The following is a 122,500-nucleotide window of genomic DNA, read 5'->3' on the forward strand; positions in this document are numbered from 1 at the left end:
ACTGCTGCTGGAATTTAAATTTTCCTGAGGGAACTCTCCGGAAGGAATCAATAAAGTACTATCTATCTATCTATCTATCTATCTATCTATCTATCTATCTATCTATCTATCTATCTATCTATCTATATGGGTTCAACAATATATATATATATATATATATATATATATATACGGCTGTATTTTTTTTATTTTTTTTTTAGAAATTGTTGAAGATTTTTGAGAGGAATATATATATATATATATACATGGGTTTCCATCCATCCATTTTCTACCGCTTGTCCCTTTAATTGTATTTATTTTTTAGAAATTGTTGAAGATTTTGTTATAAATTGTGCCACGCTAAAACAATGATGTACAACTGACCTGGTTAGTAAACAGAGGGCCTCTTGTTTTCCTTCTAGTAACAGACTCGGCGGAGAACTGCTGCTACTGTACCTTTAAGCGTGACGTAGTGATGACGTAGCTGAAAGAAGGCGTGGCCGACCTGTGAAATGTCAGGGAGGAATGGCGCTCGGCGCGGTATTTTGAACAATCGCCTTTTTGCTCCCCTCCGTCTGCCCGCATACGCTGGCCTGCGTGGAATAACTCCGGTAAGCGCCGCCACATATCGGACCGTTCCGCGGGTTTGCCACGGGGGGAGCCGGCGGTAAACCGGCAAACTGGGGGGGGTTTTAACGTGGAGGAATAAGGTAGCGCTAGCTAGCTTGTGGCTGTTAGCAAGCTCAGCAAGTTTGCTAGTACAGTTGTCCTGATCGTGGCTAAACTCTCACACTTACTGCTTTGTACTTCTCCACTCTTTACAAAACACAACATTACACGCAGCGAAGCGAGCGATAACGTAGCCGAGCGGCACCGGTGGTGTTGTTTTATTTTGGCGAGGTTTTCTAAGTGAAACTACACTCCCATATGCTCATAATGTACACAAGTCATCTCAATGTGGAACTACTTACCTCCTTTCTTCTTATTATTGTCATATTTACAAATTATTTACCTCCTTTCTTCTTCTTATTGTCATATTTACAAATTATTTACCTCCTTTCTTCTTCTTATTGTCATATTTACCTCCTTTCTTCTTATTATTATCGTATTTACAAATTATTTACCTCCTTTCTTCTTATTATTGTCATATTTACAAATTATTTACCTCCTTTCTTCTTCTTATTGTCATATTTACCTCCTTTCTTCTTATTATTGTCATATTTACAAATTATTTACCTCCTTTCTTCTTATTATTATCGTATTTACAAATTATTTACCTCCTTTCTTCTTATTATTGTCATATTTACAAATTATTTACCTCCTTTCTTCTTCTTATTGTCATATTTACCTCCTTTCTTCTTATTATTATCGTATTTACAAATTATTTACCTCCTTTCTTCTTATTATGATATTTACAAATTATTTACCTCCTTTCTTCTTCTTATTGTCATATTTACAAATTATTTACCTCCTTTCTTCTTCTTATTATCATATTTACAAATTATTTACCTCCTTTCTTCTTATTATTGTCATATTTACAAATTATTTACCTCCTTTCTTCTTCTTATTGTCATATTTACAAATGATTTACCTCCTTTCTTCTTCTTATTATCGTATTTACAAATTATTTACCTCCTTTCTTCTTATTATTATCATATTTACAAATTATTTACCTCCTTTCTTCTTATTATTGTCATATTTACAAATGATTTACCTCCTTTCTTCTTATTATTGTCATATTTACAAATGATTTACCTCCTTTCTTCTTATTATTATCATATTTACAAATTATTTACCTCCTTTCTTCTTATTATTGTCATATTTACAAATTATTTACCTCCTTTCTTATTATCATATTTACAAATTATTTACCTCATTTCTTCTTATTATTGTCATATTTACAAATTATTTACCTCCTTTCTTCATATTATTATCGTATTTACAAATTATTTACCTCCTTTCTTATTATTGTCATATTTACAAATTATTTACCTCCTTTCTTCTTATTATTATCGTATTTACAAATTATTTACCTCCTTTCTTCTTATTATTGTCATATTTACAAATTATTTACCTCCTTTCTTCTTATTATTGTCATATTTACAAATTATTTACCTCCTTTCTTCTTATTATTATCATATTTACAAATTATTTACCTAATTTCTTCTTATTATTGTCATATTTACAAATTATTTACCTCCTTCTTCTTCTTATTGTCATATTTACAAATTATTTACCTCCTTCTTATTATTGTCATATTTACAAATTATTTACCTCCTTTCTTCTTATTATTATCATATTTACAAATTATTTACCTTCTTTCTTCTTATTATTATCATATTTACAAATTATTTACCTCCTTTCTTCTTCTTATCATATTTACAAATTATTTACCTCCTTCTTGTTATTGTCATATTTACAAATTATTTACCTCCTTTCTTCTTCTTATCATATTTACAAATTATTTACCTCCTTTCTTCTTATTATCATATTTACAAATTATTTACCTCCTTTCTTCTTCTTATTATCATATATACACGATAATTATTTACTCCCCTTCTTGTTATTATTATCATATTTAGACAATAATTATTTACCTCCTTTCTTGTTATTATCATATTTACACGATAATTATTTACCTCCTTTCTTGTTATCATTGTCATATTTAGACGAGAATTATTTACCTCCTTTCTTGTTATTATTATCATATTTAGACGAGAATTATTTACTCACCTTTTTGTTATTATTATCATATTTAGACGATAATTATTTACCTCTTTCTTGTTATTCTTATCATATTTACAAATTATTTACCTCCTTTCTTCTTATTATTATCATATTTAGACGAGAATTATTTACCTCCTTCTTGTTATTATTATCATATTTAGAGATAATTATTTACCTCCTTTCTTGTTATTATTATCATATTTAGATGATAATTATTTACTCCCCTTCTTGTTATTATTATCACATTTAGACGAGAATTATTTACCTCCCTTCTTGTTATTTTTATCATATTTAGATGATAATTATTCACCTCCCTTCTTGTTATTATTATCATATTTAGACGAGAATTATTTACATCCCTTCTTGTTATTATTATCATATTTAGACAAGAATTATTTACTCCCCTTCTTGTTATGATTATCATATTTAGAAGAGAATTATTTACTCCTTTCTTGTTGTTATTATCATAATTAGACAAGAATTATTTACCTCCCTTCTTGTTATTATCATATTTAGACGAGAATTATTTACCTCCTTTCGTGTTATTATTGTCATATTTAGACGAGAATTATTTACTCGTTTCTTGTTATTATTATCATATTTAGACGATAATTATTTACCTCCCTTCTTGTTATGATTATCATATTTAGACGAGAATTATTTACCTCCCTTCTTGTTATTATTATCATATTTAGACGATAATTATTTACCTCCCTTCTTGTTATTATCATATTCAGACGAGAATTATTTACTCCTTTCTTGTTATTATTATCACATTTAGGCGAGATCGATCCCTCCAAACTGTACTAGTAGTAGTAAACAGACAAAATACGCAATATTTTATCAAAAAGTATTTCAAAGTGTAATATTTGATGTGAAATAATTGAATTAAATAGATCAATAATTCATAACATTGATTTTGATTCATTATTATTTTTTGAGCAATGCCAGTTTAAAAAAATCCTACTAAAATTGTTATGGGTTTCTCTCCTAAAAGTGTTAAAAGAAAGTCATTCAAGTTTTTTTTTAAAGTTTTTTTTATTTCAACGCTTTTAATTTTGTATGTTTGTTTGTTTTATGCCTTTTTGTCAAAGAAATCTATTTTTTTATGGCATAAACACAAAATTCGCAATATTTTTATCAAAAAGTATTTCAAAGTGTAATATTGGATGTGAAATAATTGGAGCTTTAAATAGATCAATAATTCATAACATTGATTTTGATTCATTATTATTTTTTGAGCAATGCCAGTTTAAGAAAGTCCCACTAAAATTGTTATGGGTTCCTCTCCTAAAAGTGTTAAAAGAAAGTCATACAAGTTTTTATTTTATTATTTTTATTTCAACGCTTAAGTTATAAGCTTTTAATTTTGTATGTATTTTTTGTTTTATGCCTTTCTGTCAAAGAAAACTTAGTTTTTTATGGCATAAACCCAAAATACGCAATATTTTATCAAAAAGTATTTCAAAGTGGAATATTTGATGTGAAGTAATTGGAGCCTTAAATAGATCAATAATTCATAACATTGATTTTGAGCAATGCCAGTTTAAAAAAAATCCCACTAAAATTGTTATGGACCCTAAAGGGTTCCTCTCCTAAAAGTGTTGAAAAAAAGTCATACTTGTTTTTATTTTATTATTTGTATTTCAACGCTTAAGTTATAAGCTTTTAATTTTGTTTGTTTTATGCCTTTTTGTTGAAGAAAACTTAGTTTTTTATGGCATAAACACAAAATACGCAATATTTTATCAAAAAGTATTTCAAAGTGGAATATTTGATGTGAAATAATTGGAGCCTTAAATAGATCAATAATTCATAACAACAATGATTTTGATTCATTATTATTTTTTGAGCAATGCCAGTTTAAAAAAATCCCACTAAAATTGTTATGGGTTCCTCTCCTAAAAGTGTTTAAAAAAAGTCATACAAGGTTTTATTTTATTATTTTTATTTCAACGCTTTTAATTTTGTATGTTTTTTTTGTTTGTTTTATGCCTTTTTGTCAAAGAAAACTTGTTTTTTATGGCATAAACACAAAATACGCAATATTTTATCAAAAAGTATTTCAAAGTGTAATATTTCATGTGAAATAATTGGAGCCTTAAATAGATCAATAATTCATAACATTGATTTTGATTCATTATTATTTTTTGAGCAATGCCAGTTTTAAAAAATCCCACTAAAATTGTTATGGATTCTAAAGGGTCCCTCTCCTAAAAGTGTTAAAAGAAAGTCATACAAGTTTTTTTATTTTTTTTATTTTTTATTTCAACGCTTTTAATTTTGTTTGTTATTTGTTGTTTGTTTTATGCCTTTTTTTCAAAGAAAACTTGTTTTTTTATGGCATAAACACAAAATACGCAATATTTTTATCAAAAAGTATTTCAAATTGTAATATTTGATGTGAAATAATTGGAGCCTAAAATAGATCAATAATTCATAACATTGATTTTGATTCATTATTATTTTTGGAGCAATGCCAGCTTAAAAAAATCCCACTAAAATTGTTATGGACCCTAAAGGGCTCCTCTCCTACAAGCGTTAAAAAAAAAGTCATACAACTTTGTATTTTATTATTTTTATTTCAACGCTTAAGTTATAAGCTTTTAGCTTTGTATGTTTTTGTTTTGTTTTATACCTTTTTGTCAAAGAAAACGTAGTTTTTTATGGCATAAACACAAAATACGCGATATTTTTCTCAAAAAGTATTTCAAAGTGGAATATTTGATGTGAAATAATTGGAGCCTAAATAGATCAATAATTCATAACATTGATTTTGATTCATTATTATTTTTTGAGCAATGCCATCTTAAAAAAATCCCACTAAAATTGTTATGGACCCTAAAGGGCTCCTCTCCTGAAAGTGTTAACAAAAAAAGTCATACAAGTTTTTATTTTATTTTTATTTCAACGCTTTTAATTTTGTATGTTTTTTTTGTTTTTGTTTTATGCCTTTTTGTCAAGGAAAACTTAGTTTTTTATGGCATAAAGACAAAATACGCAATATTTTATCAAAAAAATATTTCTAAGTGTAATATTTGATGTGAAATAATTGGAGCCTTTAATAGATCAATAATTCATAACATTGATTTTGATTCATTGTTATTTTTGAGCAATGCCAGTTTAAAAAAGTCCCACTAAAATTGTTATGGGTTCCTCTCCTAAAAGTGTTAAAAGAAAGTCATACAAGTTTTTATTTTATTATTTTTATTTCAACGCTTAAGTTATAAGCTTTTAACTTTGTTTTAGTTTTTGTTTGTTTTATGCGTTTTTGTCAAAGAAAACTTAGTTTTTTATGGCATAAACACAAAATACGCAATATGTTTTGATCAAAAAGTATTTCAAAGTGGAATATTTGATGTGAAATAATTGGAGCCTAAATAGATCAATAATTCATAACATTGATTTTGATTCATTATTATTTTTTGAGCAATGCCATCTTAAAAAAATCCCACTAAAATTGTTACGGACCCTAAAGGGCTCCTCTCCTAAAAGTGTTAACAAAAAAAGTCATACAAGTTTTTATTTTATTATTTTTATTTCAACGCTTTTAATTTTGTATGTTGTTTTTGTTTTATGCCTTTTTGTCAAGGTAAACTTAGTTTTTTATGGCATAAAGACAACATGCGCAATATTTTATCAAAAAAATATTTCTAAGTGTAATTTTTGATGTGAAATAATTGGAGCCTTAAATAGATCAATAATTCATAACATTGATTTTGATTCATTATTATTTTTTGAGCAATGCCAGCTTAAAAAAAATCCCACTAAAATTGTTATGGACCCTAAAGGGTTCCTCTCCTAAAAGTGTTTAAAAAAAAAGCCATACAAGTTTTTATTTTATTATTTTTATTTCAACGCTTTTAATTTTGTATGTTTTTTTTGTTTTTGTTTTATGCCTTTTTGTCAAGGAAAACTTAGTTTTTTATGGCATAAAGACAAAATACGCAATATTTTATCAAAAAAATATTTCAAAGTGTAATATTTGATGTGAAATAATTGGAGCCTTTAATAGATCAATAATTCATAACATTGATTTTGATTCATTATTTTTTGAGCAATGCCAGTTTAAAAAAGTCCCACTAAAATTGTTATGGGTTCCTCTCCTAAAAGTGTTTAAAGAAAGTCATACAAGTTTTTATTTTATTATTTTTATTTCAACGCTTAAGTTACAAGCTTTTAATTTTGTTTTAGTTTTTGTTTGTTTTATGCGTTTTTGTCAAAGAAAACTTAGTTTTTTATGGCATAAACACAAAATACGCAATATTATTTTATCAATAAGTATTTCAAAGTGGAATATTTGGTGTGAAATAATTGGAGCCTAAATAGATCAATAATTCATAACATTGATTTTGATTCATTATTATTTTTTTGAGCAATGCCATCTTAAAAAAATCCCACTAAAATTGTTATGGACCCTAAAGGGTTCCTCTCCTAAAAGTGTTAAAAAAAAAAGCCATATAAGTTTTTATTTTATTATTTTTATTTCAACGCTTTTAATTTTGTATGTTTTTTTTGTTTTTGTTTTATGCCTTTTTTTTAAAGGAAAACTTAGTTTTTTATGGCAATATTTATACGCAATATTTTATCAAAAAAATATTTCTAAGTGTAATATTTGATGTGAAATAATTGGAGCCTTTAATAGATCAATAATTCATAACATTGATTTTGATTCATTGTTTTTTTTGAGCAATGCCAGTTTAAAAAAAGTCCCACTAAAATTGTTATGGGTTCTTCTCCTAAAAGTGTTAAAAGAAAGTCATACAAGTTTTTATTTTATTATTTTTATTTCAACGCTTAACTTATAAGCTTTTAACTTTGTTTTAGTTTTTGTTTGTTTTATGCGTTTTTGTCAAAGAAAACTTAGTTTTTTATGGCATAAACACAAAATACGCAATATTTTTTGATCAAAAAGTATTTCAAAGTGGAATATTTGATGTGAAATAATTGGAGCCTTAAATAGATCAATAATTCATAACATTGATTTTGATTCATTATTATTTTTTGAGCAATGCCATCTTAAAAAAATCCCACTAAAATTGTTATGGACCCTAAAGGGTTCCTCTCCTAAAAGTGTTAACAAAAAAAGGTCATACAAGTTTTTATTTTATTATTTTTATTTCAACGCTTTTAATTTTGTATGTTTTTTTGGTTTTTGTTTTATGCCTTTTTGTCAAGGAAAACTTAGTTTTTTATGGCATAGACAAAATACGCAATATTTTATCCAAAAAATATTTCTAAGTGTAATATTTGATGTGAAATAATTGGAGCCTTTAATAGATCAACATTGATTTTGATTCATTGTTATTTTTTTAGCAATGCCAGTTTAAAAAAATCCCACTAAAATTGTTATGGACCCTAAAGGGCTCCTCTCCTACAAGTGTTAAAAAAAAAAGTCATACAAGTTTGTATTTTATTATTTTTATTTCAACGCTTAAGTTATAAGCTTTTAGCTTTGTATGTTTTTGTTTTGTTTTATACCTTTTTGTCAAAGAAAACTTTTTTATTTTTTATGGCATAAACACATAATATGCAATATTTGTATCAAAAAGTATTTCAAAGTGGAATATTTGGTGTGAAATAATTGGAGCCTAAATAGATCAATAATTCATAACATTGATTTTGATTCATTATTATTTTTTGAGCAATGCCAGTTAAAAAAAAATCCCACTAAAATTGTTATGGACCCTAAAGGGTTCCTCTCCTAAAAGTGTTTAAAAAAAAAAGCCATACAAGTTTTTATTTTATTATTTTTATTTCAACGCTTTTTTTTGTTTTTGTTTTATGCCTTTTTGTCAAGGAAAACTTAGTTTTATATGGCATAAAGACAAAATACGCAATATTTTATCAAAAAAATATTTCTAAGTGTAATATTTGATGTGAAATAATTGGAGCCTTTAATAGATCAATAATTCATAACATTGATTTTGATTCATTGTTTTGTTTTTTTAGCAATGCCAGTTTAAAAAAGTCCCACTAAAATTGTTATGGGTTCCTTTCCTAAAAGTGTTAAAAGAAAGTCATAAAAGTTTTTTATTTTATTATTTTTATTTCAACGCTTAAGTTATAAGATTTTAATTTTGTTTTAGTTTTTGTTTGTTTTATGCGTTTTTGTCAAAGAAAACTTAGTTTTTTATGGCATAAACACAAAATACGCAATATTTTTTTTATCAAAAAGTATTTCAAAGTGGAATATTTGATGTGAAATAATTGGAGCCTTAAATAGATCAATAATTCATAACATTGATTTTGATTCATTATTATTTTTTGAGCAATGCCATCTTAAAAAAATCCCACTAAAATTGTTACGGACCCTAAAGGGTTCCTCTCCTAAAAGTGTTAAAAAAAAAAAAGCCATACAAGTTTTTATTTTATTATTTTTATTTCAACGCTTTTAATTTTGTATGTTCTTTTTTGTTTTTGTTTTATGCCTTTTTGTCAAGGAAAACTTAGTTTTTTATGGCATAAACACAAAATACGCAATATTTTATCAAAAAAATATTTCTAAGTGTAATTTTTGGTGTGAAATAATTGGAGCCTTAAATAGATCAATAATTCATAACATTGATTTTGATTCATTATTATTTTTTGAGCAATGCCATCTTAAAAAAATCCCACTAAAATTGTTACGGACCCTAAAGGGCTCCTCTCCTAAAAGTGTTAACAAAAAAAGTCATACAAGTTTTTATTTTATTATTTTTATTTCAACGCTTTTAATTTTGTATGTTGTTTTTGTTTTATGCCTTTTTGTCAAGGTAAACTTAGTTTTTTATGGCATAAAGACAACATGCGCAATATTTTATCAAAAAAATATTTCTAAGTGTAATTTTTGATGTGAAATAATTGGAGCCTTAAATAGATCAATAATTCATAACATTGATTTTGATTCATTATTATTTTTTGAGCAATGCCAGCTTAAAAAAAATCCCACTAAAATTGTTATGGACCCTAAAGGGTTCCTCTCCTAAAAGTGTTTAAAAAAAAAGCCATACAAGTTTTTATTTTATTATTTTTATTTCAACGCTTTTAATTTTGTATGTTTTTTTTGTTTTTGTTTTATGCCTTTTTGTCAAGGAAAACTTAGTTTTTTATGGCATAAAGACAAAATACGCAATATTTTATCAAAAAAATATTTCAAAGTGTAATATTTGATGTGAAATAATTGGAGCCTTTAATAGATCAATAATTCATAACATTGATTTTGATTCATTATTTTTTGAGCAATGCCAGTTTAAAAAAGTCCCACTAAAATTGTTATGGGTTCCTCTCCTAAAAGTGTTTAAAGAAAGTCATACAAGTTTTTATTTTATTATTTTTATTTCAACGCTTAAGTTACAAGCTTTTAATTTTGTTTTAGTTTTTGTTTGTTTTATGCGTTTTTGTCAAAGAAAACTTAGTTTTTTATGGCATAAACACAAAATACGCAATATTATTTTATCAATAAGTATTTCAAAGTGGAATATTTGGTGTGAAATAATTGGAGCCTAAATAGATCAATAATTCATAACATTGATTTTGATTCATTATTATTTTTTTGAGCAATGCCATCTTAAAAAAATCCCACTAAAATTGTTATGGACCCTAAAGGGTTCCTCTCCTAAAAGTGTTAAAAAAAAAGCCATATAAGTTTTTATTTTATTATTTTTATTTCAACGCTTTTAATTTTGTATGTTTTTTTTGTTTTTGTTTTATGCCTTTTTTTTAAAGGAAAACTTAGTTTTTTATGGCAATATTTATACGCAATATTTTATCAAAAAAATATTTCTAAGTGTAATATTTGATGTGAAATAATTGGAGCCTTTAATAGATCAATAATTCATAACATTGATTTTGATTCATTGTTTTTTTTGAGCAATGCCAGTTTAAAAAAAGTCCCACTAAAATTGTTATGGGTTCTTCTCCTAAAAGTGTTAAAAGAAAGTCATACAAGTTTTTATTTTATTATTTTTATTTCAACGCTTAACTTATAAGCTTTTAACTTTGTTTTAGTTTTTGTTTGTTTTATGCGTTTTTGTCAAAGAAAACTTAGTTTTTTATGGCATAAACACAAAATACGCAATATTTTTTGATCAAAAAGTATTTCAAAGTGGAATATTTGATGTGAAATAATTGGAGCCTTAAATAGATCAATAATTCATAACATTGATTTTGATTCATTATTATTTTTTGAGCAATGCCATCTTTAAAAAATCCCACTAAAATTGTTACGGACCCTAAAGGGCTCCTCTCCTAAAAGTGTTAACAAAAAAAGGTCATACAAGTTTTTATTTTATTATTTTTATTTCAACGCTTTTAATTTTGTATGTTTTTTTTGTTTTTGTTTTATGCCTTTTTGTCAAGGAAAACTTAGTTTTTTATGGCATAAAGACAAAATACGCAATATTTTATCAAAAAAATATTTCTAAGTGTAATATTTGATGTGAAATAATTGGAGCCTTAAATAGATCAATAATTCATAACATTGATTTTGATTCATTGTTATTTTTTTAGCAATGCCAGTTTAAGAAAGTCCCACTAAAATTGTTATGGGTTCCTCTCCTAAAAGTGTTAAAAGAAAGTCATACAAGTTTTTATTTTATTATTTTTATTTCAACGCTTAAGTTATACGCTTTTAATTTTGTTTTAGTTTTTGTTTGTTTTATGCGTTTTTGTCAAAGAAAACTTAGTTTTTTATGGCATAAACACAAAATACGCAATATTTTTTTATCAAAAAGTATTTCAAAGTGGAATATTTGATGTGAAATAATTGGAGCCTTAAATAGATCAATAATTCATAACATTGATTTTGATTCATTATTATTTTTTGAGCAATGCCATCTTAAAAAAATCCCACTAAAATTGTTATGGACCCTAAAGGGTTCCTCTCCTAAAAGTGTTAACAAAAAAAGGTCATACAAGTTTTTATTTTATTATTTTTATTTCAACGCTTTTAATTTTGTATGTTTTTTTGGTTTTTGTTTTATGCCTTTTTGTCAAGGAAAATGTCAGGTTCAAATACAGGACATCTGTTACACAAGACAAAAGGCAAGGAATCAAACAGAGACAGAATTCAATTTGGACTCAATTGAGGAGAGACGGCTTCAACCTGTAACCTCTTACAGTGTCTTAGCACGCTCTGACCAAGAAGGTTCTCGTCTCCTCTTTTAATTCAGATCTTCCATGTTCACGCACCAACATATGTCACAATAGGAATGGGGAGGTATGTAAAACAGTCATTGTTTTTGGTCGCTTTGAAGTCCAAGAAGAGGACTTCTCGGGCTTGGCTCTTCCTGGATCCAGCTGGGGCAGGTGTTGGAGGACAATGGACAACCCCTCCCGTCTCCTGTCCACAGTGACTTCAAGAGGGCAGCGTCTCGTAAATAGCGTTGACCAAATAGAGGGAAGAGAGTTTGTGAATTACTTCAAAGAGAGTTCGTTTAACACTTCAAAGAGAGTTCCCCCAGGAGTTGAGCACATCCTGCCATCTGTCCGTGCTGAACTCACAGTGGCGTTTCCCGAGACTTCATCCTTTTGTTAGGCCTCGAAATACAGCATTCATAATACAACATTTGAAATACAGCATTCATAATACAACATTTCTTTTGTGATAACTTACAAACAATTATTCCAACATTTCCCCCCTGTTTATCACAAAAACCTCCCCAGATTCTCTTCATCCCCAATAACTTCTTCTTGCGATTTTCAGTTAATGGTTCATTTTCCTAGGGCCAAGTTATGTTTACACTCAGAGTTCAACATCAATTTTTCTCATCGTTACTGGGTCTGGAAACAGATCAGGAACACCATCCAGGTAGGTATCCCCATCATCAGATTCATCTTCCTTATCGTCCGCTAGGAGGTGCATCTGAACAGCTTTATCATCTGCTGGGCTAATCGCTGTGGTAATCAGACGGTTAAGCAGAGAACGCAGACAGGGAATACAACAACATCCACACAACGTCAGTATTGCTACAAACACGGCCATAGATACTAGAATTGATGATACCAAAGACTTGTATTTGCCGAAACCGTCCATCCACCCATCCCACATAGATGTATCTATGCCTGAGTGCTCTTTCATTTTACCGTTGAGGGTGCGAAGGCCTTCCAGTGCTTTGGTCAGGCTACCTTCTGCATCGGTGTTGTTTGGTATGAACGTGCAACACTGTTCACCAAATATTGCGCACACACCCCCTCTTTCCGCTAACAACATGTCCAGCGCCATACGGTTTTGAAAGGCCATAAGGGAGGTGGCGGCGAGTTGATCAGCGACTGCTTCAAGTCCGGCCTGTGTCCAATTTCCCAATCTCTGTACGTTGTAGTGGACATAGTTTATTCTGTCAACATTCTTGTTAATCGTACACCACCAGTAGACGGATGATTCAAATTCAGCTGCAACTTGATTTACCAATTTATAGTCGTCAGATACACCTCTTGGACACCCATCAATATAAGTTGGATCTACAACACTTTGCCAGTTTACATCATGTCTAATTATTTTCCAATGTTCAGATATCAAACTGTTCAGGCGTGTTAACAATTCTTGTACAAATATTGATACTTTAACTATGTGTATGCAGTTATCTGATGATACGTTTCCTAACTGTTGTACAGAGTCTTGCATGTTAATGCAGGTATAATTAGCTTTTTTCACATATTTATCAAATATTGGTTTCTGTTTTGTCTCTTTAGCTACAGGGTCAATTTTGTTTTGCTCATTACTTCAATTCAACTTTTTTTGACTCATCTTGAGTAATTGTCTGGGCTTATACATACAACACAATCAGTTTTTGTAGCCTTTCCCACTTGCTCCGCCATAAGGAACAAATTAATTACCAAAACAGGAACCAATTATTATCAAACTTTGACACACCATCAAATGGTATGCTTACAACTTTGTCACAGTGGAATTTGTAGTGTGCTAGTTAACATGTCCCTTTGATAACACAAATACAATTCCAAATACTTTTTTTCCATTATATGACCTTTTTAAATACAATCCCAAATACTTTTTCCCATTACTGTTTTTCTGGCATGGGTTTTCTGGCATTTTTTTCCACTAATGGGGTTACTCCGAATCCTCCCATTGCCCGTCTTCTAATACGACCTCCCCTGTGAGTGTATTTTACTTCTTGATTCTGCCAGTGGTTTGGGTTTACTATGGGTGCAGTATCATTTTGTTTCCTGAGTTCTACATTTTACTCAGATTCCCAAGTGAACCATATTAGGGGGGCAGGGCCGACCAGTACCAATATCATTAACCCATATGTTTATGGATCGTCTGAGCCATTGGGGTGTCATTTCTGCTGATTCACTCCTCTACCAAGGTCAGTGGTTTGGCTCAACTCTAGTCATCGTGTGCGTCCACACTATTACCAGACTTTGCTTCCCTTTCCTTATTGGATGATTCAACAGAAATGACCTTTTTACAATGTACTAAGTGTACCCAGGTTGGTATTTCCACTATCTTTCAAATGGTGTTAGTCCTGTTGTACTTGTAATGTTAATGTACATTTTTACTAAATATTTGCATAATGCTTTTGCTACTGTCAGCACATCTGCTTTTCCTTTAGGAAATATTTCTAACTACTTTGAAAATGCACCTACTATGACCAGACAATAATGTTTTCCTTCACTCTTATTTAGTTAATTGCATAGATGTTTTATACAATTTTTTTTATAAGAATTAAACTATAGGAAGTATAGTACTTCTGTATAAGGGCATTCATATCCCTCCTGTTGAGCCATGAGTTCAACCTTGGCTCAATATTGCTGCTCACTTATACCGATTTTTCTTTGTAAGATTGGTTTATTGTCTGGACATACATAGATGTCTTTTTTGTTCAACATCATCCTCATAATTTCTTTGTATTCCTTTCATTGCTTGTCTCAATATATTGGTCAACTTGTTTTTGTAGTTCTTACAGCGTTTTTCAGCATTCTCTGTTCTTGATTTGATAAACGCCTTACAAAGTCTATTTTTCTTTTTACATGCATTTTTCAAACTGTTTATCATCCAAGGTGCATTATTTTGCCTTTGTTTAGATCTGCATGGAACCTCAGGACAATGCTTGTTATACAGAGTAATATAATGTTTACGAAAAGAATCATAGACCGTGTTTATATCGTCTGTATACACCTCTTCCCACTCTTGTTTTAATAGGTCATACCTGAAGTTGTTAATATGATTGACACTTCTTTTCCTCTTAAGTATTTGATGATATGCTCTTTTAGGGAATTGATAGTCAAATATTGCAAATATAGGCAGATGATCACTTATGTCATTTATCACTAACCCAGCAGTGATGTGAATCCCTAAAACATTTGTAAAGATTTTGTCTATTAAGGTTGCACTAGTTGTGGTTATTCTACTAGGCTTTGTAATTAATGGGTACAGCCCTTTTTCATATAATATCTCTACAAAATCTGATGTTTGTTTATGTGAATCTACCTTTAGAAGATCAATATTATAATCTCCACAAATTACGATAGTCCTATTTTTATTTAGACCATTAATCATTTCCCCTAATTTATCCATAAAGATTTCCACTTTTGATCCTGGTTTTCTATATACACATGTAACAACAATGTTTCTGTTTTGTTCTAATTCTATCTCAACAGCTACACCCCCGATTAACACATGTATGGCCATTATCATACATTTAACTGGTCTGCATTTAGTTCACTTATATACATAGAGGGCCACCCCTCCTCCAGTCCTATTGTCTCTGCTAGTGACATACAGATCATAGTCCTTTAATTTCAGATCAACCTCCTTGTCTTTCTTTATCCATGTTTCAGATAAAGCAATTACCTTAAATCTACCTTTAAGCGACTCCAAAACATTTTTGATTTTAGAAAAGTGTTTTGTTAGACTTCTACAATTAAAATGAATCAAAGAAAATGTATTTTCTATGCCTACGTCATCAAGTTGTTCCTCAGTATAATATTGGAAGAATCCTTGATATGCTTAAATATATGAGTCTTTGGATGCACTTCATTATCAAAATCAAATGTGTATCCATTTATCTTTCTCTTTTGGAGTACTTTGTTGTTGCATATCTTTTAGTATATCATGCGCTAGTTTGTAGTTTGAAATATGTATTTCCTTTTCTGTTGCTTGTTTTGCTGTTTTGTCAGCAAACACATTTCCTATTGATACTGTGTCTGTTCCTTTGGTGTGTGTCGCACATTTGCATATTGCTATTTTAGCTGGTAGCTGTACTGCTTCTATTAATTCTTTCTTCTCTCTCTTTTTTTTTTTTTTTATCAGTTCTCCAATGTGTTACAGACTTTCCTGTTGACTTTATCATTCCGATATTTTGGCTATCTTTATATATATTGTGACCTTTTGATCTTTCATTAATTTACATGCTTCTATTAGTGCTTCTAGTTCTGCCGCTTGCATTGAGCAATTTGATGGTCATTTGATAGCTTTCAAAATTTTCGTTACTGTAACAATCGCACATTCTGTTCTATTTTTATTTCACAGAATGCTGCTTTAGCTTCTGAATTCCACTCTACAGATGATTACATTTTTTCATTAATTTACTTAAAGGAGCTACTATTTCAGCATAATTTGATATTCAACTACTACAATAATTCGTTAATCCTAGAAATTATATCATTTGCTTCTTTATTTGTGGTTTTTCTACTTGTCGTACTTAGTTTTTCTATTTTCCACAATAGTGCGTCCATTTTTGTTTAGAGAACGTCCTAGATCCTTTACTTCTCTTTTGCATAATTGTACTTTTATTTTGCTTATTTTGTGTCTTTCATTATGTAGATTATTTAATAACGCTAATGTTATTTTTCCTCCTAATTCAAATGTTATACATATTACTTTATGCATTTTTTAAGTAACATTTTAAACTCACTTAACTGTCTATACGTCCTTATCTTATCTTAGCTCAACACTCAGATGTATGGTGTTGCAAATGTCTAAAACATAATCTAACTTAAGAATGTTATACTACACTTCAAAGTTAAACCTACTTTAAATTTACATGTAATAAATTCACTTCCACACCTCCCCTACTGCGCCACGCACACACACACACACACACACACACACACACAAGGTGGTGTGTGAGGGCGTGAGTGCACTTCTTAGGGCAAAGGTCAGCAACACTTGAGCTTCTCTCCTTTTTTTTTTTTTTCTTCCCTCAGCTAATAAACATGTAACCCACTTTATCATTTTATCATACTATACCTCTCAACTCTTATTATAGTTATTAATCTAGGTTTTTATTTGTTCCATTATTTAATTATACATATATATATTTGTATATATAAAAGCGCTCTTTATATATCCAAACATACATGTATATCTTCAGTCTACCTTTTCTTCATCTCTTATTTCAATACCCCCATTATCTCTCTTTCGCATTAGTTTATTTCATTTTGCATTAATTCTTATTGATTTTTCCCCATTTCTTCATTTATTTTTACTTTTCTCTCACGTTAGCACTTTGAGATTTTTCTCCTATTTGCTTTTTCCTTTAACCTATTTTTATTTTTATTTGAACCTCCAGGGTTTTTACACAATTTGTACCTGGAAAGATACACACTTAAACACACACTAACTAACAAACAAACAAACACGTTTGCAGCGATCTTACCACCAATGGCATACGCTGACAACATGACTAATTGGTGTCGTCTTTTAACAGTCATGCTGAGTTACTTTGATTTTTTTTTTCCCCAGGACAGTTTCTTGCAAAATGTCCTTCTCTGCTTCAACGCCAACATGCAGTAGGGTCTAACCGCTGACGTTGTGGTTGTTGTCTTCTATTTTGGTTTAAATAGATTGTAATAGACCATATTAGATCTGCGTTTCTTTGTGTCCCTCTTTCCATTTTGAGAATTTGGAGTAATCCGTCGCCCCCTCAGAGCCGAAACTTACTTTTGTCTTTGTTGTAAGATAGTGGTTTAATTTATTATTGTGGTACACGTCGCTTCTACTGGAGATGGTTCCCCAGTGGAGGTGTCTTGCCTAGAGCATCCACAATAACCCACTATTTACTTCTCACAACTTTCATATGGAGTGATAGCCTAATGGCGATTACTCCCACACACTCTCACATTCACACCTTTCAATATATTGATCTACGGAAATTTCAATGTATATTACATGCGGACTCCGTCGCCCTCCAGGTTATTGTTTTTTCACGGACAAAATTCAGTTTTTTATTCTGAATAGACCATTTTAGGTCTGTTGGACTCCGACGTCCCCAGGATAATGGTTCACGGATATTTCAAATTATTGTGGGCTCCGACACCCCCTAGTATGTTTGTTTGTGGATATTACGGATTCCAGTTTTCGCGGTTCCGTTAACCTGCAGTCTTTTGGCCTCTTCAGTTTTTATCTTAATTCAGTTTTTATTTAAAATTTTAATACTCACGGACGTTGGACTCCGACGTCCCTCTAATTTGGCCTTTTTACCTGTTAGAGCCTAGGATTTACAGGGTTTGTCTATGCGTCGTAACCCTCAGTCACACGCTTTCTCTCAGTCGTTTCTTTCTTCGTCAATTTAAAACGTACTCACTGCTCTCTGCCTTCCTTCCTGTTGTCCTCGGATTTTCCGTCAGTCTTTCAATTCCAGCCCGAAATGAAGAAAAAGCAGTTCCTCAATCAGGATTTGGTTGCCATGGTCCTCTGGTTTCACTCACTCATGCTGGAATCGTCAGACGTGTTGGAATCCGGCTCGAAGGACCAATTAGATGTCAGGTTCAAATACAGGACATCTGTTACACAAGACAAAAGGCAAGGAATCAAACAGAGACAGAATTCAATTTGGACTCAATTGAGGAGAGACGGCTTCAACCTGTAACCTCTTACAGTGTCTTAGCACGCTCTGACCAAGAAGGTTCTCGTCTCCTCTTTTAATTCAGATCTTCCATGTTCACGCACCAACATATGTCACAATAGGAATGGGGAGGTATGTAAAACAGTCATTGTTTTTGGTCGCTTTGAAGTCCAAGAAGAGGACTTCTCGGGCTTGGCTCTTCCTGGATCCAGCTGGGGCAGGTGTTGGAGGACAATGGACAACCCCTCCCGTCTCCTGTCCACAGTGACTTCAAGAGGGCAGCGTCTCGTAAATAGCGTTGACCAAATAGAGGGAAGAGAGTTTGTGAATTACTTCAAAGAGAGTTCGTTTAACACTTCAAAGAGAGTTCCCCCAGGAGTTGAGCACATCCTGCCATCTGTCCGTGCTGAACTCACAGTGGCGTTTCCCGAGACTTCATCCTTTTGTTAGGCCTCGAAATACAGCATTCATAATACAACATTTGAAATACAGCATTCATAATACAACATTTCTTTTGTGATAACTTACAAACAATTATTCCAACAGAAAACTTAGTTTTTTATGGCATAAAGACAAAATACGCAATATTTTATCCAAAAAATATTTCTAAGTGTAATATTTGATGTGAAATAATTGGAGCCTTTAATAGATCAACATTGATTTTGATTCATTGTTATTTTTTTAGCAATGCCAGTTTAAAAAAATCCCACTAAAATTGTTATGGACCCTAAAGGGCTCCTCTCCTACAAGTGTTAAAAAAAAAAGTCATACAAGTTTGTATTTTATTATTTTTATTTCAACGCTTAAGTTATAAGCTTTTAGCTTTGTATGTTTTTGTTTTGTTTTATACCTTTTTGTCAAAGAAAACTTTTTTATTTTTTATGGCATAAACACATAATATGCAATATTTGTATCAAAAAGTATTTCAAAGTGGAATATTTGGTGTGAAATAATTGGAGCCTAAATAGATCAATAATTCATAACATTGATTTTGATTCATTATTATTTTTTGAGCAATGCCAGTTAAAAAAAAATCCCACTAAAATTGTTATGGACCCTAAAGGGTTCCTCTCCTAAAAGTGTTTAAAAAAAAAAAGCCATACAAGTTTTTATTTTATTATTTTTATTTCAACGCTTTTTTTTGTTTTTGTTTTATGCCTTTTTGTCAAGGAAAACTTAGTTTTTTATGGCATAAAGACAAAATACGCAATATTTTATCAAAAAAATATTTCTAAGTGTAATATTTGATGTGAAATAATTGGAGCCTTTAATAGATCAATAATTCATAACATTGATTTTGATTCATTGTTTTGTTTTTTTAGCAATGCCAGTTTAAAAAAGTCCCACTAAAATTGTTATGGGTTCCTTTCCTAAAAGTGTTAAAAGAAAGTCATAAAAGTTTTTTATTTTATTATTTTTATTTCAACGCTTAAGTTATAAGATTTTAATTTTGTTTTAGTTTTTGTTTGTTTTATGCGTTTTTGTCAAAGAAAACTTAGTTTTTTATGGCATAAACACAAAATACGCAATATTTTTTTATCAAAAAGTATTTCAAAGTGGAATATTTGATGTGAAATAATTGGAGCCTTAAATAGATCAATAATTCATAACATTGATTTTGATTCATTATTATTTTTTGAGCAATGCCATCTTAAAAAAATCCCACTAAAATTGTTACGGACCCTAAAGGGTTCCTCTCCTAAAAGTGTTAAAAAAAAAAAAGCCATACAAGTTTTTATTTTATTATTTTTATTTCAACGCTTTTAATTTTGTATGTTCTTTTTTGTTTTTGTTTTATGCCTTTTTGTCAAGGAAAACTTAGTTTTTTATGGCATAAACACAAAATACGCAATATTTTATCAAAAAAATATTTCTAAGTGTAATTTTTGGTGTGAAATAATTGGAGCCTTAAATAGATCAATAATTCATAACATTGATTTTGATTCATTATTATTTTTTGAGCAATGCCATCTTAAAAAAATCCCACTAAAATTGTTACGGACCCTAAAGGGTTCCTCTCCTAAAAGTGTTAAAAAAAAAAAAGCCATACAAGTTTTTATTTTATTATTTTTATTTCAACGCTTTTAATTTTGTATGTTCTTTTTTGTTTTTGTTTTATGCCTTTTTGTCAAGGAAAACTTAGTTTTTTATGGCATAAACACAAAATACGCAATATTTTATCAAAAAAATATTTCTAAGTGTAATTTTTGGTGTGAAATAATTGGAGCCTTAAATAGATCAATAATTCATAACATTGATTTTGATTCATTGTTATTTTTTGAGCAATGCCAGCTTAAAAAAATCCCACTAAAATTGTTATGGACCCTAAAGGGTTCCTCTCCTAAAAGTGTTTAAAAAAAAAAGCCATACAAGTTTTTATTTTATTATTTTTATTTCAACACTTTTAATTTTGTATGTTTTTTTTGTTTTTGTTTTATGCCTTTTTGTCAAGGAAAACTTAGTTTTTTATGGCATAAAGACAAAATACGCAATATTTTATCCAAAAAATATTTGATGTGAAATAATTGGAGCCTTTAATAGATCAATAATTCATAACATTGATTTTGATTCATTGTTATTTTTTGAGCAATGCCAGTTTAAAAAAGTCCCACGAAAATTGTTATGGGTTCCTCTCCTAAAAGTGTTAAAAGAAAGTCAAACAAGTTTTTATTTTATTATTTTTATTTCAACGGTTAAGTTACAAGCTTTTAACTTTGTTTTAGTTTTTGTTTGTTTTATGCGTTTTTGTCAAAGAAAACTTAGTTTTTTATGGCATAAACACATTATAGGCAATATTTTTTATCAAAAAGTATTTCAAAGTGGAATATTTGATGTGAAATAATTGGAGCCTTAAATAGATCAATAATTCATAACATTGATTTTGATTCATTATTATTTTTTGAGCAATGCCATCTTTAAAAAATCCCACTAAAATTGTTACGGACCCTAAAGGGTTCCTCTCCTAAAAGTGTTAAAAAAAAGTCATACAAGTTTTTATTTTATTATTTTTATTTCAACGCTTTTAATTTTGTATGTTTTTTTTGTTTTTGTTTTATGCCTTTTTGTCAAGGAAAACTTAGTTTTTTATGGCATAAAGACAAAATACGCAATATTTTATCCAAAAAATATTTGATGTGAAATAATTGGAGCCTTTAATAGATCAATAATTCATAACATTGATTTTGATTCATTATTATTTTTTGAGCAATGCCAGTTTAAAAAAGTCCCACGAAAATTGTTATGGGTTCCTCTCCTAAAAGTGTTAAAAGAAAGTCAAACAAGTTTTTATTTTATTATTTTTATTTCAACGGTTAAGTTACAAGCTTTTAACTTTGTTTTAGTTTTTGTTTGTTTTATGCGTTTTTGTCAAAGAAAACTTAGTTTTTTATGGCATAAACACAAAATACGCGATATTTTTCTCAAAAAGTATTTCAAAGTGGAATATTTGATGTGAAATAATTGGAGCCTAAATAGATCAATAATTCATAACATTGATTTTGATTCATTATTATTTTTTGAGCAATGCCAGTTAAAAAAAAATCCCACTAAAATTGTTATGGACCCTAAAGGGTTCCTCTCCTAAAAGTGTTTAAAAAAAAAAGCCATACAAGTTTTTATTTTATTATTTTTATTTCAACGCTTTTTGTTTTGTTTTTGTTTTATGCCTTTTTGTCAAGGAAAACTTAGTTTTTTATGGCATAAAGACAAAATACGCAATATTTTATCAAAAAAATATTTCTAAGTGTAATATTTGATGTGAAATAATTGGAGCCTTTAATAGATCAATAATTCATAACATTGATTTTGATTCATTGTTATTTTTTTAGCAATGCCAGTTTAAAAAAATCCCACTAAAATTGTTATGGACCCTAAAGGGCTCCTCTCCTACAAGTGTTAAAAAAAAAGTCATACAAGTTTGTATTTTATTATTTTTATTTCAACGCTTAAGTTATAAGCTTTTAGCTTTGTATGTTTTTGTTTTGTTTTATACCTTTTTGTCAAAGAAAACTTAGTTTTTTATGGCATAAACACATAATATGCAATATTTGTATCAAAAAGTATTTCAAAGTGGAATATTTGGTGTGAAATAATTGGAGCCTTAAATAGATCAATAATTCATAACATTGATTTTGATTCATTATTATTTTTTGAGCAATGCCAGTTAAAAAAAAATCCCACTAAAATTGTTATGGACCCTAAAGGGTTCCTCTCCTAAAAGTGTTTAAAAAAAAAAGCCATACAAGTTTTTATTTTATTATTTTTATTTCAACGCTTTTTTTTGGTTTTTGTTTTATGCCTTTTTGTCAAGGAAAACTTAGTTTTTTATGGCATAAAGACAAAATACGCAATATTTTATCAAAAAAATATTTCTAAGTGTAATATTTGATGTGAAATAATTGGAGCCTTTAATAGATCAACATTGATTTTGATTCATTGTTATTTTTTTAGCAATGCCAGTTTAAAAAAATCCCACTAAAATTGTTATGGACCCTAAAGGGCTCCTCTCCTACAAGTGTTAAAAAAAAAGTCATACAAGTTTGTATTTTATTATTTTTATTTCAACGCTTAAGTTATAAGCTTTTAGCTTTGTATGTTTTTGTTTTGTTTTATACCTTTTTGTCAAAGAAAACTTAGTTTTTTATGGCATAAACACATAATATGCAATATTTGTATCAAAAAGTATTTCAAAGTGGAATATTTGGTGTGAAATAATTGGAGCCTTAAATAGATCAATAGTTCATAACATTGATTTTGATTCATTATTATTTTTTGAGCAATGCCAGTTAAAAAAAAATCCCACTAAAATTGTTATGGACCCTAAAGGGTTCCTCTCCTAAAAGTGTTTTAAAAAAAAAAGCCATACAAGTTTTTATTTTATTATTTTTATTTCAACGCTTTTTTTTTGTTTTTGTTTTATGCCTTTTTGTCAAGGAAAACTTAGTTTTTTATGGCATAAAGACAAAATACGCAATATTTTATCCAAAAAATATTTCTAAGTGTAATATTTGATGTGAAATAATTGGAGCCTTTAATAGATCAACATTGATTTTGATTCATTGTTATTTTTTTTAGCAATGCCAGTTTAAAAAAATCCCACTAAAATTGTTATGGACCCTAAAGGGCTCCTCTCCTACAAGTGTTAAAAGAAAGTCAAACAAGTTTTTATTTTATTATTTTTATTTCAACGGTTAAGTTACAAGCTTTTAACTTTGTTTTAGTTTTTGTTTGTTTTATGCGTTTTTGTCAAAGAAAACTTAAGTTTTTTATGGCATAAACACAAAATAGGCAATATTTTTTATCAAAAAGTATTTCAAAGTGGAATATTTGATGTGAAATAATTGGAGCCTAAATAGATCAATAATTCATAACATTGATTTTGATTCATTATTATTTTTTGAGCAATGCCATCTTAAAAAAATCCCACTAAAACTGTTATGGACCCTAAACGGTTCCTCTCCTAAAAGTGTTTAAAAAAAAAAAGCCATACAAGTTTTTATTTTATTATTTTTATTTCAACGCTTTTAATTTTGTATGTTTTTTTTGTTTTTGTTTTATGCCTTTTTTTTTAAAGGAAAACTTAGTTTTTTATGGCAATATTTATACGCAATATTTTATCAAAAAAATATTTCTAAGTGTAATATTTGATGTGAAATAATTGGAGCCTTTAATAGATCAATAATTCATAACATTGATTTTGATTCATTGTTTTTTTTGAGCAATGCCAGTTTAAAAAAAGTCCCACTAAAATTGTTATGGGTTCCTCTCCTAAAAGTGTTAAAAGAAAGTCATACAAGTTTTTATTTTATTATTTTAATTTCAACGCTTAACTTATAAGCTTTTAACTTTGTTTTAGTTTTTGTTTGTTTTATGCGTTTTTGTCAAAGAAAACTTAGTTTTTTATGGCATAAACACAAAATACGCAATATTTTTTTATCAAAAAGTATTTCAAAGTGGAATATTTGATGTGAAATAATTGGAGCCTTAAATAGATCAATAATTCATAACATTGATTTTGATTCATTATTATTTTTTGAGCAATGCCATCTTAAAAAAATCCCACTAAAATTGTTATGGACCCTAAAGGGTTCCTCTCCTAAAAGTGTTTAAAAAAAAAGCCATATAAGTTTTTATTTTATTATTTTTATTTCAACGCTTTTAATTTTGTATGTTTTTTTTGTTTTTGTTTTATGCCTTTTTGTCAAGGAAAACTTAGTTTTTTATGGCATAAAGACAAAATACGCAATATTTTATCAAAAAAATATTTCTAAGTGTAATATTTGATGTGAAATAATTGGAGCCTTTAATAGATCAATAATTCATAACATTGATTTTGATTAATTGTTATTTTTTGAGCAATGCCAGTTTAAAAAAGTCCCACTAAAATTGTTATGGGTTCCTCTCCTAAAAGTGTTAAAAGAAAGTCATACAAGTTTTTATTTTATTATTTTTATTTCAATGCTTAAGTTATACGCTTTTAATTTTGTTTTAGTTTTTGTTTGTTTTATGCGTTTTTGTCAAAGAAAACTTAGTTTTTTTATGGCATAAACACAAAATACGCAATATTTTTTTATCAAAAAGTATTTCAAAGTGGAATATTTGATGTGAAATAATTGGAGCCTAAATAGATCAATAATTCATAACATTGATTTTGATTCATTATTATTTTTTGAGCAATGCCATCTTAAAAAAATCCCACTAAAATTGTTATGGACCCCAAAGGCTTCCTCTCCTAAAAGTGTTAAAAAAAAAGCCATACAAGTTTTTATTTTATTATTTTTATTTCAACGCTTTTAATTTTGTATGTTTTTTTTGTTTTTGTTTTATGCCTTTTTGTCAAGGAAAACTTAGTTTTTTATGGCATAAAGACAAAATACGCAATATTTTATCCAAAAAATATTTGATGTGAAATAATTGGAGCCTTTAATAGATCAATAATTCATAACATTGATTTTGATTCATTGTTATTTTTTTTTAGCAATGCCAGTTTAAAAAAGTCCCACTAAAATTGTTATGGGTTCCTTTCCTAAAAGTGTTAAAAGAAAGTCATAAAAGTTTTTTATTTTATTATTTTTATTTCAACGCTTAAGTTATAAGATTTTAATTTTGTTTTAGTTTTAGTTTGTTTTATGCGTTTTTGTCAAAGAAAACTTAGTTTTTTATGGCATAAACACAAAATACGCAATATTTGTTTATCAAAAAGTATTTCAAAGTGGAATATTTGATGTGAAATAATTGGAGCCTTAAATAGATCAATAATTCATAACATTGATTTTGATTCATTATTATTTTTTGAGCAATGCCATCTTAAAAAAATCCCACTAAAATTGTTATGGACCCTAAAGGGTTCCTCTCCTAAAAGTGTTTAAAAAAAAAGCCATATAAGTTTTTATTTTATTATTTTTATTTCAACGCTTTTAATTTTGTATGTTTTTTTTGTTTTTGTTTTATGCCTTTTTGTCAAGGAAAACTTAGTTTTTTATGGCATAAAGACAAAATACGCAATATTTTATCAAAAAAATATTTCTAAGTGTAATATTTGATGTGAAATAATTGGAGCCTTTAATAGATCAATAATTCATAACATTGATTTTGATTAATTGTTATTTTTTGAGCAATGCCAGTTTAAAAAAGTCCCACTAAAATTGTTATGGGTTCCTCTCCTAAAAGTGTTAAAAGAAAGTCATACAAGTTTTTATTTTATTATTTTTATTTCAATGCTTAAGTTATACGCTTTTAATTTTGTTTTAGTTTTTGTTTGTTTTATGCGTTTTTGTCAAAGAAAACTTAGTTTTTTTATGGCATAAACACAAAATACGCAATATTTTTTTATCAAAAAGTATTTCAAAGTGGAATATTTGATGTGAAATAATTGGAGCCTAAATAGATCAATAATTCATAACATTGATTTTGATTCATTATTATTTTTTGAGCAATGCCATCTTAAAAAAATCCCACTAAAATTGTTATGGACCCCAAAGGCTTCCTCTCCTAAAAGTGTTAAAAAAAAAGCCATACAAGTTTTTATTTTATTATTTTTATTTCAACGCTTTTAATTTTGTATGTTTTTTTTGTTTTTGTTTTATGCCTTTTTGTCAAGGAAAACTTAGTTTTTTATGGCATAAAGACAAAATACGCAATATTTTATCCAAAAAATATTTGATGTGAAATAATTGGAGCCTTTAATAGATCAATAATTCATAACATTGATTTTGATTCATTGTTATTTTTTTTTAGCAATGCCAGTTTAAAAAAGTCCCACTAAAATTGTTATGGGTTCCTTTCCTAAAAGTGTTAAAAGAAAGTCATAAAAGTTTTTTATTTTATTATTTTTATTTCAACGCTTAAGTTATAAGATTTTAATTTTGTTTTAGTTTTAGTTTGTTTTATGCGTTTTTGTCAAAGAAAACTTAGTTTTTTATGGCATAAACACAAAATACGCAATATTTGTTTATCAAAAAGTATTTCAAAGTGGAATATTTGATGTGAAATAATTGGAGCCTTAAATAGATCAATAATTCATAACAACAATGATTTTGATTCATTATTATTTTTTGAGCAATGACAGCTTTAAAGAAAAGACAAGCTTGCGTGGCAGCTTTGTGTTGTTAAATTACATTTTTTAATTCCACTTTTTTATGTTTTTGAATAGTTATTTTAGAATACTTTATGTAAGACGTTTAAAACACTTTGTATAGAATAGTGTCATTTAAAAAAAAGTTGTTGTTACAAACTAATGACTATTACTACATGTCATCAATACTGATGGATGACTTTTGTTATTCCGAGCGAGCCAAAAGCATGAATTAAATCATCTTAATGTCTACATTTGACTAAAGAGTGTTGTCAGCTGACATATGGCTTCATGGAAGTGGATGTGCTAGTTTATGAACAAGTACTTACTGGCGTGGTTTGTGGAAGTGTGATGCATGAATGTGATATTTGATGCAGAATAGAGAATAAAAGCAGTCGTCTTTCACATTAGCTCGCCAGGCTGCTAGCTTGATGACGAGATAAAAATGGCGGATCTTTCGAAATCCGAAGCCCGGCCTGAAATAGTAAACGCAGCCGTTCGTTCTTCCTCTTCCTAACCGGAGCCTCATTCCTTCTTTACTTTTTTAATTTGTTGTTTTTATATTTTTGTCATTTTATTCCTCCCCCGCCTTATTGAATGTGACTTCCCAACGTTTCTACCGGCTGCGTTTTTTTTTTGGTTCAGTGTTGTAGACAAGTCTGCGGGTCTAAAGGCAGCGAGCATGTCTCCGTGGGCTCCACGATCAGCTCGATGGTGGCACACACGGAGCTCGAGTGGAGGTACGCTGGAATTGAGCTCCGTTGTAAACATGTCGAAGGTATTCGGCTCATTATTAAAGCATTACAAACTGTGCAGTACAGCAACAGGCTGTAGGTGTGCGCCTTTAAGTCACAAAATAGGGCTTATATGTTTGCTAATATGCTAACTGGTTTGTTTACTTTCTCATGAGCCTTCTAAACGCGACCATTTTCACTTCTTTATCTCATATTAGGGCTGGATGAAAAAGTATATCTTCATATATATTTACTTAAAGGCCTACTGAAATGAATTTTGTTTATTTAAACGGGGATAGCAGATCCATTCTATGTGTCATACTTGATCATTTCGCGATATTGCCATATTTTTGCTGAAAGGATTTAATATAGGAAGCATGAAGTGCTCTAAAACTTGCTGGTAGACGGCTGCGTTGACCCTGGATCTCAGGAAACAGAGTGGACCGACACCAGCTGGACTGCTGCTGAGTGGTCCAAAGTCATGTTTTGTGACGAAAGCAAATTTTGCATTTCCTTTGGAAATCGAGGTCCCAGAGTCTGGAGGAAGACAGGAGAGGCACAGGATCCACGTTGCCTGAAGTCTAGTGTAAAGTTTCCACCATCAGTGATGGTTTGGGGTGCCATGTCATCTGCTGGTGTCGGTCCACTCTGTTTCCTGAGATCCAGGGTCAACGCAGCCGTCTACCAGCAAGTTTTAGAGCACTTCATGCTTCCTGCTGCTGACCTGCTCTATGGAGATGGAGATTTCAAGTTCCAACAGGACTTGGCGCCTGCACACAGCGCAAAATCTACCCGTGCCTGGTTTACGGACCATGGTATTTCTGTTCTAAATTAGCCCGCCAACTCCCCTGACCTTAGCCCCATAGAAAATCTGTGGGGTATTGTGAAAAGGAAGATGCAGAATGCCAGACCCAAAAACGCAGAAGAGTTGAAGGCCACTATCAGAGCAACCTGGGCTCTCATAACACCTGAGCAGTGCCAGAAACTCATGGACTCCATGCCACGCCGCATTAACGCAGTAATTGAGGCAAAAGGAGCTCCAACCAAGTATTGAGTATTGTACATGCTCATATTTTTCATTTTCATACTTTTCAGTTGGCCAACATTTCTAAAAATCCCTTTTTTGTATTAGCCTTAAGTAATATTCTAATTTTGTGACACACGGAATTTTGGATTTTCATTTGTTGCCACTTCAAATCATCAAAATTAAATGAAATACACATTTGAATGCATCAGTCTGTGTGCAATGAATAAATATAATGTACAAGTTACACCTTTTGAATGCAATTACTGAAATAAATCAAGTTTTTCAAAATATTCTAATTTACTGGCTTTTACCTGTAGAACAGGGGTAGGCAACCCGCGGCTCCGGAGCCGCATGCGGCTCTTTGATCACTCTGATGCGGCTCAGCAGCTTACCGTATTTTCCGCACTATAAGCCGCCCCGGGTTATTAGCCGCACCTTCAATGAATGGCATATTTCAAAACTTTGTCCACCTATAAGCCGCCCCGGGTTATAAGCCGCGCCTACGCTGCGCTGAAGGGAATGTAAAAAAAACAGTCAGATAGGTCAGTCAAACTTTAATAATATATTACAAACCAGCGTTCTAACAACTCTGTTCACCCCCAAAATGTAATGTGCAAATGTGCAATCACAAAAATAGTAACACTCAAATTAGTGCAGAGCAATAGTAACATCAATAACTCAACGTTGCTCGAACGTTAATGTCACACAACACACAAAATAAAGATTTAAAGCTCACTTTCTGAAATTATTCCTCATCCATAAATCCCTTGAATTCTTCTTCAGTGTCTGAATTAAAAAGTTGGGCGAATACGGCATCCAAAATGGCCGGCTCCGTCTCGTCGAAGTCATCAGAGTCAATGTCGCTGTTGTTGTCCAGCAGTTCCGTGAATCCTGCCTTCCGGAAAGCTCGGACCACAGTTGAGACCGATATATCCGCCAGGCATTTACAATCCACTGGCAGATGTTGGCGTATGTCGTCCGGCGCTGTCTCCCTGTCTTAGTGGCGCAGGTCATCTTGTTGCTTCCTCTACCTACGCACCATTGATTCATTTATGTTCTATTCTCTCGCTGCTGCTCTATTTCCGTGTTCTACTGCGTGACTTATTGCCTTGAGTTTGAATTCTGCGTTGTACGCGTGTCTCTTAATAGGAGCCATTTTGTGGTCTTTACAGATGTAAACACACAAATGAAATGAAACGCAATATCCGCGCGCTTCTTCTTCTACGGGGGCGGGTGGTTGCTTACAGTAGAAGAAGCGCTTCCTCTTCTATGGGGGCGGGTGCTTACCTTGGCGGTTGCTTACCATAGAAGAAGAAGCGCTTCCTCTTCTACGGGGAAAAAAGATGGCGGCTGTTTACCGTAGTTGCGAGACCTAAACTTTATGAAAATGAATATTAATATTAATCCATATATAAGGCGCACCGGGTTATAAGCCGCACTGTCAGCTTTTGAGAAAATGTGTGGTTTTTAGGCGCGGCTTATAGTGCGGAAAATACGGTACTTGCTGAACCCCCCAATTTTCCCGGGAGACTTCCGGATTTCAGTGCCTCTTGCAGAAAACTCCCGGGATTAATATTCACCGATTTTCACCATTACGGCTATAATAAGGGCGTGCCATGATGGTGCAACATTTGGCGCCCTCTAAAATCTGTATTAACAGCGTGACAGTCCAACACTTGTTATACAATATACATCTTCTGCTTGCACACGTACGTGACAGCAAGGCATACTTGCTCAACAGCCACACAGGTTACACTGACGTCGGTCATATAAAACAACTTTAACACTCTTACTAATAATGCGCCACACTTTGAACCAAAACCAAACAAGAATGACAAACACATTTCGGGAGAACATCTGCACCTTAACACAACATAAACACAACAGAACAAACACCCAGAATCCCATGCAGCCCTGACTCTTCCGGGCTACATTATACACCCCTGCTACCACCAAACCCCGCCCCCACCCCAACCCTGCTCCCTCACACAATCTTGTTAAATGTTGACAGCATAACTACCAAAATACAGAAGTATGTCCTTAATATTTTTGCAGTGCTATTTCTGTTGAAAAGTTCAAATGATTACATTAGAGATGTGATGTGCCACTTTTCAAGTGTCTGATGGCTTCAATTAATTTTCATTCATTTTTCATATTTTGAATTCTTTTGAAAGGCTTACAAAAAAACTACATTTGAATTGTAATTCCATGCTATTGACAGGACTATTCATTTTAATGAAGTTAGCTTACCATGTTTACAGTATGATAATTGTGATAGAAATGTGAATTTTAGGCACAGAATATTTTTTACAATTGAACAAGGCAGTAGATTATACAAGCTTGGACAGAAAGTTAATAATGACACCAATTTTTTTTTAAATGGAATTGTTTAGTACTGTTTTACCATTTGTTTACTGTAAAAAGTGTTTATACTTTCAATTAACAAATTGAAGTCTTGTGAAAGGTTGACAGGATAACTGGCATTAACTGTCAAAATAATTTCAAACTATTGAAGTTAGCTTACAGAATAAACATGTCAATCAACCCATATGATTTTTGCTGTAATATTTTTGTTTTGAAAAGTCACTGTGACTGATAGAAAAGTGATGGTTTTAGCAACATTTTAACCTGTCTGAATGCTAATAATCATTTTGCGTCGGCGGGCTTCGCCCCCCTGAACCCTCCACCGGGACTTTGCGGCCCCTGGACCCTGGCTACTAGGTTTTTCTGATTTCAAAAGTTGGCAGGTATGCATCGGGCTTAACTGCAGATAGAAACAAAAGAAATAAACCCCTGACTGGAAGGATAGACAGAAAATCAACAATACTATTAAACCATGGACCTGTAACTACACGGTTAATGCTTTCCAGCCTGGCGAAGCTTAACAATGCTGTTGCTAACGACGCCATTGAATCTAACTTAGCTACGGACCTCGACAGAGCTATGATAAAAACATTAGCCAACCCTCATCTGCTCATCAACACCGAAGCTCACCTGCGTTCCAGCGATCGACGGAGCGACGAAGGACTTCACCCGATCATCGATGCGGTCGGCGGCTAGCGTCGGATAGCGCGTCTGCTATCCAAGTCAGAGTCCTCCTGGTTGTGTTGCTGTAGCCAGACGCTAATACACCGATCGCACCTACAGCTTTCTTCTTTGCCGTCTCCATTGTTCATTGAACAAATTGCAAAAGATTCACCAACACAGATGTCCAGAATACTGTGGAATTTTGCGATGAAAACTGAGCTTTTTGTATTGGATACAATGGCGTCCCAATACTTCCGTTTCAACCATCGACGTCACGCGCATACGTCATCATACCGATACGTTTTCAACCGGAAGTTTCGCAGGAAATTTAAAATTGCACTTTATAAGTTAACCCGGCCGTATTGGCATGTGTTGCAATGTTAAGATTTCATCATTGATATATAATCTATCAGACTGCGTGGTTGCTAGTAGTGGCTTTCAGTAGGCCTTTAAACTCGATATTCGATATATTTATAAATGTAAAACCAACGTTTGAACAATAGATTTACCTGCTACACTCAAACCCTTATTTCTTAAATCCAAAATATTGAAATTCCAATATATAGTGAATTTGCAAACTGCTAAAATGATGCACAAAGCAACCCTAAGAACGTACAACAATTCCTCTCAAAAATGAGAAGGGATTCGGCTCATTTTTAAAGCATTAAAAAACTGCAGTACAGCAACAGGCTGTAGGTGTGCGCCTTTAAGTCACAAAATAGGGCATATATGTTTGATAAAATGCTAGCTGGTTTGTTTACTTTCTCATGAGCCGATCTAAACGGGACCATTTTCACTTATTTATCTCATATTAGGGCTGGACGAAAAGGTATATCTCCATATATATTTACTTAAACTCGATATTCGATATATTTATGTATATATATATATAAATGTATAACCAACATTTTAACAATAGATTTACCTGCTACATTCAAACCCTTATTTCTTAAATCCAAAATATTGAAATTCCAATATATAGTGAATTTGAAAACTGCTAAAATGATGCACAAAGCAACCCTAAGAACGTACAACAATTCCTCTCAAAAATGAGAAGGGATTCGGCTCATTATTAAAGCATTAAAAAACTGTGCAGTACAGTAACAGGCTGTAGGTGTGCGCCTTTAAGTCACAGAATAGGGCATATATGTTTTCTGATTTGCTAGCTGGTTTGTTTACTTTCTCATGAGCCGTTCTAAACGGGACCATTTTCACTTCTTTATCTCATATTAGGGCTGGATGAAAAAGTATATCTCCATATATATTTACATAACTCGACATTCGATATATATCTCGATATATTTTCCGGTGAAAGCATACATATAAAGGTATTCATTTTTTGAGCGATATTCAGTGAAATTGAAGTGAATGACAAGTGTACTGTAAACACTTTTATTAACCCAGTTAGTCAAGATGGGGATTAACAGCACATAAAAGAAACTGTTTAAGTAGCACAGAATTACATAACATAAATAAAATAGAAAAATATTATTTCTACCTAAAATAAATAACATAGCTGTGCAAATTTATATTTGTCGGGTCAAATTTGAGCTCAGGCACTAAATCATGGCATTAAAACAAAAAAATAAAGAGAACTTTATTGTTTTCTTTGTCTTACTTTAGCCAAAAATAGAACAAACACATTCTGAAAATATTACAATAAAAACAGAGAAAAAAATACCGGCAGCGGTAAAATTTAGATCCATGAAGGAAAGAAGAAAGTGAATAAATGTTTATAACTGAATACATTTACATATGCATAAAAATGTGTTTTCTTTTGTATTATTTTTTTAAATGAATGAAGTAACGTTTATGACAACCTTAATTCTAAAACATGATATAGAATGTGAGATATAACAGGATAATGCATACATTTATCATTTGTTTTCAAAAGGCTTACAAAAAAGTGGGACCCCAAAAATGTACTTTGGGACCCCATTTTTATGACTTGATGGGGTCCCTTTTGAAAATTCCTAGCGCCAACACTGGTATCATTTTAATTTGATATAGGAAAGCACTTTGAATTGCCTTGTATACGAATTGTGCTCTATAAATAAACCTGCCTTGCCTGTTGTGAAAAGGAAGTTGCATTAATGTTTAGGAATAAACACACCTGTATTTAAAAATGGGCTCACCATTTTCAAAAAATACTTAAACTGAAGTCTTTTAACCAGGTTTTATAAAAAAAATTAAACACGTTAATAATTATTTCCTTTGCAGAATAACTTTGTTGTAGATCAGAGCACTGTTTCATGTACCTGAAGTAGAAATTGAACGTGCATATATGAAAGCAATTTATTTATAATAAAATCTATTTTTACCCACCCGACCCGCGGTTTATCCGCGGACTCCGCGGTTGTGTCCGCAAACCGCGCATCTCTATTACTGACGATACTGTATAGCAGGTATCGATTGTATTGTTGGTATAAAGGCAGCCCTAGTATTGAACAAAAAGATCTTTCTGAGTGGTACAAGTGTATTGATTGTGGTGGTGTTGTTTTTAAAGGTGTACCAGGCTGCTGAGTCCTCGCCAGCATGGACGTGGTGTCGCCTGAGCTCAACAGCCTCCTCCCCGACGAGATCATGGACATGGAGGCCATCGAGGAGGTGTCTCACTCCCAGTCCGAGTCCAGTCAAAGCACATCTGTCCCCATGGAAACGGACACGCAGGTGGCGCCGGAGACCGTGGGTCCGTCCACCTCCACGGAACCCCAGCTTGCCGTCTCTTCTTCCCAGTTCCTCACTTTGAAGCCGGCGGCGGCCCCTAAAACCGCGGACGGCATCACGGGGACGACGGTGTCCGCAGGCGGCTTGCAAAAACTCACAGCGCCGTTCACCATCTCTGCCGCCAACCACCAGATCATCCTCAACAAGGTGGCCTCGTCGCAGGCCACGGAGGCGGCGCGCTCGGCCGCCCCGCAGATCATCAAGCAGGAAGGCCAGAAGCTTCTGGTGACCACCATCGGGAAGGCGGGACAGCCCATTTTGTTGCAGCTGCCCCACACGGCCAAGGCAGGCGGGGCTCAAAGCGCGGCCGACGGCAAGTCGCCGGCGCCGCAGATCAAGATGGTGACCATCGGGGGGCGTCCGGAGCTGAAGCAAATGGTCGGGGGCGCGGCCGGACAGGTGACTGCGCTACACGGCCAGCAGCTTAAGACTTTGCAGGTAACTGAGGCTAAGTACTGACCACCGTGGGTGTGGCTGTGGGAGAGTAACAAAGTATTTCATACAAACTTAAAGGAAAAGTGCACTTATTTTTATTTTTTTCTATCATTTACAATCTTTATGGAAGACAAGAACACATTTTAAATGCATTCTAACTCGTAAATAAACGCTAGCAAAGATCAGCTAATGGTAGTCGCTCTATTCCGCCAATAAAGCTCTCGAAACACATCCAAAATCCTCCATCAGCGTTTTATACACACGCTGTAAGTCAGGGGTGCTCATTACGTCGATCGCGAGCTACCGGTCGATCGCGGAGGGTGTGTCAGTCGATCACCAGCCAGGCATTAAAAAAATAGTCCTAATTAAAGCTGCAAGCAGCATTGGTCGGGCCCGCGTATTTGGCAGGTGCTAGTCCTAAGTGTCCCAATACTTTTGTCAAGTTTTAGTCCCAAGTGTCCCAATACTTTTGTCAAGTTTTAGTCCCAAGTATCCCAATACTTTTGTCCACTTTTCGGCCTAAATGTCTTATATTCTTGTCTTCTTGAAAGAAAGGAATCTTTATGTGTTAAACATGCTTGTATTATCTTTAAACACCTTTATAACTTATTAACAATATTAACTATATGTGTTAAACATGCTTGTATTATCATTAAACACCTTTAACTTGTTAACAATATTAGCTATGTGTTAAACATGCTTGTATTATCTTTAAACACCTTTAACTTATTACCAATATTAACAAACTTAAAGGAAAAGTGCACTTATTTTTATTTTTTCTATCATTTACAATCTTTATGGAAGACAAGAACACATTTTTAATGCATTCTAACTCGTAAATAAACGCTAGCAAAGATCAGCTAATGGTAGTCGCGCTATTCCGCCAATAAAGCTCTCGAAACACATCCAAAATCCTCCATCAGCGTTTTATACACACGCTGTAAGTCAGGGGTGCTCATTACGTCGATCGCGAGCTACCGGTCGATCGCGGAGGGTGTGTCAGTCGATCACCAGCCAGGCATTAAAAAAATAGTCCTAATTAAAGCTGCAAGCAGCATTGGTCGGGCCCGCGTATTTGGCAGGTGCTAGTCCTAAGTGTCCCAATACTTTTGTCAAGTTTTAGTCCCAAGTATCCCAATACTTTTGTCCACTTTTCGGCCTAAATGTCTTATATTCTTGTCTTCTTGAAAGAAAGGAATCTTTATGTGTTAAACATGCTTGTATTATCTTTAAACACCTTTATAACTTATTAACAATATTAACTATATGTGTTAAACATGCTTGTATTATCATTAAACACCTTTAACTTGTTAACAATATTAGCTATGTGTTAAACATGCTTGTATTATCTTTAAACACCTTTAACTTATTACCAATATTAACAAACTTAAAGGAAAAGTGCACTTATTTTTATTTTTTCTATCATTTACAATCTTTATGGAAGACAAGAACACATTTTTAATGCATTCTAACTCGTAAATAAACGCTAGCAAAGATCAGCTAATGGTAGTCGCTCTATTCCGCCAATAAAGCTCTCGAAACACATCCAAAATCCTCCATCAGCGTTTTATACACACGCTGTAAGTCAGGGGTGCTCATTACGTCGATCGCGAGCTACCGGTCGATCGCGGAGGGTGTGTCAGTCGATCACCAGCCAGGCATTAAAAAAATAGTTCTAATTAAAGCTGCAAGCAGCATTGGTCGGGCCCGCGTATTTGGCAGGTGCTAGTCCTAAGTGTCCCAATACTTTTGTCAAGTTTTAGTCCCAAGTGTCCCAATACTTTTGTCAAGTTTTAGTCCCAAGTATCCCAATACTTTTGTCCACTTTTCGGCCTAAATGTCTTATATTCTTGTCTTCTTGAAAGAAAGGAATCTTTATGTGTTAAACATGCTTGTATTATCTTTAAACACCTTTATAACTTATTAACAATATTAACTATATGTGTTAAACATGCTTGTATTATCATTAAACACCTTTAACTTGTTAACAATATTAGCTATGTGTTAAACATGCTTGTATTATCATTAAACACCTTTAACTTGTTAACAATATTAGCTATGTGTTAAACATGCTTGTATTATCATTAAACACCTTTAACTTGTTAACAATATTAGCTATGTGTTAAACATGCTTGTATTATCTTTAAACACCTTTAACTTATTACCAATATTAACAAACTTAAAGGAAAAGTGCACTTATTTTTATTTTTTCTATCATTTACAATCTTTATGGAAGACAAGAACACATTTTTAATGCATTCTAACTCGTAAATAAACGCTAGCAAAGATCAGCTAATGGTAGTCGCTCTATTCCGCCAATAAAGCTCTCGAAACACATCCAAAATCCTCCATCAGCGTTTTATACACACGCTGTAAGTCAGGGGTGCTCATTACGTCGATCGCGAGCTACCGGTCGATCGCGGAGGGTGTGTCAGTCGATCACCATCCAGGCATTAAAAAAATAGTCCTAATTAAAGCTGCAAGCAGCATTGGTCGGGCCCGCGTATTTGGCAGGTGCTAGTCCTAAGTGTCCCAATACTTTTGTCAAGTTTTAGTCCCAAGTGTCCCAATACTTTTGTCCACTTTTCGGCCTAAATGTCTTATATTCTTGTCTTCTTGAAAGAAAGGAATCTTTATGTGTTAAACATGCTTGTATTATCTTTAAACACCTTTATAACTTATTAACAATATTAACTATGTGTTAAACATGCTTGTATTATCATTAAACACCTTTAACTTGTTAACAATATTAGCTATGTGTTAAACATGCTTGTATTATCTTTAAACACCTTTAACTTGTTAACAATATTAGCTATGTGTTAAACATGCTTGTATTATCTTTAAACACCTTTAACTTATTACCAATATTAACAAACTTAAAGGAAAAGTGCACTTATTTTTATTTTTTCTATCATTTACAATCTTTATGGAAGACAAGAACACATTTTTAATGCATTCTAACTCGTAAATAAACGCTAGCAAAGATCAGCTAATGGTAGTCGCTCTATTCCGCCAATAAAGCTCTCGAAACACATCCAAAATCCTCCATCAGCGTTTTATACACACGCTGTAAGTCAGGGGTGCTCATTACGTCGATCGCGAGCTACCGGTCGATCGCGGAGGGTGTGTCAGTCGATCACCAGCCAGGCATTAAAAAAATAGTCCTAATTAAAGCTGCAAGCAGCATTGGTCGGGCCCGCGTATTTGGCAGGTGCTAGTCCTAAGTGTCCCAATACTTTTGTCAAGTTTTAGTCCCAAGTGTCCCAATACTTTTGTCAAGTTTTAGTCCCAAATATCCCAATACTTTTGTCCACTTTTCGGCCTAAATGTCTTATATTCTTGTCTTCTTGAAAGAAAGGAATCTTTATGTGTTAAACATGCTTGTATTATCTTTAAACACCTTTATAACTTATTAACAATATTAACTATATGTGTTAAACATGCTTGTATTATCATTAAACACCTTTAACTTGTTAACAATATTAGCTATGTGTTAAACATGCTTGTATTATCTTTAAACACCTTTAACTTATTACCAATATTAACAAACTTAAAGGAAAAGTGCACTTATTTTTATTTTTTCTATCATTTACAATCTTTATGGAAGACAAGAACACATTTTTAATGCATTCTAACTCGTAAATAAACGCTAGCAAAGATCAGCTAATGGTAGTCGCTCTATTCCGCCAATAAAGCTCTCGAAACACATCCAAAATCCTCCATCAGCGTTTTATACACACGCTGTAAGTCAGGGGTGCTCATTACGTCGATCGTGAGCTACCGGTCGATCGCGGAGGGTGTGTCTGTCGATCACCAGCCAGGCATTAAAAAAATAGTCCTAATTAAAGCTGCAAGCAGCATTGGTCGGGCCCGCGTATTTGGCAGGTGCTAGTCCTAAGTGTCCCAATACTTTTGTCAAGTTTTAGTCCCAAGTGTCCCAATACTTTTGTCAAGTTTTAGTCCCAAGTATCCCAATACTTTTGTCCACTTTTCGGCCTAAATGTCTTATATTCTTGTCTTCTTGAAAGAAAGGAATCTTTATGTGTTAAACATGCTTGTATTATCTTTAAACACCTTTATAACTTATTAACAATATTAACTATATGTGTTAAACATGCTTGTATTATCATTAAACACCTTTAACTTGTTAACAATATTAGCTATGTGTTAAACATGCTTGTATTATCTTTAAACACCTTTAACTTATTACCAATATTAACAAACTTAAAGGAAAAGTGCACTTATTTTTATTTTTTCTATCATTTACAATCTTTATGGAAGACAAGAACACATTTTTAATGCATTCTAACTCGTAAATAAACGCTAGCAAAGATCAGCTAATGGTAGTCGCTCTATTCCGCCAATAAAGCTCTCGAAACACATCCAAAATCCTCCATCAGCGTTTTATACACACGCTGTAAGTCAGGGGTGCTCATTACGTCGATCGCGAGCTACCGGTCGATCGCGGAGGGTGTGTCAGTCGATCACCAGCCAGGCATTAAAAAAATAGTCCTAATTAAAGCTGCAAGCAGCATTGGTCGGGCCCGCGTATTTGGCAGGTGCTAGTCCTAAGTGTCCCAATACTTTTGTCAAGTTTTAGTCCCAAGTGTCCCAATACTTTTGTCAAGTTTTAGTCCCAAGTATCCCAATACTTTTGTCCAGTTTTCGGCCTAAATGTCCCAATACTTTTGTCCAGTGGTAGTCATAAGTGTCCCAATACTTTTGTCTACTTTTAGTCCGAAGTGTCCCAATACTTTTGTCTAGTGTACCTACCTTGTCTGCATTGTGTGGGCACGCTGGTGCTTCCTGCTTTTAAGCAGCCATCTTGAGAAAACAGCAGCGCAGCAGCATCAGCGCAGCGGTTCTTTGAAGGCTCATAAAATCAAAACCGGAGCAGTTATAAAAATTATTTCGCTAACTTTTATTTGGAAGGGTTCAATCTCTCTCCTGTGTTAGTTTGAAGCCAAACGACAAACGCGCTCAGAGGAGATAATGTTTGAAGAGAAGTGACCGGTTTATAAAAAAAATTTGTTTTGAAGGGGAAATTGCAAACTTCCTGTTGATTTTTGCTGAGGGTTGTCAATCTATGAAAAGTAGGTCTAAGTGAGACCTACATAGAGGTTTTTGTTTCATGTCTCTCTGACTTTCCCAGTGAGAGTTACAGGCAGTTTTGTCATTTTTTTCTTCCGAGGAGCAGTTTTTTCTGCGTTTTATTAAAAAATTGCGGTAGAGCACAATTTTGAGATTTGGGGTTAGGTTTTTTTCATTAGATCGCAATTTTAGCCAGTCCTGATGTGTGTGTTCAGTTTGGTGAGTTTTGAAGCATGTTAAGGGGGTCAAATTACAGCTCAAAGAGGCAAAAGTGACTGTTTTTAGGGGGAATTGCCAACTTCCTGTTGATTTTTGCCCGAGAATATACTATTATGAAATCTAGGTCTAAGTCACACCTACATAAAGGTTTTTGTTTCATGTCTCTCTGACCTTCCTAGTGGGAGTTACAGGCAGTCTAGTTTTTTTTTTCTCCGTAGGGGGCGCTAGAGCGCAATTTTGAGTTTTGAGGTTTGGTTTTTTGATAAAAAGTTTTGCCGTATATTACTGATGTGTGTGTAAAATTTAGTGAGTTTTGAAGTATGTTAAGGGGTTCAAATTACAGCGCAAAGTTGCGGAATAATAATAATAATAAGAAGAAGAAAGAATAAAACCTTACAAATTCAATAGGTCCTTATGTCCCATTGCATAAGGACTCCCACAGGGAGTCCTTATGCAATGGGCCATCCGGGCCCTAAAAATGAGCGATCATAAATCTTCACTATGACGTCACTTTCGTCACTTGATTGACATTCACGGCACCCGAGGGTCTTCTGAGATGACGCTGGCTGCTGCCAGCTCAATAAAATTACCGACTGGAAGGCGAGAAACACTTTATTTCAACAGACTCTGGCGCCGTACCTGTCGTCAAAACTCCAAAGACCGACTGCACAGTTGCACTACCAAAATAAGAGTCTCAGAAAGCTGGCGTGCACAAGCTAGCAAGCTACGGAGTTTGCCGACAATGTATTTCTTGTAAAGTGTATACAAAGGAGTACGGAAGCTGGACAAATAAGATGCCAAAAACCAACCACTTTCATGTGGTATTGGACAGAAAGGAGGACTTTTTTTCTCCTCCATTCGAAAATGCGGACGTTATCCGCACCACTGACTGATTCCAATCAATGCAAGTCATCAGAATCAGGTAATACACCAACTTATATTCTTGTCTTCATGAAAGAAAGGAATCTTTGTGTTAAACATGCTTGTATTATCTTTAAACACCTTTAACTTGTTAACAATATTAAGTATGTGTTAAACATGCTTGTATTATCTTTAAACACCTTTAACTTATTAACAATATTAACTATATGTGTTAAACATGCTTGTATTATCATTAAACACCTTTAACTTGTTAACAATATTAAGTATGTGTTAAACATGCTTGTATTATCTTTAAACACCTTTAACTTATTAACAATATTAACTATATGTGTTAAACATGCTTGTATTATCTTTAACCACCTTTACGATGTTAACAATATTAACTATATGTGTTAAACATGCTTGTATTATCTTTAAACACCTTTAACTTATTACCAATATTAACTATATGTGTTAAACATGCTTGTATTATCTTTAAACACCTTTAACTTGTTAACAATATTAACTATGTGTTAAACATGCTTGTATTATCTTTAACCACCTTTACGTTGTTAACAATATTAACTATATGTGTTAAACATGCTTGTATTATCTTTAAACACCTTTAACTTGTTAACAATATTAACTATGTGTTAAACATGCTTGTATTATCATTAAACACCTTTAATTTATTAACAATATTAACTATATGTGTTAAACATGCTTGTATTATCTTTAAACACCTTTAACTTGTTAACAATATTGACTATATGTATTAAACATTTTTGTATTATCATTAAACACCTTTAATTTATTAACAATATTAACTATATGTGTTAAACATGCTTGCATTATCTTTAAACACCTTTAACTTCTTAACAATATGTATTAAACATACTTTTATTATCATTAAACACCTTTTAATTTTTTAACAATATTAACTATATGTGTTAAACATGCTTGCATTATCTTTAAACACCTTTAACTTATTACCAATATTAACTATATGTGTTAAACATGCTTGTATTATCTTTAAACACCTTTAACTTGTTAACAATATTAACTGTGTTAAACATGCTTGTATTATCATTAAACACCTTTAATTTATTAACAATATTAACTATATGTGTTAAACATGCTTGTATTATCATTAAACACCTTTAATTTATTAACAATATTAACTATATGTGTTAAACATTCTTGTATTATCATTAAACACCTTTAATTTATTAACAATATTAACTATACTAACTCTTTTCCCTTTAAAAACAACAAGAATACTAATCATGGCAGACTTCATGACAGACAACAAAGACTACTTTGGGACAAATGATGATTCGGAAACTTCTATTTTTGATCCTGAATATAAGGAGGATGGTCTACAAGTCTTAGACGCTAGTGTGCGCAACAGATGCAGCTTTAGTGAAACACCTAAGCATCGTGTAGCAGTATTGCTACGTGCTAAATACAAACATAATAACACAATCACTTACTGCACAATGTCTGCTCTCACTGGGATAAAGACTGATGGGATGTTTATATCTTTCCGTTTAGATGAAGAATTAATAATATTCCACAATCACTTACTGTACAACGTCTGCTCTCACTGGGATAAAGACTGATGGGATGATTATATCTTCTAGTTTGGATTAAGAATTAATAATATTCCACAATAACTTACTTACACAGAACACTTTTCCACTTTGCATCAGTCCATCTTAGATGAGCGTTTCTGGGTGTTGTTGATAAATGGCTTTGGCTTTGCATAGTAGAGTTTTAACGTGCACTTACAGATGTAGCGACCCACTGAAATGTTGTTCTTTAACTGTTGGACAATTTAGTCACACGTTTGTTGACAAAGTGGTGACCCCTCGCCCCGTCCTTGTTTGTGAATGACTGAGCATTTCATGGAAGCTGCTTTTATACCCAATCATGGCACCCACCTGTTCCCTATTAGCCTGTTCACCTGTGGGATGTTCCAAATAAGTCTTCCTCAACTTTCTCAGTCTTTTTTGCCACTTGTGCCAGCTTTTTTGAAACATGTTGCAGGCATCAAATTCCAAATGAGCTACTATTTGCAAAAAATAACAAGGTTTTCCAGTTGGAACGTTAAATATCTTGTCTTTGCAGTCTATTCAATTGAATATAAGTTGAAAAGGATTTGCAAATCATTGTATTCTGTTTTTATTTACCATTTACACAACGTGACAACTTCACTGCTTTTGGCTTTTGGTTTAAATGGTGCAACACAAAATGTCATCTTATAATCAAAAACAATTCATATTTATTAACAAACACACGCAGGTATTGAAAATTGGTACCGGTTAGTACCAGTATCGATTCCCAGATATCGGAAATTGGTACCGTATCGGTTCAAATGTGAACGGTACCCGTCCCATCCTGTGTTTGCGTCTGATTAAAATGGTCCTTTACTAATCAGAGTCAGCTTTATTGGCCAAGTATGTCTACCACAGAAGGAATTTGACTTGGCAGACTCTGCTCTCTTTGTTCAGCGCAAGAAACGAAGCAAAACGCCACGACTCCGAGAGAGCGGGGCCATCTTGGTATCGAAAACCACGATTTAAACATTAAAGAACACAAACGACACGAAAGACCTTAAAAGAGCTGATGAAACCAGCTGCCAATTCAGAGGCGCCATTTCTGCATACAGCTACAAAAGTGAAACACAACAAAATGAGCAATGAATAATAGATCTTGAACATTTCAATCAATCAATCAATCTTTATTTATATAGCCCTAAATCACAAGTGTCTCAAAGGGCTGCACAAGCCACAACGACATCCTCGGTACAAAGCCCACATACGGGCAAGGAAAAACTCACCCCAGTGGGACGTCGATGTGAATGACTATGAGAAACCTTGGAGAGGACCGCATATGTGGGTAACCCCCCCCCTCTAGGGGAGACCGAAAGCAATGGATGTCGAGTGGGTCTGACATAATATTGTGAGAGTCCAGTCCATAGTGGATCCAACATAATAGTAAGAGTCCAGTCCATAGTGGGGCCAGCAGGACACCATCCCGAGCGGAGACGGGTCAGCAGCGCAGAGATGTTCCCAGCCGATGCACAGGCGAGCGGTCCACCCCGGGTCCCGACTCTGGACAGCCAGCACTTCATCCATGGCCACCGGACCTGTGCCCCCCCCCCCCCCCCCCTCAAGGAAAAGGGGAGCAGAGGAGAAAAGAAAAGAAACGGCAGATCAACTGGTCTAACAGGGGGGCTATTTAAAGGCTAGAGTATACAAATGAGTTTTAAGATGGGACTTAAATGCTTCTACTGAGGTAGCATCTCTAATTGTTACCGGGAGGGCATTCCATAGTGCTGGAGCCCGAATAGAAAACGCTCTATAGCCCGCAGACTTTTTTTGGGCTCTGGGAATCACTAATAAGCCGGAGTTCTTTGAACGCAGATTTCTTGCCGGGACATATGGTACAATGCAATCGACAAGATAGGACGGAGCTAGACCGTGTAGTATTTTATACGTAAGTAGTAAAACCTTAAAGTCACATCTTAAGTGCACAGGAAGCCAGTGCAGGTGAGCCAGTATAGGCGTAATATGATCAAACTTTCTTGTTCTTGTCAAAAGTCTAGCAGCCGCATTTTGTACCAACTGTAATTTTTTAATGCTAGACATAGGGAGACCCGAAAATAATACGTTACAGTAGTCGAGACGAGACGTAACGAACGCATGAATAATGATCTCAGCGTCGCTAGTGGATAAAATAGAACGAATTTTAGCGATATTACGGAGATGAAAGAAGGCCGTTTTAGTAACACTCTTAATGTGTGAATCAAACGAGAGAGTTGGGTGGAAGATAATACCCAGATTCTTTACTGATTCGCTTTGTGTAATTGTTTGGTTGTCAAATGTTAAGGTGGTATTATTAAATAAATGTCGGTGTTTAGCAGGACCGATAATCAGCATTTCCGTTTTCTTGGCGTTGAGTTGCAAGAAGTTAGCGGACATCCATTGTTTAATTTCATTAAGACACGCCTCCAGCTGACTACAATCCGGCGTGTTGGTCAGCTTTAGGGGCATGTAGAGTTGGCTGTCATCAGCATAACAGTGAAAGCTAACACCGTATTTGCGTATGATGTCGCCTAGCGGCAGCATGTAAATACTACAGAGTGCAGGGCCAAGAACCGAACCCTGAGGAACTCCGCACGTTACCTTAACATAGTCCGAGGTCACATTATTATGGGAGACGCATTGCATCCTGTCAGTAAGATAAGAGTTAAACCACGACAAAGCTAAGTCTGACATACCAATACGTGTTTTGATACGCTCTAATAAAATATTATGATCGACGGTATCGAAAGCAGCGCTAAGATCAAGAAGCAGCAACATAGATGACGCATCAGAATCCATCGTTAGCAGTAGATCATTAGTCATTTTTGCGAGGGCTGTCTCCGTAGAGTGATTTGCCCTGAAACCGGATTGAAAAGGTTCACAGAGATTGTTAGACACTAAGTGTTCATTTAGCTGCTGTGCGACAATTTTTTCGAGGATTTTCGAAATAAAGGGAAGGTGGGACACCGGTCGGTAGTTTGCTCAAAAGACCTAACCTTGATCCTGACCTCATGGTAGAGGATGAATAACCGCTTTCTTGAATGCTAGGGGAACAGTGCCAGAGGAAAGTGATAAGTTTATAATATTTAGCACTGATGGACCTAATAATACAAAAAGCTCCTTGATAAGTTTCCCAGGAAGTGGGTCAAGTAAACATGTTGTTTGTTTTATCCCACTTACACGCTGTAATAGTTCCTCTAATGTTATTTCATCAAAAAGAGAGAGACTATTTTGTATTGCAGTATCCGTCGTAGATACAGTTGTATCTGTGTTCATAGAACCCAGTTGTAGCTGGGATGCGTTATCTTTAATCTCCTTTCTAATGAGTTCAATTTTCTTATTAAAGAAATTCATAAAGTCATCTGCCGAGTGGGTGGAGCTATTGGGAGGAGTCCCTTGTTGGGTTAGCGATGCTACTGTACTAAACAAAAATTTAGGGTCGTTTTTGTTGAGGCGGATTTGAGGTATTTAAAAATGGTTGCTATTTTGCACTTTCATCAATGAGTACAATAATAACCCATGAAGTTGTTTGCTGCAAGGCTGCTAGAGTAAGTGCTAACATGGTCGTTTGTCCTCACAGCTCACCAAGAAAACGCCAGTGTCCTCGGCCGCACCCATCAAGTTCATCATAACAAAAGCCGTCAACAGCAAAGCTCAGACGTCGGGATCTCCCGTCATCACAGGTGAGTCCGTTCACCTCCTCTTCACTTTTTTTTAATATATTTTTTTTTTCCGCTCAAGTTAGCGTTCCTCTTTCCAACTCAGGACGTGTTGTGGCCCAGCATTCGCCCGGGATGACCCAACGCACCATCACGCTGTCGGAGACCCACAACGCCAGCATCCAGAGCATCGCCGGCAAAAAGATCGCCATCTCCCCGCTCAAGACGCCCAGCAAGGTCAGTTGGTCTGGTCTGGTTTAGGGTGACATGTTGGCATATTTTCCATGTTTGCAAGAGCAATTTTTTTATTATCATTATTAATTATGGACCAAAAAATGACAAATGTTCTTGTCAAGGAACGGTTGCACCCCCAGCTGTCAGTAACATGAGTCGCAACCAGAGGTGGGTAGAGTAGCCAGAAATTGTACTCAAGTAAGAGTACTGTTACTTTAGAGATTTATTACTCAAGTAAAAGTAAGGAGTAGTCACCCAAATATTTACTTGAGTAAAAGTAAAAAGTATGTTGTGAAAAAACTACTCAAGTACTGAGTAACTGATGAGTAACATACACACACATATATATATATATATACAGGTAAAAGCCAGTAAATTAGAATATTTTGAAAAACTTGATTTATTTCAGTAATTGCATTCAAAAGGTGTAACTTGTACATTATATTTATTCATTGCACACAGACTGATGCATTCAAATGTTTATTTCATTTAATTTTGATGATTTGAAGTGGCAACAAATGAAAATCCAAAATTCCGTGTGTCACAAAATTAGAATATTACTTAAGGCTAATACAAAAAAGGGATTTTTAGAAATGTTGGCCAACTGAAAAGTATGAAAATGAAAAATATGAGCATGTACAATACTCAATACTTGGTTGGAGCTCCTTTTGCCTCAATTACTGCGTTAATGCGGCGTGGCATGGAGTCGATGAGTTTCTGGCACTGCTCAGGTGTTATGAGAGCCCAGGTTGCTCTGATAGTGGCCTTCAACTCTTCTGCGTTTTTGGGTCTGGCATTCTGCATCTTCCTTTTCACAATACCCCACAGATTTTCTATGGGGCTAAGGTCAGGGGAGTTGGCGGGCCAATTTAGAACAGAAATACCATGGTCCGTAAACCAGGCACGGGTAGATAAACCAGGCACCATGCAAATTTTGCATTTCCTTTGGAAATCGAGGTCCCAGAGTCTGGAGGAAGACAGGAGAGGCACAGGATCCACGTTGCCTGAAGTCTAGTGTAAAGTTTCCACCATCAGTGATGGTTTGGGGTGCCATGTCATCTGCTGGTGTCGGTCCACTCTGTTTCCTGAGATCCAGGGTCAACGCAGCCGTCTACCAGCAAGTTTTAGAGCACTTCATGCTTCCTGCTGCTGACCTGCTCTATGGAGATGGAGATTTCAAGTTCCAACAGGACTTGGCGCCTGCACACAGCGCAAAATCTACCCGTGCCTGGTTTACGGACCATGGTATTTCTGTTCTAAATTGGCCCGCCAACTCCCCTGACCTTAGCCCCATAGAAAATCTGTGGGGTATTGTGAAAAGGAAGATGCAGAATGCCAGACCCAAAAACGCAGAAGAGTTGAAGGCCACTATCAGAGCAACCTGGGCTCTCATAACACCTGAGCAGTGCCAGAAACTCATCGACTCCATGCCACGCCGCATTAACGCAGTAATTGAGGCAAAAGGAGCTCCAACCAAGTATTGAGTATTGTACATGCTCATATTTTTCATTTTCATACTTTTCAGTTGGCCAACATTTCTAAAAATCCCTTTTTTGTATTAGCCTTAAGTAATATTGTAATTTTGTGACACACGGAATTTTGAATTTTCATTTGTTGCCACTTCAAATCATCAAAATTAAATGAAATAAACATTTGAATGCATCAGTCTGTGTGCAATGAATAAATATAATGTACAAGTTACACCTTTTGAATGCAATTACTGAAATAAATCAAGTTTTTCAAAATATTCTAATTTACTGGCTTTTACCTGTATATTAGAGATGCGCGGTTTGCGGGCACAACCGCGGAGTCCGCGGATTATCCGCGGATCGAGGGGATGAAATTTAAAAAAATTAGATTTTATCCGCGGGTCGGGTCGGGTCGGGCGGTTGAAATAAAACAAAATTAGATTTTAAATAGATTCAGGCGGGTGGCAGTTAAACCAATTGGGAAATATATATACATAGTTAAATGTTGTTACCCACATACGAAAAACGAGCAGGCACCTGCTGCATATGCCACAACAGAAGAAAAAAAAAGAAAAGAGATGGACACTTTTACGGAGCGGAGAAGGCCCCCGACGCCTCGCCGGGGTCCGGGACTGAGGCCCCTTCCCCCGAGAGGGCCCCACCGGGAGCCGTAGCTGAGGCGATCCGCGAGAAGGGCCCGACGCACGTCCAGGGTCACCACCGCGCCCACCGCACCGACACCCCGCCTCGTCCGCCTTCGCCGCGGCCGGCGTCACGCGCAGCAGGTAAGCAGCTTACCTGCCCGCCACCCCCGTGGCCGGGGGCTCGTAACAGGGGTCACTCCGCGCGCTCCGCCCGCGCAGCTTACCTGCCCGCCACCTCTGTTGCCGGGGGCGCGTAACAGGGGTCACTCCGCGCGCAGTGCGCTCACGAAAGGGGTGGGGCTCACCCTGGTTGATATAGACAGCAGCTAGGACGGTGGCCATGGACGTCGGAACCCGCTAAGGAGTGTGTAACAACCCACCTGCCGAATCAACTAGCCCTGAAAATGGATGGCGCTGGAGCGTCGGGCCCATACCCGGCCGTCGCCGGCAGCGAGACGCGCTTGGAGGTGCGCTCTGCGCGGCTCCCATATGATTGCGCACTGGTGTGCGTCTGGGTCGTGACAGCGTGGCACACGAATGTCTGTGCTGCATTGGATCAGTCTCCTTTCTTTAACAGGCAAAAGCTTTATAACCTCACTAATGCCTTGCATCGTCTATATTAGATATATAACAACGGGCGGGTGCGGGCGGGTGCGGGCGGATGGCGGGCGGGTGCGGTTCTGATCAAATGTTACATCGGGTGGATGGCGGATGGTTGACGACTTTCTGATGCGGTTGCGGATGAAATAATTGCCTATCCGCGCATCTCTAATATATATATATATATATATATATATATATATATATATATATATATATATACACATACACATATATATATATACACACACATATATATATATATATATATATATATATATATATATATATATATATGTATGTATATATATATACAGTATATAATTTATATTTATTTATTTTGCCGTTTTTGTTTACATGTTAAAGGTGTTTTAATGAATATACATGCATGTTTAACACATATAGATTCCTTTCTTTCATGAAGACAAGAATATAAGTTGGTGTATTACCTGATTCTGATGACTTGCATTGATTGTAATCAGACAGTAGTGCTGATAGCGTCCACGTTTTCAAATGGAGGAGAAAAAAAAGTTCCTCCTTTCTGTCTAATACCACATGAAAGTGGTTGGTTTTTGGCATCTTATTTGTCCAGCTTCCATATTCGTTTTTATACACTTTACAAGAAATACATTGGCGGCAAACTCCGTAGCGTGCTAGCTTGTTTGCGCTGGCTTTCGGAGACTCTTGTTTTGAAAGCGCAGGCGCGATGGAGCGGCACTTTTATTGTGAAGACAGGAACTGTGCAGTCAGTCTTTAGGCTTTTGACGGGATGTACGGTTGAAATAAAAAAGGGTCTTTTTTCCTTCACACTTTTGATTGATTGATTGAAACTTTTATTAGTAGATTGCACAGTACAGTATATATTCCGTACAATTGACCACTAAATGGTAACACCCCAATAAGTTCTTCAACTTGGTTAAGTCAGGTCATGTGACCGCCTGGCTCTGTTTGATTGGTCCAACGTCACCAGTGACTGCATCTGATTGGTGGAACGGAGTGAACGTCACCAGTGACTGTATTTGTTGAAACGCAGGCACTATGAAGGTCTGTCTGACAGACCAAAACAAACAAAGCGTGCATTAACAGATCGTTAAAAATTAGTAGCGAGTAGAATGTAGATAAAAGTAGCGGAGTAAAAGTAGCGTTTCTTCTCTATAAATATACTCAAGTAAAAGTAAAAGTATGTTGCATTAAAACTACTCTTAGAAGTACAATTTATCCCAAAAGTTACTCAAGTAGATGTAACGGAGTAAATGTAGCGCGTTACTACCCACCTCTGGTCGCAACATACATGCCTTTTTTAATTATTATTATTATTATTCTTTTTTTTTTTTTTTTGATGCACAACATATTTTGCGTTATTCTTTTTTTTTTTTTTTTTTTCTTTTGTTGACATCCAGCATCAGACGTTCCTATCCATTACATCATATCCACATACATCATATATCTGTTGTCTGCCCTAAATGTCAAAATATATATTTTTGTTTATATCCCAACTAGAGATGTCCGGTAATGGCTTTTTTGCCGATATTCCAATATTGTCCAACTCTTAATTACCGTTTCCGATATCAAGCGATATATACAGTGGTGGAATGAACACATTATTATGCCTAATTTTGTTGTGATGCCCCGCTGGATGCATTAAACAATGTAACAAGGTTTTCCAAAATAAATCAACTCAAGTTATGGAAAAAAGTGCCAACATGGCACTGCCATATTTATTATTGAAGTCACAAAGTGCATTATTTTTTTTAACATGCCTCAAAACAGCAGCTTGGAATTTGAGACATGCTCTCCCTGAGAGAGCATGAGGAGGTTGAGCTGGGTGGGTTTTGGGGTTGGGTGTATATTGTAACGTCCCGTAAGAGTTAGTGCTGCAAGGGGTTCTGGGTATTTGTTCTGTTGTGTTTATGTCGTGTTACGGTGCGGATGTTCTCCCGAAATGGGTTTGTCATTCTTGTTTGGTGTGGGTCCACAGTGTGGCGCATATTTGTAACAGTGTTAAAGTTGTTTGTACGGCCACCCTCAGTGTGACCTGTATGGCTGTTGACCAAGTATGACTTGCATTCACTTGTGTATGTAAAAAGCCGTAGATATTATGTGACTGGGCCGGCACGCAAAGGCAGTGCCTTTAAGGTTTATTGGCGCTCTGCACTTCTCCCTACGTCCGTGTACACAGCGGCCTTTTAAAAAGTCATACATTTTACTTTTTGAAACCGATACCGATAATTTCCGATATTACATTTTAAGGCATTTATCGGCCGATAATATCGGCAGTCCGGTATTATCGGACATCTCTAATCCCAACCATACCCCCCCCCCAAAAAAGAAACAAACAGCAGAAAAACAAAATAGTATTTGCAAATACATCAATTAAATCAAGAAAAAAGAAATAATAATACATTATTAATAATAATTATCAGAAATAAAATAAAAGAATATAAACAGATATATATTCACATATAGGGTGTCATGTCTGTGTAATCATGTTTTGTTTTAAGTCATGTTTTGTTTAGTTATTGGACTCTTTAGTTTCTGGCTTTTCACTCCCTTGTCTTGTTTCCACGATTACCCATTAGTTTCACCCGTTCCACGTTTGGACTCATTGTGCACTCTTGTTTGTCACCATAGCAACCCATTAGTTTTCACCTGTCACGTCACGCACCTGTTTCACGTTTTGAGTCACGCACCTGTTTTCGTTAATCATGTCTGTAGTATTTAAGTTCATTGTTTTTCAGTTTGTCTTTCTGGTGACATCCCCATATTTATGCTTCTGCACACTCTCCACACCCTTATGATCCTTGCTGCTCTTTTTTCATGCCGGTTCCATGCCAAGTAAGTTTTTGTTTATTAAGCCACAGTTAGTGTTTTTTGTTGTTCATAGTTTTTGCCTTAGTGCAAGTGTTTGGTTTCATAGTTTGTTCTCCGCCATTGTGCGCGCCTTTTGTTTACTTCCTTGTTTTGTATTTATAGTCTTTAAATAAAAAATGTATCTTCATTCCCGTCTCGCCCGAGCCAACTTTCCGTTGCCTTCGAGAAAAACTAAACCCCAGGACCAAGTCTTGACATAGGGAGTAATCCTTTAAAAAAAAAAAAAACATTTTAAGCAGTGCAATCACTAATTTGAGAAATTAAAGTCAGGCTTATGGGGCGTGACATAATTGACCCAGTTTTCCCAGTATGAAGTACATTTCTCCAATTTATAATTAATAAAGGCAGTTATCTTCTCCATTTTATATATGTCCATTGTGATTTCCATCCATTGCTTCAAAGTCGGGCTCTCCTGGGATATCCATTTCCTAGTAACGGTCTTTTTACAGGCAACCAGTAGGATATTCATTAAGTGTTTATCTTTTTTCAGCCAGTCCTGAGGTACAGTGGGGCAAAAAACTATTTAGTCAGCCACCGATTGTGCAAGATCTCCCACTTAAAATGATGACAGAGTTCTATAATTTTCATCATAGGTACACTTCAACTGTGAGAGACAGAATGTGAAAAACAATCCAGGAATTCACATTGTAGGAATTTTAAAGAATTTATTTGTAAATTATGGTGGAAAATAAGTATTTGGTCACTTCAAACAAGGAAGATGTCTGGCTCTCACAGACCTGTAACTTCTTCTTTAAGAAGCTCTTCTGTCCTCCACTTGTTACCTGTATTAATGGCACCTGTTTGAACTGGTTATCTGTATAAAAGACACCTGTCCACAGCCTCAAACAGTCAGACTCCAAACTCCACTATGGCCAAGACCAAAGAGCTGTTGAAGGACACCAGGAAAATAATTGTAGACCTGCACCAGACTGTGAAGAGTGAATCTACAATAGGCAAGTATGTTGGTGTGAAAAAATCAACTGTGGGAGCAATTATCAGAAAATGGAAGACATACAAGACCACTGATAATCTCCCTCGATCTGGGGCTCCACGCAAGATCTCATCCCGTGGGGTCAAAATGATCATGAGAACGGTGAGCAAAAATCCCAGAACCACACGGGGGGACCTGGTCAATGACCTGCAGAGAGCTGGGACCAAAGTAACAAAGGTTACCATCAGTAACACACTACGCCGACAGGGAATCAAATCCTGCAGTGCCAGATGAGACCCCCTGCTTAAGCCAGTGCATGTCCAGGCCCGTCTGAAGTTTGCCAGAGAGCACATGGATGATACAGCAGAGGATTGGGAGAATGTCATGTGGTCAGATGAAACCAAAATAGAACTTTTTGGTATAAACTCAACTCGTCGTGTTTGGAGGAAGACGAATACTGAGTTGCATCCCAAGAACACCATACCTACTGTGAAGCATGGGGGTGGAAACATCATGCTTTGGGGCTGTTTTTCTGCTAAGGGGACAGGCCGACTGATCCGTGTTAAGGAAAGAATGAACGGGGCCATGTATTGTGAGATTTTGAGCCAAAACCTCCTTCCATCAGTGAGAGCTTTGAAGATGAAACGTGGCTGAGTCTTCCAGCATGACAATGATCCCAAACACACCGCCCGGGCAACGAAGGAGTGGCTCTGTATGAAGCATTTGAAAGTCCTGGAGTGGCCTAGCCAGTCTCCAGACCTCAACCCCATAGAAAATCTGTGGAGGGAGTTGAAAGTCCGTGTTGCTCGGCGACAGCCCCAAAACATCACTGCTCTCGAGAAGATCTGCATGGAGGAATGGGCCAAAATACCAGCTACTGTGTGTGCAAACCTGGTAAAGACCTATAGTAATCGTTTGACCTCTGTTATTGCCAACAAAGGTTATATTACAAAGTATTGAGTTGAATTTTTGTTATTGACCAAATACTTATTTTCCACCATAATTTACAAATAAATTCTTTAAAAATCCTACAATGTGAATTCCTGGATTTTTTTTCACATTCTGTCTCTCACAGTTGAAGTGTACCTATGATGAAAATTACAGACATCTGTCATCATTTTAAGTAGGAGAACTTGCACAATTGGTGGCTGACTAAATACTTTTTTGCCCCACTGTACATGTCCGAAAAACAGTCTTTTTTACTTTCAAGGGGTATTTCACGTTTGGAAAATATCCTGTAGAGCTTGGTGTATCTCTTTCCAATAGTCCTTTATGGTGGAGCAGTCCCAGAAAACATGCTAGTGGTTTGCATTTTAATTCCCACAATTTCTCCAACAGGCAGGGGAGTTTTCATAGTGAGACTTCTGAGAAGGTGGAATAAAAAAAATCTGATCAGACTTTTCCAGCCAAACATACCATATTTTTCGGAGTATAAGTCGCTCCGGAGTATAAGTCGCACCGGCCGAAAATGCATAATAAAGAAGGAAAAAAACATGTATAAGTCGCATTTTTTGGGGAAATGTATTTGATAAAAGCCAACACCAAGAATAGACATTTGAAAGGCAATTTAAAATAAATCAAGAATAGTGAACAACAGGCTGAATAAGTGTACGTTATATGAGGCATAAATAACCAACTGGTATGTTAACGTAACATATTATGGTAAGAGTCATTCAAATAACTATAACATAGAACATGCTATACGTTTACCAAACAATCTGTCACTCCTAATCGCTAAATCCCATGAAATCTTATACGTCTAGTCCAGGGGTCGGCAACCCGCGGCTCCGGAGCCGCATGCGGCTCTTTGATCACTCTGATGCGGCTCAGCTGCATGCTTGCCGACCCCCCCAATTTTCCCGGGAGACTTCCGGATTTCAGTGCCTCTCGCAGGAAACTCCCGGGATCGATATCCTCCGATTTTCACCCTTACAATAATAATAAGTGCGTGCCATGATGGTGCAGCATTTGGCGCCCTCTACAATCAAGCCTCTTGTTGTGTGGATTTTCTGCTTGCACACGTAAGTGACAGCAAGGCGTATACTTGCTCAACAGCAACACAGGTTACACTGACGGTGGCCATATAAAACAACTTTAACACTCTTACTAATAATGCGCCACACTTTGAACCAAAACCAAACAAGAATGACAAACACAGAACATCTGCACCTTAACACAACATAAACACAACAGAACAAATACCCAGAATCCCATGCAGCCCCAACCCTGCTCCCTCACACATCAGCCCCCCCCTCCGTGTGTCGGTTGAGGTGGGCGGGGATTGGTAGCGGGGATGTATAATGTAGCCCGGAAGAGTTAGGGCTGCATGGGATTCTGGGTATTTGTTCTGTTGTGTTTATGTTGTGTTATGGTGCAGATGTTCTCCCGAAATGTGTTTGTCATTCTTGTTTGGTGTGGGTTCACAGTGTGGCGCATTATTAGTAAGAGTGTTAAAGTTTTTTTATACCGCCACCGTCAGTGTAACCTGTGTGGTTGTTGACCAAGTATGCCTTGCTGTTACTTACGTTAGCAAGCAAATACCCCATACAACATGTGGCCGGGCCGGCACGCTGGTTGTAGCGGGCGCCCAAATGCTGTATCATCACAGCACGTTCGAGAGAATACAAGCCCTGAAAATCATAGTCTGTCGTAAAAATTTTCCCGGGAGACTCCCGGATTTCAGTGCCTCTCGCAGGAAAAAAACTTTAACACTCTTACTAATAATGCGCCACACTTTGAACCAAAACCAAACAAGAATGACAAACACATTTCGGGAGAACATCTGCACCTTAACACAACATAAACACAACAGAACAAATACCCAGAATCCCATGCAGCCCTGACTCTTCCGGGCTACATTATACACCCCTGCTACCACCAAACCCCGCCCCCACCCCAACCCTGCTCCCTCACACATCAGCCCCCCCCCCCCCATTTTCATATTAAGGTGTGGGCCGCGTGTCTGAGACCCTTGGTTTATACATAGCACAAAGCAAAACTTTGTATGCAGTGTTATTTCATTTTAAATTGCAAAAGATTTTTGTGGCTCCCATTGTTTTCTTTAGTTTGTGAAACTGGTCAAAATGGCTCTTTGAGTGGTAAAGGTTGCCGACCCCTGGTCTAGTCTCTTACGTGAATGAGATAAGTAATATTATTTGATATTTTACGCTAATGTGTTAATCATTTCACACATAAGCATACCTGCCAACTACTCCGGTTTTCCATTAATTAGTACGGTTTTCATCAACCTATTCCGGGCTACGGTTGCAGTGATAAAAAATACGGTTTTTCATTAATTAAATTATTATTTTTTTTTTTAAGTTTTATTCACGAAATGGCGTAACAACAATGACAATCGACACTGCTTCCCGTAACTTCCTATCGAGCCATTCCGAATGCCATGCGCGAGGCTATTTATAGCACCGCTGCCAAGCACGAGGCCATTGTTTCCAAACGAGCGAACGATCATGGAATCAGCCGGAGAAAAATCGCAAACGAGTCTTAAACCGAAAAGAAAACTGCAGTCATTCCGTGAAGAATATTCAAAAGCCTATCCGGGAATAATTATCCGTTCCAAAAAGGGTGAAAACTACGCGAATTGCACCTTGCGCAGACAAGATTTTTCGATCGGACACGGAGGAATCAGCGATGTAAAAGACCACGTTGGGACAAAAAAACACAAGTCTAATGCCGTTGCTAAATTTGGATTTTAGCCACAAAAAGGTAATGACACCAATGTTATCTATTGGAATTGTTTAGTACTGTTATACTGTTAAAAGTGTTTATACTATTTATGCTTTCAAGTCCAAGTTGAAGAAATCGTATTAAATGTTGACAGCATAACTACCAAAATACAGAAGTATGTCCTTAATATTTTTGCAGTGCTATTTCTGTTGAAAAGTTCAAATGATTACATTAGAGATGTGATGTGCCACTTTTCAAGTGTCTGATGGCTTACATTAATTGTCATTAATTTTTCATATTTTGAATTCTTTTGAAAGGCTTACGAAAAAACTACATTTGAATTGTAATTCCATGCTATTGACAGGACTATTAATTGTAATGAAGTTAGCTTACCATGTTTACAGTATGATAATTGTGATAGAAATGTGAATTTTAGGCACAGAATATTTTTTACAATTGAACAAGGCAGTAGATTATACAAGCTTGGACAGAAAGTTAATAATGACACCAATTTTTTTTTTAATTGAATTGTTTAGTACTGTTTTACCATTTGTTTACTGTAAAAAGTGTTTATACTTTCAATTAACAAATTGAAGTCTTGTGAAAGGTTGACAGGATAACTGGCATTAACTGTCAAAATAATTTCAAACTATTGAAGTTAGCTTACAGAATAAACATGTCAATCAACCCATATGATTTTTGCTGTAATATTTTTGTTTTGAAAAGTCACTGTGATTGATAGAAAAGTGATGGTTTTAGCAACATTTTAACCTGTGTGAATGCAATCAATCATTTTGCTTCGCCCCCCTGAACCCCCCACCAGGACTTTGTCCTGGACCTACCGGGGCCTACGGCCCCTGGACCCTGGCTACTAGGTTTTTCTGATTTCAAAAGTTGGCAGGTATGCATAAGTCGCTCCTGAGTATAAGTCGCACCCCCGGCCAAACTATGAAAAAAAAACAGCGACTTATAGTCCGAAAAATACGGTACATGCTAGAGATGCGCGGATAGGCAATTATTTCATCCGCAACCGCATCAGAAAGTCGTCAACCATCCGCAATCCACCCGATCTAACATTTGATCAGAACCGCATCCGCCCGCCATCCGCCCGCACCCGCCCGTTGTTATATATCTAATATAGACGATGCAAGGCATTAGTGAGGTTATAAAGCTTTTGCCTGTTAAAGAAAGGAGACTGATCCAATGCAGCACAGACATTCGCGTGCCACGCTGTCACGACCCAGACGCACACCAGTGCGCAATCATATGGGAGCCGCGCTGAGCGCACCTCCAAGCGCGTCTCGCTGCCGGCGACGGCCGGGTATATGGGCCCGACGCTCCAGCGCCATCCATTTTCAGGGCTAGTTGATTCGGCAGGTGGGTTGTTACACACTCCTTAGCGGGTTCCAACTTCCATGGCCACCGTCCTAGCTGCTGTCTATATCAACCAGGGTGAGCCCCACCCCTTTCGTGAGCGCACTGCGCGCGGAGTGGCCCCTGTTACGAGCCCCCGGCCACGGGGGTGGCGGGCAGGTAAGCTGCTTACCTGCTGCGCGTGACGCCGGCCGCGGCGAAGGCGGACGAGGCGGGGTGTCGGTGCGGTGGGCGCGGTGGTGACCCTGGACGTGCGTCGGGCCCTTCTCGCGGATCGCCTCAGCTACGGCTCCCGGTGGGGCCCTCTCCGAGGCGTCCCTTCTCCACTCCGTAAAAGTGTCCATCCCTTTTTTTCTTCTTCTTCTGTTGTGGCATATGCTGCAGGTGCCTGCTCGTTTTTCGTATGTGGGTAACAACATTTAACTATGTATATATATTTCCCAATTGGTTTAACTGCCACCCGCCTGAATCTATTTAAAATCTAATTTTTTTTAATTTCAATCGCCCGACCCGACCCAACCCGCTGATAAAATCTAATTTTTTTTAAATTTCATCCGCCCAATCCGCGGATAATCCGCGGACTCCGCGGTTGTGCCCGCAAACCGCGCATCTCTAGTACATGCCTTTTCAATGGTGCAGTTCTCCAGTGCAACCATAGGGGGTGGTAGTGAACAGCTTATGGAAAAGTCAAGAAGAAGAGTCTTTTTGCTTCCTCTTCTTTGGCTTAAAAAGATCAAAGATAGACAAAAACACACCAAATGTGACTTGTATGTCATGAGGTTTATGTTGGCGCTAAGAGAAGCCGCTGCCTTAAAGTCTGTGTTTGGGAGGTGGTCCCAAGTGTCACACGTAGCGGTCCGAGCTTAGATCGTGTCCTTGATCACGACTGACTGATATGAGTGGACTCCTCTACCAGGTGACCGTGGTGTCCGTGGCTTCGCCGACCTCCAGCGGCCCCCAGAAGTCGGTGACCCTCCCGGTCAGCGTGGCGCTGGGCCAGCAGATCCTCTCGGTACAGCAGCCCGCCTCCGGCTCGCCAGTCAAGATGGCCGCCGGCCAGGCGACAGCGCAGGTGAGAACCCGTCACACCGGGACCTATTCCGAATTGTTTCTGAGGCGCTGTCTCCAGGGATGAGTACTGAAGTCGACCGGATACCCTCGGGTACCGACTCAAAGGTACCATATTTGGATACCGTGGTTGCATGTGGCGTCGCATCCGGTAAAGAGACTTGGCATCTGGCGGTAAAACAGGCGTATTTGTAGCGGACTTCTGCCAAGTAATGTTGCAATTTAAGCAATATTGAAGTCAAACATGTATTAACCTTGTTGCCCTAGGGCAGGGGTCGGCAACCCGCGGCTCTTTGATCACTCTGATGCGGCTCAGCTTCATACTTGCCGACCCTCACGATTTTTCCAGGAGACTTCCGAATTTCAGTGCCTCTCCCGGGGCAACCATTCTCCACCTTTCACCCGGACAACAATATTGACGTCAGCATGCCGGCCCAGTCACATGTTGTATGCGGCCTCTGCTTACACACGTAAGTGACTGCAAGGCATGCTTGTTCAACAGCCATACAGGCCACACTGAGGGTGGCGATATAAACAACTTTAACACTCTTACTAATATGCGCCACAATGTGAACCCACACCAAACAAGAATGACAAACACATTTCGGGAGAACATCCGCACCGTAACACAACATAAACACAACAGAACAAATACCCAGAATCCCATGCATACATTATTATTATTATTTTTTGTGTCCTGTCCAGCTTCTCAGGCAAATCATATAGTAGATGTAGATGCCCATGTCGGCTGTTCAGATTTACTTTACAAAAGAGAAGTGTAGGATACTTCTCTTGTTGCCTTATTTGTATTTGACTTTATTAAATGTATTTATATTATCATTTAGTGCAGGAGGGGATAGAAAGAGGGGAAAAAAAGAAGACAGAGGGGGAAATTGTGGGGACAAGAGGGGGATTAGACAGAGAGACAAAAACAACAACAGCAAACAACAATAGAGCAACATCAGCAAATATGACATGTACAAATATGATGGTAAAAGTAATAGCAAATAAGCAGTTAGCGAAAAATAAAAAATAATACAGAAATGACAATGAGCATTAATACATTATACAACCCCGCTACCACCAAACCCCGCCCCCCCAACTCCGCCCACCTCAACCAACACACGGAGGGGGTCAGGGGGTTGATGTGTGGGGGGGCGGGGTTTGTTGGTAGCAGGGGTGTATAATGTATGCATGGGATTCTGGGTATTTGTTCTGCTGTTGGATTCTGATGCGTCATCTATGTTGCTGCTTCTTGATCTTAGCGCTGCTTTCGATACCGTCGATCATCAAATTTTATTAGAGCGTATCAAAACACGTATTGGTATGTCAGACTTAGCCTTGTCGTGGTTTAACTCTTATCTTACTGACAGGATGCAGTGCGTCTCCCATAATAATGTGACCTCGGACTATGTTAAGGTAACGTGCGGGGGTGTATAATGTATGCATGGGATTCTGGGTATTTGTTCTGCTGTTGGATTCTGATGCGTCATCTATGTTGCTGCTTCTTGATCTTAGCGCTGCTTTCGATACCGTCGATCATCAAATTTTATTAGAGCGTATCAAAACACGTATTGGTATGTCAGACTTAGCCTTGTCGTGGTTTAACTCTTATCTTACTGACAGGATGCAGTGCGTCTCCCATAATAATGTGACCTCGGACTATGTTAAGGTAACGTGCGGAGTTCCTCAGGGTTCGGTTCTTGGTCCTGCATTATTTAGTATTTACATGCTGCCGGCTAGGCGACATCATACGCAAATACGGTGTTAGCTTTCATTGTTATGCTGATGACAGCCAACTCTACATGCCCCTAAAGAAGACCAACACGCCGGATTGTAGTCAGCTGGAGGCGTGTCTTAATGAAATTAAACAATGGATGTCCGCTAACTTCTTGCAACTCAACACTAAGAAAACGGAAATGCTGATTATCGGTCCTGCTAAACACCGACATTTATTTAATAATACCACCTTAACATTTGACAACCAAACAATTACACAAAGCGACTCGGCAAAGTCTGGGTATTATCTTCCACCCAACTCTCTCCTTTGAATCACACATTAAGAGTGTTACTAAAACGGCCTTCTTTCATCTCCGTAATATCGCTAAAATTTGTTCTATTTTATCCACTAGCGACGCTGAGATCATTATTCATGCGTTCGTTACGTCTCGTCTCGACTACTGTAACGTATTATTTTCGGGTCTCCCTATGTCTAGCATTAAAAGATTACAATTGGTACAAAATGCGGCTGCTAGACTTTTGACAAGAACTGTTACGGTGCAGATGCTCTCCCGAAATGTGTTTGTCATTCTTGTTTGGTGTGGGTTCACATTGTGGCGCATATTAGTAAGAGTGTTAAAGTTGTTTTTATCGCCACCCTCAGTGTGACCTGTATGGCTGTTGACCAAGTATGCCTTGCGGTCACTTATGTGTACGTACAGAAGTCTCATACTACATGTAACAGGGCTGGCACGCTGTTAGTACGGACTGTAGAGGGCGCTAAAGGCAGTGCCATCACGGCACGCCCTTATTAGTGTTGTTAGGGTGAAAGTCAGCAGACATTCGAGAGAATAGTTGCCCTGAAATACGGGAATCTCCCGGTAAAATCGGGAAGTTTGGCAAGTATGACGCTGTCAAGCGCCATTCATATAAAACTCGCGGGCCGCACTAACATTAAATGTTGTTATTAAGGTGCGGGCCGCGTCTCTGAGACCCCTGGTTTATACATAGCACAAAGCAAAAAAAAACTTTGTATGCAGTGTTATTTAATTTTAAATTTCAAAAGAGTTTTGTGGCTCCCATTGTTTTCTTTAATTTGTGAAACGGGTCAAAATGGCTCTTTGAGTGGTAAAGGTTGCCAACCCCTGCCCTAGGGGATACTGGGTAACACACTATAACAATCTACAAGGTTAATACAGTTCGCTTCTCTTTCTTCCCCTCCATTTATCTGCTTTTTGTATTTCAAGTTATCACATACTTGCCAACCTTGAGACCTCAGATTTCGGGAGGTGGGGGTCGGGGTGGGGCGGGGGCGTGTTTGGGGGCGTGGTTAAGATATATATATAAGAAATACTTGACTTTCAGTGAAGTCTAGCTATATATATATATATATATATATATATATATATATATATATATATATATATATATATATATATATATATAAATAAAAGAAATACTTGAATTTCAGTGTTCATTTATTTACACATATACACACACATAACACTCATTTACTCATCGTTGAGTTAAGGGTTGAATTGTCCATCCTTGTTCTATTCTCTGTCACTATTTCAGAACACACACATTATACAAATATACATTATAAAACGGGAGCTCTAATTTGGGAGTCTGAATTAGGATCAGAAGTTCCTATATAAACATTGCGCACTCACGTCGCCTTTTTGTATTGATTACTGCAGCTGTGCACTGGATTCATTCACAAATACAAACTGCAACTCACAAACACTTTAGAGTTAGGCTCCACCATCAGAATGTGTACTTAAACTTATAAAGATCACATGGATATTATTCAGTGAGTTGATTCACCAAAACTAACCTGTTATACAGGAGGAAAAAGCACACAGGACGTTTCAATTGTTCACAGACTGGTCGCGCTCATCAGAATGACAAGACACTTCCGGTCTGCAGGTGATAGAATTCAATTGGGAAGAAACGCCCTACTGCCCCCTACTGACCAATGTGAATACTGATAAATGTGTAATGACAACTCCAAAAACTAATTCAAACCACAAAATAAAATAAATAAATCAACACAAAAATGTGACACATTATGGGTGGGTCACATATGCATGTACAGTAGATGGCAGTATTGTCCTGTTTACAAGTGTCACAACATTGCTGTTTACAGCAGACCAACTGCTTTATGGTAGACGAACACTTGACTGCTGTTGTTGTGTGTTGTTGCCACGCTGGGAGGACGTTAATGAAACTGCCTAACAATAAACCCACATAAGAAACCAAGAACTCGCCCTCCATCATTAGCTGTTTATATTGTGGGAAAGCGGACGTGTGAACAGGCTGTCAACACGTCACTCAGGTCCGCATGGAGCTGGAGGGGGCGTGGCCTCCAGCTCCGCCTGAATTTCGGGAGATTTTCGGGAGGGTTGGCAAGTATGAGTTATCATGACATGTATGTATTGTTGCATTTGAAACAATTGTATTGTTGATAATAGAGGTAAATATTGTTATTTTTCATTATCAATAGTGCTAGTTCTATTGCTATTGCTCCATTTGTAGTGTAATAATGTTCATTGTCATTTCTCTGTTATTAATATTTACTTCACTAACTGCTTCTTTGCTATCACTTTTACTTTCATATTTGTACATGTTATATTTGCTGATGATGTTCAGTTGTTGTGGTTGTTATTGTTATTGTTGTGTTTGTTGTTGACTCTGTCTTACACTCCTTCCCCCGCAATTTCCCCCTCTGTCTTCTTCTTTTTTCCTCCTGCTTCGGTCCGGCTGCACCAAATACTAATATAAATCCATTTCATAAAGTCTAAATACAAACAAGACAACACGAGAAGTATTCCACACTTCTCTTTTGGCAAAGTCAATCTGTCATCTATATCAACAATATGATTTGCCTGAGTAGCTGGACAGGACAAAAAAAAGAGGTCAAAAAGCATTAGCTGGATGCTAATTTACTATGAATATGCCATATACATGCTACTGATTAGCATTATTATTATTATTTTTTTTTTTTTTTAATTATTTTAGTAATTCAACAAAATCCAAAAAAAGTCCAACAAAATAATACACAATAGTACCATAATAATACAATTCCAATTCCAAAACCAAACCCGATTAGCATTAGTGATTTTCATACTTGCCAACCCTCCCGGATTTTCCGGGAGACTCCCGAAATTCAGCGCCTCTCCTGAAAACCTCCCGGGACAAATTTCCTCCCGAAATTCAGGCGGAGCTGGAGGCCACGCCCCCTCCAGCTCCATGCGGACCTGAGTGACGTGTTGACAGCCTGTTCACACGTCCGCTTTCCCACAACATAAACAGCTAATGATCGAGGGCGAGTTCTTGGTTTCTTATGTGGGTTTATTGTTAGGTAGTTTCATTAACGTCCTCCCAGCGCGGTAACAACACACAACAACAGCAGTCAAGTATTCGTCTACCATAAAGCAGTTGGTCTGCCGTAAACAGCAATGTTGTGACACTTTTAAACAGGACAATACTGCCATCTACTGTACATGCATATGTGACCCACCCATAATGTGTCACATTTTTGTGTTGATTTATTTATTTTATTTTGTGGTTTGAATTCACGGTGGCAGAGGGGTTAGTGCATCTGCCTCACAATACGAAGGTCCTAAGTAGTCTTGGGTTCAATCCCGGGCTCGGGATCTTTCTGTGTGGAGTTTGCATGTTCTCCCCGTGAATGCGTGGGTTCTCTCCGGGTACTCCGGCTTCCTCCCACTTCCAAAAACATGCACCTGGGGATAGGTTGATTGGCAACACTAAATTGGCCCTAGTGTGTGGATGTGAGTGTGAATGTTGTCTGTCTATCTGTGTTGGCCCTGCGATGAGGTGGCGACTTGTCCAGGGTGTACCCCGCCTTCCGCCCGGTTGTAGCTGAGATAGGCTCCAGCGCCCCCCGTGACCCCAAAAGGGAATAAGCGGTAGAAAATGGATGGATGGATGGATGGAAATCGTTTTTGGAGCTGTCATTACACATTTATCAGTATTCACATTGGTCAGTAGGGGGCAGTAGGGCGTTTCTTCCCAATTGAATTCTATCACCTGCAGACCGGAAGTGTCTTGTCATTCTGATGAACGCGACCAGTCTGTCAACAATTGAAACGTCCTGTGTGCTTGTTCCTCCTGTATAACAGGTTAGTTTTGGTGAATCAACTCACTGAATAATATCCATGTGATCTTTATAAGTTTAAGTACACATTCTGATGGTGGAGCCTAACTCTAAAGTGTTTGTGAGTTGTAGTTTGTATTTGTGAATGAATCCAGTGCACAGCTGCAGTGATCGATACAAAAAGGCGACGTGAGTGCGCAATGTTTATATAGGAACTTCTGATCCTAATTCAGACTCCCAAATTAGAGCTCCCGTTTTCTTATTGATTTTATAATGTATATTTGTATAATGTGTGTGTTCTGAAATAGTGACAGAGAATAGAACAAGGATGGACAATTCAACCCTTAACTCAACAATGAGTAGATGAGTGTTATGTGTGTATATGTGTAAATAAATGAACACTGAAATTCAAGTATTTCTTTTATTTATTTTTATATATATATATATATATATATATATATATATATATATATATATATATATATATATATATATATATGTAATAATATATATATATATATATATATGTAATAATATATATATATGTAATAATATATATATATATATATATAGCTAGAATTAATTGAAAGTCAAGTATTTCTTATATATATATCTCTTAACCACGCCCCCACCCCCGACCACGCCCCCCGCCCCCCCACCCCCCACCTCCCGAAATCGGAGGTCTCAAGGTTGGCAAGTATGGTGATTTTACATTGCAATTCTTCAAAATGGGTAATGAAAACTACAACTCGGAGGCACGTTACAATCTAACAGCTGGTGTGTAGGAAGCAAACTACTTACAGTATAAACCCTTTGTAGGACTCAACAAAAGACAAAGCAAAGACTACTCCCTGACTACAACAACACACATACAACAAACTGAATTGCAAAACACACGATACAACTAACGGACAGCGCAGTTATCATTACCTATTGTTGTTTAATTGTTTCTTCATATGAATTATTACCACATAAAGACACAAAAGTACCGTGTGTTTGTGCCGCGTTTGTTCAGACGTAAAAGGTGTCTGAACCCCGTTTCCTCTCTTCCAGAATCTCAAGCCGGTCCAGTCGGTGGCGGTAGGAGGCTCCCAGTTCAAGAACATCATTCCGCTGGCCACCCAGCCCAACGTGCAGCAGATCCAGGTGCCGGGAAGCCGCTTCCACTACGTTCGCCTGGTCACGGCCACCACGGCGAGCGGCGTGGTGCAGGCCAGCACCCCCAGCACCAGCGCCATGCAGACAGGTGACCTATTTGTGGCTTCTTCATGGGTTAGTGCACGGGTGTGCAGACTACATCTTCAATTTGGCCCCCGAGACGTCATAAGTTTAATAAGGAATTGAATCCATTGGGAGACTGCATTCATTTTAATAATCTGCCAATTTCGATGCTACTATTATGTTGCTATTTAGTGGACAACACAAGTAATTCAGGTTAATGACCCTTAATTATGCTTTTATTAAAGTGAGTGCAGAATTTACTCATATGACCCAATGCAAAAACGCTTACCTAGTCATGGTGCAACAACAAAAATAAAATCCAAGTGAGCACAGCAATTACTTATATGACCAAATGCAAACATGCTTCCCTAGTCATGGTGCAACAAAAAAAATCCAAGTGAGCACAGCAATTACTTATATGACCAAATGCAAATATGCTTCCCGAGTCATGGTGCAACAAAAAAAAAATCCAAGTGAGCACAGCAATTACTTATATGACCAAATGCAAACATGCTTCCCTAGTCATGGTGCAACAGAAAAAAAATCCAACCAACACATGGTTCATGGCTCACTGAACTTTGTAGAAATTATAAAAAACAATCAGGCACCCTAAAAAATTCAAAATTAAACCCATTTAAATCAAAGCATGATGGGGAAAAATACAAAACACGCTCGACACTTATCCATGTTTTGCGCATTTTAGCTGCTTGACATTTCTGATTGATTACAAAACTTTTAGGAGGTTGTCATGGAAGTAAACAATGTAGAAGTCAAAATTTTTACGTACTCTTAATATCCAATTATGTTAAGATTTGTAATTTTTGTATTACATTAATACAATATATATATATATATATATATATATATATATATATATATATATATATATGTATATATATGTATGTATATATATATGTATATATATATATATGTATGTATGTATGTATGTATGTATTTATATATATATATATATATATATGTATATATGTATGTATATATATGTATGTATGTATGTATGTATATATATATATATAGATATAGATATATATATATACACACACATACATACATACATACATACATACATACATACATACATACATACATACATATATATATATATATATATATATATATATATATATATATATATATATATATATATATATATATATATATATATATATATATATATATATATATAATTACAGTACAGGCCAAAAGTGTGGACACACCTTCTCATTCAATGTGTTTTCTTTATTTCCATGACTATTTACATTGTAGATTGTTACATCACAACTATGAATGAACACATGTGGAGTTCTGTACTTAACAAAAAAAAGGTGAAATAACTGAAAACATGTTTTATATTCTACTTTCTTCAAAATAGCCGGCCTTTGCCCTGATTACTTTTTCGCACACTCTTGGCATTCTCTCGATGAAAATAATTGCTATAAAAAAAAAAATCGAAATCCAAGTATGTTTAACACACAAGGAATTTGACTTGGTCGACTGTGCTCTCTTTGTTCAATGTAAGAAACAAAGGTAAACACAACAAATACAAAAGAGCACCGCCGGGCCAAACTTAACAGGTAGCATATAGTAGCAAGGTAATAAAAATAATAATGGATTAGATTTTATATTGTGCTTTTCTATTATTAGATACTCAAAGCGCTCACAGAGAAGTGGGAACCCATCATTCATTCACACCTGCTGGTGGTAAGCTACATTCGTAGACTGACGGAAGCGAGGCTGCCAGTTTGCGCCTACGACTTCTCCAACCACCACCTATCATTCATTCATCATTCATTCACCAGTGTGAGTGGCACCAAGGGCAAGGGTGAAGTGTCCTGCCCAAGGACACAACGGCAGCGATTTGGATGTCAAGAGGCGGGGAGCGAACCTGCAACCCTCAGGTTTCTGGCACGGCCGCTCAACCCACTACGCCATACCGCCCCTAAGTCATATACTGTACCTGCTAGGTACAGTATATGACTCTGGATGAAAGGGTTGCAATATATGTAAAACAAAAAAAAAAAAGTTAGCATTGTTACGGCTGGCTCCGGTAGCGGCGACAACAAAGTTACATGTGCACAAAATATTTTTTAATAGAACAAAAAAGGAGTGGAACAAAAGACAAAACTAACATGAATGTGCAAAAAAAGAAGCCATGCAGGACCGAGTAGAGCAGGCAAGGAGAGAGTGGACTCCCTTCAACTATAGTGAAACCAGGTGCAAGTGTTGGACCTGCAAACTGAGAGTGTGGGAGAGTGTGAGAGAGTGTGTGTGAGTGTGTGTGAGAGAGTGATTGTGAGAGAGTGTGAGTGTAAGAGAGTGTGAGAGAGTGTGAGTGTGTGTGAGAGAGTGAGTGTGAGTGTGAGAGAGTGTGAAAGAGTGTGAGTGTGTGTGGGAGAGTGTGAGTGTGTGTGAGTATGAGAGAGTGAGTGTGAGTGTGTGTGTGAGTGTAAGAGAGTGTGAAAGAGTGAGTGTGAGTGTAAGAGAGTGAGTGTGAGAGAGTGTGGGAGAGTGTGAGTATGAGAGAGTGAGTGTGGGAGAGAGTGAGTGTGAGAGAGTGTGTGTGTGAGAGTGTGAGTGTGAGAGAGTGTGGAAGAGTGAGTGTGTGTGTGTGTGTGTGTGTGTGAGTGAGTGTGAGAGAGTGAGTGTGTGAGAGAGTGTAAGAGTGCGAATGAGAGTGGGAGAGAGTGTGGGAGTGTGAGTGTGAGAGAGTGTGTGTGTGAGTGTGGGAGAGAGTGGGTGTGAGAGAGTGTGGGGGAGTGAGTGAGTGTGAGAGAGTGAGTGAGAGAGTGTGAGTGTGAGAGAGTGTGGGTGAGTGTGTGTGTGAGTATGAGAGAGTGAGTGTGAGAGTGTGTGTGTGAGAGTGTGAGAGAGTGTGCGTGAGTGTGAGAGAGTGAGTGTGAGAGAGTGTGGGAGAGTGAGTGAGTGTGAGAGAGTGAGTGTGAGAAAGTGTGGGAGAGTGAGTGTGTGAGAGAGTGTGTGAGAGTGCGAGTGGGAGTGAGAGAGAGTGTGAGTGTGGGAGTGTGTGTGTGTTTGAGTGTGTGAGAGTGAGTGTGAGAGAGTGAATATGTGAGAGAGTGTGAGTGTGGGAGAGTGAGTGTGGGAGAGAGTGAGTGTGAGAGAGTGGGAGAGTGAGTGTGAGTGTGGGAGAGTGAGTGTGGGAGAGTGAGTGTGAGAGAGTGTGTGAGTGAGTGTGAGAGAGTGAGTGTGAGTGTGAGAGAGTGTGGGAGAGCGTGAGTGTGTGTGAGTATGAGAGAGTGAGTGTGAGAGTGTGTGTGTGAAAGAGTGAGTGTGAGAGAGTGAGCGTGAGTGTGAGAGAGTGAGTGTGGGAGAGTGAGTGAGTGTGAGAGAGTGAGAGTGAGTGTGAGAGAGTGAGTGTGTGAGAGAGTGTGTGAGAGTGGGAGTGAGAGAGAGTGTGAGTGTGGGAGTGTGTGTGTGTTTGAGTGTGGGAGAGTGTGAGAGTGAGTGTGAGAGAGTGAATGTGTGAGAGAGTGTGGGAGAGTGAGTGTGAGAGAGTGAGTGAGAGAGAGTGAGTGTGTGTGGGAGAGTGTGAGTGTGTGAGAGAGTGTGAGAGTGAGAATGAGAGTGGGAGAGTGAGAGTGAGTGAGTGAGAGAGGGAGTGTGAGTGTGTGGGAGTGAAGGCCTGAACACTAAGCCCCTCCCACAATTCCTGGGCTGTAATAGCATGCTACCAGTTAGCATGTGTACGGTACTTGATGGTTTATTTGTGCAGTTACATTAAGAAGATGGCTGCAGCAGATTTAGCACCATGCTCATTTCCACCTGTAGTCCTTTGATGCTGCATCTAACATCCACAAGACAATTGAAAATACACAACAATAATGATAAACAGTTTCAAATACATAGAGAGTACCTGGCACTTGTTTGCTCCTCTTACTGCAATTTCCTTGACTTTGTGGATTATCATCATCATTTGGAGTCATTCTGATTTTTTCTTTGGCGCAAGTCACTCGCATGAGGAGCGATCGCAGTGAGCATGCCGTGGGGTTTTGTATTATTTTCAGTCTTCGTATTTTATTTCTATGCTGAAACGTGGAGGTGATTCCCATGACCTTTCAGTGGCTCTAGGACTCGGCCACGTTGCACAGGTGCTTATTCCGCGTGTACAGGTGCGAGCTGGGGATAGGTCTTTAGGGCCGTGAGTGTGAAATTAATGTTGTGCCATCCCGCAGCCAAACCCATGGTGGTCAGTACGGGGGCGATGGGGATGTCCATGCCCATCGTGCATGCGCAGAGCGTCAAGCAGGTGAGGGTTAGCGTCGGCGCCCTTTTTTTCCCCGGGTTCCCACCTAGCCTCATTTGAACGTCTTCGCCACAGATGGTGCCCAAGCAGCTGACGTCGGCCGCCCAGGTGGTCACCAGCACGCCCACCCAGCAGCGCCTCATCATGCCCGCCACGGCGCTGCCGCAGATCCAGCCCAACTTCGCCAACCTGCCCCCGGGCACCGTGCTGACGTCAGCCCCGGGAGGGGGCAACGTGGGCTACGCCGTCTTACCGGCGCAGTACGTCACGCAGGTCAGTGGCCTTTTTTTTTTCTTCCACTGGTGAACACTCACTCACTCACCATGTGGTATCCATGATCCATGCGCCTGCTCTCCGTGCAGCTGCAGCAGGCGCCAATCGTGACCATCGCCAACAGCTCCAGCTACGCCGCCGCCGCCCCCACCGTCCAGACGCAGGCCAGACTGCCGCTCAACGGGTGAGTAACCCGTAGTTTTTATTTGGGCTGGGCGACTTAGTTATTTTTTGCAAATATTAGCTCATTTGGAATTTGATGCCGGCAACATGTTTCGAAAAAGCTGGCACAAGTGGCAAAAAAGACTGAAAATGGTGAGGAATCCTCATCAAAGACTTATTTGGAACATCCCACAGGTGAACAGGCTAATTGGGAACAGGTGGGTGCCATGATTGGGTATAAAAGCAGCTTCCATGAAATGCTCAGTCATTCACAAACAAGGACGGGGGCGAGGGTCACCACTTTGTCAACAAATGCCTGAGCAAATTGTTTAAGAACAACATTTCTCAACCAGCTGTTGCAAGGAATTTAGGGATTTCACCATCTACGCTCCGTAATATCATCAAAAGGTTGAGAGAATCTGGAGAAATCACTGCACGTAAGCGGCAATGCCCGTGACCTTTGATCCCTCATTGATTCCTGCATCAAAAAAGCGACATCAGTGTGTAAAGGATATCACCACATGGGCGCAGGAACACTTCAGAAACCCACTGTCAGTAACTGCAGTTGGTCGCTACATCTGTAAGTGCAAGTTAAAACTCTACTATGCAAAGCCATTTATCAACAACACCCAGAAACGCTTCGCTGGGCCCAAGCTCATCTAAGATGGACTGATGCAAAGTGGAAAAGTGTTCTGTGGTCGGATGAGTCCACATTTCAAATTGTTTAGGGAAACTGTGGACGTTGTGTCCTCCGGACCAAAGAGGAGAAGAACCATCCGGACTGTTCTAGGTGCAAAGTGTAAAAGCCAGCATGTGTGATGGTATGGGGGTGTATTAGTGGCCAAGGCATGGGTAACTTACACATCTGTGAAGGCGCCATTAATGCTGAAAGGTACATACAGCTTTTGGAGCAACATATGTTGCCATCCAAGCAACGTTATCATGGACGCCCCTGCTTATTTCAGCAAGACAATGCCAAGCCACGTGTTACAACAGCGTGGCTTCATATCAATCAATCAATCAATCAATGTTTATTTATATAGCCCTAAATCACAAGTGTCTCAAAGGGCTGCACAAGCCACAACGACATCCTCGGTACAAAGCCCACATACGGGCAAGGAAAAACTCACCCCAGTGGGACGTCGATGTGAATGACTATGAGAAACCTTGGAGAGGACCGCATATGTGGGTAACCCCCCCCCTCTAGGGGAGACCGAAAGCAATGGATGTCGAGTGGGTCTGACATAATATTGTGAGAGTCCAGTCCATAGTGGATCCAACATAATAGTAAGAGTCCAGTCCATAGTGGGGCCAGCAGGACACCATCCCGAGCGGAGACGGGTCAGCAGCGTAGAGATGTTCCCAGCCGATGCACAGGCGAGCGGTCCACCCCGGGTCCCGACTCTGGACAGCCAGCACTTCATCCATGGCCACCGGACCTGTGCCCCCCCCCCTCAAGGAAAAGGGGAGCAGAGGAGAAAAGAAAAGAAACGGCAGATCAACTGGTCTAACAGGGGGGCTATTTAAAGGCTAGAGTATACAAATGAGTTTTAAGATGGGACTTAAATGCTTCATAGTAAAAGAGTGCGGGTACTAGACTGGCCTGCCTGTAGTCCAGACCTGTCTCCCATTGAAAATGTGCGAAGGCTAAAATATGAGAAGGAAGACTGTTGAACAACTTAAGCTGTACATCAAGCAAGAATGGGAAAGAATTCCACTTCAAAAATGTGTCTCCTCAGTTCCCAAACCTTTACTGAGTGTTGTTAAAAGGAAAGGCCATGTAACACAGTGGTCAAAATGCCCCCGTGACAACTTTTTTGCAATGTGTTGCTGTAATTAAATTCTAAGTTCATGATTATTTGCACAAAAAAAAGGAAGTTTCTCAGTTTAAACATGAAATATCTTGTCTTTGCAGTCTATTCAATTGAATATAAGTCGAAAAGGATTTGTTGTATTCTCTTTTTATTGACCATTTACACAACGTGACAACTTCACTGCTTTTGGCTTTTGTACAAATGTTTACATTTAATGTGTTTATCTCCTGGCTCTTATTTCCAATATGTCATAGAAATATCAAAAATGATCACTATGGACGGATATAAAGCACTTATATCGTGATACAGTTTTCGACCGTATCGCCCAGCCCTACTTTTGATTGTAACATTCATCTGAGTTTTAGTTCAATTTGGACGTCTTGAAATTGTGTATGTTTGGGCCCAGAGGGCCGCTTCTAACAGTATTATTACACCATTTTTTAATGCATTTTATAAGTAGATTTTTTTAACAACTAAAATGTCAAAAAAAATGGTAAGTTGCAATAATTTCACCTCAAAATGTAGTGTAAATGGAAAAACAGTAATCAATCAATCAATCAATGTTTATTTATATAGCCCTAAATCACAAGTGTCTCAAAGGGCTGCACAAGCCACAACGACATCCTCGGTATAGCCCACATAAGGGCAAGGAAAAACTCACCCCAGTGGGACGTCGATGTGAATGACTATGAGAAACCTTGGAGAGGACCGCATATGTGGGTAACCCCCCCCCTCTAGGGGAGACCGAAAGCAATGGATGTCGAGTGGGTCTAACATAATATTGTGAGAGTCCAGTCCATAGTGGATCCAGCATAACAGTAAGAGTCCAGTCCACAGTGGGGTCAGCAGGAAACCATCCCGAGCGGAGACGGGTCAGCAGCGCAGAGATGTTCCCAACCAATATACAGGCGAGCGGTCCACCCCGGGTCCCGACCCCGGACAGCCAGCACCCCATCCATGGACACCGGATCTGTGTGTCTTCCCCTCCACAAGGGATAGGGGGGAGCAGAGGAGAAAAGAAAAGAAACGGCAGATCAACTGGTCTAAAAAAGGGGGGCTATTCAAAGGTATAGAGTATACAAATGAGTTTTGAGATGGGACTTAAATGTTTCTACTGAGGTAGCATCTCTAATTGTTACCGGGAGGGCATTCCATAGTGCTGGAGCCCGTAATGCTGTTTTTTTGTGTGTTTTTTTTGCTGTTTTTATGGTTAAAAAAAAAAAAAAAAAAGGCAGCTCAGTTGCCAGGATTTTACTGTAAAATTTACATTTGTTTTTTTTACCACAAATCAACAAGTGTAGATTCTTGGGTGTATTACTGCATACCTGCCAACTACTCCGGTTTTCCCGTAATTAGTACGGTTTTCATCAACCTATTCCGGGTTACGGTTGCAGTGATTAAAAAATACGGTTTTTCATTACCGTATTTTCCGCACCATAAGGCGCCCTGGGTTATAAGCCGCGCCTTCAATGAACGGCATATTTCAAAACTTTGTCCACCTATAAGCCGCCCTGTGTTGTAAGCCGCATCTAACTGCGCTAAAGGAATGTCAAAAAAACAGTCAAATAGGTCAGTCAAACTTTAATAATATATTAAAAACCAGCGTGATGTGGGCGCGCATGGAGTCGTATATCAACATGGACGGAGCTGCGTGAAAAAAGCCACCCGGCCTCTTCGCGTAAACTTAAACTTACCTTAACCACTCGCTCATCTTTTCTTCATCCATCCCTTCGAGTTAGCTTTTATGATGACGCCGGCTGGAAAGGTCTCTTTTGGCAAGGTCTTCCTTTTGAATATCACCATGGGTGGAAGTTTCTGGCCATTAGCATGGCAAGCTAGAACCACAGTGAAGGATGACTTCTCATTCCCTGCGGTGCGAATATTCACCGTACGTGCTCCCGTTGTATCCACAGTGCGGTTCACAGGAATATCAAAAGTCAGTGGAACCTCGTCCATGTTGATAATGTTCTCTGGCCGGATCTTTTTTTCAGCTATCTTGTTTTTACAATATGCACGGAAAGTAGCCAGCTTTTCTTGAAAGTCTTTAGGCAGTTGCTGTGAAATAGTAGTCCGTGTGCGGATGGAGAGATTGCGTCTTTTCACGAACCGGATCCCTGTCGCTTAGTAGGAGCCATTTTGTGGTCTTTACAGATGTAAACACACAAAGGAAATGAAACGTACGGTAATATCCGCGCGCTTTTTCTTCTTCTACGCGGGCGGGTGGTTGCTTACAGTAGAAGAAGAAGCGCTTCCTGTTCTATGGGGGCGGGTGCTTACCTTGGCGGTTGCTTGCGTAGAAGAAGAAGCACTTCCTCTTCTACGGGGAAAAAAGATGGCGGCTGTTTACCGTAGTTGCGAGACCGAAACTTTATGAAAATGAATCTTAATATTATTCCATATATAGAGCGCACCGGGTTAAAAGCCGCACTGTCAGCTTTTGAGTAAATTTGTGGTTTTTAGGTGCGGCTAATAGTGCGGAAAATACGGTAATTAAATTATTATTTTTTTTTTAAAGTTTTATTCACGAAATGGCGTAACAACAATGACAATCGACACTGCTTCCCGTAACTTCCTATCGAGCCATTCCGAATGCCATGCGCGAGGCTATTTATAGCACCGCTGCCAAGCACGAGGCCATTGTTTCCAAACGAGCGAACGATCATGGAATCAGCCGGAGAAAAATCGCAAACGAGTCTTAAACCGAAAAGAAAACTGCAGTCATTCCGTGAAGAATATTCAAAAGCCTATCCGGGAATAATTATCCGTTCCAAAAAGGGTGAAAACTACGCCAATTGCACAGGGGTGCCGAAAAGGGGGGGTAAAGGAGACGGATTCTAGGGGCCCATGATGGAGGGGGGCCCAGAGAAGCCCCTAATGATGATGAAATTATAATACAGAAAAAATAATGACACTGTGTTGGGGGCCCTGTAAAGATTCTTTTCATGGGGCCCAAAATCCCTAGCGGCGCCCCTGGAATTGCACCTTGTGCAGACAAGATTTTTCGATCGGACACGGAGGAATTAGCGATGTAAAAGACCACGTTGGGACAAAAAAAACACAAGTCTAATGCCGTTGCTAGCGATACAAGTGGAAAACTTTCACCGTTTTTCGTCGCCCAAACAGATTCTTTGGATGTGATAAATGCCGAAGTTTTATTTACGGAGGCAATAATTGAGCAAACAAAAAGGTAATGACACCAATGTTATCTATTGGAATTGTTTAGTACTGTTTAGAGATGAGCGGTTTGCGGGCACAACCGCGGATTATCCGCGGATCGGGCGGATGAAATTAAAAAAAATTAGATTTTATCCGCGGGTCGGGTCGGGCGGTTGAAATAAAAATTAAAAAAGATTTTAAATAGATTCAGGCGGGTGGCAGTTAAACCAATTGGGAAATATATATACATAGTTAAATGTTGTTACCCACATACGAAAAACGAGCAGGCACCTGCAGCATATGCCACAACAGAAGAAAAAAAAAAAAAGAGATGGACACTTTTACGGAGCGGAGAAGGGACGCCTCGCCGGGGTCCGGGACCGAGGCCCCTTCCCCCGAGAGGGCCCCACCGGGAGCCGTAGCTGAGGCGATCCGCGAGAAGGGCCCGACCACCGCGCCCACCGCACCGACACCCCGCCTCGTCCGCCTTCGCCGCGGCCGGCGTCACGCGCAGCAGGTAAGCAGCTTACCTGCCCGCCACCCCAGTGGTCGGGGGCTCGTAACAGGGGTCACTCCGCGCGCTCCGCCCGCGCAGCTTACCTGCCCGCCACCCCTGTTGCCGGGGGCGCGTAACAGGGGTCACTCCGCGTGCAGTGCGCTCACGAAAGGGGTGGGGCTCACCCTGGTTGATATAGACAGCAGGACGGTGGCCATGGAAGTCGGAACCCGCTAAGGAGTGTGTAACAACCCACCTGCCGAATCAACCAGCCCTGAAAATGGATGGCGCTGGAGCGTCGGGCCCAAACCCGGCCGTCGCCGGCAGCGAGACGCGCTTGGAGGTGCGCTCAGCGCGGCTCCCATATGATTGCGCACTGGTGTGCGTCTGGGTCGTGACAGCGTGGCACGCGAATGTCTCTGCTGCATTGGATCAGTCTCCTTTCTTTAACAGGCAAAAGCTTTATAACCTCATTAATGCCTTGCATTGTCTATATTAGATATATAACAACGGGCGGGTGCGGGCGGGTGCAGTTCTAATCAAATGTTACATCGGGTGGATGGCGGATGGTTGACGACTTTCTGATGCGGTTGCGGATGAAATAATTGCCTATCCGCGCATCTCTAGTACTGTTATACTGTTAAAAGTGTTTATACTATTTATGCTTTCAAGTCCAAGTTGAAGAAATCTTGTTAAATGTTGACAGCATAACTACCAAAATACAGAAGTATGTCCTTAATATTTTTGCAGTGCTATTTCTGTTGAAAAGTTCAAATGATTACATTAGAGATGTGATGTGCCACTTTTCAAGTGTCTGATGGCTTAAATTAATTTTCATGAATTTTTCATATTTTGAATTCTTTTGAAAGGCTTACAAAAAAACTACATTTGAATTGTAATTCCATGCTATTGACAGGACTATTAATTGTAATGAAGTTAGCTTACCATGTTTACAGTATGATAATTGTGATAGAAATGTGAATTTTAGGCACAGAATATTTTTTTACAATTGAACAAGGCAGTAGATTATACAAGCTTGGACAGAAAGTTAATAATGACACCAATTTTTTTTTTAATGGAATTGTTTAGTACTGTTTTACCATTTGTTTACTGTAAAAAGTGTTTATACTGTTTATACTTTCAATTAACAAATTGAAGTCTTGTGAAAGGTTGACAGGATAACTGGCATTAACTGTCAAAATAATTTCAAACTATTGAAGTTAGCTTACAGAATAAACATGTCAATCAACCCATATGATTTTTGCTGTAATATTTTTGTTTTGAAAAGTCACTGTGACTGATAGAAAAGTGATGGTTTTAGCAACATTTTAACCTGTCTGAATGCTAATAATCATTTTGCGTCGGGGGGCGAAGGAACCCCCCACCAGGACTTTGTCCTGGACCTACCAGACCCTGGCTACTAGGTTTTTCTGATTTCAAAAGTTGGCAGGTATGTTACTGTAAATGCCAAAACAGCACCACAGTTTATTACAGTAAAAAAGTACTGTTTTTTTTCATTTAGAGATAAATGTTGTAAAAACCACATTAAATTTCACAATTTGGGGAGGTAATGGGTCCCATTTTTATAGTGTTTGGTATGACTCGGCCGGGGTTTGAACTCACAACCTACCCATCTCAGGGCGGACACTCTAACCACTCGGCCACTGAATAGGTCAAGCCACGTAGGTAGTACCGTATTTTCCGGACCATTTTCATTTAGAGAAAAATGTTGTAAATTTCACAATTTGACCATAAAATCTATTGCTACTTTTTGCATTGCTCAGTTTGATGGATAACTTGCGTTGAAATCATTATTATTAGTATTTATTTATATTTAAAAAATGGTTTGATAATATATTTTTGCATAATATACAGTTTATTACGGTAAAAAAAGTGCTGTTTTTTTTCATTTAGAGAAAAATTGTTAGGATAGAGTTCAAGGGTGGACCCCGGGATGCAGAGAATGGAGGCAAGGTACACGATAACAAATAAAAAATATTTAATAAGTCCAAAAATGGTAACTAAGGGTGATGGGGCAAAAGTGCACACCATGGGAAATATAACTAAAGTAGTCTCTTTCAGAGGCGGAGCAAAGGTCAGGATGCACACAGCGTGGCAAAAACTAGTCCTCTCAAAACTAGGTGGCTAGGAAAACAAAAACACAACGAGGTCAATATACAGAAATATGCGAAGGCAACATACCAGGGAAGCAGAATCAAGGTAGCACATGTCAGAGCGGAGTTCAGGAACAATAACCGGCAGGGACCAGCTGGTGGAGACGCGCTTAAATCAATCAATCAATCAATCAATGTTTATTTATATAGCCCTAAATCACAAGTGTCTCAAAGGGCTGCACAAGCCACAACGACATCCTCGGTACAAAGCCCACATAAGGGCAAGGAAAAGCTCACCCCAGTGGGACGTCGATGTGAATGACTATGAGAAACCTTGGAGAGGACCGCATATGTGGGTAACCCCCCCCCCCTCTAGGGGAGACCGAAAGCAATGGATGTCGAGTGGGTCTGACATAATATTGTGAGAGTCCAGTCCATAGTGGATCCAACATAATAGTAAGAGTCCAGTCTATAGTGGATCTAACATAATAGTGAGAGTCCAGTCCATAGTGGATCTAACAAAATAGTAAGAGTCCAGTCCATAGTGGATCTAACATAATAGTGAGAGTCCAGTCCATAGTAGATCCAACATAATAGTGAGAGTCCAGTCCATAGTGGATCTAACATAATAGTGAGAGTCCAGTCCATAGTGGATCTAACATAATAGTGTGAGAGTCCAGTCCATAGTGGATCTAATATAATAGTGTGAGAGTCCAGTCCATAGTGGATCTAACATAATAGTGTGAGAGTCCAGTCCATAGTGGATCTAACATAATAGTGTGAGAGTCCAGTCCATAGTGGATCTGACATAATATTGTGAGAGTCCAGTCCATAGTGGATCCAACATAATAGTAAGAGTCCAGTCCATAGTGGATCCAACATAATAGTAAGAGTCCAGTCCATAGTGGATCTAACATAATAGTGAGAGTCCAGTCCATAGTGGATCTAACATAATAATGTGAGAGTCCAGTCCATAGTGGATCTAACATAATAGTGTGAGAGTCCAGTCCATAGTGGGTCTGACATAATATTGTGAGAGTCCAGTCCATAGTGGATCCAACATAATAGTAAGAGTCCAGTCCATTGTGGATCTAACATAATAGTGAGAGTCCAGTCCATAGTGGATCTAACATAATAGTGAGAGTCCAGTCCATAGTGGATCTAACATAATAGTGTGAGAGTCCAGTCCATAGTGGATCTAACATAATAGTGTGAGAGTCCAGTCCATAGTGGATCTAACATAATAGTGTGAGAGTCCAGTCCATAGTGGATCTAACATAATAGTGTGAGAGTCCAGTCCATAGTGGATCTAACATAATAGTGTGAGAGTCCAGTCCATAGTGGATCTGACATAATAGTGTGAGAGTCCAGTCCATAGTGGATCTAACATAATAGTGAGAGTCCAGTCCATAGTGGATCTAACATAATAGTGAGAGTCCAGTCCATAGTGGATCTAACATAATAGTGTGAGAGTCCAGTCCATAGTGGATCTAACATAATAGTGAGAGTCCAGTCCATAGTGGATCTAACATAATAGTGTGAGAGTCCAGTCCATAGTGGATCTAACATAATAGTGTGAGAGTCCAGTCCATAGTGGATCTAACATAATAGTGAGAGTCCAGTCCATAGTGGATCTAACATAATAGTGTGAGAGTCCAGTCCATAGTGGATCTAACATAATAGTGAGAGTCCAGTCCATAGTGGATCTAACATAATAGTGTGAGAGTCCAGTCCATAGTGGATCTAACATAATAGTGTGAGAGTCCAGTCCATAGTGGATCTAACATAATAGTGTGAGAGTCCAGTCCATAGTGGATCTGACATCATAGTGTGAGAGTCCAGTCCATAGTGGATCTAACATAATAGTGTGAGAGTCCAGTCCATAGTGGATCTAACATAATAGTGTGAGAGTCCAGTCCATAGTGGATCTAACATAATAGTGTGAGAGTCCAGTCCATAGTGGATCTAACATAATAGTGAGAGTCCGGTCCATAGTGGATCTAACATAATAGTGTGAGAGTCCAGTCCATAGTGGATCTAACATAATAGTGAGAGTCCAGTCCATAGTGGATCTAACATAATAGTGAGAGTCCAGTCCATAGTGGATCTAACATAATAGTGAGAGTCCAGTCCATAGTGGATCTAACATAATAGTGAGAGTCCAGTCCATAGTGGGGCCAGCAGGACACCATCCCGAGCGGAGACGGGTCAGCAGCGCAGAGATGTTCCCAGCCGATGCACAGGCGAGCGGTCCACCCCGGGTCCCGACTCTGGACAGCCAGCACTTCATCCATGGCCACCGGACCTGAGTCCAGTCCATAGTGGATCTAACATAATAGTGAGAGTCCAGTCCATAGTGGGGCCAGCAGGACACCATCCCGAGCGGAGACGGGTCAGCAGCGCAGAGATGTTCCCAGCCGATGCACAGGCGAGCGGTCCACCCCGGGTCCCGACTCTGGACAGCCAGCACTTCATCCATGGCCACCGGACCTGTGCCCCACTATGTAGTAATACAGAAATGACAATGAGCATTATTACACTACAAATGGAGCAATACAAATACCAATAGAAATAGCGCTATTGATAATGAACAATACCAATAATTTACCTTTATCATCAACAATACAGTTGTTTAAATGCAACAATACATATACGTAATGATAACTTGAGATACGAAAGAATGCAGAAAAATGGAGGGGGAGAAAGAGAAGCAACCTACATTAACCTTGTAGATTGTTATAGTCACAATAGGTTAAGCTTTGTCAGTGTGCCATGTGTTACACCCAGTTTACCCTAGGGCAACAACGTTAATATATGTTTGATGAAACGTGATTATGTGCATGAGTGTAAGTATTAGAGATGCGCGGATAGGCAATTATTTCATCCGCAACCGCATCAGAAAGTCGTCAACCATCCGCCATCCACCCGATGTAACATTTGATCAGAACCGCATCCGCCCGCCATCCGCCCGCACCCGCCCGTTGTTATATATCTAATATAGACGATGCAAGGCATTAGTGAGGTTATAAAGCTTTTGCCTGTTAAAGAAAGGAGACTGATCCAATGCAGCACAGACATTCGTGTGCCACGCTGTCACGACCCAGACGCACACCAGTGCGCAATCATATGGGAGCCGCGCAGAGCGCACCTCCAAGCGCGTCTCGCTGCCGGCGACGGCCGGGTATGGGCCCGACGCTCCAGCGCCAACCATTTTCAGGGCTAGTTGATTCGGCAGGTGGGTTGTTACACACTCCTTAGCGGGTTCCGACGTCCATGGCCACCGTCCTAACTGCTGTCTATATCAACCAGGGTGAGCCCCACCCCTTTCGTGAGCGCACTGCGCGCGGAGTGACCCCTGTTACGCGCCCCCGGCAACAGGGGTGGCGGGCAGGTAAGCTGCGCGGGCGGAGCGCGCGGAGTGACCCCTGTTACGAGCCCCAGGCCACGGGGGTGGCGGGCAGGTAAGCTGCTTACCTGCTCCGCGTGACGCCGGCCGCGGCGAAGGCGGACGAGGCGGGGTGGTGAGCGCGGTGGTGACCCTGGACGTGCGTCGGGCCCTTCTCGCGGATCGCCTCTGCTACGGCTCCCGGTGGGGCCCTCTCGGGGGAAGGGGCCTCGGTCCCGGACCCCGGCGAGGCGTCGGGGGCCTTCTCCGCTCCGTAAAAGTGTCCATCTCTTTTCTTTTTTTTCTTCTGTTGTGGCATATTCAGCAGCAGGTGCCTGCTCGTTTTTCGTATGTGGGTAACAACATTTAACTATGTATATATATTTCCCAATTGGTTTAACTGCCACCCGCCTGAATCTATTTAAAATCTAATTTTTTTTTATTTCAACCGCCCGACCCGACCCGACCCGACCCGCGGATAAAATCTAATTTTTTTAAATTTCATCCGCCCGATCCGCGGATAATCCGCGGACTCCGCGGTTGTGCCCGCAAACCGCGCATCTCTAGTAAGTATGCATATGTACTTGTTTATAGACAATATTTAAGTTAACATAATTTGCCATTACATGGAGTACATTTTTTTTTTTTTCTCCCAAAATAGAAAGAAAATACATTTAGTAAGAAAAAGTTACAGTACTTTATTGATACCTATTATTTCCAGGCTTTCGAGGGCCAAATAAAATGAAGTGGCCTTGAGGAAAATTAGCACATTATGATAAAACACTTATATTATGCTTTTGTCTTGTTTATTTTGTGTCGTTGGTGGTCAGCATGTCGGCGGTGGATGCCACCTCCAGGCCGAGGAAGCCCTGCAACTGCACCAAGTCCCAGTGTCTGAAACTGTGAGTACGACCCGGTCCTGATGGGCGTGTTTCGGTCCACTCATTGTGTGCACCAACGCTCCTCTCCAGATACTGCGACTGCTTCGCCAACGGGGAGTTCTGCAACAACTGCAACTGCAACAACTGCTTCAACAACCTGGAGCACGAGTCCGAGCGCTCCAAAGCCATCAAGGTAAGCCGCAGGTTCGGGGGCTTTTACTTTCAATAAAGGTGTGCTCGTCTTCAGACGTGTTTGGACCGCAACCCGGAGGCCTTCAAGCCTAAAATCGGGAAGGGCAAGGAGGGCGAGTCGGACCGGCGCCACAGTAAAGGTTGCAACTGCAAGCGCTCGGGTTGTTTGAAGAACTACTGCGAGTGCTACGAGGTAAGTCCTGATTGGTGGCTTTGTCAAGCTCCACAAACAACATAACACCTCCTCCTCCTCCCCAACCAGGCCAAGATCATGTGCTCGTCCATCTGCAAGTGTGTGGGCTGCAAGAACTTCGAGGAAAGCCAAGAGAGGAAAACGCTGATGCACCTGGCCGACGCCGCCGAGGTGAGAGTCCAGCAGCAGACGGCCGCCAAGACCAAGCTCTCCTCGCAGATCTCGGACCTGCTCATGAGGACCACGCCCGTCATCTCAAGTGGAGGCGGCAGGTAGGAGACACGCGCACCTGGAGCCCCACCTCACACCAAAAGTCCGCCAGCGAAGCAAAGTCATATTTAGAACTATGGCTGGCAGACGATTAAAATGTTTAATCACCATGAATCACATTTGATCCGTGGTTAACTTGTGATTAAAGGGGGACATTATCACAATTTCAGAAGGGTTAAAACCATTAAAAATCAGTTCCCAGTGGCTTATTATATTTTTCGAAGTTTTTTTCAAAATTTTACCCATCACGCAATCCATCCATCCATCCATCTTCTTCCACTTATCCAAGGTCGGGTCGCAGGGAAGCCCAGACTTCCCTCTCCCCAGCCACTTCGTCCAGCTCTTCCTGTGGGACCCCGAGGCGTTCCCAGGCCAGCCGGGAGACATAGTCTTCCCAACGTGTCCTGGGTCTTCCCCGCGGCCTCCTACCGGTCGGACGTGCCCTAAACACCTCCCTAGGGAGGCGTTCGGGTGGCATCCTGACCAGATGCCCGAACCACCTCATCTGGCTCCTCTCGATGTGGAGGAGCAGCGGCTTTACTTTGAGCTCCCCCCGGATGGCAGAGCTTCTCACCCTATCTCTAAGGGAGAGCCCCGCCACCCGGCGGAGGAAACTCATTTCGGCCGCTTGTACCCGTGATCTTGTCCTTTCGGTCATAACCCAAAGCTCATGACCATAGGTGAGGATGGGAACGTAGATCGACCGGTAAATTGAGAGCTTTGCCTTCCGGCTCAGCTCCTTCTTCACCACAACGGATCGATACAGCGTCCGCATTACTGAAGACGCCGCACCGATCCGCCTGTCGATCTCACGATCCACTCTTCCCCCACTCGTGAACAAGACTCCGAGGTACTTGAACTCCTCCACTTGGGGCAAGATCTCCTCCCCAACCCGGAGATGGCACTCCACCCTTTTCCGGGCGAGAACCATGGACTCGGACTTGGAGGTGCTGATTCTCATCCCAGTCGCTTCACACTCAGCTGCGAACCGATCCAGTGAGAGCTGAAGATCCTGGCCAGATGAAGCCATCAGGACCACATCATCTGCAAAAAGCAGAGACCTAATCCTGCAGCCACCAAACCAGATCCCCTCAACGCCCTGACTGCGCCTAGAAATTCTGTCCATAAAAGTTATGAACAGAATGGGTGACAAAGGGCAGCCTTGGCGGAGTCCAACCCTCACTGGAAACGTGTCCGACTTACTACCGGCAATGCGGACCAAGCTCTGGCACTGATCATACAGGGAGCGGACTGCCACAATCAGACAGTCCGATACCCCGTACTCTCTGAGCACTCCCCACAGGACTTCCCGAAGGACACGGTCGAATGCCTTCTCCAAGTCCACAAAACACATGTAGACTGGTTGGGCAAACTCCCATGCACCCTCAAGGACCCTGCCGAGAGTATAGAACTGGTCCACAGTTCCACGACCAGGACGAAAACCACACTGTTCCTCCTGAATCCGAGGTTCGACTATCCGGCGTAGCCTCCTCTCCACGCAATATCCCTAAAAAAAAGCTTCAAAGTGCCTGATTTTAACCATCGTTATATACACCCGTTCATTTTCCTGTTAACGTCACACAGTGATGCCAATACAAACAAACATGGCGCATAGAACAGCAAACTATAGCGACATTAGCTCGGATTCAGACTCGGATTTCAGCGGCTTAAGCTGTTGGAATAATTGTTTGTAAGTTATCACAAAAGAGACGTTGTATTATGAATGCTGTCTTTCGAGGCCTAACAAGAGGAAGAATGCTCGTGAAACGCCACTGTGATTTCAACACGGACAGATGGCAGGATCTGCTCAACTTCCAGAGGAACTCTCTTTGAAGTGTTAAACGAACTCTCTTCGAAGTATTTCACAAACTCTCTTCCGACTATTTGGTCAATGCTATTTACGACCCGCTGCCCTTTTGAAGCAACTGAAAGTTGGCTCGGGCGAGACGGGAATGAAGGTACCGGTACATGATTTATTTATATTTATCAAAAAAAAGGAATAAACGAAAAGCGCACACAGTGGCGGAGAAACAAAACTAGACTATAAACACAAAACTTGCACATTGGCAGAAACTATGAACAATTAAACAAAACTTGCAAACTATGGCTTGAATAAAGAAAACTTACTTGGCATGGACAAAAAAGGAGCAGCGTGAACGATGGACATGAAAAGAAGTATCAGGCATGGACAGAGCATAAATGTGGTGTGAGGTCGTCAGGGCGAACAACAGAAAATGAAAAGCTTAAATAACAGACATGATTAACGAAAACAGGTGCGTGACGTGACAGGTGAAAACTAATGGTTGCTATGGTGACAAACAAGAGTGCACAATGAGTCCAAACGTGGAACAGGTGAAACTAATGGGTAATCATGCAAACAAGACAAGGGAGTGAAAAGCCAGAAACTAAATAAAACATGACTTAAAACAAAACATGATTACACAGACATGACAGGTTAAAACCATTAAAAATCAGTTCCCAGTGGCTTATTTTATTTTTCGAAGTTTTTTTCAAAATTTTACCCATCACGCAATATCCCTAAAAAAAAGCTTCAAAGTGCCTGATTTTAACCATCGTTATATACACCCGTTCATTTTCCTGTGACGTCACACAGTGATGCCAATACAAACAAACATGGCGCATGGAACAGCAAACTATAGCGACATTAGCTCGGATTCAGACTCGGATTTCAGCGGCTTAAGCTGTTGGAATAATTGTTTGTAAGTTATCACAAAAGAAACGTTGTATTATGAATGCTGTCTTTCGAGGCCTAACAAGAGGAAGAAGGCTCGTGAAACGCCACTGTGATTTCAACACGGACAGATGGCAGGATCTGCTCAACTTCCAGAGGAACTCTCTTTGAAGTGTTAAACGAACTCTCTTTGAAGTATTTCACAAACTCTCTTCCGACTATTTGGTCAACGCTATTTACGACCCGCTGCCCTTTTGAAGCAACTGAAAGTTGGCTCGGGCGAGACGGGAATGAAGGTACATGATTTATTTATATTTATCAAAAAAAAGGAATAAACGAAAAGCGCACACAGTGGCGGAGAAACAAAACTAGACTATAAACACAAAACTTGCACATTGGCAGAAACTATGAACAATTAAACAAAACTTGCAAACTATGGCTTGAATAAAGAAAACGTACTTGGCATGGACAATAAAGGAGCAGCGTGAACGATGGACATGAAAAGAAGTATCAGGCATGGACAGAGCATAAATGTGGTGTGAGGTCGTCAGGACGAACAACAGAAAATGAAAAGCTTAAATAACAGACATGATTAACGAAAACAGGTGCGTGACGTGACAGGTGAAAACTAATGGTTGCTATGGTGACAAACAAGAGTGCACAATGAGTCCAAACGTGGAACGGGTGAAACTAATGGGTAATCATGCAAACAAGACAAGGGAGTGAAAAGCCAGAAACTAAATAAAACATGACTTAAAACAAAACATGATTACACAGACATGACAGGTTAAAACCATTAAAAATCAGTTCCCAGTGGCTTATTTTATTTTTCGAAGTTTTTTTCAAAATTTTACCCATCACGCAATATCCCTAAAAAAAAGCTTCAAAGTGCCTGATTTTAACCATCGTTATATACACCCGTTCATTTTCCTGTGACGTCACACAGTGATGCCAATACAAACAAACATGGCGCATAGAACAGCAAACTATAGCGACATTAGCTCGGATTCAGACTCGGATTTCAGCGGCTTAAGCTGTTGGAATAATTGTTTGTAAGTTATCACAAAAGAAACGTTGTATTATGAATGCTGTCTTTCGAGGCCTAACAAGAGGAAGAAGGCTCGTGAAACGCCACTGTGATTTCAACACGGACAGATGGCAGGATCTGCTCAACTTCCAGAGGAACTCTCTTTGAAGTGTTAAACGAACTCTCTTCGAAGTATTTCACAAACTCTCTTCCGACTATTTGGTCAACGCTATTTACGACCCGCTGCCCTTTTGAAGCAACTGAAAGTTGGCTCGGGCGAGACGGGAATGAAGGTACCGGTACATGATTTATTTATATTTATCAAAAAAAAGGAATAAACGAAAAGCGCACACAGTGGCGGAGAAACAAAACTAGACTATAAACACAAAACTTGCACATTGGCAGAAACTATGAACAATTAAACAAAACTTGCAAACTATGGCTTGAATAAAGAAAACTTACTTGGCATGGACAAAAAAGGAGCAGCGTGAACGATGGACATGAAAAGAAGTATCAGGCATGGACAGAGCATAAATGTGGTGTGAGGTCGTCAGGGCGAACAACAGAAAATGAAAAGCTTAAATAACAGACATGATTAACGAAAACAGGTGCGTGACGTGACAGGTGAAAACTAATGGTTGCTATGGTGACAAACAAGAGTGCACAATGAGTCCAAACGTGGAACAGGTGAAACTAATGGGGTAATCATGCAAACAAGACAAGGGAGTGAAAAGCCAGAAACTAAATAAAACATGACTTAAAACAAAACATGATTACACAGACATGACAGGTTAAAACCATTAAAAATCAGTTCCCAGTGGCTTATTTTATTTTTCGAAGTTTTTTTCAAAATTTTACCCATCACGCAATATCCCTAAAAAAAAGCTTCAAAGTGCCTGATTTTAACCATCGTTATATACACCCGTTCATTTTCCTGTGACGTCACACAGTGATGCCAATACAAACAAACATGGCGCATAGAACAGCAAACTATAGCGACATTAGCTCGGATTCAGACTCGGATTTCAGCGGCTTAAGCTGTTGGAATAATTGTTTGTAAGTTATCACAAAAGAAACGTTGTATTATGAATGCTGTCTTTCGAGGCCTAACAAGAGGAAGAAGGCTCGTGAAACGCCACTGTGATTTCAACACGGACAGATGGCAGGATCTGCTCAACTTCCAGAGGAACTCTCTTTGAAGTGTTAAACGAACTCTCTTCGAAGTATTTCACAAACTCTCTTCCGACTATTTGGTCAACGCTATTTACGACCCGCTGCCCTTTTGAAGCAACTGTGGTCAGGAGACGGGAGGGGTTATCCATTGTCCTCCAACACCTGCCCCAGCTGGATCCAGGAAGAGCCCAAGCCCGAGAAATCCCCTTCTTGGACTTCAAAGCGACCGAAAACAATGACTGTTTTACATACTCCCCATTCCTGCTGAGACATGTGTTGGTGCGTGAACATTAAATATTGTAATAAAGAGGAGACGAAAACCTTCTTCGTCAGAGCGTGGTGCAGGACTGTACAGAGAGTGCAGTGGCCATGTCTCTCCTCAATATTGAGTCCAAATTGAATTCTGTCTCTGTTTGATTCCTTGCCTTTTGTCTTGTTTAATAGATGTCCTCAGTGTTTGAACGTGACATAAGCGATTCAACAGATTACGCATGTATTGAAACGGATGGTTGTAGTGTGGAGGCAGGTAGCGAAAACGAAATTGAAGAAGAGACTGAAGCTATTGAGCCATATCGGTTTGAACCGTATGCAAGCGAAAACGACACGGGAGAAAGCGAGGACGAATTCGGCGATCGCCTTCTAACCAACGATTGGTATGTGTTTGTTTGGCATTAAAGGAAACTAACAACTATGAACTAGGTTTACAGCATATGAAATACATTTGGCAACAACATGCACTTTGAGAGTGCAGACAGCCCAATTTTCATCAATTAATATATTCTGTAGACATACCCTCATCCGCTCTCTTTTCCTGAAAGCTGATCTGTCCAGTTTTGGAGTTGTCAGCAGGCCAGGGAAGCTAGGGTCGATATTCTTCTCTTGATCATCTTCGGTGGCATAAGGGACGGTGTGAGCCAAGACATCCAGGGGGTTTAGCGGGAACAAACTGCCGCCATTGCTTGCCGTGCTACCGAGGTCCTTTGTCCCTGAATTGCTCACACACTCCGGCAGATTCAATGGGGGTCTGGCGGCAGATTTCTTTGACTTTATGGTTGTAAATGCATCTGCTTTGAGTGTCGCAGGATATCCACACATTCTTGCCATCTCTGTCGTAGCATAGCTTTCGTCGGTAAAGTGTGCGGAACAAACGTCCAATTTCTCGCCACTTTGGCATCTTTGGGCCACTGGTGCAACTTGAATCCGTCCCTGTTGGTGTTGTTACACCCTCCGACAACACACCGACGAGGCATGATGTCTCCAAGGTACGGAAAACAGTCGAAAAAACGGAAAATAACAGAGCTGATTTGACTCGGTGTTTGAGAAAATGGCGGATTGCTTCCTGATGTGACGTCATCGCTCCGAGAGCGAATATTAGAAAGGCGTTTAATTCGCCAAAATTCACCCATTTAGAGTTCGGAAATCGGTTAAAAAAATATATGGTCTTTTTTTCTGCAACATCAAGGTATATATTGACGCTTACATAGGTCTGGTGATAATGTTCCCCTTTAACTCATTTCAGACAGATCAAGTTTTTAATGCTAACACACTTAAGTTAAAGTAGCAATGATAGTCACACACACACACACACACACACACACACACACACACACACGAGGTGTGATGAAATTTGTCCTCTGCATTTGACCCATCCCCTTGTCCACCCCCTGGGAGGTGAGGGGAGCAGTGAGCAGCAGCGGTGGCCGCGCCCGGGGAATCATTTTTGGTGATTTAACCCCCAATTCCAACCCTTGATGCTGAGTGTGAACATGAAATATCTTGTCTTTGCGGTCTATTCAATTGAATATAAGTTGAAAAGGATTTGTTGTATTCTCTTTTTATTTACCATTTACACAACGTGACAACTTGACTGATTTTGTACAAATGTTTACATTTAATGTAATTATCTCCTGGCCCTTATTTCCAATATGTCATAAAAATATCAAAAATGGTCAATATCGACCGATATAAAACACTTACGGTATATCGTGATACAGTTTTCGGCCATACCAGTAGGAGTAGTAAGTACACAGGAACACATTTATACTTACTACTATTACTCAATAGGACTAGTAAGTACAAAGGAACACATTTGTACTTAGGACTATTACCCAGTAGAAGTAGTAAGAACACTATAGTACACAGGAACACGTGCACTTACTTCTATAACTCAGTAGGAGTATTAAGAACACTATAGTACACAGGAACATATGTGCACTTACTACTATTACTCAGTAGGAGTAGTAAGTACACAGGAACATATTTGTACTTACTATTATTACTCAGTAGGAGTAGTAAGAACACTATAGTACACAGGAACACATGTGCACTTACTACTATTACTCAGTAGGAGTAGTAAGTACACAGGAACATATTTGTACTTACTACTATTACTCAGTAGAACTAGAAAGTACACTGGAACACATTTGTACTTACTACTCCTACTGCGTGATACTAGTAAGTACAAAGGAACACATTTGTACTTAGGACTATTACCCAGTAGAAGTAGTAAGAACACTATAGTACACAGGAACACGTGCACTTACTACTATTACTCAGTAGGAGTAGTAAGTACACAGGAACACGTGCACTTACTTTTATAACTCAGTAGGAGTAGTAAGAACACTATAGTACACAGGAACATATGTGCACTTACTACTATTACTCAGTAGGAGTAGTAAGTACACAGGAACATATTTGTACTTACTACTAATACTCAGGAGTAGTAAGTACACAGGAACATATTTGTACTTACTACTATTACTCAGTAGGAGTAGTAAGTACACAGGAACATATTTGTACTTACTACTATTACTCAGTAGGACTAGAAAGTACATTGGAACACATTTGTACTTACTACTCCTACTGCGTGATACTAGTAAGTACAAAGGAACACATTTGTACTTAGGACTATTACCCAGTAGAAGTAGTAAGAACACTATAGTACACAGGAACACGTGCACTTACTACTATTACTCAATAGGAGTAGTAAGAACACTATAATACAAAGGAACACATTTGTACTTAGGACTATTACCCAGTAGAAGTAGTAAGAACACTATAGTACACAGGAACACATGTGCACTTACTACTATTACTCAGTAGGAGTAGTAAGAACACTATAATACACAGGAAGATATGTGCACTTACTACTATTACTCAGTAGGAGTAGTAAGTACACAGGAACATATTTGTACTTACTACTATTACTCAGTAGGACTAGAAAGTACACTGGAACACATTTGTACTTACTACTCCTACTGCGTGATACTAGTAAGTACAAAGGAACACATTTGTACTTAGGACTATTACCCAGTAGAAGTAGTAAGAACACTATAGTACACAGGAACACGTGCACTTACTACTATTACTCAGTAGGAGTAGTAAGTACACAGGAACACGTGCACTTACTTTTATAACTCAGTAGGAGTAGTAAGAACACTATAGTACACAGGAACATATGTGCACTTACTACTATTACTCAGTAGGAGTAGTAAGTACACAGGAACATATTTGTACTTACTACTAATACTCAGTAGGAGTAGTAAGTACACAGGAACATATTTGTACTTACTACTATTACTCAGTAGGAGTAGTAAGTACACAGGAACATATTTGTACTTACTACTATTACTCAGTAGGACTAGAAAGTACACTGGAACACATTTGTACTTACTACTCCTACTGCGTGATACTAGTAAGTACAAAGGAACACATTTGTACTTAGGACTATTACCCAGTAGAAGTAGTAAGAACACTATAGTACACAGGAACACATGTGCACTTACTACTATTACTCAGTAGGAGTAGTAAGAACACTATAATACAAAGGAACACATTTGTACTTAGGACTATTACCCAGTAGAAGTAGTAAGAACACTATAGTACACAGGAACACATGTGCACTTACTACTATTACTCAGTAGGAGTAGTAAGAACACTATAATACACAGGAAGATATGTGCACTTACTACTATTACTCAGTAGGAGTAGTAAGTACACAGGAACATATTTATACTTACTACTATTACTCAGTAGGACTAGAAAGTACACTGGAACACATTTGTACTTACTACTCCTACTGTGTGATACTAGTAAGTACAAAGGAACACATTTGTACTTAGGACTATTACCCAGTAGAAGTAGTAAGAACACTATAGTACACAGGAACACGTGCACTTACTACTATAACTCAGTAGGAGTTGTAAGAACACTATAGTACACAGGAACATATGTGCACTTACTACTATTACTCAGTAGGAGTAGTAAGTACACAGGAACATATTTGTACTTACTATTATTACTCGGTAGGAGTAGTAAGAACACTATAGTACACAGGAACACATGTGTTCTTACTACTATTACTCAGTAGGAGTATTAAGTACACAGGAACATATTTGTACTTACTACTATTACTCAGTGGGACTAGAAAGTACACTGGAACACATTTGTACTTACTACTCCTACTGGGTGATACTAGTAAGTACAAAAGAACACATTTGTACTTAGGACTATTACCCAGTAGAAGTAGTAAGAACACTATAGTACACAGGAACACATGTGCACTTACTACTATTACTCAGTAGGAGTAGTAAGTACACAGGAACATATTTGTACTTACTACTATTACTCAGTAGGAGTAGTAAGTACACAGGAACATGTTTGTACTTACTACTATTACTCAGTAGGACTAGAAAGTACACTGAAACACATTTGTACTTACTACTCCTACTGTGTGATACTAGTAAGTACAAAGGAACACATTTGTACTTAGGACTATTACCCAGTAGAAGTAGTAAGAACACTATAGTACACAGGAACACGTGCACTTACTACTATAACTCAGTAGGAGTTGTAAGAACACTATAGTACAAAGGAACATATGTGCACTTACTACTATTACTCAGTAGTAGTAGTAAGTACCCAGGAACATATTTGTACTTACTATTATTACTCGGTAGGAGTAGTAAGAACACTATAGTACACAGGAACACATGTGCACTTACTACTATTACTCAGGAGGAGTAGTAAGTACACAGGAACATATTTGTACTTACTACTATTACTCAATAGGACTAGAAAGTACACTGGAACACATTTGTACTTACTACTCCAACTGCGTGATACTAGTAAGTACAAAGGAACACATTTGTACGTACTACTATTACCCAGTAGAAGTTGTAAGAACACTATAGTACACAGGAACACATGTGCACTTACTACTATTACTCAGTAGGAGTAGTAAGTAGACAGGAACATTTTTTTACTTACTATTATTACTCAGTAGGAGTAGTAAGAACACTATAGTACACAGGAACACATGTGCACTTACTACTATTACTCAGTAGGAGTAGTAAGTACACAGGAACACATGTGCACTTACTACTATTACTCTGGAGGAGTAGTAAGTACACAGGAACACATTTGTACTTACTACTCCTACTGCGTGATACTAGGTGTGATACTAGTAAGTACAAAGGAACACATTTGTACTTACGACTATTACCCAGTAGCAGTAGTAAGAACACTATAGTACACAGGAACACATGTGCACTTACTATTATTACTCAGTAGCAGTAGTAAGTACACAGGAACATATTTGTACTTACTATTATTACTCAGTAGGAGTAGTAAGAACACTATAGTACACAGGAACACATGTGCACTTACTACTATTACTCAGGAGGAGTAGTAAGTACACAGGAACATATTTGTACTTACTATTATTACTCAGTAGGAGTAGTAAGAACACTATAGTACACAGGAACATATTTGTACTTACTACTATTCCTCAGTCGGACTAGAAAGTACACTGGAACACATTTGTACTTACTACTCAAACTGCGTGATACTAGTAAGTACAAAGGAACACATTTGTACTTACTACTATTACCCAGTAGAAGTAGTAAGAACACTATAGTACACAGGAACAAATGTGCACTTACTACTATTACTCAGTAGGAGTAGTAAGTACACAGGAACATTTTTTTACTTACTATTATTACTCAGTAGGAGTAGTAAGAACACTATAGTACACAGGAACACATGTACACTTACTACTATTACTCAGTAGGAGTTCTAAGTACACAGGAACATATTTGTACTTACTATTATTACTCAGTAGGAGTAGTAAGAACACTATAGTACACAGGAACACATGTGCACTTACTACTATTACTCAGGAGGAGTAGTAAGTACACAGGAACATATTTGTACTTACTATTATTACTCAGTAGGAGTAGTAAGAACACTATAGTACACAGGAACACATGTGCACTTACTACTATTACTCAGTAGGAGTAGTAAGTACACAGGAACATATTTGTACTTACTACTATTACTCAGTAGGACTAGAAAGTACACTGGAACACATTTGTACTTACTACTCCTACTGCGTGATACTAGGTGTGATACTAGTAAGTACAAAGGAACCCATTTGTACTTACGACTATTACCCAGTAGAAGTAGTAAGAACACTATAGTACACAGGAACACATGTGCACTTACTATTATTACTCAGTAGGAGTAGTAAGTACACAGGAACATATTTGTACTTACTATTATTACTCAGTAGGAGTAGTAAGAACACTATAGTACACAGGAACATATTTGTACTTAATATTATTACTCAGTAGGAGTAAAAAGGACACTGGAACACATTTGTACTTACTATTATTACTCAGTAGGAGTAGTAAGAACACTATAGTACACAGGAACACATGTGCACTTACTACTATTACTCAGTAGGAGTAGTAAGTACACAGGAACATTTTTTTACTTACTATTATTACTCAGTAGGAGTAGTAAGAACACTATAGTACACAGGAACACATGTGCACTTACTACTATTACTCAGTAGGAGTAGTAAGTACACAGGAACATATTTGTACTTACTACTATTACTCAGTAGGACTAGAAAGTACACTGGAACACATTTGTACTTACTACTCCTACTGCGTGATACTAGGTGTGATACTAGTAAGTACAAAGGAACATATTTGTACTTACTATTATTACTCAGTAGGAGTAGTAAGAACACTATAGTACACAGGAACACATGTGCACTTACTACTATTACTCAGTAGGAGTAGTAAGTACACAGGAACATTTTTTTACTTACTATTATTACTCAGTAGGAGTAGTAAGAACACTATAGTACACAGGAACACATGTGCACTTACTACTATTACTCAGGAGGAGTAGTACGTACACAGGAACATATTTGTACTTACTACTATTACTCAATAGGACTAGAAAGTATACTGGAACACATTTGTACTTACTACTCCAACTGCGTGATACTAGTAAGTACAAAGGAACACATTTGTACTTACTACTATTACCCAGTGGGAGTAGTAAGAACACTATAGTACACAGGAACACATGTGCACTTACTACTATTACTCAGTAGGAGTAGTAAGTACACAGGAACATATTTGTACTTACTATTATTACTCAGTAGGAGTAGTAAGAACACTATAGTACACAGGAACACATGTGCACTTACTACTATTACTCAGGAGGAGTAGTAAGTACACAGGAACATATTTGTACTTACTACTATTACTCAATAGGACTAGAAAGTATACTGGAACACATTTGTACTTACTACTCCAACTGCGTGATACTAGTAAGTACAAAGGAACACATTTGTACGTACTACTATTACCCAGTAGAAGTAGTAAGAACACTATAGTACACAGGAACACATGTGCACTTACTACTATTACTCAGTAGGAGTAGTAAGTACACAGGAACATTTTTTTACTTACTATTATTACTCAGTAGGAGTAGTAAGAACACTATAGTACACAGGAACATATGTGCACTTACTACTATTACTCAGTAGGAGTAGTAAGTACACAGGAACATATTTGTACTTACGGTACTATTATTACTCAGTAGGAGTAGTAAGAACACTATAGTACACAGGAACACATGTGCACTTACTACTATTACTCAGTAGGAGTAGTAAGTACACAGGAACATTTTTTTACTTACTATTATTACTCAGTAGGAGTAGTAAGAACACTATAGTACACAGGAACACATGTGCACTTACTACTATTACCCAGTAGAAGTAGTAAGAACACTATAGTACACAGGAACACATGTGCACTTACTACTATTACTCAGTAGGAGTAGTAAGTACACAGGAACATATTTGTACTTACTACTATTACTCAATAGGACTAGAAAGTATACTGGAACACATTTGTACTTACTACTCCAACTGCGTGATACTAGTAAGTACAAAGGAACACATTTGTACGTACTACTATTACCCAGTAGAAGTTGTAAGAACACTATAGTACACAGGAACACATGTGCACTTACTACTATTACTCAGTAGGAGTAGTAAGTACACAGGAACATTTTTTTACTTACTATTATTACTCAGTAGGAGTAGTAAGAACACTATAGTACACAGGAACACATGTACACTTACTACTATTACTCAGTAGGAGTTCTAAGTACACAGGAACATATTTGTACTTACTATTATTACTCAGTAAGAGTAGTAAGAACACTATAGTACACAGGAACACATGTGCACTTACTACTATTACTCAGGAGGAGTAGTAAGTACACAGGAACATATTTGTACTTACTATTATTACTCAGTAGGAGTAGTAAGAACACTATAGTACACAGGAACATATTTGTACTTACTACTATTACTCAATAGGACTAGAAAGTATACTGGAACACATTTGTACTTACTACTCCAACTGCGTGATACTAGTAAGTACAAAGGAACACATTTGTACTTACGACTATTACCCAGTAGAAGTAGTAAGAACACTATAGTACACAGGAACACATGTGCACTTACTACTATTACTCAGTAGGAGTACTAAGTACACAGGAACATTTTTTTACTTACTATTATTACTCAGTAGGAGTAGTAAGAACACTATAGTACACAGGAACACATGTGCACTTACTACTATTACTCAGGAGGAGTAGTAAGTACACAGGAACATATTTGTACTTACTATTATTACTCAGTAGGAGTAGTAAGAACACTATAGTACACAGGAACACATGTGCACTTACTACTATTACTCAGTAGGAGTAGTAAGTACACAGGAACATTTTTTTACTTACTATTACTCAGTAGGACTAGAAAGTACACTGGAACATATTTGTACTTACTACTATTACTCAGTAGGAGTAGAAAGTACACTGGAACACATTTGTACTTACTACTCCTACTGCTTGATACTAGTAAGTACAAAGGAACACATTTGTACTTAGGACTATTACCCAGTAGAAGTAGTAAGAACACTATAGTACACAGGAACACATGTGCACTTACTACTATTACTCAGTAGGAGTAGTAGGAACACTATAGTACACAGGAAGATATGTGCACTTACTACTATTACTCAGTAGGAGTAGAAAGTACACTGGAATACATTTGTACTTACTACTCCTACTGCTTGATAGTGGTAAGTACAAAGGAACACATTTGTTAGACAACCGACAAGAGGAGCAACGGCAGAGTCACGAGGCATAGAAGGGGGCAGAGGGAGGGGGGGTGGAGCTTCAGTTTGTATAAGTCCACAGCAAATCCCTCCTTCCTTTCAGGCTTGTTTGTTGGCTCTTTTGAACCCATATTGAATACAAAAAAATAGAGTAATGGACTGCGTAAACGGGACGTAACGTAAGGGGGCTCCGCCTCTCCAAAACGGCCGCTTCCTGTGTGTACTGTACTGCACAAAAAAACGCCATCATCGTGTTAACTTTGATGGTTAACACAGCCTCCGTTTTTTGTTTTCTTCCCTCCAGGCTCCCGTACACGTTTGTGACGAAGGAGGTGTTGGAGGCCACGTGCGAGTGTCTCCTGGAGCAGGCCAAGTTGGCGGAGGAGAGCCGGCAGCCTCACGTGGAGGCCGAGCGCATGATCCTGGAGGAGTTCGGACACTGTCTCATGAGGATAATCAACTCGGCGGGCAAAGCCAAATCGGACCGAGCCTCCGTCAACAGCTAGGCGGGCGAGCTCTTCCCTCAGCCACGCCAAAACATGTCGCATCCTCTCGTGCCGGGTGGTGTGGGGCCGGGTGGTCGCCCCCCCCCCCCAACCTCAGCAGCAACAATGGCGGGACACCGGACGCCTGAAAGAGACACAATAGACGGAATATTCAAAACAGAAGGACAGCGCCATCTGCCTCTCCAGGTCGCTCATCTGAGCATCGCCGCCATCCATGGACACACTTTTATCCCCTTTTATACTGTTTTGCTTTCTTTTTTTCCTATCTGGCGAAAAAAAAAAAAGGGTTTCATATGGTATATTTGTGCTCCGAGTAGACAAACAGAACATGTATCTTTTGATATTTATTTTGTATTTGTAATTAGTGTTCAGTGCTAATCTTGTGATTCTTCCGATTAATAATAATAATAATAACGATTAACTAAGGCTAGGCTACGCTGATTGGAAATAAACACACACACTCAAAGAAATCCACAAGAGGGCAAAGCAGTTTTAAATTAAATCTATTTGTGTTTGTTTTTTTACATGGAAGAAAGTGAGAGAAAAGCATTTTTAACAGCTTCTCAAACATTTTCGGGAATCGAAATAACACGCGAATCTTTTATTGATCTTCTGTCAAATCAAAATCATTACATATATTGAGTATCGTTCCCCAAAAACATTTTGGGAAGCCTCTTGAAAATTGTGTACAGTTAATTGTACAAAAAATAAAGCTTTTTAGCTATGTATTTAATTCAAACGCATATACAGTTTTGTATTTATAATGATCACTTCCGGCCTGTGGGGGGGGGCGCTGTGGAATGACATCCCGCTGACGTCTCAATGAGCGACGAAAGAAAAAAGGGAAAAGTGACAAAATTGAGAAGGGAATTGTTTGTGTGTGTTTTTTAACAGCAAATAATCAAGTTGTGAAATACATTTAAGGTTTTTAAGAGCCCGAGTGAGATATGCGGACTAAACCGTAGAAGAAGAAGGCGAAACAAAAAGCGGAAGGAAGCAGGTTGGGCGGCACAAAAAGTAAGTTCTTTTTTTTATTAGTTCGTTTTACTGTAATTTGCTGTTTGTAGTTACATTTTTAACGCTTTGTTACATTAGTCAAGTTTTGTTTATCAGAAACATACAGGTGAGATATGCAGATTAAACCGTAGGAGAAGAAGGCGAAACAAAAAGCGGAAGGAAGCAGGTTGGGCGGCACAAAAAGTAAGTTCTTTTTTTTTATTAGTTCGTTTTACTGTAATTTGCTGTTTGTAGTTACATTTTTAACGCTTTGTTACATTAGTCCAAGCTTTGTTTATCAGACACATACAGGTGAGATATGCAGATTAAACCGTAGAAGAAGAAGGCGAAACAAAAAGCGGAAGGAAGCAGGTTGGGCGGCACAAAAAGTAAGTTCTTTTTTTTATTAGTTCGTTTTACTGTAATTTGCTGTTTGTAGTTACATTTTTAACGCTTTGTTACATTAGTCCCAAGTTTTGTTTATCAGAAACATACAGGTGAGATATGCAGATTAAACCGTAGAAGAAGAAGGCGAAACAAAAAGCGGAAGGAAGCAGGTCGGGCGGCACAAAAAGTAAGTTCTTTTTTTTATTAGTTCGTTTTACTGTAATTTGCTGTTTGTAGTTACATTTTTAACGCTTTGTTACATTAGTCCCAAGTTTTGTTTATCAGAAACATACAGGTGAGATATGCAGATTAAACCGTAGAAGAAGAAGGCGAAACAAAAAGCGGAAGTAAGCAGGTTGGGAGGAGCACCCTGCTGAAGGCACAAAAAGTAAGTTTTTTTTTTTTTAATTTGTTCTTTTTACTGTAATTTGCTGTTTGAAGTAAAACTGTTAACGTGTGTGTTACATTAGTCCAGGTTTTGTTTATTAGAAACGCACAGGTTTAAGACCCCAGTGAGATATGCAGATTCAACCCTAGAAGAAGAAGACGAAACCGGAAGCGAAAGTAAGCAGGTTGGGAGGAGCATAGACATGTTATAAGTAGACGCTAGAGATGCGCGGATAGGCAATTATTTAATCCGCAACCGCATCACAAAAGTCGTCAACCATCCGCATCCACCCGAACTAACATTTAATCAAAACCGCACCCGCCCGTTGTTATATATCTAATATAGACGATGCAAGGCATTAGTGAGGTTATAAAGCTTTTGCCTGTTAAAGAAAGTACTGATCCAATGTAGCAGAGACATTCAATGCGTGCCACGCTGTCACGGCCCAGACGCACACCAGTGCGCAATCATCTGGGAGCCGCGCTGAGCGCACCTCCAAGCGCGTGGAGGTGCGATGTCCCTCGCACCCGCGGCGGCTCCACCCGGGCTCGCGCCCGAGGCTTCAGCGCGCACCGCGGCGGCCATCCTACTCGTCGCGGCCTAGCCCTCGCGGCTCTCGCTGCCGGCGACGGCCGGGTATGGGCCCGACGCTCCAGCGCCATCCATTTTCAGGGCTAGTTGATTCGGCAGGTGGGTTGTTACACACTCCTTAGCGGGTTCCGACTTCCATGGCCACCGTCCTGCTGTCTATATCAACCAACACCTTTTCTGGGGTCTGATGAGCGTCGGCATCGGGCGCCTTAACCCGGCGTTCGGTTCATCCCGCAGCGCAAGTTCTGCTTACCAAAAGTGGCCCACTCGGCTCACCAGGGTGAGCCCCACCCCTTTCGTGAGCGCACTGCGCGCGGATTGACCCCTGTTACGCGCCCCCGGCAACGGGGGTGGCGGGCAGGTAAGCTGCGCGGGCGGAGCGCGCGGAGTGACCTCTATTACGAGCCCCAGGCCACGGGGGTGGCGGGCAGGTAAGCTGCTTACCTGCTGCGCGTGACGCCGGCCACGGCGAAGGCGGACGAGGCGGGGTGTCGGTGCGGTGGTGACCCTGGACGTGCGTCGGGCCCTTCTCGCGGATCACCTCAGCTACGGCTCCCGGTGGGGCCCTCTCGGGGGAAGGGGCCTCGGTCCCGGACCCCGGCGAGGCGTCCCTTCTCCGCTCCGTAAAAGTGTCCATCTCTTCTTTTTTTCTTCTTCTGTTGTGGCATATGCTGCAGGTGCCTGCTCGTTTTTCGTATGTGGGTAACAACATTTAACTATGTATATATATTTCCCAATTGGTTTAACTGCCACCCGCCTGAATCTATTTAAAATCTAATTTTTTTTTATTTCAACCGCCCGACTCCTCTCTGAGCTGCCACCTTAACGTGGTAGAGGAGTTTGCGTGTCCCAATGATCCTAGGAGCTATGTTGTCCGGGGGCTTCAATGCCCCCTGGTAGGGTCTCCCAAGACAAACAGGTCCTAGGTGAGGGATCAGACAAAGAGCAGCTCGGAGACTTCTATGGAAATGCAAGAACCGAGACTCAGATTTCCCTCGCCCGGACGCAGGTCACCGGGGCCCCCCTCCGGAGCCAGGCCCGGAGTTGGGGCACGATGGCGAGCGCCTGGTGGCCGGGCCTGTCCCCATGGGGCCCGGCCGGGCACAGCCCGAAGAGGCAACGTGGGTCCCCCCTCCAATGGGCTCACCACCCATAGCAGGGGCCATAGAGGTCGGGTGCAATGTGAGCTGGGCGGTAGCCGAAGGCAGGGCACTTGGCGGTCCGATCCTCGGCTACAGAAGCTAGCTCTTGGGACGTGGAACGTCACCTCGCTGGGGGGGAAGGAGCCTGAGCTAGTGCGCGAGGTAGAGAAGTTCCGGTTGGAAAAAAAAAAACAGTGTGGTTTTCGTCCTGGTCGTGGACCTGTGGACCAGCTCTATACTCTCGGCAGGGTCCTTGAGGGTGCATGGGAGTTTGCCCAACCAGTCTACATGTGCTTTGTGGACTTGGAGAAGGCATTCGACCGTGTCCCTCGGGAAGTCCTGTGGGGAGTGCTCAGAGAGTACGGGGTTTCGGACTGTCTGATTGTGGCGGTCCGCTCCCTGTATGATCAGTGTCAGAGCTTGGTCCGCATTGCCGGCAGTAAGTCGGACACGTTTCCGGTGAGGGTTGGACTCCGCCAAGGCTGCCCTTTGTCACCGATTCTGTTCATAACTTTTATGGACAGAATTTCTAGGCGCAGTCAAGGCGTTGAGGGGATCCTGTTTGGTGGCTGCAGGATTAGGTCTCTGCTTTTTGCAGATGATTTGGTCCTGATGGCTTCATCTGGCCAGGATCTTCAGCTCTCACTGGATCGGTTCGCAGCCGAGTGTGAAGCGACTGGGATGAGAATCAGCACCTCCAAGTCCGAGTCCATGGTTCTCGCCCGGAAAAGGGTGGAGTGCCATCTCCGGGTTGGGGAGGAGATCTTGCCCCAAGTGGAGGAGTTCAAGTACCTCGGAGTCTTGTTCACGAGTGAGGGAAGAGTGGATCGTGAGATCGACAGGCGGATCGATGCGGCGTCTTCAGTAATGCGGACGCTGTATCGATCCGTTGTGGTGAAGAAGGAGCTGAGCCGGAAGGCAAAGCTCTCAATTTACCGGTCGATCTACGTTCCCATCCTCACCTATGGTCATGAGCTTTGGGTTATGACCGAAAGGACAAGATCACGGGTACAAGTGGCCGAAATGAGTTTCCTCCGCCGGGTGGCGGGGCTCTCCCTTAGAGATAGGGTGAGAAGCTCTGTCATCCGGGGGGAGCTTAAAGTAAGGCCGCTGCTCCTCCACATTGAGAGGAGCCAGATGAGGTGGTTCGGGCATCTGGTCAGGATGCCACCCGAGCGCCTCCCTAAGGAGGTGTTTAGGGCATGTCCGACCGGTAGGAGGCCACGAGGAAGACCCAGGACACGTTGGGAAGACTATGTCTCCCGGCTGGCCTGGGAACGCCTCGGGGTCTCCCGGGAGGAGCTGAACGAAGTGGCTGGGGAGAGGGAAGTCTGGGCTTCCCTGCTTAGGCTGCTGCCCCCGCGACCCGACCTCGGATAAGCGGAAGAAGATGGATGGATGGATGGATGGATCAACCGCCCGACCCGACCCGCGGATAAAATCTAATTTTTTTTTTAATTTCAACCGCCCGACCCGCGGATAATCCGCGGACTCCGCGGTTGTGTCCGCAAACCGCGCATCTCTAGTAGACGCAGCATTGGCTGCTGTGACCCGAGAAATTGGGCCGCCATCTTGAAGTGGTGATGAGGAGCCGGCGAGCAGCCTAAACTGACAGTTGAAAGGTAGAAAACAAAGATGGTGTTCAGCGTTTTCCTGCTCAAATGAGCGGACTGTTGAAAATAGGAACCAGGGGATTACTTTTCACAAGTAAGATTTAACATTAACGTACTATTGGTTGTATTTTGTGAAAAGAATATTACCACAGAGTGGAGAAGGAGCAAAGATCTTTAATACTAACATTGTCGGGTAAGACGGAATTTGGTTTTATTCTGAATCCAGTGAAACAGATTGGTGGTTTTAGCTGATATAAAGACTTTCAGGTGTTTATATATGTTTATGTTGAAGTATTTGGCAGACGCTTTTATCCAAAGCGACGTACATAAAACATACATATAAAACAATCACTGTAAACATGATCATTTAAGGGAAGAATGTAGTACAAAATTTGAATGGGCAGCACGGTGGAACAGGGGTTAGTGCATATGCCTCACAGTACGAAGGTCCTGAGTAGTTCTGGGTTCGATCCTGCGCTCGGGATCTTTCTGTGTGGAGTTTGCATGTTCTCCCCGTGACTGCGTGGGTTCCCTCCGGGTACTCCGGCTTCCTCCCACCTCCAAAAACATGCACCTGGGGCATACTTGCCAACCTTGAGACCTCCGATTTCTGGAGGTGGGGGGTGGGGGCGTGGTTAAGAGGGGAGGAGTATATTGACAGAATTCACCAAGTCAAGTATTTCATATATATTTCATATATATATATATATATTTCATATATATATATATATATATATATATATATATATATATATATATATATATCATCCACAACAGTACACCATGGCAAAAAAAGAACAATGCAACATTTGACGTCACTATGGGAAGTTTTGACGGAGCAGAAACGTGTGAACTCGTTAGGAGTTTCCTCCTCTCCCAGCTCGCTAGCCTCAATCTGAACCTTGGTATTTACCGTGATGACGGACTGGCAGTGTGTCGCGCCTCACCAAGGAGCAGCGAGAATACCAAGAAGCGCATATGCCAAATTTTCAAAGAGAACGGCCTACGGATCACGATTGAAGCCAACAAGCAAACCGTCAACTTCCTTGACGTCACTTTCAACCTGAGAAATAACAGCTACCAACCATTCACGAAACCCAACACAACACTCCAATACGTGCACCATGACAGCAACCACCCACCCACCACCACAAAAAGAATACCTACCGGAATCAATAAAAGGCTATCGATGCTGTCATCTAGCAAAGCTGAATTTGACCAAGCAACCCCCCCGTACCAAAAAGCCCTTGATGAAAGCGGATACAATTTCACCCTCACCTATGAACCCACGCCAGGAAACCAGCCAAAAAAGAACAGAAAACGGAACGACATCATCTGGTACAACCCCCCATACAGCAAAAACGTCTCAACGAACATTGGACACAAATTCCTCAATCTGATTGACAAACACTTTCCCAAAGACAAACATCCTAAGAAAAGTATTCAACAAGAACAACATTAAATTGAGCTACAGCTGCATGAACAATATACGACAAATCATCTCAAACCACAACAAAACAATTGCAAATGAGCCGTCGGCCCTCAGACAGAGCGACTCCAAAACCAACAAAGGATGTAATTGTCGAAAGAAACCTGATTGCCCCCTCAACGGGGGATGCTTACAAACATCAGTTGTCTACCAATCTAAGGTAATACGCAAGGACACTAACACATCCGACACATATGTAGGATTAACCGAAGGAGAATTCAAAACCAGATGGAACAATCACAAGGCTTCTTTCAGGAACAAAAACCTGCGAAATACCACAGAACTCAGCAAACACATTTGGGACCTCAAAGACAATAATGTTGAATATTCAATAACATGGCAAATTCTTGCATCCAGCACACCTTACAATAGGCCTGTAGAGATGAAATAGTCTTGTGATTTTTTTTCCCACACATACATATATATATATATATATATATATATATATATATATATATATATATATATATATATATATATATATATACATACACATATCTACATTCTGAAAATATGCAAACAAAACTGTGTTTAGATAATTGATACTTCAAACTTGCATAAATAAATATTAAGGAATATAACATAACTTGGCTTCTGAGAGCTTCAAAATGTAATGAATAAAATGCTAAAGTTGTTGATAAACAAGCAATTATTTTAATAATTAAATATGGTCATTTTAAATGAATTATTATGATAATTTAAAATCAATTATTTCAAATATGTTTATTTTAATGTATAATTCTATGGCTGGATGTAATAAGGAGTCAGAAAAAAATACAAATAAAAATACAATTAATTTTGATGTTTTTAGCAAAATATAGTAAAAATGTATTTAGTTGTTTTTTTTTAAATTTATAAATATATTTATTTTTAGGTAAAATAAACATAATAATACAATTTATCTCTAGTCTGGATGATTTAGTTCTTGTCACCCTGTTGTCCTCCCGTCATGAAAAAAGGCTGTCCTCACTCAGGTCCGCATGGAGCTGGAGGGGGCGTGGCCTCCAACTCCGGCTGAAAATCGGGAGATTTTCGGGAGAATATTTGTCCCGGGAGGTTTTCGGGAGAGGCGCTGAATTTCGGGAGTCTCCCGGAAAATTCGGGAGGGTTGGCAAGTATGACCTGGGGATAGGTTGAATGGCAACACTAAATTGGCCCTAGTGTGTGAATGTTGTCTGTCTATCTGTGTTGGCCCTGCGATGAGGTGGCGACTTGTCCAGGGTGTACCCCGCCTTCCGCTCGAATGCAGCTGAGATAGGCTCCAGCACCCCCCGCGACCCCAAAATGGACAAGCGGTAGGAAATGAATGGATGTAATACAAAATATCTATACAAAGTGTCAAGACAGAATAAACTCTGCTGCTGCAGCAACAGTCTATAAAATATATAGATATCTAATGTATTCATACATTGTTTATGTAGTATGTATATATATAACCTAATCATATTGTTTCTTCAATTTAAAAATAGCTGACCGTTTTTTTCCCCCCTTCTCTGGGATTATATTCCCAGTTTTGATCTGGGACGTCTGGTTACTTATAGTCAGAGGTGGGTAGTAACGCGCTACATTTACTCCGTTACATCTACTTGAGTAACTTTTGGGATAAATTGTACTTCTAAGAGTAGTTTTAATGCAACATACTTTTACTTTTACTTGAGTATATTTATAGAGAAGAAACGCTACTTTTACTCCGCTACTTTTATCTACATTCAGCTCGCTACTCGCTACTAATTTTTATCGATCTGTTAATGCACGCTTTGTTTGTTTTGGTCTGTCATACAGACCTTCATAGTGCCTGCGTTTCAACAAATACAGTCACTGGTGACGTTCACACCGTTCCACCAATCAGATGCAGTCACTGGTGACGTTGGACCAATCAAACAGAGCCAGGGGTCACATGACCTGACTTAAACAAGTTGAAAAACTTATTGGGGTGTTACCATTTAGTGGTCAATTGTACGGAATATGTACTGTACTGTGCAATCTACTAATAAAAGTTCCAATCAGTCAATCAAAATTGTTAAGGAAAAAAGACCCTTTTTTATTTCAACCGTACATCCCGTCAAAAGCCTAAAGACTGACTACACAGTTCCTGTCTTCACAATAAAAGTGCCGCTCCATCGCGCATGCGCTTTCAAAATAAGAGTCTCCGAATGCCAGCGCAAACAAGCTAGCAAGCTACGGAGTTTGCCGCCAATGTATTTCTTGTAAAGTGCATAAAAACCAATATGGAAGCCGGACAAATTAGATGCCAAAAACCAACCACTTTCATGTGGTATTAGACAGAAAGGAGGAACTTTTTTTCTCCTCCATTCGAAAATGTGGCCGTTATCAGCACTACTGTCTGATTACAATCAATGCAAGTCATCAGAATCAGGTAATACACCAACTTATATTCTTGTCTTCATGAAAGAAAGGAATCTATATGTGTTAAACATGCATGTATATTCATTAAAACACCTTTAACATGTAAACAAAAACGGCAAAATAAATAAATATAAATTATATACTGTATATATCAATGTATTTATATATATATATATATTAGAGATGCGCGGATAGGCAAATATTTCATCCGCAACCGCATCAGAAAGTCGTCAACCATCCGCCATCCACCCGATGTAACATTTGAATAGAACTGCATCCGCCCGCCATCCGCCCGCACCCGCCCGTTATATCTAATATAGACGATGCAAGGCATTAGTGAGGCACCTGCCAACTACTCCGGTTTTCCCGTAATTCGTACGGTTTTCATCAACCTATTCCGGGTTACGGGTGCAGTGATAAAAAATACGGTTTTTCATTAATTAAAAAAAAAAAAGGGTGAAAACTACGCGAATTGCACCTTGTGCAGACAAGATTTTTCGATCGGACACGGAGGAATTAGCGATGTAAAAGACCACGTTGGGACAAAAAAACACAAGTCTAATGCCGTTGCTAGCGATACAAGTGGAAAACTTTCAACGTTTTTCGTCGCCCAAACAGATTCTTTGGATGTGATAAATGCCGAAGTTTTATTTACGGAGGCAATAATTGAGCATGGACTTCCAATCGCACTGGCTGATCACATGGGACAGTTACATGTTTGTAATGCAACCTTTAAAAATCATTACGCGGTGATCGCGGTCCCAAAAATAAACTTTTCTTGCATGATAATGTCCAGAAAAATTTGCTTTATATTACTATAGAGTCCTTTTAACGAATGAGTTTGATGGTTTATCACAAACCTTAAATGAAAGAAGTCCTTTGTTCGCACCATGCACCATGTTCGATGTCCCGGTTTTATGACTGTCGTAGACGTACACAGCGTCGCAGCTCTTGCAACTCACGTAGCCAGCATTGCTGTCATCCTGATTTACAACCTCATAAAAACGAGTCCACGCTGAACTTTTCTGGCCTTTTTTTCCCCCTGGTCTTTAGTATTCCCTTTTTTAGTTTGTCGCGTACCACGTTTGCTGCCGGTGTTGCCATTTTTTTTTTTCTTCTTCTGATGTGGCGTGCTGCAGGTGCCTGCTGATAAATAATTGCCTGTTTCAAAGAGTGCTGCTCGTTTTTCGTATGTGGCTAACAACATTTAACTATGTATATATATTTCCCAATTGGTTTAACTGCCACCCGCAAAAAAATCAAAAATAAAAAAAAAAATCTCATTAATCCGCCCGACCCGACCCGCGGCGCGGATAAAATCTTATTTATTTAAATTTCATCCGCCCTATCCGCGGATAATCCGCCGAATCCGCGGTTGTGTCCGCAAACCGCGCATCTCTAATATATATATATATATATATGTGTGTATATGTGTGTGTATGTTACTCATCAGTTACTCAGTACTTGAGTAGATTTTTCACAACATACTTTTTACTTTTACTCAAGTAAATATTTGGGTGACTACTCCTTACTTTTACTTGAGTAATAAATCTCTATAAAGCAGAGGTGGGACCAAGTCATTGTTTTGCAAGTCACAAGTAAGTCTCAAGTCTTTGCCCTCAAGTCCGAGTCAAGTCCCGAGTCAAGACAGGCAAGCCCCGAGTCAAGTCCAAAGTCAAGACTGGAAAGTCTCAAGTCAAGTCCTAAGTCCTGCATTTTGAGTTTCGAGTCATTTCAAGTCCTTTTAACCACAGACTAATATATTAACACAGATTGTGTATGCTTTTCAAATGCTGTATTTATTTATTAAAACAAGTGCATTTTAAATTGCAGGAAAGAAAATTGTGCTGACATTGCACTTTATAATAGCACTATTAACCAGTCATTTTAAACATTAACTCATTCCTTTACAGAACAAACACATTGAAAAATAAAGTGCAAATGTACTTATTTGTACAAAAGTGTTAACATTGAAAAAACATGACATATACGTGAACATAACAAAAAAGTTGTACTTTTTATATGTCAGGGCCCTATGCTGCATTGCATTTGCAAAAGACCAAATTAGCCAAGAGTCTGTCAGTCATTTGTGCACGATGGGGGCGTATTATTTATTTTACCTTTATTTTACTATTTTTGTCTTTTTTTAGGTGGCTAAAATACGCGGTGCTGCTGAACGCCGTCTAACGTTACGTGTGATATATTGACTAACGTAACCCTGCTTAAAAAAAATCACTGAACAAAAAGTATGAATAAGGTAGTGAACTGCAACAGATTCCCGTGTTTGCAATAACATTATAACGTTAGCAGTGAGTTTACAGCCTCACTGATTTAACTACACAGCAAATAAAAGTCACGTTACTTAGCCAATAAACGTTATCTTACATTCAAAACTTACCGTTCTTTGTGCAACTTCAAATGCCGGACGAAGTTGGAAGTTGTTGCCTCTCCATCAGTAATTTTGGAACCGCATGTGTTGCATACTGCAAACCGTTTTGTGTTGACCACCTCGTAATTTTTATACCCAAACGAAATTATTTTAGGTATCATTTTTTGTTCACTGGCGTGTGGTTTGGACATGTCTTCTTCGTTGGTTGTCCTGCAATTTGATTGGATGAATGCTGTGTGATGAAAACAAAGTAGATGTAATTTGATTGGCTGTTGTACTGAGAGCACACCAGCTGACACACGCAACGCTGATAGACAAGTACACAATGAAAAATACGGAGCGCTCCCGAATAACTTTTTCATCTTTGGGTTTTGGGGAAAGTAGCAAGTCATGTCAAGTCATGTCAATTCTAAAGGCTCAAGTCCAAGTGAAGTCACAAGTCATTGATGTTAAAGTCTAAGTCGAGTTGCAAGTCTTTTTACATTTTGTCAAGTCGAGTCTAAAGTCATCAAATTCATGACTCGAGTCTGACTCGAGTCCAAGTCATGTGACTCGAGTCCACACCTCTGCTATAAAGTAACAGTACTCTTACTTGAGTACAATTTCTGGCTAGTCTACCCACCTCTGCTTATAGCATATAAGAATATTATGTTACTGTTAAGCAAACTATGAATAATAAAAACATGTGTCCTTTATCGTAGCTACACGCATGACAAAAAAAAGCGCGTGAAAATCAGTGGTATTCAGTGAGGTAAGATGAATTAAATGCGCTGACAGTTCATTGCTCCTGCCAAATGAATTGCACTGAGTGGAGCGGATCACCACTCCAAGATGGCGGCCCTGCGTCTCGTCAGCGCCATCCATGCTGCGTACCCCTTAGAACATGTCTATGGCCGCAGCCACGTATAGCATGTTATGCTAGCGAGAAGGACCTTGTACCGGAAGTGGTTCTTCTTCGTGGGTGGAGGCCTGCGCCGCCGCCGAGTGCCACGTTGCTGGAGCCCAGTGGGGACGTGGAAAGTGTCAGTCAGTGCCGGGTGGGCCGGTGGTGTTGCCTCATTTTGCCTGCTTTTGTGCCCCGTTAGTCGTCGAAAAGAAGGATTTCTGCTCCTTTTTTTTTTAATATATATATTTTTGTATCCAGTGTGTGCGTGTATGTGTCAGGACGAGCAAGGTAGGCAACGAAGAATCAACAAGCTAGGCTACATATCATGCATTAATACACCTGTCAATCAATAATGAAGACGTCATTATTGTCGCCCGCGGTAATTAAGTGTGATTTTTTTTTTGTTGACGTCATTTGGCGCCGCTGTGCACTTTGATGTACATTATCAGCTGTTAGCGTGATGCTACGTGCTATCCTGCTGCATGCTAGCTTTTATTTTTATGACACTTTCCTTTTATTGCCTGCAGAATATCTTTTCAATCCTCACCCATAATTAACGTTAATATAGATTTTAATGTTTTCATTACATGTCTGAAAAGGACTAGGAATAAATAAAAGCTCGATTTCTTCCTACTCCTTTTCTGACATGTAATAACTGACTTAACCATTTATTAATGAAATCTCTTGTGATTATTATTCGTCGATTTAAAGTGGCGGTATAGCTCGGAATAAATAAGCACTCCTTTTCCACTGCTTTAAATGTAACTTAGATATTGGGTTTCACTATGTAAAAGCGCTTTGAGTCACTAGAGAAAAGCGCTATATAAATATAATTCACTTCACTAAATTGTGTTGCAAATTAAGAACAGGAAGTAAACAAATGTGCTCAAATGTTATGAAGTGGAAAAGGAGTAGGAATAAATAAGATCGATTTCTTCCTACTCCTTTTCCACTGCTTTAAATGTAACTTAGATATTGGGTTTCACTATGTAAAAGCGCTTTGAATCACTAGAGAAAAGCGCTATATAAATATAATTCACTTCACTAAATGGTGTCGCAAATTAAGAACAGGAAGTAAACAAATGTGTTCAATTGTTATGAAGTGGAAAAGGAGTAGGAAGAAATCGAGTTTATGTTTACTTCCTGTTCTTAATTTGTAACACCATGAATTATATTTATGTAGCGCTTTTCTCTATATGTAAAGCTTTTTGAGTCACTAGAGAAAAGCGCTATATAAATATAATTCACTTCACTTCACTAAATGGTGTTGCAAATTAAGAACAGGAAGTAAACAAATGTGTTCAACAAATGTGTTTAATTGTTATGAAGTGGAAAAGTAGTAGGAAGAAATCAATCTTATTTCTTCCTACTCCTTTTCCACTTCATAACAATTGAGCACATTTGTTTACTTCCTGTTCTTAATTTGTAACACCATTTAGTGAAATGAATCATATTTATATACGCTTTTCTCTACGTAAAAAGCTTTGAGTCACTGGAGAAAAGCGCTATATAAATATAATTCACTTCACTAAATGGTGTTACAAAGTAAGAACAGGAAGTAAACATAAGCTCGATTTCTTCCTACTCCTTTTCCACTTCATAACAATTGAACACATTTGTTTACTTCCTGTTCTTAATTTGCGACACCATTTAGTGAAGTGAATTATATTTATATAGCGCTTTTCTCTAGTGACTCAAAGCGCTTTTACAAAGTGAAACCCAATATCTAAGTTACATTTAAAGCAGTGGAAAAGGAGTAGGAGCTTATTTATTCCTACCCCTTTTCCACTTCATAATAATTGAACACATTTGTTTACTTCCTGTTCTTAATTTGTAACACCATTTAGTGAAGTGAATTATATTTATATAGCGCTTTTCTCCAGTGACTCAAAGCGCTTTACATAGAGAAAAGCGTATATAAATATAATTCACTTCACTAAATGGTGTTACAAATGAAGAACAGGAAGTAAACAAATGTGCTCAATTGTTATGAAGTGGAAAAGGGGTAGGAATAAATAAGCTCGATTTCTTCCTACTCCTTTTCCACTGCTTTAAGTGTAACTTAGATATTGGGTTTCACTATGTAAAAGCGCTTTGAGTCACTAGAGAAAAGCGCTATATAAATATAATTCACTTCACTAAATTGTGTCGCAAATTAAGAACAGGAAGTAAACAAATGTGCTCAATTGTTATGAAGTGGAAAAGGGGTAGGAATAAATAAGCTCGATTTCTTCCTACTCCTTTTCCACTGCTTTAAATGTAACTTAGATATTGGGTTTCACTATGTAAAAGCGCTTTGAGTCACTAGAGAAAAGCGCTATATAAATATAATTCACTTCACTAAATGGTGTCGCAAATTAAGAACAGGAAGTAAACAAATGTGTTCAATTGTTACGAAGTGGGAAAGGAGTAGGAAGAAATCGAGCTTATGTTTACTTCCTGTCCTTAATTTGTATCACCATTTAGTGAAGTGAATTATATTTATATAGCGCTTTTCTCCAGTGACTCAAAGCGCTTTACATAGAGAAAAGCGCTATGTAAATATAATTAACTTCACTAAATGGTGAACAGGAAGTAAACAAATGTGCTCAATTGTTATGAAGTGGAAAAGGAGTAGGAAGAAATCGAGCTTATTTATTCCTACCCCTTAGATATTGGGTTTCACTATGTAAAGCACTTTGAGTCACTAGAGAAAAGCGCTATATAAATATAATTCACTTCACTAAATGGTGTCACAAATTAAGAACAGGAAGTAAACAAATGTGTTCAATTGTTATGACGTGGAAAAGGGGTAGGAATAAATAAGCACTCCTTTTCCACTGCTTTAAATGTAACTTAGATATTGGGTTTCACTATGTAAAAGCGCTTTGAGTCACTAGAGAAAAGCGCTATATAAATGTAATTCACTTCACTAAATGGTGTCGCAAATTAAGAACAGGAAGTAAACAAATGTGTTCAATTGTTACGAAGTGGGAAAGGAGTAGGAAGAAATCGAGCTTATGTTTACTTCCTGTTCTTAATTTGTATCACCATTTAGTGAAGTGAATTATATTTATATAGCGCTTTTCTCCAGTGACTCAAAGCGCTTTACATAGAGAAAAACGCTATGTAAATATAATTAACTTCACTAAATGGTGAACAGGAAGTAAACAAATGTGCTCAATTGTTATGAAGTGGAAAAGGAGTAGGAAGAAATCGAGCTTATTTATTCCTACCCCTTAGATATTGGGTTTCACTATGTAAAGCACTTTGAGTCACTAGAGAAAAGCGCTATATAAATATAATTCACTTCACTAAATGGTGTCGCAAATTAAGAACAGGAAGTAAACAAATGTGCTCAATTGTTATGACGTGGAAAAGGGGTAGGAATAAATAAGCACTCCTTTTCCACTGCTTTAAATGTAACTTAGATATTGGGTTTCACTATGTAAAAGCGCTTTGAGTCACTAGAGAAAAGCGCTATATAAATATAATTCACTTCACTAAATGGTGTCGCAAATTAAGAACAGGAAGTAAACAAATGTGTTCAATTGTTACGAAGTGGAAAAGGAGTAGGAAGAAATCGAGCTTACGTTCACTTCCTGTTCTTAATTTGTATCACCATTTAGTGAAGTGAATTATATTTATATAGCGCTTTTCTCCAGTGACTCAAAGCGCTTTACGTAGAGAAAAGCGCTATATAAATATAATTCACTTCACTAAATTGTGTTGCAAATTAAGAACAGGAAGTAAACAAATGTGCTCAAATGTTATGAAGTGGAAAAGGAGTAGGAATAAATAAAATCGATTTCTTCCTACTCCTTTTCCACTGCTTTAAATGTAACTTAGATATTGGGTTTCACTATGTAAAAGCGCTTTGAGTCACTAGAGAAAAGCGCTATATAAATATAATTCACTTCACTAAATTGTGTTGCAAATTAAGAACAGGAAGTAAACAAATGTGCTCAATTGTTATGAAGTGGAAAAGGAGTAGGAATAAATAAGATCGATTTCTTCCTACTCCTTTTCCACTGCTTTAAGTGTAACTTAGATATTGGGTTTCACTATGTAAAGCGCTTTGAGTCACTAGAGAAAAGCGCTATATAAATATAATTCGCGTCACTAAATGGTGTTACAAATCAAGAACAGGAAGTAAACAAATGTGTTCAATTGTTATGAAGTGGAAAAGGAGTAGGAAGAAATCGAGCTTATGTTTACTACCTGTTCTTAATTTATAACACCATTTAGTGAAGTGAATTATATTTATATAGCGCTTTTCTCCAGTGACTCAAAGCGCTTTACATAGAGAAAAGCGCTATATAAATATAATTCACTTCACTAAATGGTGTTACAAATCAAGAACAGGAAGTAAACAAATGTGTTCAATTGTTATGAAGTGGAAAAGGAGTAGGAAGAAATCGAGCTTATGTTTACTACCTGTTCTTAAATTGTAACACCATTTAGTGAAGTGAATTATATTTATATAGCGCTTTTCTCCAGTGACTCAAAGCGCTTTACATAGAGAAAAGCGCTATATAAATATAATTCCCTTCACTAAATGGTGTTACAAATTAAGAACAGGAAGTAAACAAATGTGCTCAATTGTTATGAAGTGGAAAAGGAGTGGGAATAAATAAGATCGATTTCTTCCTACTCCTTTTCCACTGCTTTAAATGTAACTTAGATATTGGGTTTCACTATGTAAAAGCGCTTTGAGTCACTAGAGAAAAGCGCTATATAATTCACTTCACTAAATGGTGTCGCAAATTAAGAACAGGAAGTAAACAAATGTGTTCAATTGTTATGAAGTGGAAAAGGAGTAGGAAGAAGTCGAGCTTATGTTTACTTCCTGTTCTTAATTTGTAACACCATGAATTATATTTGTATAGCGCTTTTCTCTATGTAAAGCGCTTTGAGTCACTAGAGAAAAGCGCTATATAAATATAATTCACTTCACTTCACTAAATGGTGTTGCAAATTAAGAACAGGAAGTAAACAAATGTGTTCAATTGTTATGAAGTGGAAAAGGGGTAGGAATAAATAAGCTCGATTTCGGTACTCCTTTTCCACTGCTTTAAATGTAACTTAGATATTGGGTTTCACGATGTAAAAGCGCTTTGAGTCACTAGAGAAAAGCGCTATATAAATATAATTCACGTCACTAAATGGTGTCGCAAATTAAGAACAGGAAGTAAACAAATGTGCTCAATTGTTATGAAGTGGAAAAGGAGTAGGAAGAAATCGAGCTTATGTTTACTTCCTGTTCTTAATTTGTAACACCATTTAGTGAAGTGAATTATATTTATATAGCGCTTTTCTCTATGTAAAGCGCTTTACATAGAGAAAAGCGTATACAAATATAATTCACTTCACTAAATGGTGTTGCAAATTAAGAACAGGAAGTAAACAAATGTGTTCAATTATTATGAAGTGGAAAAGGAGTAGGAATAAATAAAATCCATTTCTTCCTACTCCTTTTCCACTGCTTTAAATGTAACTTAGATATTGGGTTTCACTATGTAAAAGCGCTTTGAGTCACTAGAGAAAAGCGCTATATAAATATAATTCACTTCACTAAATGGTGTTGCAAATTAAGAACAGGAAGTAAACAAATGTGTTCAATTATTATGAAGTGGAAAAGGAGTAGGAATAAATAAAATCGATTTCTTCCTACTCCTTTTCCACTGCTTTAAATGTCACTTAGATATTGGGTTTCACTATGTAAAAGCGCTTTGAGTCACTAGAGAAAAGCGCTATATAATTCACTTCACTAAATGGTGTCGCAAATTAAGAACAGGAAGTAAACAAATGTGTTCAATTGTTATGAAGTGGAAAAGGAGTAGGAAGAAGTCGAGCTTATGTTTACTTCCTGTTCTTAATTTGTAACACCATGAATTATATTTATATAGCGCTTTTCTCTATGTAAAGCGCTTTGAGTCACTAGAGAAAAGCGCTATATAAATATAATTCACTTCACTTCACTAAATGGTGTTGCAAATTAAGAACAGGAAGTAAACAAATGTGTTCAACAAATGTGTTTAATTGTTATGAAGTGGAAAAGGAGTAGGAAGAAATCGATCTTATTTCTTCCTACTCCTTTTCCACTTCATAACAATTGAGCACATTTGTTTACTTCCTGTTCTTAATTTGTGACACCATTTAGTGAAGTGAATTATATTTATATACGCTTTTCTCTATGTAAAGCGCTTTGAGTCACTGGAGAAAAGCGCTATATAAATATAATTCACTTCACTAAATGGTGTTACAAATTAAGAACAGGAAGTAAACATAAGCTCGATTTCTTCCTACTCCTTTTCCACTTCATAATAATTGAACACATTTGTTTACTTCCTGTTCTTAGTTTGCGACACCATTTAGTGAAGTGAAGTATAATTATACAGCCCTTTTCTCTAGTGACTCAAAGCGCTTTTACATAGTGAAACCCAATATCTAAGTTACATTTAAAGCAGTGGAAAAGGAGTAGGAAGAAATCGAGCTTATTTATTCCTACCCCTTTTCCACTTCATAATAATTGAACACATTTGTTTACTTCCTGTTCTTAATTTGCAACACCATTTAGTGAAGTGAATTATATTTATATAGCGCTTTTCTCCAGTGACTCAAAGCGCTTTACATAGAGAAAAGTGCTATATAAATATAATTCACTTCACTAAATGGTGTTACAAATTAAGAACAGGAAGTAAACAAATGTGCTCAATTGTTATGAAGTGGAAAAGGAGTAGGAAGAAATAAGATCGATTTCTTCCTACTTCTTTTCCACTTCATAACAATTAAACACATTTGTTGAACACATTTGTTTACTTCCTGTTCTTAATTTGCAACACCATTTAGTGAAGTGAAGTGAATTATATTTATATAGCGCTTTTCTCTAGTGACTCAAAGCGCTTTACATAGAGAAAAGCGCTATATAAATATAATTCATGTCACTAAATGGTGTTACAAATCAAGAACAGGAAGTAAACAAATGTGTTTAATTGTTATGAAGTGGAAAAGGAGTAGGAAGAAATCGAGCTTATGTTTACTTCCTGTTCTTAATTTGTATCACCATTTAGTGAAGTGAATTATATTTATATAGCGCTTTTCTCCAGTGACTCAAAGTACTTTACATAGAGAAAAGCGCTATATAAATATAATTCACTTCACTAAATTGTGTTGCAAATTAAGAACAGGAAGTAAACAAATGTGTTCAATTATTATGAAGTGGAAAAGGAGTAGGAATAAATAAAATCCATTTCTTCCTACTCCTTTTCCACTGCTTTAAATGTAACTTAGATATTGGGTTTCACTATGTAAAAGCGCTTTGAGTCACTAGAGAAAAGCGCTATATAAATATAATTCACTTCACTAAATTGTGTCGCAAATTAAGAACAGGAAGTAAACAAATGTGCTCAATTGTTATGAAGTGGAAAAGGAGTAGGAATAAATAAGATCGATTTCTTCCTACTCCTTTTCCACTGCTTTAAGTGTAACTTAGATAATGGGTTTCACTATGTAAAAGCGCTTTGAGTCACTAGAGAAAAGCGCTATATAAATGTAATTCACTTCACTAAATGGTGTCGCAAATTAAGAACAGGAAGTAAACAAATGTGCTCAATTGTTACGAAGTGGAAAAGGAGTAGGAAGAAATCGAGCTTATGTTTACTTCCTGTCCTTAATTTGTATCACCATTTAGTGAAGTGAATTATATTTATATAGCGCTTTTCTCCAGTGACTCAAAGCGCTTTACATAGAGAAAAGTGCTATGTAAATATAATTAACTTCACTAAATGGTGAACAGGAAGTAAACAAATGTGCTCAATTGTTATGAAGTGGAAAAGGAGTAGGAAGAAATCGAGCTTATTTATTCCTACCCCTTAGATATTGGGTTTCACTATGTAAAGCACTTTGAGTCACTAGAGAAAAGCGCTATATAAATATAATTCACTTCACTAAATGGTGTCACAAATTAAGAACAGGAAGTAAACAAATGTGCTCAATTGTTATGAAGTGGAAAAGGAGTAGGAAGATATCAAGCTTATTTCTTCCCACTCCTTTTCCACTTCATAACAATTGAGCACATTTGTTTACTTCCTGTTCTTAATTTGCAACACCATTTAGTGAAGTGAATTATATTTATATAGCGCTTTTCTCTAGTACTCAAAGCGCTTTACATAGAGAAAAGCGCTATATAAATATAATTCACTTCACTAAATGGTGTCACAAATTAAGAACAGGAAGTAAACAAATGTGCTCAATTGTTACGATGTGGAAAAGGAGTAGGAAGAAATCGAGCTTATGTTTACTTCCTGTCCTTAATTTGTATCACCATTTAGTGAAGTGAATTATATTTATATAGCGCTTTTCTCCAGTGACTCAAAGCGTTTTACATAGAGAAAAGTGCTATGTAAATATAATTAACTTCACTAAATGGTGAACAGGAAGTAAACAAATGTGCTCAATTGTTATGAAGTGGAAAAGGAGTAGGAAGAAATCGAGCTTATTTATTCCTACCCCTTAGATATTGGGTTTCACTATGTAAAGCACTTTGAGTCACTAGAGAAAAGCGCTATATAAATATAATTCACTTCACTAAATGGTGTTACAAATCAAGAACAGGAAGTAAACAAATGTGCTCAATTGTTATGAAGTGGAAAAGGAGTAGGAATAAATAAGATCGATTTCTTCCTACTCCTTTTCCACTTCATAACAATTAAACACATTTGTTGAACACATTTGTTTACTTCCTGTTCTTAATTTGCGACACCATTTAGTGAAGGGAATTATATTTATATAGCGCTTTTCTCTAGTGACTCAAAGCGCTTTACATAGAGAAAAGCGCTATATAAATATAATTCACGTCACTAAATGGTGTTGCAAATCAAGAACAGGAAGTAAACAAATGTGTTCAATTGTTATGAAGTGGAAAAGGAGTAGGAAGAAATAAAGTTTGATTTCTTCCTACTCCTTTTCCACTTCATAACAATTGAGCACATTGAGCACAAATCAAGAACTTCCTGTTCTTGATTTGCAACACCATTTAGTGACGTGAATTATATTTATATAGCGCTTTTCTCTAGTGACTCAAAGCGCTTTTACATAGTGAAAGCCAATATCTAAGTTACATTTAAAGCAGTGTGGGTGGCACTGGGAGCAGGTGGGTAAAGTGTCTTGCCCAAGGACACAACGGCAGTGACTATGACTTTACCATGAATTGATTAACGTGGACCCCGACTTAAACAAGTTGAAGAACTTATTGGGGTGTTACCATTTAGTGGTCAATTGTACGGAATATGTACTGCACTGTGCAATATACTAATAAAAGTCTCAATCAAACTAGGATGACAGAAGCGGGGATCGAACCTGGAACCCTCAAGTTGCTGGCACTAACCGAGCTATACCGCCCCTTTAAATCAACGCATAAATAAATAGTTAAGTCAGTTCTGATTCACATAAAGTGATTTAAAATTATCATTTTTTCAGTGAGGTTTTCAGGATTAATCCTCCTTTTACTTTGTAAACACTCAAAACCGGATCAGTTTATTAATCGTTCCATAATGTAATTCCGCACTCTGATATGCCAAAGGTCTTAAGTGTTGTCCGTGCATACAGATGTTTTAAGTTAGATTTCCTTTCTTTTGTTAATAACAATCGTACATTCAGTTTGCTTTATGCATCCTTTTGTCTGTTTGCAAATGCCGCAAACAATTTACAGTCAATATTTCCGATGTAATAATGAATAATATATGTGCAGTGCAATGTATTGTAAGTATATGAATTAGCACTGTCCCGTCCAAAATAAATTAGAATAATCACACTTTTGCATTTGAATCATTTAGCCGTTAATTACAGTAAATTACGCACGTGCAAAATTTAAGTTACTTTAAAAAGACCCCCCCAATATTTTCCACACAAATGCAACTTTATTGTCAAAATCTCATAACAGGAACACTTGTAAAAGATGTTTCACTTGTCATTTATTTGATCAAAACAGTTAAGATACATTTTAAAGTGAAATTCATCTTTTTGCACTGGCTTTATAACAACCTGCTTCCTGTGTTTTGTTGTTATTGTTTTATTTTATTTTATATCTTTAGTGCGCAATATCTTCTTTTTTTTTTTTGCAAATCATGAACTTAGAATTTAATGGCAGCAACACATTGCAAAAAAGGCATTATTACCAGTGTGTTACATGGCCTTTCCTTTTAACAACACTCAGTAAAGGTTTGGTAACTGAGGAGTAGGGATGTCCCGATACGATACCGATATTGTAGCCTTGAGTATTGGCCGATACCGATATCAATACGATACGATATAGTCACGAATCATACATATATTTATTCCTTATTTTGTTGTGTAGAATGTTAGAAAAGGCTTGATAAAGTGATGTTACTGTTGCTGATGTTGTAGTGTTAAAACAGAAAACAATAGTCAGCAAGAGTAGGTATAGGAAAAACTGACCCATTTATTATTAACCAATTGGTTACATCAATTTTAACCTTCAACATAAGTGTCATGTCTGTGTAATCATGTTTTGTTTTAAGTCATGTTTTGTTTAGTTTCTGGCTTTTCACTCCCTTGTCTTGTTTGCATGATTACCCATTAGTTTCACCTGTTCCACGTTTGGACTCATTGTGCACTCTTGTTTGTCACCATAGCAACCCATTAGTTTTCACCTGTCACGTCACGCACCTGTTTCACGTTTTGAGTCACGCACCTGCTTTCACTAATCATGTCCATAGTATTTAAGTTCATTCATTTTCTGTTGTTCGTCCTGACGACCTCACCACATTTGTGCTCTGTCCATGCATGATACTTCTTTCCATGTCAATTCCTCAAGCAACTATTTCTGTCCAAGCCAAGTAAGTTTTTGTTCCATGTTTATAGTCTTTTTGGTTTCATAGTTTGTTCTCCGCCATTGTGCGTGTTTTTTGTTTGTACTTTTTGCTATAGTCTTTTGATTTCATAGTTTATTCTCCGCCTCTGTGCGCGCTTTTTGTTTATTCCTTTTTTCTTTATAAATATAAATAAATCATGTACCTTCATTCCCGTCTCGCCCGTGCCAACTTTCCGTTGCATCCCGGAAAAGCAAACACCCGGGACCAAGTCTTGACAATAAGAGTATTACCTCAACAAATAAAATAAAATAAAATAAAAACAAAATGTTATATTTCAAGTGCAAAATAACCGCCAATACCAACATAATTATACAATTGAATATAATAAATTAAAAATAAATTAGAAGACCCTGAAAAATAACCTAAATAAATCCAATTTAAAAAAAAAAACGGGGTCAAATGTTTAAAGTGCAAACAATTCAAGTTCACTTCAGTTATTTTTTTACTGTCAGCATATGTTGGATAGTATAGTTTTGTCTACAATGTAGTGGCGGCTAGGAATAATGTAGCGAGGTTCGAGGTGCTCCATTAAGCGTTTAAACCCGACATTACTCACCACCCACAGGGGCTGGTCATCAAGCACAATAAACTGGGCAGAGGTGGGTAGTAACGCGCTACATTTACTCCATTACATCTACTTGAGTAACTTTTGGGATAAATTGTACTTCTAAGAGTAGTTTTAATGCAACATACTTTTACTTTTACTTGAGTATATTTATAGAGAAGAAACGCTACTTTTACTCCGCTACTTTTATCTACATTCAGCTCGCTACTCGCTACTAATTTTTATCGATCTGTTAATGCACGCTTTGTTTGTTTTGGTCTGTCAGACAGACCTTCATAGTGCCTGCGTTTCAACAAATACAGTCACTGGTGACGTTCACTCCGTTCCACCAATCAGATG

General features: G+C 38.2%; 2 protein-coding genes across 9 annotated transcripts in view; both read left to right on the forward strand.

The window, feature by feature from the left end:
• The first annotated feature begins 452 nt into the window (after positions 1-452).
• Positions 453-99,340, forward strand: lin54 (lin-54 DREAM MuvB core complex component). Of its 3 annotated transcripts, none has more exons than XM_061966324.2 (14): positions 453-590; positions 34,361-35,019; positions 46,357-46,459; positions 46,542-46,672; positions 59,159-59,314; positions 66,206-66,398; positions 70,582-70,655; positions 70,728-70,925; positions 71,015-71,109; positions 82,883-82,954; positions 83,024-83,126; positions 83,181-83,318; positions 83,388-83,590; positions 98,273-99,339. In XM_061966324.2, exons 2-14 carry the CDS (start codon positions 34,390-34,392, stop codon positions 98,472-98,474), a joined length of 2,298 nt encoding a protein of 765 aa, XP_061822308.1. In that variant the 5' UTR covers positions 453-590; positions 34,361-34,389; the 3' UTR covers positions 98,475-99,339. The 3 variants fall into 3 exon arrangements, with proteins under 3 accessions (XP_061822308.1, XP_072770278.1, XP_061822307.1); XM_061966323.2 differs by lacking the exon at positions 453-590 and adding an exon at positions 27,522-27,806 and having other exon boundaries at positions 98,273-99,340; XM_072914177.1 differs by lacking the exon at positions 59,159-59,314 and having other exon boundaries at positions 98,273-99,340.
• Positions 99,341-110,808: 11,468 nt separating this feature from the next.
• sec31a (SEC31 homolog A, COPII coat complex component) overlaps positions 110,809-122,500 on the forward strand; it is a 116,115-nt gene continuing 104,423 nt past the window's right edge. For all 6 annotated transcript variants that reach the window (XM_061966328.1, XM_061966326.1, XM_061966329.1 and 3 more), the window contains exon 1: positions 110,809-111,010. The gene's annotated coding sequence lies outside the window, so the exon portion shown is untranslated. The remainder of the gene's footprint in view (positions 111,011-122,500) is intronic.

This window comes from Nerophis lumbriciformis, linkage group LG11 (genome assembly GCF_033978685.3).
Source record: "Nerophis lumbriciformis linkage group LG11, RoL_Nlum_v2.1, whole genome shotgun sequence".
Taxonomy (NCBI): Eukaryota; Metazoa; Chordata; class Actinopteri; order Syngnathiformes; family Syngnathidae; genus Nerophis; species Nerophis lumbriciformis.

Coding starts and splice junctions, on each gene's coding strand:
- lin54 (XM_061966324.2), top strand. CDS start 34,390: ATGGACGTGGTGTCGCCTGAGCTCAACAGCCTCCTCCCCGACGAGATC. Junction 59,315..66,205: donor CCGGCCAGGCGACAGCGCAG/GTGAGAACCCGT, acceptor CCTCTCTTCCAG/AATCTCAAGCCGGTCCAGTC. Junction 83,319..83,387: donor ACTACTGCGAGTGCTACGAG/GTAAGTCCTGAT, acceptor CTCCCCAACCAG/GCCAAGATCATGTGCTCGTC.